We start from the raw sequence: 144,179 nt of genomic DNA, 5'->3' as shown, positions 1-144,179 counted from the left end.
ATTCATCATCAGGGAGTGAAGGGGTAGGGAAGATGGCTCATCAGTTAAGAACACGCACTGCTCTTCCAGAGAACCCTTATTCACTTCCCAGCACCCATAAGGGCCAGCTCACAACCACCTGTAACTCAGCCCCCAAAGATCTGATGCCTTCTTTGGACACTGAAAGCACCTGCACTCACATGCGCACATAATTAAAAATTAAAGAAAATCTAAAAGAAACCATAATGAAATGCTGGTCTATAGCTGTTAGGATAACCAAAAGATAATTGTGGGTAAAAATGTGGAGAAAGCCAGGTGGTGGTGGCCCATGCCTTTAATCCCAGCACTTGGGAGGCAGAGGCAGGAGGATCGCTGTGAGTTCCAGGCCAGCCTGGTCTACAAAGTGAGTCCAGGGCAGTCAAGGCTACACAGAGACACCCTGTCTCAAAAATCAAAAACAAAAACAAAACAACAACAAAGTGGAGAAAACGTATGGCTTGTTCTCACAGAATGATGTGGGGCCATCAAGGTAAACAGCCAGAGGGCCCTCAGTGCTGGTTGAGTACTTGTCTAGCATGCATAAGGCCTGGGTTCTACCTCTAACACCAAAATAAATATGCACACAATCCACTCGTCAGCCCCACTACTGAGTAATACCCAAAGGAAAGTAAGGTGGTATGCCAGGCATCACTGCACGCCAAGCTCACTGCAGCATTATGCACAACAGCCGTGACATGGAAGATTATCTAAATTTGGTGAACTGAGGTTAGGAGATCCACTCTAAATATAGGCTACACTGTTACGTGGGCTGGGGTCCCTCATAAATAAAGAGGAGAAAGCAGGCTGAGGAGTCATCTGTCTGCTTCCTCTAGTGATACATGGTGACCAGCTGCCTCAGCCCCCAACAGCCATGATGGACTGTGTCCCCTCAAACTGTGAGCCAAAACTCTTTTGTCAGATACTTTGTCCCAGTAAGAAAAGTAAATAGTGCACCAACATCAAGGCCTTTGTGAACTGCTTCTGTGAGCACAGGCCACCCTCCCTGGCCTTAGGCCCCTTAGGGTCAAACATCAACATGGTCTCTAAGTAGTTTCCCTGTGTTAGAAACCATTCCATCTTGTACCCACAGCCTCACCCTCTCCTGCTTCACCCCCAGATCCTCACACCCATGCTTTCAGGTGGTCATCCTGGGCTGACTGCATTGAACAAAAAAGGCAGACATAACTTGTCCACATCTGTTCTCTGTGTTGTCGGGTTGGGTGGGGGAGCATTACCTAACAAGGAATAAGTGTGCCTCGAGAACAGAAGGCTGTGTGCGTGAGAGTGAGTGAGTGAGTGAGTGAGTGAGTGAATGAGAGAACCGAGGGCCAAGCTGTGCAAGCTCTGGCATGAACAGTGCTGTAGCACCTGCAGAGATGACACAACAGACAGAAGCAAGACTCCCCAAATACCTAGAGAAACCTCAGCAGCCCCTCACCAGAATGCTCTCCTCCAACTCTTTGTATTTATAAGCTAGCTTAATGGATATGTTTTACACACACACACACACACACACACACGCACACACACACACACACACACACACACGCATGCATGACCACACACACACAGACACACAGACACACACATGCATGACCACACACACACACACACACACACACACACACACACACACACTCACTCACATGAGCGGGGAGGGAGAAGAGAGAACTTATTAAATAAACATGAATTTTTTTCCTACATAGTAAAAGCTTGATGGATCTAATTTTTCATTCTAGCTGATTTTTGTATGGTTGAGGGAGTGCTTAGAGAGAGTGTTAGAGGAGGCAGAAGGAAGGTTCTGGGCTTCTCAGCAACATCCATCACCATTGTTTATCCAAGGCCACCAAGAGCCGGGAATGTAGCATCCTCCTTCTGAGATGTTCCCATGGAAACCCTGCATGTGCTATGCATACAGAAGGGCAGCTTCTAGCACTATTCGCCAGCTCCTGAGACAATGTGGTACCCCAAGTAGGAGCCTGCAAATAGGGAAAGGGCAGGGGCACAAAACATCTGCTGCCTCACAGCCAGAAAACACATCTTCCTTCTCCCTGTACTCCATGAGCCTGCCATGTCCCCTTCCTGGGAAATGCACCAGCCCCCTGTGACCATGAGCATAGACTGCCCTGGCCTCAGTGACAGCTGGGATAGTCATCTACCTAGGAAGGTCACAATGTTAATTTTACCCTGTCATGTCACAGGAGGAAATAAGACAGGGCTGAAGGCACGGAACGGATTTTCCACAGGGGTGACATCTTTGATGCATTTTGCAGGGTGGGCACATGGCGAACAGCTTAGATCAGGCAGAGCACATGCTGCTGCTTTCTTGGCTAGGGAGACAATGGCCATCACTGCCATTGCCCACTTCCTGTCCGCAGGTAGGTCTTAAAGGCAGGAGGCAGTGTAGCAGCCATCTTTGCTTCCACTAGTAGCCTTATGCTCACTTCTGCAGCACCTACCTGTTGGTGCCATGGTACCTTTCTGAGCCTGTTTCCTTATCTAGTGGATGAAGATAATAAAATCTGCTACATAGGTTCTTTTCTTTCAAAAAAAAAATGATACATAAGCATTCTCTGGCAAGGGGCTAGAATAAATACCCAGCCAATCACAGGCTTTCTTCCTTTCCATTCACACACTACTGACTTCCAGGCAGTGGAGAGATCTGATGTTTGTTTTTCACTTTAAACTATTTCTCATTATATTCCTCCTCCTCCCCCTACCCATCTCTGTCTCTGTAGAAGAACCATGTTAGGGACAAATTAGAAATCGACTGGAAGGAGACAGAGACTAAGGCTAACTACCCACCTTATCAGGGCCACATGGCCTCTTGCCTTCTGTTCCTTACCCTGTCTTCTGTGGCATGCCAACTTGTTATGCGTCTCTGTGCATCTAGAAGCCACGATCAGGCCAGCCCTCACTCCACTTGGCCTCCAAAGTGACATGTTCCAAGTACACTGGAATAGTGTCTGTGGCAGCTCTAAGTTCCAAAGAAACCATCTTATTTAGTCATATCTAGTGAGGTGTCCTTGGTCTACCAAGCTCTGATGGAGAAGGCACTAATGCTAGACCCTTCTTCAACAAAAGGGATTCTCGGAGAAGAGGCCAGAAACCAGAGCACCTAATTCCTCTCTTTCTTAGTTCCTCATCTCACCCTGATGGACTTGTTCCAAAGTCTTTGGGAATACTCAGCAGGAGGCGCACTGGTCCAGAGGTCCAGATCCTCTCTGTTCTGGAGGAGGCAGCTGCCAGTTCCTGAGAGACCCAGACGTCCATCTGAGTTGTCAAATGCCTGTATCATCCATATGTGACTAAAGGCTGGCAGAGCCAAATTCAGGGACTTCCTGCCATTCATGTGGTCTGAAAAAGCACCCAGATTGTGGCATATAGAAGACTCAGGGCTTCCTCAGGAAACGGTAAGGTACACACCTTGCTACAGATACAGCTGCATGCTGGAGGGACAAACAAGCATCCTGGATCCTCTCCCAGACAGTCAAAAGCCATTCTCGGCAGCAGAGCTAAGGATACATCTAATTCAGGGTTACTCATGTTTTCACACTGTTCATCATGGGCATCTTTCTGCCAGTCTAAGAAGGTAGCTGGGAGGGTCAGCCTTGTGTGAAGCCCTTCCAGGAAGTGATTCAGGTAAGTCACTCACTCATCCAGTACAGATTCCTGAGTGCCTAGGATAAGTCTGAGAGTGTATGAAGTACTGGGCACATGCAGGTAAATGAGCTAATGCTGACATGGGCACTGAACAAATAGATCAGGCCATATGAGACTATGACTGTGACATGTGCTCCATAGGAGGAAGACGCTGTACTAGGGAGTGTTCTCCAGCTAGGGTCAGTTTTCTTGCTAAGCAATCCTGGGGTCCATGTATGGATACTGAGCATCCCAAGAGTGGAGACAAGGACAGAGGATGAACCAGGAGGATCTAGTATGTGCATAAGACATGTGGTATCTATCAGGGACAGGAAAAGCAGAGGGGACAAGCCAATGGGGGAAAGGGGAGCAGAGTGATGGCAGTGCGGAAACCATGAGGGGTGCTCTCTGCTCTGCAAGGAGGAGGTGACATATCTGCATGATGAAGTCAGAGGAACGCAGCCTCATCTAGATGACTGCTGTTTGGATGGACGGTAGCCGTAGGGAAATGCAAACAAACTGGGGGAAATACTTGGGGGCTACCACTGATAGGACATATTGGTAAGGCAGGTATGGGCCTGAGGGACAGGAGAGTGAAGGGCAGCCTCAAAGGACCTCGCTTGTCCTGCTGGGTGGTTAATGAGGACCAGGATTGGTGTTAAAGGTGTGGCACTGGTTTGGGGCACTGTCATAGTTTTCTCTTATTGAGGAAAAAAACTCCTTGGAGAAATCAATTTCAATTATTTTGACTTATGGCATCAGCCCAGGGTCACATGGCTTCTTTGTTTTCAGGTTTTGGTGAGGCAGAGCATCAGCAGGAAAGAGTGGTAGAGTAGAGATGTTGCCATCACAGATGCTGCTGGGGGGTGGGGAGGGGGAATGTTAGGGGGCAGGGGGAACATCAGGGGGCAGGGGGAACGTAAGGGGAAGGCCCTAGGAACCAGACACAGCCTTAAAGGTGTAGCCTTATTGAGACACTCCCTCCAAACAGATATTACCTTCTAAGAGTCCATCTTGCTCTGAACTTATTAATTCTTTGTGATCTAACTACCTCTCAGTACCACCATCACTGGGAGCTAGGCCTTTAGCACAGGGGTGTGAGTGTGAGATGTTTTTAATTATCTGTATGACCTAATAATGTTCATTATTAGACCTATACCTATTATTATTATTATTATTATTATTATTATTATTATTATTATTGCAGTCAAAGCTGCTAGCAATCAATCAAGACACAGACACCTGTTATATTTTAGAATAGCCTTAGTTAACCTGGGGCAGAACAGACATTAATCCTCTAAACTACTTCTCATAGTGGGGCAGGTATGGGATCCCTGCCCCAATCCCATGGCATCTGGCTCTATCAAGCTACCTCTCATCCATAATCCCAAATCCTTGCTAATGTTCTTCAGGAGCATTGAAGAACCTTCTTGTGGAGTGTGGCAAAACAGCCACTGGACAAAAATGTCCTCGTTTCTCCCACAGACAGAGTTCTGCCTAAAAATAGGCAAGCTTGGATGCAGGCAGAGTCGATGGCCAACCTCTGCCAAGACAGGATAAGGAGGTCTCTGATGAGGTAATGTCTGACTAGGGCATCTCATAGGCCAGTCTTATCCAGACATAAAATGACCCATCATCACACATGTCATTTGCTATGACATTTTCTAGTTGTCACCCATGAGTCCTCTCTTTCTTCACATTCCATACGCAGTCTTGCAGGAGCGCCTGTCCTTCCTTCCTTCCTTTCTTTCTTTCTTTCTGGAGACAAAGTTGCTCTGTAGCCTTGGCTGTCCTGGACTCGCTTTGTAGACAAGGCTGGCCTCAAACTCACAGTGATCCATCTGCCTCTGCCTCCTGAGTGCTGGGATTAAAGGTGCCTGTCTTTTCTATATGTGTTGCATCTGGCTAGCTCCCATCTTTTACTGAGGCACCTTAACCTCACTCACATCACCTTTCAGACACATTGTTGCAGTGCTGCATCTGGCTAGCCCCCATCCTTTACTGAGGCACATTGACCTCAGTCACATCACCTTTCAGACGCATTGTTGCAGTGTTGCATCTGGCTAGACCCCATCCTTTACTGAGGCACATTGACCTCAGTCACATCACCTTTCAGACGCATTGTTGCAGTGTTGCATCTGGCTAGACCCCATCCTTTACTGAGGCACATTGACCTCAGTCACATCACCTTTCAGACACATTGTTGCAGTGCTGCATCTGGCTAGACCCCATCCTTTACTGAGGCACATTAACCTCAGTCACATCACCTTTCAGACACATTGTTGCAGTGCTGCATCTGGCTAGACCCCATCCTTTACTGAGGCACATTAACCTCAGTCACATCACCTTTCAGACAATTGTTGCAGTGCCCATCTAAACAGCCTCCTCCCTACTTCTACCTCTGCCCCATGTTTATTCCCATTAGTGCAGCCCAGAAGGCCATTCACCCCAGCATCTAGATTCATATTCCTCTGGTCCCGCATCACCCAGAGACCAAAGTCCTTAGAACTGCTGACAGCCTCTGGGATCATCTCTTCCTCCCCATCCCCACTCTTGGCCCTGATGGCCCTCGGGGACGTGATGATTGGTCTTGGATGTCAACCTGACTGAATTACTTAATATCTACAACTATGGACGCTCACCTCTCTATGTCTATAAGGGGTGTTTGCAGAGAGAATTTGACACATGGGACAGTAATTGGAAGAAAAACCCTGCCTCCCAAATGTGGCTGGCGTCATGGAGAAGAGGGAAGAAGGCAGTGCTCACAGGCAGCCTGCGTGGCCCCATCATCTGAGTGAGATGATGGCTGTCAGAGTCAGGCCTCCAGCTTCCTCAGCCTTTCTATGTGGACTCAGAGCACAATCCCTCTAGGGAACTTCCAGGCCTCCAGGATGAGACTGGGACTGCTGATGACATGAGCCAATCCAATAAATCAGCACCTGTGCATCGGCTGCTCCCCCTGTCTTTCCCCCAAGGACCACATCTCATTCCTGAATGCAGTGCCTTAGACTGTGCAAAATCTTAACTTGTAAGTCCTAGTGTTTCACACCATCAGGATCCAGGAATGTTTTGTGTGTCCACAGGACGCTGAAACTGCTACACTACAGAAACACAGTCACTCCTTCAAGTCTGTTTCATGTCAGATTCCCCACAAGGAAACTATATTAGTTCTCTTTCTTGTTGCCATGACAAAAACTTTAAAGGGGGGGGGGTTATTCTGGCTTGCCATAGCAAGATTTATTTTTAATTATTTTTATAAATTTATTTCTAATCATATATATGTGCACATAAATGCAGGTATCCACACAGGCCAGAGACATCCAATCCCTATGGAGCTGGAGCTACAGGCAGTTGTGAGCTGCTGGGAACTGAACTTGGGTCTGTTGCAAGAGTGGCACATGCTTGTGGCCACTGAGTCATTTCTCCAGCATCCTGACTCAAAAAGTAAAAAGGGACACACTGGTCCATTCTGGAGGGAAAGTGTGGCAGCAAGATCATGAGACAACTGGTCACATCTTGTCACCATCAGAAAATAGAGAACAGGAAGGGAGCCCCAGCTATAAAACCTGCCGGTTCCCACTGGTGCCCCACTTCCGGTGGTGAGAAGGAACACAGCAAGCAGAGGCCTGCAGGCTCCTCTACCTCAGCTGCGGGGGATGCCTTAGACACCTGCCACACTGCAGGATGTGGGATTGTCCCTTCCTGGCCTGCACTTTAGGTCTCGCTCTGCTAGACTTCCCTGAACCTGCAGCTCTCACCACATGGCTGTGCTGGCTTACCGATTTGTTTATATCTCTCTCCTCAGCTCCGTCAGCTCTCGAAGGGCAGGGGAGGGGGAAGAGAGGAAAGGAGGGAGAAAAACAAAGCATTGGCACAAAGTCTGGGGGTCAATGTCCAGTCCAAGCCTGTTCAGCCATCCGTCAGCCTGCTGCCTATCTTGTTCATCTCATGGGCTAACAGTGTTTTCTACATTTCTTTCTTTCTTTGTTTGAGACAGGGTTTCTCTGTGTAGCCTTGGCTGTCCTGGAACTCTTTTTTTTTAAGACCAGGCTGGCCCTGAGCTCAGAGAGATCTGCCTGCCTCTGTCTCCAGAGTGCTGGGATTAAAGGTGTGCGCAGCATGTTTTCCACATTCCAAACTGCTAGAACTCAATCAAAATAACATTTTGTGGTCTGTGGAAATTTTATGACATTTGGCTTTTGATGTCCATAAGTAAAGCTTTGTTTGCTTATGTTGTGATATTAAGGACTAAACTTAGGATCTTAGCATATGCTGGGCAAGTGCCCTACCACTGAGCTACCTCACTACCCTATAACATTTTCTCGGCCCAGGGATGCTTGGTGTAGATGTGTTGTCCACTGGGTGTTTGCTGGAGTGGCACAGCTACATTGTAGCCTCAGAGACTAGAACTTACTGGGGTTGTGGTATTTAGCCTTCTATGTTGGCATAGAAACATTTGCAGCATTAAGCAGGCCAGAGGTGTGAGGGGGCCTGAGTACAGGTAAGAGGCATGAGTGGGTAATGAAGGACCATGGGGTTATCAAACACACACACACCTACACACACACACACACACACACACACACACACACGAGCACACACGCGCACACACAAGCATACACACACACACACACACACACACACACACGCACATGTACACACACACATGGGCATGGGCACACACACACACACACACACACATGGGCACATGGGCACACACACACATGTGCACAGACACACACACACACACACACACACACACACACACACACACACACGGCACCACATTCTTGGAGGATCTGAGTAGGAAGAAAGCTTGGCGGGAAAGGCCTATATTGTCAACAGTGAATTTCACTGTGGAGTCCAAGTTTAAACTTGGCTGTTCTCTAACCAACCCATGTCCATTGGAGGATGGCCCCATCTGCTCTCACCCCTACGCAGGTGACGGTGGCTTTACGTTTTGACCTCCCTCTCTAGATCCTCCTGTCCCTTTAGGGACAATTTTTGCCTCAGATTCTAAACTCTGTCTGGACCCGCCTTTAAGTCAGTTGCTGGAGTATCTTCACTTCTGCCAAGTGCCACAAAAGCTGGTATATGAATTCTTTATGGAATTTCAGAAGTGGAAAAAGGATACCTTGTAGCTGCCAAAAATTGAGTTGCAGGGTGCTGATCTTCTGGCCCTCATAGTCTGCCTCTCTGCACAGTGGTGTAAGGCATGCCCCAGGTTGCAGCCTCCAGTGAGGGCCACGCTGCCATATTTCTGGAAATTGCTCTCTTGGGTGAGGGTTAAATACACCACACTGTTTTAAAATATGTTGACTTGGGCTAGGACACAGCTCTGTGGTAGAGTACTGCCGAGCAGCCACGGCCCTGGGCTTTGAGCCCCGGCACCACATAAACTAGATGTGGTAGGGCACACATGTAATCCCAACACCTGGAAGCGGGAGCAGGAGGATCAGAAGTTCAAGGTCATCCTCAACTACACCACAAGTTTGAGGCCAGCCTGTGCTACAATGAGATCAACTTTAAAAAAAAAAAAAAGCAGTAGGCCAACAGATCTGGCTGCTATTCACAGTCCCCACCAAGAAAGGCCCCCACTGCCATGCAGAATAGCCTTGGGATAGGTCAGGAGGCAGGCGGGCAGGCAGGCATGGGGCCTGTCCACCTGAGCATGCTTGACACTTGCTTGTGAGTGGCTATGCTGGGAGAAGGGTGGCCTCCAGTGTGAGTGGCAGGCATGGCTGGTGCATGTGTGAGGAGCACTCTCCTACAGGAGTTCTTTATGACCTGATAGCAGCTGGCCAGCACATGGAGGGCGCCGTGGACTCAAGCAGGTTTTCAAAGCATGAGAACCTTTAATCTGCTTTCTATACTAGCTCAGTGGCTGATAGCCACACGTGGCCTGCGACAGATGCCGAGCCTTCCTGAACTGCTAGAAGCTGAGCACTTCCAGAGAGACTGGGGAGTCCCCAGACTCGAGCTCCACCTGGAACCAAGCTCCAAGACTCGGGGAGACTTGACTTCTACTTCCTGATGTAAGGACTTAGAGAAGATAGGGCCCTAATGATACAAGCCAGGTGTGATGGCCTAAGCCCACAGCCCCAGCGTGTAGGAGGCTCAGGCAGCAGGACAGAGAGTTGGCGGAGAGCCTGGGCCACACAGAAAGATCTTGTCTCAAAAGAAAAGAAAATGAGAAGCTGGAAAAATGGTCAGTAGGTAAGGGCAGCTGCTGCCAAGGCTGGGTACCTGAGTTTGGTTCCCCACAACCCACATGGTAGGAGAGAATTGGCCCCCAAAAGGTATATGCTGGCCTCCACAAGCACTTATAACTCTAGTCCCCCCCCCCAAAATAACAAACAAACATTTTAAAAAAGAAAAAAGAAAAAAGGTTCCAATACTTACTAGCTTCACTAGTTTTCAGCAAACAGGTGGATTGTGTCCCCATAAGATCCTTAGGGCTGAGTTATAAGTGGCCGGAGTTCATGTCTCACTTGGCCGCCTCAGAGTTCATCAGCTGGAACAACTTATCTCAGTGAGTTCATTTTTCAAGTAATCATAATAAATAGTACCTACCCCACCCCCACCTACTGGAGATTGGCCCTTGCCAAGATCCCATGAGGGGTCACTGGAAAGCACTCAGTAAGCGTGGTAAATGCTTCCACTTCTAGAAGTTTCTCCTAGCCTAACTTGTCTCCATTTATCTCAAGGAGGCATTAGCACTTTCACAGGCTTGGAATAAGGGACTTAATAAATCTTATCTGACTTTTGAGGGGCCGGGAGCTCCCAACTGTCACCTGGGCTACATGTTTTATGAAGAGTGGCAGATGGCAAGCGTGTGCAGGAGCAGATGTGAGACATCGTGTGTCACTAGGGAGCCACAGATGGAAGCCACCACAGGGGCCAGGGCACACCTCTTAGAATGGCTGACATCCAAGAATCTGACGGTCACAAATGAGGGTGGGGCAGCAGGAGCTCCCGCTTACTGCTTGCTTGGATGAAGAATGGCCTGGAGACAGCTCAGCAGTTCTGCACAAAACTAAACCCAGTCTGACCACATGACTCGGGAGCTGCAGTCGAATACATCTGCTGGAAACATATGTCCACACAAGCAGCTGCATGCAGATGTTTACAGAGTTCTATTTGTAATCAATAAAGGAGGGAAGTGAGCAGATAAACGCATTGATGTATGAGGCCCATCATAGGACATCCTGGAAAGGCAAAATTATGGAACGATAAAGTATTGGAGTTTGGCGGGGCCTTGAGGTGGGGAGGTCGACCTGGCAGGTGCACTGCAGGGGATTTTTAGGGCAGTGATACAACTCTGTATGACACTGTATTGGTGAACACCTGTAGTCACACGTTTGTCAAGACCCAAAGAACCTGCATCACAGAGCACAGACCTAATGTAAACTACAGACCTCAAATGATAGTGTGTTGATATTGGCTCATAAATGAAAAACAGTGTACAATATTAAGGCAAGATATTAATAACAGGCCAAGCATAGGGACATTTGCCCTGATTCCTGAACTCTGAGGAGTCAGGAAGATTGGTGGTGCTGAGGAGTTCAAGTCCAGCCTCCTCGGCAACACAGTGAGCCCCTGTTCTGTTAGCAGAAACAATAAGAAAAACAAGGCAGGCAGGGTGGCTCGGTGGGTAAGGGTACTTGTCCTTGTGCCTGATGACCTGAGTTTGGTAGCCAGAACCCACAAGGTGAAAGGAGAGATTCATTCCCTCCCTCCCTTCCTCCCTGCCCCCATCCCTCTCTGTCTGTCTCTGTGTGTGTGTGTGTGTGTGTGTGTGTGTGTGTGTGTGTGTGAGAGAGAGAGAGAGAGAGAGAGAGAGAGAGACAGACAGACAGACAGACAGACAGACAGACGAGACAGACAGACAGACGAGACAGACAGACAGACAGACAGACAGACAGACAGACAGAGAGACAGAGAGAGACAGAGACAGAGAGAGAGAGAGGCGCCAAGGCACACATGGGGAGGTCAGAGGATAACTTCTTGATGTCAGGTCTCTCTACCAGACTCAGCTCAGGCAAGTGCTTCATCACAGCTTAACATCTCACTGGCCTGCTGCGCTCACTGGCCTGCGCGGCTTTCCCTTGCAGGTCTTCACACTGTGTCTGTACTTTGCAGTCTGGCATCTGGTGTCTGTGTGTCCTGGAGAACCTCTCTGGCCAGACGTGGGTTCCAAATGCCTCCGCTGGGGCATCCACTCTTTGTCTGGTTTGGAAGGTTACCGACTCTAGCTTTACCAAACAGATTCTGATTTCTGGTTCTGACACAGCTGCTCCTGCCAGCTGCTTTCTTTGTTTGGTCTCTTCATCACATCTCAGTTTCTTTCATCGTTGACACTTGAACTCTGTACTTCCTCAACTGCATCCTCCATCCTTGATATTTTTTCTTCTGCTTGGTTCAGGGTGTTGGATGTCTCCCACCATAGGTGGGTTTGCTTGTTGGTTGGTTAGTTTAGCTTTTTTTTTTAATGTTTCCCATTTCTATTTTATTTTCAAAATCGCAAGTCCCTTGTTGAATTTACCTGCCATGCTGATAACTTTCTCATCCATCTTGCTGACATTTTCCTCTGTGTGACTGCTCATCTTCTCTGGGTCATGGGTTAAGCTGATCTGCTGTTTGTACCCTCTAGTGTCTCTGCTATATCTAGCCTACCTTGGTGTCTTTGAATTCAGCAGCTGCTGTGGCTTGGGCATTTGCTAGCGGCCCTCTCTTGCAGCTCTGTTTGGGGATCTTCCTGTGAGCAGTCTAGACTAGAGCGCTCAATTCCTAGCCCTGTTCAGAGAGAGGAAAGCAAACCATTGTAGCAGCAACAACCTCAAACACACACAAATGATGGAAAATTGGTTAAAGCCACCCCTCTACTAACTCTGACCTAAGCCAGGAAATGTCTACACTAAAACAGAACGTGCTGTCAAGTTAGAAATTTAGAATAAATATGGAGACAGGAGATGACATGAAGGAAAGATGTAGAAAGAAGAAAGGGGAGGACAACAAGAGAAGCCAGTTAAAGGAAGAAAGGAGGAAGAAAATAAGACCAGGAGATTAGATAAAAATAGAAAAAGAAAACAGCAACAAAAGATTTCTCAGTAAGTATAACATTTTAATAACAAAATTATACTAATGTAAGAAAGGGAATAAAACTTTAAATGATAGAATTTTTTTAAAAATCAAAACTAATAAGTCAAAATAGCAGTGAAAGTGGAGTAGAAAGAAAAAATTGAGGGTCATCAAGATGGCTCAGCAGGGAGAGGTGCTTGCCACCAAGTCTTGACGGTCGGAGTTCAATCCCGGGGACCCACAGGGCAAAAGGACAGCCTTGACTTCTGAAGATTGTCCTCTGACCTCCACACTCACGCGGCGACAAAATTTATAAAAGGGAGACACAGGTGGAGCGGAATGTTTTGAACTAGGCACCGTACCATAAGAATCCAGGGACAGTGGCTGCAGAGGCTCTGTCTGTCCTGTGCACGTCTGAGGCTCCCTGAACCCTGGCTGTGGGACCGCGCCTCTTACCTGCTGGCTGGTCTAAGTCATGCAAGATCCCTGAATACACTCAAGAGGAGGTAGAAGAGAAAAATTTGAGAAGATGTGTGCCTGAGCTTGCTCACGGTGTGAGCCTTGTACCGCACGGCTAGCCACAGCCCAAGTGAGAGCCAGAAGCCAGAAGAATCAGGACTGGCTCATGTCCCACGTCTCCTGCTGGTCTGGGTAGCTGCAGACACAGTCCTGGGCCATATGTCTCAATCTGACCATGGATTTGCTGAATAATCCACACAGGAGGCCAGGCTCTGGGCTGCACCACACTTCTTATCCTAGCAGCCCAGGTCCTAAATGTCAACCACATTTGGACAGGCCTGGCTTTGACTGTTCTGCCCAAGAGGGATGTAATGAGGCTATGATGACCTACAGAATGTATATTAGTCAGGTAAATAGGGATTGGAGGGCCCTCCAACATTCAGTTCAACACGTACATCTGCCCAATTGTGCAGAGGCTTACAAGTGTAAGAGGGGGGAACTGGCTGTAGACACTGCAGCAAGGGACTCAAATAAATTTGTTTATTTGAGAAATAATTGGGGGGAGGTAAGAAAAAATAACTGCCCAGTAACAAGAAAAGTGTATGGAGAGATGGCTCAATGGGTAAGACTGCTGCTCTTCCAGAGGACCTGAGTTTGATTCCCAGCCCTAACATGGCAGCTCCCAACTGTCTGTAACTGCACATCCAGGGGCTCTGATGTCCTCTTCCAGCCTCCACAGCCAACAGGCACAAAACACCCATACACACACAAAAAATAAATAAATAAATAAATAAATAAAAAGAATCATGTTAAATTTGAAAAAGAGAAACTGCAGTAATAAAATTGAGCTATAAGAGACCATAAAGAATAAAAATATAAAACCTTTTAATTGTTTTAACACAGTAAAGTAAAAATACTACGGAAAGTAGTAAAAATTAAAATGGGAGATGAGGAGGAAGAGAAGACATGCGCGGGAGCATCAGCTGAGCTGTGAACTTCCTACAGCCCCAGCTTCTACTGAGGGTTCCTGGACCTGCCTCCGCTCTATGGCTTCCCTTCTTTGTATGCTGGGGGCCTCTGCTGGCCAAGCTTAGCTTTGCAGTGTGTGAGCTGCGCAAGCTGTCAAGTGTTCCCAGACTGCCTGGACTACAGGCCCTGGGGTGGCTAGTGCCCTAGCTGAGGGGTGTCTTCCAAGTGCACTGCAGTGGGAGAGCAACCAGAGCTCTGAGATATGTTCAGGCTGAGATCCTACCCTCGTAGTTCATAACTCCCAGGGTGCTGACCTCCCTGGGGCAAGATCAGCTGTAGCAGATACATAAGTACATACATACATACATACATACATACATACATACATACAGACACACATACACATACACACACACACACACACACACACACACACACACACACACTGTACATATATAGATAGGCTCTGAAGGTTGATTCACTTGCTAACCGCTCGCTCAGGGTTCTCAAACTCCAGTTTTCTCAGCTGGTGACCACTGTTTGCTAAGCTCTCTGTGTCTCCTGCCCCTGTGTTTTTCAGCCTACCTTCTTTTCAGTGTTACCTGATTCTGTGTGTGTGTGTGTGTGTGTGTGTGTGTGTGTGTGTGAGTGCCCCCGCCTTCCATCTTTCCTGCAGCACTTCCCTACTGTTATGTTACTACCTATGACAATTTCCAAAGCTCTTTCTTGTTCTCCCATTGGAAGAGTCTGTTTCTCCCTCCCTCTCCTCCTCCTACCTCCTCCTCTGCACTCCCCCCACCCCCATGCATGCATGTTCGTGAGTCCCTGCATGTATGTGCCATGGTGCATGTGTGGAGGGCGGAGAACAGCCTCAGGTTGGTTCATACCTACCACACACAGTGCTTGCTTGCTGGTGACTGGCTGGCCCATGCAGTTCCAGGGATCTCTGCCTCCCATCTTGCCTTAGGAGTTCTGGAATTACCGATGCGCCGTGGTGGCCAGCTTTATGTGGGTGCTGGGATTCAAACTCAAGTCTTCACACTTGCACAGGAAGCGCTTTGCCCACCGAGCCACCTCCCCAGCTAGAATACAGTTTGTTCTTTCTCATGCTCCCATGAAGACAGCTTCCCGTACTCACTTGCTTGTACCTGTGAAGTTTTGCTCTAGGAGAAGCTACGCGTGCGGCTGCTTGTCCACACACAACGGTCTAACCTGACACTGCTGTCTGCTTTCAGTAATGAGGTCATTTACTGCCCCCTCAATATAATGTCCTGACTCTTTCCAAGACATCCCCAGCAGCAGGAGGAGCCGGCTAACGTCTAGACAAGGAGCAAGCACATCACTGTTTTATTCCTACTTACTGGAGGCTCAGTAGGTTCTCTTGGATGTTCACTGCCACGGTTATTTTACACACACACACACACACACACACACACACACACACACACACACACACACACAAACATATGCTCTATCTGCATGTACACCTGCAGGCCAGAAGAGGGCATCACATCATATTATAGATGGCTGTGAGCAAGCATGTGGTTGCTGAGAGTTAAACTCAGGACCTCTGGAAGAGCATGCAGTGCTTTTAACCGCTGAGCCATCTCTCCAGGCCAGCGTGGTCTTTTCTTTAAACTTTAGGCAGCTTTACCCTTTCCTAACCTGTGCATTCCTGGCTATACATATGCACTGAGCTACTATTTTATACACTTGTTCCTTTAAACAACTCAAAATTATATACTCAACAATTTTAAAAAACAAGCAAATAGCCGGGCAGTGGTGGCACATGCCTTTAATCCCAGCACTTGGGAGGCAGAGGCAGGCGGATCTCTGTAAGTTCGAGGCCAGCCTGATCTACAAAGAAAGTTCAGTAAAAGAGCATCCTGAGGAAAGATATGCTCCCAGTTGTTTCTGGGAGGAGAAATAGATGCTGTACCTGGTGCCATCCTGAGCATTTTTTAAATTAAGATTTCTTTTGAAATCTAGTGGTCAATTTCTTTCAAAAGAGATTTATATTTTGTATGTATGTATGTATGTATGTATGTATATATGTATATATGTATGTATGTATATGCATGTGTCCTTTCTGGACCATCAAGACCCCAGATGTAGCACCATCCAGAAATAAGAAGGCACAGTTAATAGAAAAGCTTCACCAAAATGGGAAGGGTAAACAAGAGCAGGCAAAAGTGAGGCAGAGAGGAAAGTAAAAGCTGGCAACAGAGGGACCCTCCTTACTCTAAAAAGGCTCTCGGGCAATATTAAAAGGTAGCCTCGGACACTGAAAAGGTGGCCCAGGGGGTAAAGTATTTGCCTCCCAACCATGAGGACCTGAGAACCCACATTATAACAACACAGAAGTGGGGGGCCTGTGCTTGTGATCCCAGCTCCAGAAAGGCACAGACTAGTGGAGCTCACTAGCTGGCCAGCCTAACCTGACTGGTGAGCCTCAGACCTAGGAGAGACCCTGTCAAGACACAAAATGGCTAACTCTTAAGGAATGAACCTTAACTTGAACTCTGACCCCTCTCTCTCTCTCTCTCTCTCTCTCTCTCTCTCTCTCTCTCTGACCTTCACATGCACAGGCACCTAAACACACACATACACACAAAAAGGACCAAACTCTTTTGTTCAGGGACAGAGGTGCATCCCCAGTAGGAATGTCCTGCCTCTCGGCTTCCCCCCAAGTCACAATAACTCAAGGACAAATATCTGCAATAGGTTATGTTGTTGATTTTTGGTTGTTGTTTGTTTGTTTGTTCAAGACAGGGTTTCTCTGTGTAGCCTTGGCTGTCCTGGAATGCTAGCTATAGACCAGGCTAGCCTGGAACTCAAGAGACTTGTCTGCCATTGAATACTTGATTAAATGTTACCACTACCCAGCTACAAAAGGTATTCTTAATTAGTGAATTTATATGAAAAATCTCACAAATATAGGCAACTTGTATCACAGTGAGCAGTAACACTTAGAAACTCCTCTCCAAAAAGATTTGAATTGAACCAGGGAAGTCCAGCCCCCTTGGCCTGCTTTCCATTCTGCAGGTGATGGAGCCAGCTCCCCTGCTGAGCTTCCAGAAGGAGCAGGAGAGAAGCTGCCAGGCTTGCAGAAGGGACACATACAGGACAACAGAGAACACAGCCCTTGCAGCCAGCCAAGTCCAGCTGAGACATTAAACAGAGTTCACAGTGACCGGAAGCCAAGCCTGCTGAGAGCCAACCTCTGACATCACTGAACACAACAAGTGATACTATCCCTCCCTCTTCGCAGCTGTGTTTTACTGCAGCGTGAAGACACTCTGAATCCTGGGATGGCTGGGACTCACGGAGGATGGGAGCAAGGAGGGTGGCATCCAACCAGAGTTATGATGGGAGAGCCTGGGCCTGGTGGCTCTGACGAGCTAGGCTCTGCCATCTGTCATCAACAGGTCAATTAAAGATACAGGTAACAGTGAGAAGCAGAGAAAGGAGATGAATTCAACTAAATCAGCAAGAGGCAGCTGGGGAGATTGCTCAGAGCTCAAGAGGCCTTGCTGTCTTCCAGGGCACTCTGCTTCAGTTTCCCAGAAACCACATCAGGCTGCTTACAAACCCTTAATGCCAGTTCCAGAAGATCTAAATTCTTTTGGATTCCTCAGGTGAGTGCATGCACACACACACACACACACACACACACACACACACACACACACACAGACACACACACAGCATTTACTCATATAGACACACATGTAAATGGATATATATATATTTTTTTTTTAATCAACAAAAGAAGAGCTCAGTGATACCCACAAAAGCCTAATATGATTTAGATTTAAGTAGAGGGCAAGAGGTATGCACTATTAAGCAATTCTGGCCAAGGTTTGTTCCACATGTTGTCACACCATGCAGCTCTGGTCCCTCCTGCAGGCTTCATAAGCTGCTGGAACTGTCTGAACTCTCCTTCCAAGAGACAAGTTCCCCCTCTGGATAACACCCCTATCTCCGAGGAGATTTCTGGGGAAATATAAATTTCTTGTGGCCCACTGTTCAATAATCTGATAGCCAAAGGGGAGGGGCACATAGGTCTCTTTGAGTTCATTTCTGCCAAGATAGCTACAATCAGAAGAGGCAACGAAGAAGCAGGTGGCTATGAGGTCTAAGCCACTTTCTGACCATCAAACACCGCATGCTGCAGTGGTACATTCCTGTAATCCCAGCACTCAGGAAGCCGAGGCAGGTGAATCTCTGTGAGTTTGAGGTCAGCCTGGTCTACAAAGTGAGTCCAGGACAGCCACGGCTACACAGAGAAATCCTGTCTCAAAAACAAAACAAAACAACAACAAAAAACCCCCAGCCCACAGCATGCTACCACCACCCCATGCCTAGCATGGGGCAAGGTGCCTGTGATATGCAAACAATAAACCCCAGGCTTTATTCTTCAAGAAGATCAGCTCAAAGAGGACGGACTAAGTCCAAGAGGGGAGAGCAGATCCCACCTCCAGCTCCACCCCATAGCAGCCACAGCTTACTGATGCTTGGACAGGACCACAGATTGTAATGGGAATAGAAACAAGATACCCTGTCTCCACCCTCAGGCTGCTGGGGATCCTGGAAAGGAATGCAAACAAACACTCCCCCATCCTGCTGGACTTGCAGTGAGCAGAGTCCTGCTGAGCACAGAAATAACAGTGGGGCATCCAAGGTGGGCCAGGTGGTGGAGGAGGTCTACAGGCCCAAGGGCTGGATGAGGGCGGGTAGTGTGGCTCTCCGTAGCAGCTAACAAAGGCCAAGAGGCAAGGCTATTGGACACAAATTCAGGTTAGATAAATAGCTGGGGACTTCAGAGACTAGAGGACAATATCGGGTCACGGAGACCAGGTGTGGGGTGACCTGGAAAGCCTGGTGAGGGGACGAGAAGTACACGGTTCACCTCAGGCTGGCCTATGTGTCACCTGACACGGGAACTGTCACATGAGAATGGCCTTGGGCCAAATGACAGTCTACTCGGTGAACAGTAATCTCCTTCATCCTCTGACAAGCTTTTTCCTGAGGCTGTGCCCGTGAGAGACAGACACTCCTGCCATCGTGGGGCCTGGTTCCTGCAAGTAGCCAACAGAACAGGTGTCCTTTGGCAGTGGATTGAGACTCCCAAGAGCAGCTCCATGCCTCACTGTTGTGTCCCCCCAGTTGTGGAACCTTTAGGACTTGGGTCGCTGTGTGGGGCAAGCCTTAGGGTCTTCTATCTCCCTCCCACCTTCTGTCTGCTCTCTGCTTCCCAACTGCAGAGGCAACGGTGACCAGCAGCCTCCTGCTGCCGCCGCCACACCTCCCCTATGAGCCAAAATACAACCTGTCTCCCTTAAGATGCTTCCTCTCCGGTATCTGGCTCGCAGCAAAAGGAAAGTAAATGATACGCTCAGCCATGAACCTGCTCTGCATTCTGGGTCAGCCCAGCTCTGTCTTAGGAGCCTGGTCAGGACAGAGGAGAGGCTCCCACAAGGTGTGGGGAGAGAACAGACTCTGGGCAGCTCTCCTCTGACCTCCACATGTAGGCTTCTACAGATGTATCCATGCATGCAAATAAGTAATGACTTAAAGGTCACCAGCAAATGTCTTCACTCCTCACAAGACCCTGACAAATGGTGTCCGTGGAGGTCATTTCCAGTACAGCAACACCACCCACAATAGGCAAAGGATGGAAGCAACCCCATCAGTGTAAGGAAAATGTGGTCCCCTGCATGTTATCCAGCCTTAGCCAGGAATGGATTCTTCGTGTGCCTCTGTGAGTGAACCCTGACAACTTTATGTTAAAGGAAAGGGGTCAGTCACAAAGGAGCAGATGCTGAAAACTTCCATTCCCCTTAGGAGTCGTCAGATTCCTAAACAGAAAGTAGAGTGGGTGTGTGCTGGCCCAGAATGGGAGTTAGTTAACTGTGTCAGGCATCAGCTTTCAGTGATGGGAAGGGATGGCGGGGATGCTCACCCAGCAGTCTCAGGGGCCTTGTGGCTAAACTACATTGAAAAAAAAATGGTTAAAATGGCTGAGTGCTGTCTCTTCGGTGATCTCAAACTCAGAATGATGGAAGTGAAGCCTACCTAGCCTAGGCTACATAATAGCATCCTACCTTTAAATTGTTAACATTTACTTGTTTAGTGCATGGGCGTGTCTGGAGGTCAGAGGACAACTTTTGAGAGCTGCTCTCTCTATACCATGTGGGTCCCAAGGATTGAACTTAGGTCATCAGCTGTGGCAGCTAGTGTCTTTATCTGTTGAGCTATCTGGCCAGCCCACAAGATTCTATCTAAAAACAAACAAACAAACAACAAGAACAACAAAAACTAGAGAAAATTTGTTTAATATGTGAAATATTATGTTATGTATGTTCTACTGCAATATTTCAAAAAGATGATTTCCAGGCTGCCTTAGCAAAAACAGAACTCCCTGGCCTTTAGTCTCATCATCTTTAATAAGAGGGGTTGGACCTGGGCCTTCTGGATCTGCAGTCTGTTTCCATGGTAACCACAACAGGCAGATGCCTGGCAGGCAGGATCTTATCATCAAAGCTACAAAGTCACCACAATGGTCTCCTGTCCACCCATTCTCCTCTCCAAGCCACTGCTCCAGGAAGCCTTGGCGCCCATCTCTGGCCTCTGTCTCTGGCCAGCGACTCTGAGGCTCAGGTGCCATGCTCACTCGCTTCCTGCCCCTCTCTCTACCTGCAACAGCCTCCCTCCTCCCAGTTCCTCCCTGCATCCTTGCTAGCTCCTCCTCTTCCTTTACATCCATCAGGGCTGCTGGGGTGCAGACACTGCCCTACCCCATTGGTGCCTTGAGAGTCTGACAGGTTATAGATGGCTGAGAGAGCTGGGTGAGTGGTATACTGCAATCACAGCACGTGGGAGGTTGAGGCAGGAGGATTGGGATTCAAGGTCATCCTCAGCTACACGGTGAGCGCAAGGCTGGCCTAGACCACATGTGTGGCTTCCTTCAGATCCTGGTTCCTCTGTGTGTTCTGGTTCTCCTCCCTCTCCTAACCCAACAAGGGATCATCTGTGGCTGCCCTTTCCTCCCAGACTAGAAGGACTTTGGTTCTCATTGGGATCGCAAGCAGAGAGTGCAGACTTTCAATCACGGGAGGACTGGAGTCCATTGTAGACAGGCTGTCATCTCCTCCTGATCCCACTGCCCTGCATTTTGGCTCCATAGAAAACCACTTACCATCTGAGTTCTCCAGATACGGAGATGTGGCCTGATATCCCAGGCCGCAGTATCCCTCTTCCCACACACACCCAAACCCTGTTTCGCTGACTTGCGCTCTTCTCTCTTCTATAGATCAGGCTGAGTGTCAGCTTCCTGAGGCTTCTGGGTTAGGGGCCACCATACGCCTCTATGGTTTCCCTCTGCTCCTGCCTGTTTTGTTCTGTCTGTGGTGCTTCTGACCTAGCCCAGGGCCTTGCATCTTTCCCCTCCTGACATTTATAAGTGTGTATGCCTTTCCTCCTCAACTTCTTCCCTATTAATTCCTGCAGAACCTCAGAGGATAGAGGGAAGATTTCCATGTACCCTGACAGGGCTCCACCCACATGCCCCTTCCTCCAGGAAGCTTTTCCTGATTGCCCAGAGCAGCCTTCTCCCAAGGGAAGACAGTCATGGGACAAACATCAGTGAGGATGAGGCATTTCAAGCATGGGTGGCGTGTCCAGGTGACTTTGTTTAGATTAGAGGGAGCTTGTGGGCAAGGACTTGGGACTCAGAACCTGTAGGTCAGGTCACCCAGCTGGCCTCAGCAGCTGTGTGCCCATAAGCAAATCACTTAGTACTCTGAATGGCTTTTCTTCCCTGTGGGCTGAAGGCACATTTCCTAACTCATCAGGATGTTGAAATGAGGAGAGGAAGTGGTACAGGAAGGGCCTTGCCCCAGGAACCTACAGCCACACCCCACCATCACATCCCCACTCTGCTTTTTCCTAGATACCCAACATTCCAGTGGGTCTGCTTCTTCCTTAGTTCCTTTCCTAGCTTGCAATCCGAGTATCTTTCTAGGCAGAGGGCACAAGGGATAGACCCCATTGGTTAATAAGGTCTGTGCGATGCTGTATTAGTTCCTCTTCTCCGAGACACCTGGTACAAATCAACTTGAGAAATGGTTTCTTTTGGCTCACAGTTGGTGCACACAGTTCCTCACTGTGAAGAAATCATAGCAGCAGGGCTGTGGGGCAGGCGGTCGCATTGTGTCCACTGTCAGGAAGGCTAGGCTCTGTTTCTCCGGGACTCCAGGCCATGGAATGGTGCCACCCACATTTAGAGTGGCTCTTCCCGCCTCAGTTAACCCAATCTAGAAATTCTTTCACAGACAGAGATCTGTCACCTAGGCGACTTGAAATCCCAACAAGTTGACAACCAAGATTCGTCAGCTGTTAATAGTTTGAGTTATAGTTTGCGTATAAAATTTGTCCCCAAAGTCTCATGTGTTAGGAACTGCTTGCCAACTGATGGGCTGCCCATGCCCCGTCCTTGATTCTGCATGGAGAGGATGCTGAAGGCTTCCCCCTGTGTTTGGAAGGTCCTTGCCAAACTCTGGTGCTTTGAACACATTTTTCTTCTCACAACCCTCTTTGTATCCTGGATGCTGACACCAGGCTCACTGGGGAACTTCTACCAGTGTCCTCAGAGGAAGATGTCTGGACACCAGAAGGCCAAGGAATAGCAGCAAGTCCACCACACAGAGTGAAACTGGACACGCTGCCCACTCAGAGCACCAGGGAACAGCTTTTTACTCTGCTTAGTAAGTGGCCCGGGGAGGAGAGACTCCAGCACACACAGTCTGGACACTGGTACCTCAGATGCTTTGCCCTGGCCTGTGTCCATCAGCTAGTGCCTGGAATAACTACGGTGATAAGAGCTTTTCCATTGAATTTGTTGCTAACTTTTCTGCTAGCTTCCCAACAACTGTGCGGTAAACCTTATAGGTAACAACAACAACAGCAAGAAATGATAAATTCTGACAAGGATGGGGTAGACAGAAGGAACCTACACACAATGCTGCTGGAAATAAGTTAGTCTGGCCAATACGGAAGCCAGTACGGAAATTTTTTTTAAAAAGAACTAGAAACAGAACTGCCATATGACCCAGCTACACCACTCCTGGGCATACACCCAAAGGACACCAAGCCCTTTCCTACAGCAACACACATCCATGCTGATCTCTGCAGAAGCATAACAGCCAGAATGAACAGACTCAATGAGACCAGGGAATGAATTAAGACAATGTCACAGCTGGGCATGGTGGCGCTCACCTATAATCCCAACACACCCAGGAAGGCAGAGGCAGGCGGATCTCTGTGAATTTGAGGCCAGCCTGCTCTACGAAGCAAACCCAGGACAGCCAAGGCTACACAGAGAAACCCTGTCCCCCCAAAAAAATTAAAAATTAAAAAAGAAAAAGAAAATGTCACACACACACGCACTGGAGTATTATTCATCTGATTTCAGGAGAATAGCAGGAAAAATAGATGGACCTGGAAGATTAGCCAGATTCAAAACCACAAGTGTTGCCAGGTGTGGTGGCCCACACCTTTGATCCCAGTACTCAGAAGGCAGGGGTAGGTGTGGCTCTGAATCTGAGGCCAGCCTGGTCTACAGAGAGTTCCAGGTCAGACAGGATTATACAGTAAGAACCTGCTTCAAAATAAAAGCAAAACTCAAGCATCACCCTTTCCTTCACATGCCGAATCTGGAAGGGGAGGAATGAAAGTAGAAGGACGCCACTATAGACAAGAGACGGGGGGAGAGGACGTCATCAGAGTCTGTTACACACGTGCAAAGAATTCATTATCCTATTTAATGTAGACTAATAAAAACTGGTAGTAAAATATACATGACACTAAGTCCACCATCTTAAGCATGTTTAAGAGTACAATTCAGAGGCATTAAGAACTGTAAAGGGGGGTGGGCTGGCTGTCGATAGAGATGGCTCAGAGGTCAAGAGCTCTGACTGCTCTTCCAGAGGTCCTGAGTTCAATTCCCAGCAGCCACATGGTGGCTCGCAACCATGTGTAATGTGATCTGATACCCTCATCTGGCCTGCAGGTATACATACAGACAGAGCACAGTATTCCAAATAAATAAATCTTAAAAACAAAAACAAAAACAAAAACAAAACCAGCCTTCTCTCTATCGCTCACAGTTATCGCTCACAGTTCTTAGATGGGCAGAGCTTTGTAACACCAGGCAGAGAGGAAAGCAAACAGAAGCTTAGCAAGGTGTATGCCTCATGCGCACAGGGAGGAGCCCAGAGAAGGAACAAATCTTGAAGAGGTAGTTTAGAGAATCAGCCTTGTGGGACTGAGAGAAGGCCCGGAGGACCCACCAGACAGCTCACAACTGGCTGCACCTCCAGCTCTAGCAGGTACAGCGCCCTCTCCTGGCCTCCGCGGGCACTGTATTCACATGCACACACTCACCCCTCACCCCCAGGCATAGAGGACAGTTCAGCAGTGTGGGACTCACCTTGGTTTGGTTCATGTACACACCCCACTTTGACCCAGCAACCTGCCTTGAGCTGCATGCACACCCACTGGGAACAACAGAGGTTTCTCCTCCCCTCACGACCATCAAGATTAGATTCTATTCCATTATACTCTTCTGGGTCTGGTAAGAAGACACAGGAATGGGCCACCATACCCTGCTGCATCAGGGTATGTCTTTTAGTGATTTAGGTTGTCTTTTAGTGATTACAGCCCAGTGCATACTGCAAAGCCTGATGCAGTAGGCACAACAACAATAATAATAATAAACAAAAGCATGTGAAATTGGTCTAAACTGAACAAATGAGGGAGTGAACTCACACCCTGGGGCCACCTCGGCAAAGGCCGGCTCCTACCCAAGGCTGGTGAGTCAGGGAAGAGACTGATCCGTCTGGGCCTGAGGAGATCAGACACTCCCCTCCTTGGGCTTGTCACCTTTGCCTCGGCCTGCTGTACCATGAAAGGCAAGGCCCTGCCTTCCCTGGGTGAGTAAACAAACAGCAACCTGAGGAGGTGTGGCTGAGGAGTTCCTTTCTCAGGAACACATGAGGTCCACAGTCCACTCACTGCATGCCACGCTACCCTGCAGCAATGTCACCGTCAGCTGCCGGTCTGCTGACTTTGGAACATGATGGCTGCCTGTGAGTTTCTGCCTTTAGGGAAGTCTCATGGAGTAGCCCAGACAGACCCAAATCTGGATCTTCCTCCTCCAGCTGGGTGAGTGTGCCTACCTAGCATTAAGCTTTTCACATCACACAATCCCAGCACAAGAGCCAAACTACACAACAGAACACTTGCATCCATTGCTGCTCCATCCTTATGTATTTAACTTGGTATGATGACAAATTGCTGTTTTGTTTATTTTTCTAAAGAGGATGTCTCCGTGTAGCCCTGGCCATCCTGGAACTTGCTGTGGGCCACCTGCCTCTACCTCCCAAGTGCTGGGTCTAAAGGTATGAGCCACCGCTATCCGGTGGTTAAGAGTGAGCCATCATGGGCATGCTAGAGAAATGCGGTAACCCCAACACTATTGAAGCTGAGGCAGGAGGATCATACGTTCCAGGCTAGACTGAGCTACATGTCCCACCCCTCACCCCAACCCACCCCCACCCCAAAAAACATTAAAAAAAAAAACAAGAATAGGAGAGGCAAGAGAGAAGAGAAAGGTGATTACACACCTGTAATTCTAGCACTTGGGAGGCTGAGGGAAGAGGACATGAGGTCCAGGCCTGCCTGGGCTAATAAACAAACAAACAAATAAAGGAAGGACAAGAAGGAAGGACACTGCTCCTGACACCACCGCTGACCTGTCCGCAACCCCAGACCACATCTTGCCTCTCTCTTCCATCCTCTTTCCCATCCTCCCGCCAAATGATCCCAAGAGTATAAACAGCACTCATGGTGGCAGTTGCGTGCTGAGGAAGCATGTCCTATGTGACTCTTGTGGCTCCCCAGCCACTGTACTCCCGGGGAGCCATGATGATGGTGGGCTTCTTTCCCCCTGACCTAAGAGACTCTATCCAAGTAGGAATCCAGAGGGCTCTAGTGTGGACGCCAAAGCCCCCTGCTCACCCCAAGAAGGTAAAAGAAGGTTTGCATGGAGACGGAATGCACGGCTACCTGTAAAGTGTCAGGGTGGCGCGAGGACCCCCAGGATCAGAACCAAAGCAGAGCAAGGACTGAGTCTGCAGTGGTGACAGAGCCAGAGGTAAGCATCACAACGGCAGCTGTGATTTTCCTGTCTTCCTGAGGAATCCTGAGCAACCACTTTGTGATACTGTGATTTATAATGACACACACACATCACCCCATTCCCAACACAGAGCTCATAAGATGCTTAGAATTCCATGTATTATTCATAATAAACCCTTTCAACCCCAGTGTATGCTAATGAGGTGACTCCCGGGAGTTCGGAGCTGGGTCCTGGAACCAAAGTGCTACCACAAGACTGGAAGGTGCAGCCCCACCCATGACTGGGAGGTGGAGGCAAGCGGTTTGAGTCAACTTCCAGGGGCCAAGAAGCTGCTGACTCATGCCCAGGCAATGAGTTTCCCCAAAGGAGGAATTCAGCTTCCAGAGATGAACACATGGGGTGCTGTCAGGGTGGAACTCCAGAGCAGAGATAGGCCACGCCCCTCAAATGATAAGCAGCCACCCCATTACTGAATGGGTAATTCCCTGATCTTTTTGAAAAACAATTTCCCACTGTGTGTGAAGAAAACACACTAGTGGCAGTCAAAAGACAATTTGTGGGAGTTGGTTCCCTCTTTCAAACTAACCCAGTCCCAGGGCCAAAGTGAGGTTGGCCAGCAGGTACCTTTCCTGCTAAGCCAGCGGCTCTCAACCTTCCTAACACTGTGACCCTATTAATACGATTCCTCACGTTGTGGTGACCCCAACCATAAAATTATTTTGTGGCTACTTTCATAACTGTAATTTTGCTACTGTTGTAAATTATAACGTAAATATCAGAGATGCAGATCTGCCATGCAACCCTCAAAAGAGCCGTGGCCCACAGGTTGACAACCACTGGCTAAGCCCTCTCACCACCATGATCACCCTTTCCCTGTGAGACAGGGTGTAAGTCTTCCAGGCTGACCTTGAGCTCATCTGTCTCTCAGGGTGGCCTTGAACTTGTGATTCTCCTGCCTCAGCCTCCAAATCTGGGATGACGGGCCTTGCCATTAGGCCTGGTAGTGTAGCCTCTTATAGTAAAAGGGCACAGGTCAATAGTGTGTGCTCTGCATGTTCAGCACCTTGGGTCTAAGCCCAAGAACAGAAAGACAGACAAAGAGAGAGACAGAGATGGGGGTGGGGGGCTCTCTGGGAACCTCTGATTTGTAGCCAGTCAGTCAGAAGGTGACACTGAGCTTTGTAGTTGGGGAAGACTGCTGAGATCCATGTCAACCTAGTGTAGTACTGAGCTGATTTCAGTCACAAGTTGCCCACAGGGAACCGGAGAATGGGTCACTATGGAGAAATCCACCTCAAATGGTTGCAGAAATAAACTACAACAGAAGTTGAGATAGAGCAGAAACAAGGTGTTTTCTTCCCAATGTTAAACACAGCTCTTCTGTAAATAGGAGAGAAAAAAAATCACTGACCCCACCCCCAGTGCTGTGGATGGAGCCCACAGCCTCCTCCATGCTAGGCAAGTTCTACCACTGTGTTGCATCCCCAAGCCCATAGGGACATTCCTCACCAGTTTATTTCTTGTGATGAGGTAGCCTGGGTTCTCCATCCACCTCTGAGACCCTTCCCATGTGCATGCCTTCTTTCAGAAGGACTTTCCCCACTGCTAGGCACCATTCAGATGCAGTACTGGTTGGCCCTGAGGCTTACTTAACCTAGTGGATGTGGGAGCCAGGCCCTTGTATGACTGAAGTCTTGGCAACAAGAGGCCTCTTGGTGTCTGGCTTTATGCAGCCATGCTGTTGGGAAGCTGATGGCATCTGAGGAGGACTGGGAGGCCCTGTGGGTTTCAGCAGAGGATGGTACATACTGTCACGCCAGCTCTCACTTATCTTCCCTAGCAGAGCTCCCATCTGGACAGAGTAGCAGCAAAAGGGCCCAGACTCCAGATACATGATCAAGTCTTGGGGGTGGGGCTTGGCAAATTGAAAAGGTAAGAAGAATGTTTGTTAAAACTGACCCTTCTACCTAGGCAGCTCTAGTGAGTTATTAATATCTTGCATCTAGAATCTCCATCCTTTCCTTCATCTTACAACAACTTGTGAGCCTTGCAGGGCAGGGGCCAGACCCTAGGAAGGATTGGAGACCCCCAGCCAAACCGGAAGAGGTGACGGAAAAAGAAAATTAATCTCGTTCACTGTCATTATTGTCCTAAGTTGCCGGTAGAAGCCAGATCTACTCAGTGCTTTTGGAGTAGTTCAGGATGGGACCTCTGCTGCCAGGAAAGTCTCCAGACAAGTTAAGATTCATACACTTGGAACGAGGATGGTTCACTCAGGGCAATATGTAAACGTATGGGTTGACTGGATAGCTCACCGCCATGCCGGGGACATTAGGGAAGGACTGAGATCGGGTGGGGCTGGAACAGGACCTTGAAAATGAAAAGGCTTCACTGGGGTGGTGCTGGGGTGTCCTTTAGTGTGGTCATGGGGAAGACAAAGAAGTACAAACCTATCGGCTGGGGAACAAGTTGTGTGTGCATGGTGTGAGACACTCCACCGTCATTTGTTTCACCCAGCGCTCCCTGTTTCCTTGGGATGGGTCAATGGCCTAAGAACTAACTAATACTTAGAGAGGCCTGCTTAGCACTGCATTGGATAAAGCTCAAGGACACAGGACCTCTAGAGAAATGTGCCTTTCGCCAAAGCAGGACCCATGAGAAGCAAGGATCAAGGTGGGTCCTGGCCTAGGCTCTGCCAACACTTGGTTTGAGAGGGTAAACACTGCCACACTGGTGGCTCTGTCCTGGCTGCTCCCTCAAGCAGGCTACCTACCGGCTCCTGTGCACAACCCCACGCTCAGCCCTGACGAGGCACCACCTGGCCAGTGATTCTGCCAGTTCACAGAGACGCAGGTCTCCTGGGGAAAATCCGCGTCAGGAAGTCTGTCTGGGAAGCCGTACTTCCCCAGCTCTCCTCCACTCCCTTTCAAGTTGCCAGGTCTCCTGCCAGGCTGCTTCCTGGTTCTTCCCTGGCGTTTCCACAGTGCCCAGGGGTGAGGTGGGGATGTACACCCATTACACTCCACAGAAATGATGACACTCACCCACCAACTGCTTCAGCATGGGAGGGGCTATTTTGGGCTGCTCTAAGGAAAGATAAACAGCCAATGTCCTTACCCTTACTTTGCAAGTGGAAAGACTGAGTCAAGACAACTTACCAAGGCATCCTCAGCACTCCAGTGACTCAGTGAGGTCAACATGGCCCCAACCCCAACAGACAACATTGTGCCTCCAGGCCCTACTGTGTGCATGGATATGAGGCCTAGTCAGAACCACAGCATCACTGGGCCAATAACGCTGGAATCCTATTACGGCTCAGACCTGTAATTACAGTATACAGGTTCAGGCAGGAGGATCTACAGTTCAGGCCAACATGGGCTACATACCAAGTTCAAGACTGTCCTGAATTATATGGAGAGACCCTATCTTAAAACAAAACAAAAAACCTAGCTGGTATGTTGCTTAGTCCCTGGATAGGATGCAAGAGCCCGGGTGGTGGCGCACGCCTTTAATCCCAGCACTTGGGAGGCAGAGGCGCGGATCGCTGTGAGTTCGAGGCCAGCCTGGTCTACAAAGTGAGTCCAGGACAGCCCAGGCTAACACAGAGAGACCCTGTCTAGAACCCCCCCCCCAAAAAGAAATCCAATGCTCACACTGAGAAGCACAAGGATGCACACACAGACAGGCAGACAGACAGAAGGATGATGCATGAGGGATAGATAGATGACAGGTAGATGACAGACAGACAGACAGACAGACAGACAGACAGAGACACACACACACACACACACACACACACACACACACACACACACACACACACACACACACACACCTCCTGTGCTAATACAAGTTTGTGGGTTCTGTGGTTTAATTCCCTGAGAGACAAAGAGTGAGTCTGGATATTTTGTTTCAACTATGAGTACAACCTCTTTTATGGTGAAGCATCCCTAAACTGGGCTCTGTAGAGATCAGGAGAGAGATTTGCCAAGCAAGTAGGAGGCTTTCAATTTAATCCAGAATAATCTCTTAAAAAAAACAAAAAGTAATTCTGAAGTATCCACAGGTTGAAACTTCCAGTCCCACTGTAGATCCAACTTAGAAGGGCCAGATACCCCAGCCCAGGTCCCAGAGCCAGGCCCTGCTCAGACCTCAGCCCAGGATTCAGAGCCAGGCCCTACTCAGACCCCAGGCCAGTATTCAGAGCCAGGCCCTGCTCACACCCCAGCCCAGGTCCCAGAGCCAGGCCCTGCTCACACCCTAGCCCAGGTCCCAGAGCCAGGCCCTGCTCACATCCCAGCCCAGGTCCCAGAGCCAGGCCCTGCTCAGACAAGGACATCAGTCTACTTTGCTTTCTCATTGCAACATCCAGGACCCCACCCCCTCCATCAGTCTTCACTGCTCAGCTCCAGCAGCAGCAGGAACTCTGGCAGTGGCTGTCAACAGCAGTTTAGAACCCAAGTGCCCACAAGTATGTGGTGCCCCGCTCCCTGGCTCTGCCTACAAGCCCTGTGTGGTGTTGTCTTTATACGACTCATATTAAGGAATCAGTATTTGCTCTCATGTCTCATTCGTCCTATGCTTCTTCCCCTTCCAATAAATATATATTTTAAAATATTTTCCTGTTTATTTTCTAGCCTAATCTGCTCTTCTCCCCCAATCTCAGTGGCATTGGTGATCAAATCTGGCCTCACGTGTGCTAGGTAGGCACTCTATCCTGACCTGTATCTCCAGCCTATTATATATTACAAAAATATAAAGAGGAACCCTGTCTTGAAACCAAAAAACAAAAATACATTTAGCTTCACTGCTCTGTAATTATCAGAAACATTTATATTTTTACTTGCTTTATTTAAAAACCTATCCTGGCTGGTGAGATGGCTCAGCTGGTAAAGGGACCAGCTGCCAGCTAAAGGGACCAGCTGCCAGCCTGTGGACCCACGTTCAGTTCGAGAACCCACACAGTAGCCAGCCTGCGGACCCACGTACAATTCCCAGAACCCACACAGTATCTCCCTCAAACTGTGCATGAACACACACACACACACACACATACACACACACACACACACACACACACACACAGATAAAGATGATCATAAACATGGACTATCTGGGTAAAAGAGTAGACTGGCAGCTGTCTCCATAGGACCTAGTAAAGAGTTATAATGAATAAAACCAGGCTATTTCAAAGGAAGGTTGGCCTCTGGGGGAAGGGGGGGGGGGAATCACAATAGCTGAGCAGTAAAGAGAAAAGGATAGGTGAGCCAAAAGAAAGTAAGCCAAGGGGCTGGAGGGATGGTTCAGTGGTTAAGAGCACTGCCTGTTCTTCCAAAGGACCCAGGTTCAATTCCCAGCACCCACATGGCAGCTCACAATTGTCTGTAATTCCAGTTCCAAGGGATCTGACACTTTCACACTAATGCACATAAAATAAAACGAAATAAATTATTTTTTAAAAAAAGTAAGCCAAGCCAAGCCAAACTCCAGACATGGCTCCCTGGCAGGGGAGAAGCAGAAGCCTCATCCAAAAGGAAAGGCAGGCAGCCCTGGTGAAGAGGCTGGCAGTTTGGTGAGACAGTGATGGCTCTGGCCATTGGGTCTGAAGAGAAGAGAAATCCCATTCTGTGGCCAGGATCCACCTTGAGAGGAAGCCTACTGTTCAAAATGGAGTTAGCCTGGGGGCCAGGAACAAGGAAGCAGCACAGGTCAGGGAGATGGAATCTAGCCTGTCATAGCTGTTGGGTTAAACAGTCCTGGGAGGGCGGGTGTGTGGAGAAGGCAGTGCTACACACGGACAAGTCAACAAGTGCAGGTGGTGGGAGGTTGAGCTCAGGCAAGTGAAGGAAGAGGTGGCCTTGATCTCAGTGCCACCGGGAAGCAGACTCCATCCACTGAGAATAACCTGGGGTCTCACAGCCCGAGCCCAAGGCCAGCAGGATCCACCTGCGGAGCCTGAGAACGTGGGAACTCCAGCTGGCCCCTTCAGCAGGAAGGCCAATGTTGAGAGGTTTGGCTATAGGAAGTCAGCCAGCCATCTTACTACTTTCCCTGCTCTAAAAAGCGTGAAAGAACCCTTTAGCTGTGGCATTAGGATCTGGAGAGTTTCAAGGCACAATCTGACGGAGAAAGGAAGCTACTCAAGCGAGGACGGCTCTGGCAACCATCAAATGCCAGTCCAGGAAAGGCTCGGCACCGCGACAAACCATGGCAAAGTGAGACCGTGCCTGTAAGATCAACTCCCTTCTCCTCCCTGCACATCTAACTGGCATTCTCCAATTTCTGAGGGCCCAGAAACCTACTACAACAATATTAAAAGCTGCAAGGAAAAAAAAAATCAAGTCAGACAAAAGAAAATATAATACTAGATTTCTATTCAGCAACTATAAAAATCAGGAAAGTATAAAAAAAAAAGGCTCAATCCTTGAAAGTCAGTAACTATCAACCAATACTGTAATATTCAGCAAAGTTATTGGTTATAACTACATGAGACTGACACTCTGCTTACTGTGCCGAGAAGTCAACTATCTTTTTAACTGACATAAAAATAAGGACATGTCAAGGCAAGCACAAACTATGGCAGTTCAAGGCTACTAGGCCTGCACGTCAGAAGATACTTAAAGGAAATATATATATATATATATATATATATATATATATATATATAGAGAGAGAGAGAGAGAGAGAGAGAGAGAGAGCGCAAGAAAGAGAGCACAGCAAAGAATCATTTTCTTGAGATGGACAAAGAGCAAAGGACAGCTAGGTAAGGAACTCATCATGTCTAACACAGTAAGCCCCTAATATTAACAGGGGACAAAGAAAAATAAACAAACAAAAAACAAAACAGAACCAACCTGAAAAACAAACAAGAAAATCACACAAGTGAATACCTTTCAACAGTAACCTTAAGTGTAAATGGCTCAACTTGTCAAGAGATGAAGATGCTATTAGATTGAAAAACTAGGTCTGCCTATCAGCTGTTTCTAAGAAACACATTTCACTAGCAAAGACACAGCCTGAACATCACAGGATGGGAATAAACTTATGAAATAAAACCCCAAAGTAAATGAATATAGCTCTTCTGGCACCTTGTTATGCAGACTGCAAACCAAAATTAGTCAGAAGAAAAAGTTTCCAAGATATAGTAATCATAAACATACACATACCAAGTGCCAGGGCTCCCAATTTCATAAAATATATGCAAGTGGGCATAAAAAGTCACTGTCAGCCCTGAAGTCCCAGTGGTATTTCAAAATCCCAGGCTGATCACTGGATAGGTCATCCAAAGTAAATATCAACAAAGATCTTGGAGTTAAATTACAACACAGATCACATGGACTTAACATATGCACACGATATCCCATTCAACGGATATAAAACATATCCTTTAAGCAGCCTATGGAATGTCCTACAACAGACCACAACATAAGTCTCAATAAACACACAAACCCACCCTGCCTAAAACACTTAACCTTTAGCAAGGTGTCAGAAACAAATGGGGGAAAAAAGAGAGAAACTGCTAGATAAGCTATTCACATAGGAAATCATGAAGCTAAGTCTGTATCACTCACAGTGTACAAATATTACTTTAATATAGATCGAAGATCTTACTGTGAGATGTGAAAGGAAGTATACACAAAGCACAGGATCAGGCAAGAACTTGTCAAAAAGGATGCTAAAAACAGCAAGAAATCTCAACAACTGAAAAAAGGGATTGCATGAAATTAAAGAGCACAGCCAAGGAAATGCTTAGTAAAGCGAAGATGGCCTACAGACTGGGAGAAAACCTATGCCAACTCTACATCAGAACTGAGGGCAATGTCTAGAATGTATTAAGGACTCCAAAAGCTTACCACCACCTCCCAGCCAACAAATGAGCTGAGTAGACAGTTTTCAAGTGGAGAAATACAGGTAGCCAGTACATATTTGAACAAGTAAGTATTCAACATCCTTAACCAGTGGACTAATGCAAATTAAATTTAGCTGGAGGGTCCATCTCAATCAAGTTGGACTGGTTAAGACAAATGACCGCTGATGGTGATGCAGATGTGTACAGACAGGCAGACTTACTGGTGGGCATATAAATTGAATGTGGGGGTTATTAAAAATCTGATAAACACCAACAGGTTTCTGAATTCACAATGACCAAAACTTAAACCCGAACCAAGCACACAGGGACTCTTAAGATGTTTCTGGAAGTGCTCCTGTATAGCTTTGTGCGGCTTCGCCTAAGCCCTGGTTCTGCACCTACAACACATGCAGCCTGCCCTGAGCACACCACTGTGCCACACCCCAACAAATGCTACCTGAAGCACTTTGGCTCAGACTCAAGAGACTGCAGTGATTTGACTACGACGCTTTCTGCTCTCCTACCATCATTCCTTATCATATTAGTATCAAATTCGTGTTATCTTTGTTGTGGTTTCAGAACTTTTGATTTTAAAAATCAAATGTTTCATTTTTAAAAAAGAAGGATCAAGTGATTTGGGGTATTGAGGTGACTAAATAGAAAGAGGCTGTACAAAGGGCTCAATGATAGTGAGTACGCTGTGCAACCATGAGGACTGGGGCTCAGGTCACAGCCACCATGTAACTAGCCAGGTGTCTGGCACATGCTTGTAAATACATCTCTAAAGGCAGACTGATCTCCGGGGACTTGCTGGCTTCTGGAGTCCTAGGTTCAGGGAGAGACCCCGCCCCAGAAGACTATGTGGAATGATAAGAGGCCACCCACGGCCTGCCCAGCCTCCAGGATCACACCTCACACATGTAAGCAAATAAATCCTCATGAACAAGACGCTGTGTCTGGCCCAGGCACCCTCTCTTCCCCTCCCTCACTTGTAATAGAGGCGGCCCATTAACCTGTTAACTGATCGCGGCCAAATGTAAGAAGCCAGAAGCCATTTCCTCCAACTTCTTACCCTGACTTCTGTCCCCCAAAGACTGGCAGGAACAGTCTACCACTTACCAAAGGAGATGAAGATCAACCTGGACAAACAGCTGAGACATCTGCCCCTCCGCCCCAATTTATTCATAATGCTGAACCTAGTGATGTTGCAATGAACACCTAGAAGCTCTAAGCCTCTCTGCACCAGTGTTGTCAGTATAGATTCCTGGCAGGAAAGGCAATGAGGCAGACACTGCCGTGCGACCCCAAAGCCATGGGGACAGCTGCCTGAGTACTTTTTATAATTTCATTACTAGATTCACATTTTGTTGACTATTATCCTCCTAAATATGAAGACTTCAAGACTGCTGTAGGAAGACTGACACACAATGCTTGCTCTTAAGAGGCTGGTGCCTGTCAACTGCTTCTGCTCTGAGTTAGCATTCCAACTCTGTGGCTGATGTGATAGTTTGGACAGTTTGAATACAAAGTGGCCCCAGAGGCTGACGGGGCGAGTGCTTGGTGCCCAGCTGGCAGCACTGTTCTGTAAGTGGAGAAGCTTGAGCTGCCACTGTGGCTCACTGGAGGCTGCCTCTGAGACCTGACCCTTGTCCTCCCCTCCTCTCCCACCCTGCCGCTGGTGACCCTGAATTAATTAACCCTGGGCAGCCCCAGTTCCCTCAGCTGTGAAGCTACCCATCACTGCTGCTAATTAACATTTGCTACAATGCTCAGTAAGGGGAGTCCCCAGCAGGCAGACTTCTTTGAATACAGTGCAGGAAACTTGAGACACTGACCAACACAAATCTGATTCTTTACACTGCACTGTACACTGAATTGTGTACAACTCCACCACCTCATTTCAGGTTAAATTTTTAATCACAGTCCCATACTTGTGAGGGTAGGACAAGGGAGTGCTGGGAGTGGAATCCAGGACATTACAGGATAGGCAAACACTCTCCCAGTGAGCTACATCCCTGGTACCACAGTCTCAAGTTTATGTCAGGCCAGGCACCCCTGTAGTTCCCCAATCCTATTATAAAAAACTCAAACAATCACACACTACCATTTCGATTACTACCACTTGAATGCAAAACTCCCAACAGGAAGGCTTGGGCACGAGGACTTGGCATAGTCAGGTATTGTGGTCCTGATGGGCGCTCCACAGGAAGGGTTGCATGTATATAGAAAAAGGCTTTTCAGGCAACAAGAGTGATGTCAAAATGATATACCGACAGGCAAGTTTTGTGAGAGCTTTAATGGCACAAAATGTTTATAGCTACAAGTTACACGTGTTCTGTAAACTGTAAGGAATGATACATGTGCTGACGAGACGGACAAAGGATGCATATCACTCTGGCTCCATTTATGCCAGGAGTTCAACACCTGGTTCACTGTGAGATTCGTCTAATGGGCCGAGTCTCCACTTTACTCTACTGCGATCAAGTAACTCGTTGCGTTGTTCTCTGTGCCGCTTTCCTCGTGACTTAAACATCTGAGCCAGTTTTCAACCAACTTAAAAAACGAAGCCTGTTTTTCATCCCAAATTGTAAACAGGAATAAAGCTTTTTAAACATTATCTTAAATTTCAACCCTTGGTTGGATTCTCCTTTGATAGGACAATCTGTTTTCACTCAGTAAGAACCTGTGTAGGAGCATAAACATCCTGTATGCCAGGCTGCAAATCATCACCGCACAAATTCACTGATGGACAGGTGTACTGTGACATGTCCCATGATCTGGTACTTTAAAAAATGGCAAAACTAAATTTAGTTTTAATGTTGAAACAAAATCATAATTATCCCCATAGTTCAATGGCACTGCTGATAAGACTGCTACTGAATTTAGAAGGAAGGTGACGTCTGCTGGTAAGATCACCTGAAGAGTGCGTCTGCTCTGCTGGCTGGCCCATCAGCACTGCAAAAACCATGCTGCACTTTAGCCTTGCCAATTTGATTCAGGCTCTTCAAAACAATAACAAAAAACCATAGGCCATCAGATTTACTTTCTTCCAAAGAAATCCAAATAAAGCACTTGAAATAAATAGGCAAGGAGCCAAATCAAGTGTCACCAGGTTTAAGAGCAAGAAAGGAAAAGGGCAGAAGACGCCCACAAATCATTTAGACATTAAATGCCAGAAAGAAAATAATTCACAAATGTATTGGATATATTATCCTTCTTAAAGATAAACAGCTATGTTCTTGAAAAATGACAGAAATGTCTTCCTATCTGTGTTGCTTTCCACTTCCACATAATACATAGCTTATAACTTTTTATAAGAGAAGAGTTAGTTTCTGCACACTGGCAAACCTGGTTGCCATATTTATTCAAGTTGGCCTGGTGTGCACACCATACAGGTTGCTAGCTTTGAAATTCACAATGGTCTGTAACTATAGCAAAGTCTACATCATAAACAGTAATTAGTTACATATAAAACAGAATCCTTCAGAGTCATGCTATGTTCTGAAATCCAACAGAATCTACTTGAGATAATCTGCAATCCTGACACTGTCTAGCAATTTGGTCCTAAAGCTTCACATTTTAGAAACAGACAAAAGAAAGTCTGCCATTCAGAGAATTTTCTGAGTATTGCAGAACATCAGAAGTTTGACAGAACTGAGAGGACAACTATGTGAGACTGTCACGGGGGCTTAGGAGGGCCTAGGAATATCTTGAAAAGACTGCAGCCAACACAGGAAGTAAGGGACTAAAGAGAATAAATGGCATCTTTTCAGAACTTTGTCAACTGTTCCTACAACCCAGGTCTGCTTTTGGAAGTATGAAGGCTTCAGAGTGTAAGCAAAGATTCCTAAAACAAGAAGCTTCTATTGACACCATGAATTAGACTCGTTCCAAGTATCTTCTAAGGAAAAAAAGAAAAAAAGAAAAAAGAAACTAGAAAAAACACATTAAAGAAAGTGATGAGAAATTCACATGCAGGTAACACATGAAAATACCAAATGCACAAAAATTTCAAAAGCAATTTCACGTATGCCTAGGCCTGAGGCATTCCTTAGAAATAAGATTCTCTATCATAAAAAAAGACAGCATTGCAACACACTGTTAAAATCTGCCAGTATGTTTATTGCATTCTTCTACTTCCTGTCTGTCACTCATACAGGCTGCCTCCTACAAATGGAAGGCGATACAGGAGGAAAAGAGCAGCTCCAAAGCTGGTTTAAAGGAATTTTTATTGCCCAGGATATTTTTTTTCCTTGTGTCTTGCTTTTTTCTTTCTTTCTTTTATATTTTTTGTTTTGTTTTTTTTGGTTTTGTTTTCTTTTTATTAACTATAAATCCAAGCTTAAGGAAGCTTGTTTTTGTCCTGGAAAACAAAACAAAGACTAAACAAAGCTTTTATAGTATTGTTTGCAAACTTGATCTCATTTAGAAAGAGATGTAGTTGCACGGCTAGAACACAGCTTCTAGCATGAAGGATGCGGGTGTGGTCTGGTGGTACCAAGAGGAGACGATGCATTGTTGACAAGATTATAATCTGCTGGTGGCATTGCTGAAGAAAGCCCTTGCAAATTTCTAAACGACAGTAAACTCTGTTAGGAATCTCTAAAGTGTCTTACAGGCCAAAAAGGGAACAAGTTAGTAAAATGCCTCAACAGAGTTTGAGTAAAATACTGGATTTGAGATCTCGTTACTGGACTTGAGTATGTAAAAATACGGTTGTAGGTGGGGATCATGCTTACAATAGGTCTCAAATTCAAACTACAACACACCACTTCACAGGCCACACGCGTCTCCAGGGGCTTTCGTTTCCCTCAGTAGGTGCTGGCAGAAGGTGTGCTCAGTCGTTTTCCAATATAGATGCTGAAAGGAAGCAGAGTGCATCATGTTCCATCCATTTCCACAATTACACCAGCCTGGCCCGCAGCGTGATCTCTACTGACAAGCTGGGAAATAGCTCTGAAAGTCTCCGTGCATGTTTCCCAGACTCCCTGAGCCAGCACTTGTCTTCTTCCTCGTATCTGCTAAACAAGGCCACTCCAAGTAAGCTACAGCTCACTGACTAGTGGGCCCGGGTGCTTTTATGGGACTCTGTCTACACTTTAAGTCAGGGCTAGAAAGCACAAGGGCAGTGATGTTAAGACCAGGTCATGCTAGGAAAGAGAGAGCCCTTCAAAGCCCACAGCAGAGCCTCCCTAGACCCCAACTGTTTCTTTTTGGATAAAATGCTCTATTGCTATTTCAGATGTAGAAATGGTTATAAAACCAATGTTTTTAAACCTAGCACCTAACATGACTTTCCAATGCCAGGCAAGAACATTGCCCCTTCAACAGCAAAAGCAATTAGGCCAAGGAAATGAGCAGCCCAATTCCCAAGATAATCATAGCCATTTTAAAGACTCCTTTAAAACACATGACTGTAGCATGAGTTAAACTTATTATTAAAGCAATGAAAACAGCAAGAAATACTGCAAGGCCCCAAACCAAGCACTCGAAGGTAAATGAACTGCACAGTTGACAGGAATTCAGAGTCCTCCCAAGTGCCTCCCCCTCCACTGTCTATGAATGCTGGCCCTGTCTTTAGGGGCCAATCCTTTACGCAGCAGAGACAGTGAGAGATGCACACCTCCCATGCTCCAGAGCGGGCACTTGCCTCTGCTATGCTGAACCACTCATAGCAAGATCAGGAATGATCCACTTCCCATGCATCAGACACAGAAAATGACTCACTGGGCATGCTCAGAGGACAGCAGGTAGGTCTTGAAAAATTAAGCTAATGCTTACAAATGGAAATCTTTCACAAGTGTATTTTCCTAAATATTCAAATCAAGGGGAAAGCTATTAATTGAAAAGACATGCTGCAAGTTAATGAATTAAGGTAAATACGAGGCTGACTTTTAAATCGATGCCACAAAGTTAAAAGACAAAGACTGTATCCATAGCAGCCTACCAGGGTATTCGAGAACCGTCCTCCACAATGGTGTGTTTTACCATCTGGTGGGGAAAATCGTTTTGCATTTACTCCTCCATTTATATTTAATAATTTATAAATTACAATTATTTAAATTTTAAATAACTCAAAAAAAGAAAAATAATCATGGAAGAGCCCCTTGGGAAGTTCCTAGAGACGTGCCTAGAGAAGGAGGCAGTGCAGATGGCTCTTTTGATCACCTTGGCTTCATCAGAGTACTTACCCAAGTCCCAAAGCCAACACGTGAGAGAGGAAGAGAGACGGGATGAACACCTTTAGGAACTCTGCAGAGAAAATGCCTCCTTTCTTCATGGCTCCACTCTTCCTCATGCTTAGAGACACAGCTCGTTTAGGGTGTCTGAAATGGAACTCTCTGGGGAAGAAGTTCAGAGGCTGGTGTCAGAACACAAGTGCTGAAGATACCCAGGACTGGACCAGCCCCTGCATGCGAGCAGACAGCACACCGCCAGGACACGTGCAGTAACTTACTTGGGTGGGATGTTTTCGGGTCTACTGGACCAGTCTGATACCCAGTCTGCACTTTTCTTCAAAGCCTCAACTTCTTTCTCTCCTTCTACAACTTCTTCTTCTGACTAAAAAGAAGAATTCAAACAGTGAGAGGGGAGGAACAAGAGAAAACAAGAAAAACGGAATAGGAAGACCAATTCTTTTTGTTACAAAAGCAAACTAAAAGCCAGATGTGGTGCCACATGCCTATAATCCCAGCATTCAGGGAGGCAGAGGCAGGCAGATTTCTGAGTTCAAGGCCAGCTTGGTCTACAAATTGAGTCTAGGACAGTCAAGGCTACACAGAGAAACCCTGTTTTGAAAAACCAAAAAGAAAAAAGCAAACTAAAAAGTTGTGCATTGGTTTTGTTTGTTTGAGACAGGGTTTCACTGTGTAGCCTTGACTGTCCTGGACTCTGCTTTGTAGACCAGGCTGGCCTCAAACTCACACAGAGATCCACCTGCCTACCCAGAGTCCTGGGATAAAGTCGTGCTCTACCACAGCTTCAAAATTTTTATGTAGAAAACAACCTTTTTTCTAAAAGGGCCCAAAACTGACCTAATAGCATCTCAGAAGAGTGAGTAAGCCTGATAGAGGCTGCAGTGAAAGGCAGACTGTACCCTTGGGAAAGCCCTCTGACAGTGCTGTGGAGTTGGTGCTGTTGAACCTGAGGATGCACGTGTGCCCTTTTACTACATCCTTCTCAACATCCTATTTCCTACACTGTGTATAGTTTCAATTGCATTTCAATTTTTCAGATATAGAGAAAATAAAGAGAATATATCAAAAAAAGAGGTGGAAATAAAGTGATGAGAAAGTTGGCAAGAAAATGTTGCAAATCACACTGCTGCCGACCACTTGAGACCAGCATTTACTAAAGCCGTGCTCACACTCATTAACCTTTACCTTCTGCACTCCATTCTACAGATAAGGACAGGCCTTGTGGGACTTGCTGAGGGCCTCACAACTAAAGGTAGAGTCCACTGCTTTCTAACCCAGGCAAACTGCCCCAAAGAACCAGGTATCTTATTTTCTGAAAGGAACTTATCATGAAAGAGGAATTATTATCTGAACATTTCTCAAGATTAGGAAACTGTATTAGTCAAGTTTTTCTGAATAATCTATTTTGAAGTGAGTCAGAAGTTAACATCTATTGTAATAAATAAATGAAAATTATTCTTTTTATTGCTAGTGATAAACTAAGCTTTCAGGTCAGAAAAAAAAAAAGACAAAAGCAAAAACAACAACAACAAAACCCCTACATTTCCACAAACTTTTTCTTTTTTTCGTTTTTCGAGACATGGTTTCTCTGTGTAGCCTTGGCCATCCTGGACTCACTTTGTAGACCAGGCTGGCCTCGAACTCACAGCGATCCTCCTGCCTCTGCCTCCCTGAGTGCTGGGATTAAAGGCGTGCGCCACCACGCCCAGGTACAAACTTTTTCTTGTTTTTGTTTCTTTGAGAAAGTTCTGTTGCCTAGACTGACCTGGAATTCACTATGTGGCCCAGGCTGGCCTCTGACCTCCCAAGTGCTGAGATTACAGACTTAAGCTACCATGCCTGGCAAACTCTGTCTTATCAGAAACCAAGGGGATGATAAATTCTTAAAAATGACACATTAGTTGTATTTACTCAGTTTTAAGGACTGTGAGGCTGTGACTCCAAACCATAATCTCCAAACTACTAACCCTCTGATTTTGACTGACAGGCGAAGCTACCTGACGGCTCCCAGGACGCTTTCCCCACAGCTGCAGCTCTTGGTGACTCGGCTGTCTGAAAAGGGAGCTTGAGCCTGGCTCTTTACTACCAAATCCAGGCCAAAGCTCGGGGATGTTTGCGTCCCTTTGTCAGCACAGTCCTTATCTAGTTCTGCTGAAGTTGGCAAATCCCACTGAATATCAACACAATGGAGCATTTAGGACAGAGCTTTTCCCAGCAGGCACTGAGCTTACTCAGAATCATGAGCTGGCTCTGTGGAGTAACCCTGAAGTCATCCTCAGGCAGAAGCCAATCAGCAGTCTTACTGCAGTCACTGAGCAGGATGCGTGCACACCACTTCTGAGTCTTCAGCCTATTCTAGCTCATTCCTTTGTTTTTATTTGTTTGTTTATTTATGAGAGGTGGCGCACATGTTAGAGCACATGTGTAGAAGCCATAGGTCAACCTTCTTCTACCACGTCAGTGCTGGGACTCCAGTGTGGGCGTGAACTTAGGTGGTCAGGTCATCTCACCGGCTCTCTCGTTCTTTTGGTTTGGTTTCAGTGATGCTGGAAACTTAAGCCCATGGTCTCCCACATGCTAGGCAAGGACTTTACTACTACACCCCAGCCTTACAGCAGTTCATTCTGCTTAGTTCCTCCTTGGCCTCCCAGAACTCTTAACTGCTTACTGGTTTAGTTTACGGTTTTTTGTTTGTTTGTTTTAACAAGTTGGTATTTTATTCTTTTCAGAGTAAACAGTGAGATTTGTGCTCTGAATTTTTCTTTCTTTGTTTCTTTCTTTCTTTCTTCTTTTTTCAAGACAGGGCTTCTCTGTGTAGCCTTGGCTGTCCTGGACTTTGTAGACCAGGCTGGCCTCGAACTTACAGTGATCCTCCTGCCTCTGCCTCCTGAGTACTGAGATTAAAGGCGTGTGCCACCCCACCCAGCCTGAATTTTTCAAGATGATGAGATTTTGTCCAGGAGAATGAAGCAATTTATCTTTTGATTCAGATAATTGTTTTAATCTACAAACACATTTTTAACCTAAACTTTAATGTTTACAATGTCTCTGTATTTCCTTCATTATCTTAAATTTGCCAATCCCAGGGTTTTGCAGAGGGATGGTGAGACAGCCTCACCAAACAGTCCAAGCTGGCCTTGAATTTACTTTAGAGTCTAGGTTGCCCTTCAGATCTCATGATTCTCAGCCTCCCGAAACCAGACACTACAATATATATCATAACAGCACACTTAGCCCATTTTGAGGTTTTAATCATTTTCTTGTAATTAAAGAATATGGCAAAAGGGCACCTCACCTAACTACATAGGACCCACACTTTGCTCTTCCCTCAAGACATGCTTCTGTTCAAAGATCCTGACCACCTCCAACAGTCCTGGGAGGTGGGGTTGGTCCTTATCTTCCACCTATTTAATTTTTCATTCTCTGGCCCACATCCAGTTCTCTTAAGGTCTCAACAGGGATATTAAACTGCACGCTTGTATCCATATACAGATAAACCATCGTCTCACAAGATGGAGAAAGAGGCTACTTCCAAAGACCTCAACCACATGCTGGACCCATCCTAAAAAACAACAGTGTCTTCCTGAGACTGGGAGTATGTTCTTTGCTACACAACAGAGAGCCTCTCAAGTACACTATCAGATAGAGGAACATTCTGTCCTCGCTGTGCCTGCTCAGGAATCCCCACACTGGGTTGTGCAGACTACCTGTCAGTTGATTTGTATGCCCGAAAGCTCTCCTGGGGCTGATTCCCTTCAGAGTTAGTTTTAGTGGAAGGACTTGGTCACAGGCTTAGATTTGCTTTTAGTCCTGATTCCAACACCAACTTGCCTTATCATCTTAGGTGATAACCATGTGAGGAAAAAGTGTCCCTCACCCCAATTTCCAGTAGAATAGCCTCAGCCTCTCACTGGACTGAGAACACTATAGTGTTAAGTGTGAAGTTCTTGGGTTATTTTGTTTTGTTTACATAAACTTAGCACCCAGCACATACTGTAAGCAGTGTTGTTTTGCCTCACTTCTCTGGGCAGGGCTGGAGAATGACACCTCACCCCCTCACAGGTGCATACATATAGAAAAGGGACAGCCTCAGTCAACTGTTCTTAATTTCCTAACATCATTTTCCTAATCCCCAGTGACTAATTTTTCAGTTGCTTCTTCAATTTTAAAAAGGCTGTATAAAGCATCTACTAATATATCTCCCTTATTTTAAAAGTCTTACCTCACAGACCCAGCACTGCCTTTGCCAAAGCCAATGTTGTCCCTGCTGACCTGTCCATGAGCATGGCTTATCCCTTGCTTAAGGCCAATCTCACTGATAACCTGTCAGAGTTTTATAAGCTTGCTCTCCTGAATTCCACAGGTTTCTCTTTAATTTTAGGATGGCTGCATTCACTCTAAAATCACAGTTAAATTCAGTGACCACATGTGCCTGATCATACAGCCATTTTTTCTGTGAGTTAGGACTGCACACATCAAGAGCTAGGAGAAGTGCCCAGAGAATGAGAAGGACAGAGACCTAAAGGCAAATAAGCTTGGGAAAGACTTGGCTAAAGCTGCTGTCCTTCCTTTGGGCCCTGCACAACCTGGCATGACTCCTCGTTGGACAGGGACCGCAGGACTGCTACTGATTTGACTCCAGAGTAAGTTTATGGAACTTCCCAACTGAGCAGTCCTCGTGAAGACATTCTTTGGAAAATATCTTGACAAAAGCAAACAGACTGAAACACCTATAGCAGAACACCAGCACCCTCCTCTCTTCTGTCCTGAGGATGCCTTTTGCCATGAACTTCTTGTGCTTTTTCCACACCAGTTACAGCATCCTGCATATGGTCAAACTCTCACATACTAGCCAGGTATCTAAATATTTCAGTCAATTACCACCAAGCTCCTTTTTATAATAAAATGCATCACAGAGTAAACTGGTCTTCCAAGTTTCAGCATCTGAGCAGCTAAAGCGAGCTTAAGCCAATTCTGAGAGCATGGATGTTCCAGCATCAGAAATTAGTAAAAGGTAGAGCAGTGAGGTGTGGAGAAGCTGTACAGTCTTCTGACAGAAGACTATAATGACGGTACCAGGCACACAGCTCCAGCACAGGATCCACAGTGAGAGAACACCACAAACAAGGTGTCTGCAGGCCGCACTCAGACAGCCACCAGTACTTATAAATACCAGGACATGAGAAAACGACAAGAAAAAAGACTTCCTGTCTTCCACTCACTGTCTTTATGCCTGCTGATAACAATGCACACATCAAGGGCCAGCCTTATACAGTTGTGACCAAGCTCAACAGTCAAAGTGATATGTCCAGGAGCTTACAGAAGGGTTTGCCCTCTGCACTCTGTGGGCACCAATCTTTCGAGAAAAACACTCCATGAAAAACTTCTCACTCCTGAGGCTTCAGAATGCAATGAGGCTTGGGGCCCATCTCCGTATTTCAGCCAACAAACGTGAGAGACCCTTGTGTGTTTTCCAAGGCAAAGTAAAACACACCTACCTGAGAGCTGTGGTCCCTGCTAGTATGCATCTCAACATCAAACATGATCTGTCCATCTTCTTGTGGTGAAGGGCTAGGAGAGAAAAAAATTTAGCCATTAGTTTTTGTTTGTTTTTTACGCTTTAGTTATTTTTCTGGAATGTATGTCTCTGTACATGGCTGCACATATGTCCTAATGTACACGTGAAGGTCAGAGGACAATTAGGAGTCTAGTCTGCCCTTCCACTCTGTGGGCTCCCGGTAATAGAACTCAGGTCATTTTGAGTTGGCAGCAATCACCTTCACCAACTGAGCCATCTAGCCAGTCTTCGTAGTTTTAATTCTTGTTGTCATATCTTAAGACTTTATTAGAAAGTCTACAGAAAAATGAAGTTACAGCAAGATAGCTTTGAAACAGGAGCAAATCTGAAAGTCTACCTAACACCAAGTAAGTAAACTGTATGTTGAGAGTAAGTGGCAGATGCAATGGAGTAATTGGGCAGAATGCTCTGACTTTGTCAGTGGTAATGAATGCCTTCACAGTGACAAAGCCACAGAGAATATATGGCCTACTGATGTAGGAGCATCACACTTTGTTGCGCTGCTGTCCAATAAGGGTGAAGTGATCTGCAAAATCCAAACCGCCTGGCTTCTTCTGTAACAAGCCCCTGGACCTTAGTACAACTGATGTCAGGCTGGAGGCACCACTCTGACCTCAAAACCCAGCACATCGGCCCCAACATCTGCCAAAAAAGTTACAAAGACCTACTCCATCAAAAACCTAGTCCATAATTCCAGGATCCAAGGAAAGTCCCTAAATGTACTAACTTTGCTTTTTTGGCTTCTGTAGTTTCGCTGATGGCTAACTGAAGTGACAGCCAGGATGTGGGTTTTGTGCATACAACACAAAGACTGGTGAGGCTCAGAGCGCACGCGTTAAGAGTGTCCATGTGTGTTCTCTGATGGAATTCCCTCACAACACTTTCTACATTGTTGTGCACAAACAACTCCTCAGCATTTCTCAGGCACTTTTGAGGTTCCTGTGCAACAGGAACTGCTTTCATCGTCTTGCAAGGACTTGTCCTTTTCACTTGTGAGAGTATACACTACAACTTTTAAAGGCTACATACATGTGTTGGCCATTTTATGTCAACTTGATACAGATAGAGTCATTTTGGGAGAGAGAATCTCAATTGAGAAAATGCCCCACCAGACTGGCCCGTGGACAAGCCTGAAGTGAATTCTCTTGATTAATTATTGATGTGGGAGGGCCCAGCTCACTGTGAGCAATGCCATCCCTGGGCTGCTGGTCCAGGGTACTATAAGAAATCAGGCCGAACAAGCCTGGAGGAGCAAGCCAGTAAACAGCACTTCATGGCCTCTACTTTGGATTTCTTTGAATGATGAAAGCCAAACGATGAAGTTTCCTCAAACTGCTCTTGGTCATGGTGTTCACCACAGCACAGAAACCATAAGATAATATGTGATACCACCACAGCCTGAATGCAAGGTGGATGAGAATACAGATGTCCCTTGTTAAGCCAGAAACCAGAGGTCTGCAAGATTGTAAAACAATTGCTATTCATAATAGTTTTGGTAATAGAGCTAGGTATGGTGATACACACCTTTAATCTCTGTTCATTTGAGGCCAGCCTGGTCTACATAGAAATTCCAGGACAGCCAAACTTACATGGAGAGACTCCACCTCAATTAAAAAAAAAAAAAAGCAAAAACAAAAACAAAAAACCCTAGCCAAACAAATCAAAATTTTGTTATAAGAAATAGTTCTTTCTTATCAAGAAAGAATTATTTATGGGTGTGTGAGATGGCTTAGTGGTAAAGGTACTTACCTAGCAACCTGAGCTTGATTTCTAGAACCTACCTAAAGTGTAAGGAGAGAACCGAATCCAAAAAGTTGCCCTCTGACCTACACATAATGCACTGTGGCACACACATACAATAAATTAAACTTTTTTCCAAAGAAGTCTTAAATGGAAATAGAGAAAGGTTCAAGTCAAACAAGCACCTTATAAACTTAGAAAATTTTTATCTTGAGCAATCATGTTACATTTCAGAAGCTGCAGCACAGAAGATACACAGAACAAAGAATTCCTGTCTTCAGTTTGTGCTGGTAACACTATGGTATTGAAAGGCCAGCCTCATACAACTATGAGCAGACCTGACAGTCAAAGTGTCAGGTCCCTATAAGCCCACAGAAGTCCTGTTCTCCCTGTGTACTCGATACTGTTGACACCATTCTGGCTAGAGAAATACTCCCTTCTTCACTGGTAAAGTATTCACACCTGTGGATTCAGACTGCCTCAGGCTTGCAGCCCAGATCCTCTCAAACCACTGTTCTGTGCTTGTCCTGCACTGACAGCCTAAGGAGTAGCTCTAAGGATGGGTCCACACAGGGCTTTTAGAAACTGCCTGGGATGGCAAGAAAGAACTCAAAGCAAGGCATGCTGGGACATCTTCTAGCCACCACTGCAGTGGTTGGCTGTGGTGGTGGATCAGATCCACCTGCCTGTCTCTGGAGTGCTGGGATTAAAATGTGCACCACCACACCTGGCATGGAGTAACTTTTAAACAAAACATCTGTAAAATAGGTTAGGCCCAGTGGTGGAGGCCTGGAATCCCAACTATTCTAGACTCTGGGGTAGGGAATTTTCAAATTCAGTGCGCGTCCAGGCTACAGAAACCAGCCTGTGCAATTCAGCAGGGCAGTTCCCAAACCAGAGAGTCCCAAGAGGGATGCAGCTCAGCAGGGCAGCTCATGCCCAGCATGCTAGATGCACTGCACTCAGTCCTCAGCACCAAGAAGAGAAACTAGGAGGGAAGGGGAGATAGAAATGAAAGGGAGGAGAAAATGTACATCAGCTGAGGCTGATGTCCAACAATCCTAAGAACCCTTTCACCTACACTGCAGGTCCTCTAAGAAACACTTCCTAATTACTTCAATTACACAACAGTGAAATGGGGCGAATATTAAAGGCACCCTTTCTGTTACAGTGCTGTACTATGTGTGTGTGTATGTGTGTGTGCAGGTACAAGTGCATGTATTTGTAGAAGCTGAAAGTGACTCTCACTACTTCCCCCAATTGTTCTCCATCTTATTTTGTCTCTAACAGGACCTGGAACCCACTGTCTCAGCAAGACTAGCTGGCCAGGGAGCCCCTTGCTAGTCCTCTTCACATTCAAGACCAGAACTAAGCTGACCCAGGGAAGATGAATTCATAGTCCACCACACACATCACTGGCATCATAAGCTAAACAGATGTCTGCTGGGCGGTGGTGGCGCACGCCTTTAATCCCAGCACTCGGGAGGCAGAGGCACGTAGATCTCTGTGAGTTCAAGGCCAGCCTGGTTTACAAAGTGATTCCAAGACAGCCAAGGGTACACACAGAGAAATACTGTCTCGAAAAACTAAAACAAAACAAAAAAGCTAAACAGGATGTCTAACAAGCAAGTGGCTTCTTTACACCCTGTGAACAACATACATGGTACCAACGATCAGGCTCATGCATGCACGTATACAAAAATAAGCCACCGAGGGCAGAAAGCTTCAGAATCCCAAATAGAAAGCTCTAGAAATCCTTTAGCCAGTCCCTGAATAGAACTTTATTCTGGGAAGGCATGATAGCAACATACCTTTAATCCCAGAGACAGGAACTCTGAGTCCAAGGCCAGCCTGGTTTACACAGTGAGTTCGAGGATAGCCAGGGCTATGTAGAGACCCTATCTCAGAAACAAATAAAAACACTAAAAGACAGACCAATGCTGCAGCCTCCAAAATTGATGGCAACTGCTCAAAAAGAAACATTTACACACTTCTGATTTTGACAGGACACACAGCAACAAGGCAAAGATGATACAAGAAATGGCAGAGTGCTCACTGTGCCAAACAGCCAACCGACCTGTCCTCCAGCTGTCTTGGAGACAGAACTGGGTCATAAGGCATGTGGGAAGTTCAGACGTGATTTAACTTCTCTTTTTCTCAAACAAATATTAACTATGCACTAGAGACAAAATGCAAATATCCACTCTCCTCCTCCAGACATAATCTGCCCTGCTGCTTCCATTTCTAAACACTCTCATCTTCCTGTGTATGTGCATCTTCTATGGTGAATAACCAACTAGCTGCAAATGAACCAGCATCAACTACCGTATGAGGCTAACACTACCAGGAACTGCACTAATGATTTCTCCCTGTTTTTTGCAGATGGGTTATTAATTACTATCTGTTGATATGGAACCCAGGCAGGCCTTCAGCTTGTGGAACTCCTCCTGCTCAGCCTCTCGAATGATGAGACTATCAGTATGTCTTACCTACATCCAGTTTAGAATTGTTAGTTATTTAATACCTACCTCCTCAGGGAGGGGAAGGGGGAAAAAGCTCAGGCTGAAAATTCACTACGTATTTTCCTTCCTTCCTACACCTTTCTGTACTCTTACTCCTCATCACATAATAGTTGTAATGAGCAGAATTAGGTTCTCAGAGGCAAACAGCCACACAGCGAGATGTAAGCATCGCTTCCTCTGAGAAAATGCATGGCCTTCAGCACACTGTTTACTGAGAAGCACACAGAGCCACAGACATGACTTGCAGGTCCTGTGAGACAAGCATTTACTGAGTGTCTCATGTGTGCCAGCCTGTTACTGTGAAGGGTCCCCTGCCTCTGGCTGCCTAGAAAGGGAGACAGACTGTTACTGTGAGTCATAATATGGGCTCAAAAACAAAGGAAAATAAAACAAACTCAGATTAATTCTGTAAGTTAACATTAATGACACTAGATTTTATTTTCATTCTAAAATTGCATTTGTTTTTGCGTGTGCAGATACATGTGTGGGTGTGCATGTGGGTGCGCCAGGGGCCAACTTGAGGAAGTCAGCTCTCTCTTTCTACCACGTGGGATCCAGGATGAAATACAGGTCAACCAAGCTTGACAGCAAGTGCCTTTATCAGCTTAACCATCTTGTTGGCTGGCTGTTCAATTTGAAACTGATAAAACATTTGAAAATAATTCAATCTGAGAATATAAATGATAATGGGGGTGGGTAATAGGGAGCATTCAGGTGGCTACACATTAGCTTTTCAGTTTTCAACTTAATTTAATTTAATTTTCTTGAGATAAGATCTCACCACACTGGCCTGGAACTCAAGAAATAGATCAGGCTGGCCTCCAACTCAGACTGCCTCTGCCTCACAAGTGAGATTAAAGGGGTCCCCACCACGCCTGGCCTAGCTGTCCAGTTTAAACACGTTCGATACAATAAACCCAGAGGCCTATCTGTTAAGGAATATTTTAGCAAATGAACTTCTCCTCATGAGATTAGCTTCACAGCCACTCAGCTCCTAACTTGGCAGGCAGGGCCTTCACTTACCTGTCACAGTGAGAACTGCCTCTGGAGCTGCTCTGTCCTGACTCATGCTGTGCATCCAGAAGGATCTTCTCCATGTCTCCATTGTGGATGGAAGAGGAGGAAGGGACGTGCTCCAGGCCCCCATTCCTCCCATTGCCATTCTCATTGCCATTGCTGCTGTTCATGGGCAGCTCCACCCAGGAACCTGTTGGACAGGCCAGATAATAATAAGCCATAACCCCAGCAGGGCTGCAATCCCTCCTGTGCACACAGATGTCCATATGCTGAATTCAGATAAGAATTCTCACTTGCCTCAAACTGAACCCAAAGTGTTCTGAAGAAAATAAACATGAAGAAAGTCAGAGAGTAGATATCCAAAAACTACAGAAGATGTGCCTTCCAGCCACTTTTCTTTTTCTCTTTTTAAATAATTTATTTAATGTTATTTTATGCGCACTGGTGTGGGGTGTCAGATCCCTTGGAACTGGAATTACAGACAGTTGAGAACTGCCATGTGGGTGCTGGGAATTGAACCTGGGTCCTTTGGAACAGCAGACAGTGCTTTTAACCACTGAGCCATCTCTCCAGCCCCTTTTCTCTTTTCCTTTTGGTTTTTCAAGACAGAGTTTCTCTGTGTAGCCTTCGCTATCCTGGATTTGCTTTGTAGACCAGGCTGGCCTTGAACTCAAAGCGATCTTCCTGCGTCTGCCTCCTGAGTGCCACTTTTCTTTCTGGTTAAAGGTTAGTTTATGTCCAATCAGTGCTTTGGTGAAAGCTCACGCTATTCTTCCAAACTTACACACCTCTTCTTCCTTTAGTAAACAGGGTGCTATGTTAACCTTCAATGTTTCAGTTACACACAAACACACCTGCCATGTGTGCCACAGGATTCCTTGGCTCTTTAGGTGCATGTGCACCAATTTAAACCAACATATGACTTAGCAACATCACACAGTTCATCTTAACAACTGTCTACTAACTAACACAAACTGCAAAGCCCCTGGAGGGGAAACCTGAATGCACTCAAAGCTCTCAATTAATTCCCAAGCCCAGAGCATGCAACAATGCAGCTGTCCTTAATAAAGCCAAATGAAATAAAAAAAACTGAGGGGTGGGGAAGCACTGGCTCCACTCCACTGACGTGTCTCCCTTCACTTTGCCTCACTCTTTCACGCAGTCCTCCTCTTCCACACTGAACGTACCTCGTCAAGCCGTTCTTTCCCTTTTCTCTCCTAGGACCTCTACTTTCTAGTGGTTTCATTAAGTCCTGAGGGTGTGGAGGAGGGAGAAGCCACTGCAGATGGGCGACTGGCAGGAAAGTTTGGTACAAATAGTTGAAGGGGTGGGGCCACAGGAAAAGGGGATGGACTTTTATAATCTGCATGCTCTTGAAATTTTTTATTGGCCCAATAAGCTCGATGATTAAGATTCTTAAAATGAAATAGTTATCAGTAACAGTAGTCAATCACCTTCACAAAAAAGCCATGCTCTACAGCAATGTGGCCAACAGCAGGTAAAACACTCACACCTGCACTTGGGAGCCTGAGGCAGGGTGATGATTAAGAGTAAGTTCAAAGTTGGCCTGGGGTACAGAGTAAAGTCCTACCTCCAAAGAAAATGGAAAAACAAAATCTCCCCAAACCAAACCCTTACAACCTCCAAAATGTAACCTAGCACGTCAGGACCAAATCTCTAAATCCTTAACAGAGAAGTCGGAATCCTCAAAGACAGCCTCAAACCCTAAAATGTACCCAAATGAGGCAATGACAGCAGATCCAGCAGGAGGGGGAGCTCACCTGAGGGAGGAATGGGACTACAGCACTTAACCCCTCCAGTTCTCAGACTTACCAGTAAAAAGAGCTGGCAGCAGAGTGGGGGGTACTTCCGAGAGCTGCCAGAGCTAGCCACAGTGACATAAACTGCCAGCAAACAGCAGACTCTCACTCACTAAGGAGTTTGTATCTGTTGCTAAAGAGTTAGCCTATCCTCTCCATCAAAGGCGGTCCCCCAACCCCACCAGCAGTCTTGAAATCATCAACTATTTCCAAACAACACAGGCACACAACATCTGGCCTCATTCTACACCTGCATGACGATGGGCATGGATGAGAACACAAGGATGAGCACATAAAACTAGTATCACTAAGACATCTAGCACGGAAGAATTTAATTAAATATTCAGAGTGCCCATGGAGTGTATACGGATGTGCCAGAGCACATCTAAATTTAGAGCTCTGTAAAATATTCTAGAGGGAGGGACAGAGAGAATAAACAATCCTTTCCCCTACCCCCACTGCTTCTAGGATTTTCAAAATCTGTTAAAACCAATGGGATCGGCACTTGTAGACTGCCAATAAGCAAAATCAACAAAGCCAACACAGCGCAGGGCTGCTCCGGAAGGGAGGAGCACTACCCAGGGCTCCAGACAGGTCTCCAGAGAATCAACATGTGCCTGGAGGACCTGATCAGAGGAGGACAGTGCCCACAGAGCCTGGGTTTCTGCTCCTCACCTTCCTGAAGGACTTCCAAGCCACCATGTACACATATTAAACACACACAGTTGCCACCCTAACATCAGCAACTTGATAAAGACCCCTGCCATGGCCAACAGCCTGGAGCACACTGTCCCCATGTAAGGCGGAATGTCTTCGCTTAGAATACAGTAGTACCACAGTTAACAGTGCAGACTGAAGCCACAGCCCGTGCTAATGCTTATAGCTTATACCTGGACAGGTGCCTTAGCCGCTGTGTCTCAGTTTCCTATCTGTAAACAGGGATAACAGCTGTATCCATTTCAGAGTTACTAGAATGGCATGACTAAAGCCCAAAGAAAATCAGCACAGACAAGTGCCACATACAGGTCAGTCACTGTAAGCACATTCTGTATGTCTTCAAAATCATTGGATTACAGAAGTACATTTCTTGAACTCAGAAATGTCAGTCCATTATAAAATCAGGGCTAAAGAGATGGCTCAGCAGTTAAGAGCACTGGCTGATCTTGCATAAGACCTGGGTTCAATTCCCAGCACCTACAAGGAGACTCACAGCCATCTGTAACTTCAGTTCCAGAGGATCCCACACCCCATTTTCTGGACTCCTTGGGTACCAAGCAAACAAACTGTGCACATACATGCAAAAGAACCAAACCACTTACATATAGAATTTTTTAAAAATACCATTTACTAATTACTGTATCAGCTTTTTTCTAGATTCAGATTCCTTTTTTTAAAAAAGTATTTATTATAATTTAGTCATCTTACATCCCAATTGTTATCCCTCACTTGTATCTTCCTGTTCCCACCCTCATTCTTCCACTCTATTCCCCTCCCCTAAACCTTTGATGGGGGTGGGGCTCCTCCCCACACCATCTGACCCACAGTCTATCAGGTCTCATCAGGACAGCCTGCACCCGTGTGCCTGCAGGGTTTCCTTGCCAAGGGGAAATGATTACATGGAAGGCAACAGAGTTCAAGTCTGAGGCAGCGCCTGCTCTCCCCACACCCGTGGAGAATAAGCTCTATGTGCATTGGCTAGATCTGAAGAGGGTCTAGGTTCACTGCACGCATTTGTCCTTGGTTGGCACAACAGTTTGTGCAGTTGTGGGTCCAGATCCGCCAGCCTTGACAGCCTCCTTGTGGGACTCCTGAACCCTCTGGGTCCTTCCATCACCCCATTCTTCCATTCCACTCTCAGTGCTCCACCCAGAGTCCAGGAGCAAGTCCCAGCATCTGTCCGGATCCATTGCTGGGTGGAGTCTCTCAGAGGACATCTATGTAGGACTAACATCCACTTAGAAGAGAGCTTATACCATAAGTGTCTTTCTGGGGCTGGGTTACCTCACTCAGGATGATCTTTTCTAGTTCCATCCATTTGCCTGCAAATTTCAAGATTTCCTTGTTTTTAATAGCTGGGTAGTATTCCATTGTGTAAATGTACCAGTTTCTTTATCCATTCTTTGGTTGAGGGACATACAACTTTTTTAAATCTTAAAAACAAAAACCTAACAAATAATTCTTCTCTCATTTCTAGTCCCTATTTTTGTTGTTGGCTTTTGTGGTCCTGGGAGCCTGAACAAAGATACAACAGGTCTATTAAGCAAGTGTTCTACCCTTGTATATAACCTAAGCTTTGATTTTGATTTTCTGGGAACCATTCTCATGTAGCCCAGGTACATCTCAAAAGCCAACATCGCAAATGCACACAGGACCTGGCTCCTATGCCTACTTCCTGAGGAAATCACCTTAAATGTTTCACATGGAAATTTCTGCAAGTTTTTTTTCCCCCTTATGAAATGATTTTTGGGAGCTGAAGAGATGGCTCAGGAGTTAAGAGCACTGGCTGCTCTTCCAAAGAATCTGGGTTCAATTCCTAGCACCTACATGGCAGCCCACAGCTGTCTGTAATGCAGATCGAGGGGACCTGACACCCTCACAAACATACATGCAGGCACAACAGCCATATAGATAAAAGAAAAAGAAAAAGAAAAAGAAAAAGAAAAAATATTTATTTTTGCTTTTCAAGACAGGGTTCTCTGTGTATCTCTGGCTGTCCTGGAACTCACTTTGTTGATTCCAAAAGAAAAAAAAAAATAATTTTAGAATAAACAAATGGTATTGTATTTATGTGCCTTTTAAGTCAGTGGTTCACAACCTGTGTCATAACCCCTTTAGGAGTCACAGAGTAGATATCCTATGTATCAGACTCATAGCAGTAGCAAAATTACAGTTATGAAGTAGCGACGAAACTATTTTATAGCTGGGGTCACCACAATTATGAGGAACTATATTAAAGGGCTGAAGCATTGGGAAAGCTGAGAACCTCTTCGCGAAGTGCTGATTTTTACCTAAGTGCCTTTCAATGTTAGTAAATGTATTCTTTTGAATCCTCTGAATCTCATTTTTTACATTTCTTTTTAAATTTCGTGTGTATGGGTGTTTGGCCTGCATGATGTCTGTGCCCCACATGCATGCCTGGTGCCTGTGAAGGCCAGAGAAGGGTATCAGATCCTCTTTAACTGAGTTAACAGCTATGGGCCACTATGTGGGTGCCAGGAATCAAACCTGAGTCCTCTTTAAGAGCAGTCAATGCTCTTAACCGTTGAGTGCTTTCTCTCCAGCTACCTGAAATCTCACTTTTTTTTAAAGACACAGCTCACTTTAACCATTATGATGGTAGGGATTGCCCAGAAGACTGCATTCCCAATATTTTATTACACTGAGGGCTTCAGTGAGCACTCTGAAAGGTGATCAGGCAGTATGTAACAACCAGGTTGAAAGACTAGATTATTCTTTTTTTTTTTTTTTAAGATTTACTTATTTATTATTATGTATACAGTGCTCTGCTTCCATGTACTACTGCAAACCAGAAGAGGGCACCATATCACATTACAGATGGTTATGAGCCACCATGTGGTTGCTGGGAATTGAACTCAGGACCTTTGGAAGAGCAGGCGGTGCTCTTAACCACTGAGCCATCTCTCCAGCCCCAAGACTAGATTATTCTTAAGGCAGCTACTGTCTTTTAGAGATAGTCCAGGAATGTATACGTGAGCATCTGTGTAACTGCGTGTGTGTGTGTGTGTGTGTGTGTGTGTGTGTGTGTGTGAGACCAGTGAGCATCTGTGTAACTGTGTGTGTGTGTGTGTGTGTGTGACACCAGTGGTCACCCTCAGCTAGTTCCTCAAGAGCCATCCTCCTTGTTTCCTGAAACAAGATCTTTCATTGACCTGGAACTTGAAAATTAGGTGAGGGTGGCTCTGCCAGGGAACCTCTGCAATGCCAGGCTTCCAAGGGTGGACCATTGGCTTTCCAAAGGTTCTGAAGAACTCAAACCGTGATACTTACAATCACTAATGATGGAGCCATCTCTATGGCCCATGGAAGCATGCAGTGCCACAGGGAAAGCTAGGTACACACTCCTTACAAGGAGACCTATTAGACCGGCGTGATAACTCACATCTGTAATCTTGGCTCATGGAGTCTGAGGCAGGAGGGTTGCTACAAGCTCAAGGTCATCCTGGGCTGTACAATGAGACCCTGTCTTGAAACAAAGCTAAATAATCTGGTGTTGATAACAGAAATAGAAACTTTAAAAAACATTAGCTTTATCTTTTCGGTATGACACAAATAAGAAAAACAGGTGTGTGGGGGGAGCCAGTTCTTTTTGTCATTGTCTTTCGCTACAAGCCTAGATGGCCTTGAACCTCACTCATTATTTGGTCTGGGTTACCTTAGGCCATGACCTTGCCTCAGCCTTGCCCAGGCTAGGATTATGTCTTAACAGACACACACACACATGGCTTCTTGTTTTACCTAACTCACTCACTTACAGTCTCAGGCTCTCTTAATGTGCTAATCCTGCCAAGTCTCACAAAGTCCCCTCTTACTTGGAAAGGAAACAAGGCAAAGATTTCAAGTCATCCAAGAAATACATGGAGGAAACCACCTCCCAGTTGTTCTCCTCCTAACAAGGAAGCTTTAAAGAAGGAGCTGAAGCTGTCATTGTTAAAGAACTGGTTACATGTTGAAAGCTGTTTCTTTGTGCTGGGGGAGGCCTTACAGGTTCTGGCCACTAACTGGTCATCACAGTCACACTTGCAGCCTGCAGCACCTAAGCTTCTCACCAACAGTTAAATCCTTTTACACATCACGGGAAACATTTCTCATTTTCTCCCAACTTTTCAGCCACACAAGTCACTGGCCCACAGTTAGGGGTCCTCAGAGCTGCTTATTTCAGTTCCTAGATACTCGGATCCCAGATAATCAATCCTGCAACAGTTCCTGGCTCTTCTACAAGGAAGCCACCACACACTAGCGACTGACGAGGTGGTGGCATCTCATGTGTTGGCAAGAGCACCATCCATAGGTTTTCAAAAGAAAAGGCTATGATTCCAGTTACATCAGCGTTATGATTCTGCTCTCATCTTCCTTACGGCATTCTTGCCATCTCCTATGTGTCTTACTCATATCTAGAGGTACTTGAGAGTTTTCTTAATTATAAAAATAGTAACTGGAAACATCCTTTTAACTTTGAGAGAAGTTTGGTTATTTGCCCTCCAACTTGTTTGTTTTTGTTGGGTTTTTTTTTTAGTTTTGGTTTTTCGAGACAGGGTCTCTCTGTGTATCTCTGGCTATCCTGGACTTGCTTTGTAGACCAGGTTGGCCTTGAACTCACAGCAATCCACCTGCCTCTGCCTCCTGAGTGCTGGGATTAAAGATATGTGCCACCACTGCCCAGCTTTGCCCTCCAATTTGTAATGAAACCGGAACAGTCCCTCTCCAGTGATAAACAACAGAATTCGAGAAAGGTTTCACTGTTTCAAATACATCAATAATTTGAGCTGGAGAGATGGCTGGGCTGTTAAGAGCATGCATTTACAGAGGACCAGAGTTCTATTCCCAGCACCCGTATCTGCTTGGACTTCAGCTTGCAAGGATCTAACACCCTCTTTTGGCCTCTAAGGGTATCTGCACTCAAGTGGACATAACCCAACGCAGTATAAATATATATAATTTAAAACAATCCTTAAGAAATTGCAATAATTTGCTATTAAAACTCTGGTGTCAGGCTGGAGAAATGGCTCAACTGTTAAGAGCAATGTCTGCTCTTGCAGAGGACCTGGGTTTGATTCCCAGCATGGTATGGAGGCTCACAACCACTCCAGATCCAGAGGATCTGATGCCCACTTCTGGCCTCATGGGTACCAGGCATGCATGCAGGCATACTCACACACACACAATAAAATTAAAATAACAACAAAACCCTCTGTTGTGATCCCTGAACTAAAGAAAAAAAAGTCCCAAACCAGAGATAATGTGTATGTGTTTCAGCTCCTGTTTTTTCCACAGTTGTGGAACTGTAGCCAGCAAAGTGCTTGGACTTATCAGCAATTCAGATAGTATTAGATGCCTGAGTATGTTGTTTTGCTCATTGCTTTAAAAAAAAAAATTACTTGGAGGAATCAATAAGGCTTGTTTTGTTCAATGTCCAGGATTGCGCAATGAGCTTTAAAAAGCAAACAAAGTGATAGTAATTAAACCCGGCATCATCTAACAGCTTTTCAGTAACTTTCAAAAGTGCAACTTAGCCCAAGCACAACAGTGTCTATCTAGTAGGTTTCCCAAAGTGACATCTGGTATCACCTGTAGGCCATAAAAGCCACTAAGGACGAAGCCGGAGCTGATTGGCCCATGACAAACGCCTCCCAGATCTGTCAGACTCTGGGATAAACAATCACAGAGAGCTCAACCCTCTTCTGCTGTTCATAAAGAATGCAAGGGAAGGGAAAATCCCTTTGTGTTTCACAAACCCACAGGGCAGGCACTGAGCACAACTAACTCAGGGGGACCAGGCAGAAGCTACGCATATAAATAAGCATGCCCACCCCAAGAGAAGGCTCCTGAAAACACCATGGGACTCAAGACACAACCAGGGCTTCTGGGAATAAAACAGACCAGGCATCTCTTCAATCTTCTCATTTCTAAAAACATATGCTGAAGATGGGTAAAAATTGCAAATTCTGTGTTATGTGATATAGAATTCCTTTGATTTAAGACACACTGACCAAATCTTTTTAAAAGCCACCATTTAGAGAAGTTAACAAAACTTATTGCTTAACAAAATATGGAGCAAGGGCAGTGTCTTAAAAATACCCAAATTCCTTTTTTTTTTAATTATTAATTTATTTTTTTGGTTTTGTTGTTTTCTGGCACAAAGTCTTACTCTAGGGCCCAGGCTGGCCTCCACTTAGACAGCGCTGGACTGACAGGTATGTGCCACCATACCTTGCTAAATACCCATAGACTCTTGCCAGCCTGTAGGCTCGACAACAGCTCTTCACCAAACTGTTCTGGCCACTCCGGAAGCACCCCCTCTTATGAAAGACACCGCCTGACCTTTAAGCATCCAAATGGCTTTTAAAGAACTTCAACTAGCCGTATTCGGACTACACCCCCACTACCTCTTTCACTTAAAAGTACATACAGAAAGGTTGGGCAAGAAGGTCTGGCGATCTCATAATAACAGGGGAAACTTTGGGGACAAGATGTCTGATCGCAACTCCATCCTGACCATCAACTTCCAATTGCCAATACCTGGGCCCTGTGTCTGTTGTATTTCCTGAAGTCCACTGCAGACTTAGTGATGGGTGTGTTCTGAGATGTGCTGGGCACTCAATCCATTTAATCTAAGAAAGATATTGGGGAAGCCCCTGGTATGGCGGCTGACGTCAGTCATCCTAAAATATGGGAGGTGGAAGGCAGGAGGGATCAGATCATCTGCAGCTACACTGCTAGTTCGAGGCCAGCCTGAGCTACATGAGACTGTCTCAAAAAAAAAAAAAGAGAGAGAGGAAGTAGCACAATAAGAATTCAAGGTTAACAACAGAAAAAACAAACAAGCAAACAAAAAAAAACAAAAAAACTCACTTGAGGAACTTGGGAATTTTTCAGGAAAAACAAAAAAAGGTAAAAGTCAGGGGCGGGGCAAGCTCCCTGCACGAAACTCCGTAGACCTCAGGACTGGCTTGTGGTAGGCAGCAAGCGAGCCCTGCACGCACACCTGCGCGGCCGCACGTCCACCCGCCACGCCCGGCCCGCCGCGTCCATCCCCAGGCGTCCCCGCCGCACGTCCCCGGCCCCGCTCCGCTTGCCAGCTCCAGCCCGCCCGCCGCCCCCAGCTGCGCGCGCCGCCCGCGCCCGCAGCCCGCCGCGACCCTAAACCTCAGCGCCTGGAGCGCAGGCCGCGAGCCAGCGCCGAGCGCCTGCTCCTGACGGGAGCGCGACGCTGTCAGTCACCCGCGCGACCTCAGCCCCGACCAATGGGCTGACGTCTGCTCCCGCCCCCCGCACCGCGGCGGCGGCTGCTGCCGAGGAGCGGCTCCTCCTCCCCCATCCCTCCGCCGAGTCCGGCGGCCCCGCGCTCACTGTTGAGGCCGGCGGGCGGCGGCAGGGACTGCTCCCCTTCTTCACAGTTGTTGTTGTTGTTGTGCAGGGGCGGCGGAGGCTCGACTAAGTGAGACATGGTCGGGAGACTTGGGAGCGGCGCGGCCGCAGCACGACCGTATCCGGCTCTTGGGCAGCAAACACAACAAGTCGAGTCCCCTCCCCGCCCCCTTTTCTGCGCCTGCGCAGTCCCTCCCAGCGTGACATCAGGGCCCTCCCAGGCCACGTGATGACAACACAGGCGGCAGGGTGGCGGGGTCTGAGCTGGGGGGGGGGAGGGCGTGGCCAGGCCGGGCTGGGGGCGGGGCATTCGCGCGGGGGCCCGGACGTGCTGGTGCGAGAGTTTGCGCTGACACCGGCGCCAGAAATGAATTCCTGCCGGAAGGGCTGAGCTAGGAAGTTGGCACTGGGTCGAGAACGGGGAGTAGAGTGCAGCCCGGAAGCGCGGGGCGTGAACGGAACCCCTCCCACGCCTGCCTGTAACGTCCACGTAAGGACTCATCCCTGGCTTTAAAGAAGCAGAAGTCCCCTGTTCCTCCCCTTGGTGAAACATCCATTCGTGCCTCCCACAGGACACCGTCTGAGGTACCTTGGAGCTAGTCAGTCGGTCGGAATTTCTAAAATTTTAATTGCAAAGGTAACATGCAATCCTGGTGAAAAATCTGTAATGGCTGGGCGTGGTTCACACGTGACATCCCAACCCTCCCAGAGACTGAGGCAGAAGGATTCAGAGTTCCTTACAGCAAGCCCTTGCCTTCAAAGACAAATTAAAAAGGGGAAATACAGACTTACCCAAACCCTGGCACTTACCTATCTCTGGAAATGACCTACCTTCTGTACGCTACTCACTCTATTACTTAATGTTCCCAAATACTCCTACATCGTATCTTTGTCACCGTTTCCTTGACCTGAATTTTGTTTTGTTTTGTTGGCTTTTTGAGACATGGTTTCTCTGTGTAGCCTTGGCTGTCCTGGACTCACTTTGTGGACCAGGCTGGCCTCGAACTCACAGAGATCCACCTGCCTCTGCCTCCCGAGTGCTGGGATTAAAGGTGTGCGCCACCACAGCCGGCCCTGACCAGAGTTTTGTATAGGCTCCATGTATTCTTTTTTCTTTTCTTTTTTTTTTTTCTTTTTTTTTTTTGTTAATGTGGTCTGAGAATATCCTCACACGAAAACATTAAATCTAGGACAAGCCAGTGAGATGGTTCTGCTGGCTAAGGCGCTTGCTTTGCAAACCAGGAGACTGAGTTTGTTCCACAGAACTCACGGTAGACGGAAAGCTAACTCCACAAAGTTATCTTTGGACCTCCACACAGGCACACAGTAGTTAAAGATTTAATTTTAATTGTGTGTGTGTGTGTGTGTGTGTGTGTGTGTGTGTGTGTGTGTGTGTGTTGGACCCTATGTGCCTTCAGAGGCCAGAAGTATCAGATCACTCTAGAGCTGAACTTTCTGGAAGTTGTGAGCCACCGGACTTGAGTGCTGAAAATCGAACTCAGGTCCTCTGCAAGAGCAGCACTTGCTCTTATCTGCCCTGGTAATAATATGTTTTTAAGATTATTAATTTATTGTAGAACTAACTCTCTTAGGATTAGTTTTACATGTACATTCTTCCCTAATTCTCCTGGAATTACCTTTTCATATTGTAAACTCTTTGTCTTTGATTCCTTTCCAACTTTGTAGCCAATTGACCTGATGATCAAAGCTACCCGGTCTGCTTATTTACTGGCCTTTTCTTGAGACAGGGTCTCACTTGTAAGCCACGCTGGTCTGCAACTCACTATGCAGTCCAGTTGACTCCAGCTCCTGAGAGTTCTTCCTCGGCCTCCTGTGCACCAGAATTACAAGCGGAAGCCACCAAGCCTGCCTACTAGCTTCTTTTGTTTTTTGCTTTTTCAAGACCAGGTTTCTCTGTGTAGCCCTGGCTGTCTTGGACCTTGCTCTGTAGACCAGGATGGGCTCTAACTCACAGAGCTCTATCTGCCTGACTCAGCCTCCCAAGTGCTGGGATTAAAAGTGTGCCCCCCTGCCCCCCCCCACTGACCTGTAGCCTCTTAAAAGAGGGCACACAACTTCCCCCTCATATTTCTCAGTATTTGTTGGTTGTTAAAAACTACCCTACCACTGTAGCTATATCCCCGGCCCTATTTCTCTTTTAGATGTTTCTTTTTAAATTTTTTATTTTTAGCCAAGCGTAGTGTCACATGCCTATAATCCCAGCAGAAACTAGCCTAGTCTGCAGATCCAGTCCCAGGATAACTAGGACTACACAGAGAAACCCTGCTCAAAACAACAACAACAACAACAACAACAACAAAAGATTTACTTTTAGTTATGTTTATGTGTGTGGGTGTGTACACTAGTGCAGGTGCTGCAGAAGTCAGGGACATGAATCCCCTTGAATTGGAGTGACAAGTGGCCGTAAGCATACCCCATATGTGTGGTGGGAACTGGATTCAGGTCTTTTGGAAGAAAAATATGCAGTCTTAGCCACCGCGCCATCTCCCCACCCCACTTCTAGATGCTTCTCCAAAAAGCTTTAAGATTTTTTAAATGGATTGTTACTCACTATCCACTGGGGCATCTCCCCAACCCCGATTTTCAGGTGTAAAAAATTTTTTTAATTATATTTCTATCAGAGGCCATATATACTATGAGTAACTTGGATCGCTTCTATTCTATTGAAGCATGCCTCACCATTTTACAAAGTGTTCTGTGTGAGGCCTCAGCTGCTGGTAGGAAGAAGTAAGGATAAGTGGGAACAAGCAGGCCTTCCCTCTTCCTCGATACACAGGACTGAATGTGCTACTCCAGCTAACCTAACTACTCAATTCTTCGATATTTGAGATAACTCTATTACCTAGTAAACAAGTGTGCAACAATTCAGTCTAGGGAAGAAAGCAAAATGTCATCAGGTGTGGTGGTGCACGTCTCTCACCCCAGAACGCAGGTGTCAGAGGCAGGTAAATCTCTGTGAGTTTGAGGCTATCCTGGTCTACATAGTGAGCTCCAGGACAGCCAAAACTATGTAGTGAGGCTGCCTCAAAAGCAAAACAAAATGTGTACATGAAGGCGTGCAACCCTGGGTATTGTGGAGGAAAATGCAAAATAATACTCATATACATTTTCAAAAAGCTGGGCATGGTGCCACATGCCTGCAATTCCAGTACAAGGGGAGGCAGAAGCAGGTGGATCTCTGTGAGTTCAAGGCCAGCCTGGTCTACAAAGTGAGTCCAGGGCCAAGGCTACACAGAAAAACCCTGCTCACACAAACAAAACAAAAACAATAACAGCAAAAACCCATACAAAAAGGTATATAAAGACACTTACACAGTTGGATATATACTCTTCTGAATGCCTCTCTCTGATGCCTGTGCCTAAGTCTACTGAAAAATCTTTTAAGAATTATGGATACATGTGCATGTTGGAGTACTCTGAAGAAAGCGTCAGATGCCCTGGACTGGAATTATAGGCAGTTGCGAACCACCCAAGTGGGTGCTGAAAACGGAACTCGTATCCTCTACAGGAGTAACCAGTATGCTTAACTCTTGAACTGTCTGCCTCACTAGCCTCTATGAAAAATCTCCCAACAACCTCCAACTCGACAAACAGAAAACAACAACAACAAAAGGAGGGGCAGCTAAAATAGCAAAATAATTTTTAAAAACTTACTCACATATACAACTTTATTTAAAGATTTATGTACTACAGTAATCAAGACAACATTGTGTTGGGGAAAGCATAGACCTGGATATTAATGGAATACTTCAGACATAGACTCACAAGTATAAGTCAATTGAATTTCAAGAATATTGTGAAAAAAAAAAGATCCTTTTCTCAAACTTTTATGTTTTATATAACATCACAAATGGATCATAGATCTAAATGTAAAACTTGAAAAGTACTAAAAATAAGTCTTTGTTACTTGAATTAGGCAAAAATTTTAGAAGATACCAGAAAACATAATCCATAATAGAAAAAAAAAAAGAATAAACCATGAGAATTAAGGGCTGCTTTCAGGCCCTGGAGGGATGGCTCAGAAGTTAAGCACACTGGCTGCTTTTTGTCTATTTGTTGTTTTTCCAGATAGAGTTTCTCTGTGGAGCCCTGGCCATCCTAGACTCGCTTTGTAAACCAGGCTGGCCTCAAACTCACAGAAATCCTCCTGCCTCTGCCTCTTGGAGTGCTGGGATCACAGGTGGTGCCACCATGCCCAGCAGAAGTCTCAGATTTGGTTTAAAATACCTACATGATGACTCCTTCACAGGAGAGTCAATGCTGTCTTCTCTCCTCTGAGATACACAGAAGATACATGCAGACAAGCATTCGTATGCATTTAAAAACAAAACCAAACCCTGCTTTTCTGGTGAGATGACTAAGGGGGTAAAGGTACTTGCAGCCTTGACTTATGTACTGAATGTGATCCCTGGGACTCAAATAGTAGGAGAGAGAACCCATGCCCATAGGTTGTCCTTGGACCTCCACATGTCCACTGTGACACACACAGAGAGAGAGAATATGTACATGTAATAAAGATCGTTTAGTTTTTAAACCTAGGTCAGTGTTATTATATGTAGAAAGATATAATGCAAGTGTAAGAACATTCTTCTATGAGTTTTCTCGTTTTATGTCTAAATATTTTATACAACTGAGACGGACTTAGTATATATTGCAGAGTAGACACCCTCATCCTATTCTGATCTCCACAGGCATGCTTCTTCTCTCAAGTACATGAATGTAATAAAATTAAAAGCATAAGGACACACTTTTCAAAAGACCCCATTAGGAATGAAAAGGAACAAGCTCCACACTGAAAGAATGTACTTTATTGGTTCTGGCACATGCCTTTAATCCCAGCACTCAGGAGGCCAGCCTGGCCTACAAAAAGAGTTCCAGGACAGTCAAGGTTACATAGACAAACACTATCTTGAACCACCCCCCCACCAAAGAAAAGAAGAAAAAGAAAAAAAAAATGTACTTTATGAAGCACACCCTGTGAAGGGCTTATATCCAGAGTAGAAAGGCCAAGTATATTGGGTTACCTTGTTTTCTGTTTCTGAGATTTTTGTGTGAATGACGTGTGTGTGCCATGTACATGATTTGTACCTTCCAAGGCAAGAAGAGGGTATTGGCCTCCTCTGGAACTGGGGTCAGCAATGGCTATGATCCACCATGTAGCTGAATGCAGATCATATGGAAAAGCAACAAAGACTCTTAATGGCTGAGCCATCACTCCCCCTCCCCCTGCCCACACACACACCTTTTTCAGAGTGTCTCCTGTAACCCAGGCTGGCCTGGAATCCTATATAGCTGAGGATGACTTTGATGCTTCTTTCCAAGGCTGCTGTGATTACAGGTGTGGACACCACATCAATTTAGGTCATAATTTACTTTCTCAATTTGATAAAAAAAGGAAAACCTAGTCTTTTCAGTTAATGGATACAATAATATACATATATATAATAGAAACATAGATGATATAATTATGATCCAAGCTTTAAATATTTTGGAAAGTACTTTTGCCAATATGTCCCTATCCTGTAAGGTTATTCTGTCTCTAGGATGGACACTAATAGTTTTTACAGAGTCTGGTATGCTTATTATTCCAATTATTCTATTTGCAAAACGAAGACAAAAATCAACAACAGTAACTGGTCAACGAGCATGCACACAAGTGAAGCTATGCAGACAATAAGATTCTGTTAACAGAAAATACTTGAAGTCAGCCACCAGCGCACACATATAAATAATGCCAGCACGTGGAAGACAGAGAAGTAGGAAAGCCATGAGTTCAAGACTACCCTTTGTCTCAAAGCAAAATCTTTTGTTTGTTTTTCCAAGACAGGGTTTCTCTGTGTAGCCTTGATTGTCCTGGCTGTCCTCAAACTCACAGCAATCCTCCTGCCCCTGCCTCCCTGAGTGCTGGGATTAAAGGTGTAAGCCACCATGCCCGGCTCTCAAAGCAAAAATCTTAACATTATGACTACAAAAATCGGATTTACACATTGCCTTTAACTCAGCACAAATGTGCATGAAGAGCCTGATTGTGTAACAGGCTGCATACGGACAAATAGCAAGTTCTTCCCAGAGAGGCCGGTGCGTCCCAAACATCAATTGGTTTTGGGGTGTCTCTCTTATCACTGGTCTCTGTGGCCATTAACCTGCACATAAACACATTCTAGATTTACCCTTCACTTGGACCTGATCTACGTTTTAATGAGTCTCTCTGAAATCAGAAACCTGGCTCTTCCGGCTATATAGTCTCAAAATCTGATCGCAAAGGCTGGTCACGATGTAACTACCGCCCCCTAGTGGGAAATTACCAAAATAACCTGTTGTTATTCTGTTACATAAAACTGTTTCTAAGTCTTTTTATACCACTTGCTTCAATTCCTTGTAGAATTCAAAGTCTTGTGATTGTTTATTTGACAAGTAAGGTGTAGTGGAGGGACATTTTATGTTAATTTTGAATACATAGTCTCTTAATTCAAATATAGGGTTAGTGAGTCACACATAACCCAGATTACCCAGCATTTGAGAACCTCCAGACTCTAGATTCATAGACATCTCACCTAATAGCTCAATGCAATGCTTTTATTCACATGTACAGATATAAAATGAAGTAGGGCCAGTTGCCAAGACTTGACTAAGAATGCTGTGTAGGAAACAGTTACACAGCTTCAACTTTCCATTTGACAGATCATTAAGAGACACCTGAAATGGGCTGTCACATAGTCAAGAAAATCGTTTAACTTAGACACTTAATTTGGGGGTGGAGGGAAGGACAGGGTTCTCACATGCAGCTCTAAAACTTGCTTTGCAGGCTTGGCTGGCCTTGAACTCAAGATTAGCCTGCCCGTTTCCTGTGGTGGGACTGAGGGTATGTACCATCAAGGCTGACATAATTTTTCTCCTTCTACATTTAGTGTGTGTGTGAGAGAAAGAGAGTGGACATGCAGGTGTGGAGGTCCAAGAGTCACTTCCGTCACCCAGATTCCTGGGATCGAACTCAGATCATCAGGTTTGGTTCCAAGTGCTTTTACCCACTGAGCCATCTTGATACTGGCCCAGTTGGCAACTCTTGGATGGGGTTAGGAAGAGACAGTGCAAATTTATTTCTATTCGAAACTATGTGGGGTAGAAAAGATGGATATTCCTAAATAATTAAATGGTTTAACTAAAAAATGCTTTTGCCAGCACAGCTTAGCTCCACATAGTTTTCTAAAAAATTAACACATTAACATAATGAAAGTTACATGACTATGCCGCACAGGTTGGTGGGGTGATCAGGGGTGGCAGTGCTTGCTGAGCAAACTGACCTGCAGTTTGATCCCTAGAATCCAAAGTGGAAGTAAAACCAATTTCTGCAAGCTGTCCTCTGACCTTCACATCCACTCCCGTACCATACATATAGAGAATTAAAAGAAAAAAGGCATGGGTAAGGTTTAGGGGTAAAAAGATGAAACCTTAATTTTAACAGAAAAAAGAAGTTCATAAGGTTTTTAATTCTGAGAGGAAGATATATACAACTTAAAACCAAGGAGTTAGTTGTTACATAAGTGTATTACAGGTTTACAAATCACCTGTTCTTACTGCCCAGCCACTAAGTGATAATTGACATTTAACAGAATGAGAGCTCTCCCATACTAACACTTCAAAAACATTACAAGATGGTACAATGTGTGTCCCAGTAGTAAGAGGTTAGGAAAACACAACCAAGTGGACCAGACTAAGTTCATTCTACAATTTTTATTAATAAAAAGTTGACCATATAAAATGAGTGGCTGGGCTTTTAGCTTGCTATACCAAAGAAATTAAAAAACAAAACACTTAAGATAATGTTACAATAGCTTATGGTAGCATTCCTGATAGGCATTTTAAGTTTGGCAGTTAGGTTTTCGTTTGACTATATAAAACTAACCCTTAGAGTGATGGATGAGAATTATAAAAACTACTATTTGAATTTCACACACACACACACACACACACACACACACACACACACACACACACACACGACTAAGAACTGCTTGGTGGTTCAAAGCCAAACCATAGGGAAGCTACCAACTCAAAAGATCTGGAAAGTTAGCCAATCAAAAATCAGTGCTGCTGATCCTTCTGGATGGACAGCCATCCAGTTGCAAGCCAATGGAGTAACGCAGACTGAGAATGCACCCTAAGTCCCCAAATAAAATAGTAAAAGTGCCATTAAGAATCATCAGACATATCACCATTGTTTAAATACAAATTCAAATTTAACTTCAAAAGATACAGTGATTTTATTACATAAAATTTCTCCTGTGTGCTAAAAATGTTAACATACAAGACATAATATTTGTGTAGGTGTAGAGGGAATTGTGGTGGAGTTTTAATCATTGTTTTAATTACTGAAGAACAATAGGCAGTGAAAAATATTTAAGCACACAGAGTCCTCTAAATTCAACATCGTTATATCACGGTTCAACCAAAATATACTACCATTCTCATATAAATGCCTGCTCATTCATCTTTTAAAAATAAAGTCCATTCTCTCTCCGTAAAGCTTCCTGCAGGACTGACCAAGGTCCATCCCATGCTAACTGGGGCAGTCTCCATCTCTGGCTAGGGCCTCAGCAGTGGGACCATGTGGGTCAACCCGTGCGTTTGCAGCTGTTGCAGTCCATGCAGCACTGTACCTTTAAAAGCTTGTCCCGAATATACCTTTGGAAAACCAAAACAAGACATATCTATGGCAAAGTACAATTCATTCTGATTCCATAGCAATCAATACAAAACAGCTCTTTAGTGCAGCATCAGGTTTCATCTACCAAGTTACCTCCAGATGGAGCTCCAGTCTACTGTGCTTGAACAGCAAGGAAAGTCAACCTGTCTACTCGGTATTTCCTAAGGCAATGGAATGAAGCACTGGAGAAGCCCGTGGAGTGCAGCTCCACAACGTGGTTCTCATTTACAGCAACGTGTTAAGCAGACACAAAGAACAGAACCCTCTAGCATCTCTGGACTGTGAACCCTTAACAATAACATGTTCAAAACATGGGCGCACAGAACCATGTCCCCCTCTCTGAGGCTTCATGGAAAAGAGCACTTGTTAAAAATAGTTCACAAAAATACCACCGAGACAATAGAAACCCATTTCATTTCATTGTGTCCAAGGAAAAGACAAAATATTGGTTTAAAGAGGTAGATGAAAAAGAAAAAGAAAACCAGATTCTCCATTCGTCACTTTTATTCAGTAGTAGTTTTTTTTTTTCCTTATTTTTCAGTGCCAGACATGGCAAGGAGTGATTACAGCCAACTGTTATTAAAACATTTGTTCACAACATATACCCCCGTTATCACTGACCCCAAACTGACTCATTTTGTGTGCTTTCGTTCTTCCTTTTTTTAATATGCCACCAGCGAGACCAGGTGGAAAGGGCAAGGGTAAGAGATGGAGGGGAAGAGTCCAGGAGGCCAGAGAGGAGGAATGCTACAAGCCACAGTAAGAATGAGCTGTATTTAATTTAAAAAAGAGGGGGAGGGGTGTACCCCACAAATGATACAGTAATGAGGATACACAAATCCCATAGCATGACTGAAGGCGTTCACTGTGTTTGACGTCATCACAATGGAAGGCATAAAAAGTGGAGTACATCAATGCTGACATAGTCCAGTCCAGTCCACCAGGCAAGATGGTGCAAGAAGTCATTAAATTAAAAGTGCCCTTCCCTTCCCTAAATGGCTAGCAGACATGGAAAACAGCCTGGGATGCATCCACACAGCTTTCTCCATGTGGCTATCAAATGTGTTGTTGAATGGCACACTGTCAAACACTGGAAAGGGGTGCCACAATGGACCGCTCTCTTATAGGTATGAATGCTAGATTCAACTATCTCACTAAGCAGGAAGTGGCTCCTCTGCAAGGAATGCCAGCCTAATTCACTTTGTCTTGAAATATGTACAGATTGTTTGTAGTTGCTACAGCAATGATGTTTTCCTTGGGATGCCAGGCTGTATGAAGGATTTTCTTGTTGAAGTCTAGGCTGTCAACACTTATTTCATCTTTCTTTCTCTTGCCGCTGGCACAGACTTTGCGTGGCTTCAAAACTGTGCGAGGCTTATTATTTTCTCTCGATGCTTCTAGGGTTATATCTCGTTTTGTGTTCCTGTCGAACATTCTGAAGAAATTATTGTAGGATCCAGTCATGACAACACTGTAAAGGTAGAACACCGTGTCAGACATGCTAACAAGAGACTGTTTACAGTAACAGGTCAGTGGCCACCCTGCCCAGCACTCTATAGGAAGCACCTTCTCTAAGCTTATCTGAGTCTAGACATAGAGCTATTGACACCAAACCTAAAACGTTCAAACCCTTCTCCTAAAAAAGAAATTTAAAGCCAGGCGGTGGTGGCACAAAATCCCAGCACTTGGAAGGCAGAGGCAGGTGGATCGCAGTGAGTTCGAGGCCAGCCTGGTCTACAAAGCGAGTCCAGGACAGACAAGGATAACATAGAGAAACCCTGTCTTGAAAAACCAAAACCAACAAACAAACAAAAACAAAATTAAAACACTGAACAAAGCCCAAGTACATTTCTCTTCTTAGTATGAGTGACCTTTATTGAGTGAATTTTTGAACCTACAGGGCACGCAACCAACCAAACTAGAAGCAGCAACCTATGGAGCTCACCTAGCCTCCACTAGTACCTTCAACCTCCTCCACAGTGGAAAGGGTTGTTTTTAAGGAAACAACGGCCTAAGATGCAGATTGTGACCTACTTTACTTGCCAGATAATCTTTTTTTTTTTCTTTTGAGATGAGGTCTCATTATGCAGCCCAGATTGACCTCAAAATCATAATCCTCCTGCCTCAACATTCCTAGTGCAGGGATTATGCCATGTGCAGATGTGTCATCATGAGCGCTTACAAAAAGACCTGCTCAAGAAAATAGCACATCTTCATTAACACAAAATTATTGAACCTGTAACAGAACATTGTTTGTAGTCACATGAAACCCATGATGGCTTCAAATCTTACACTGTAGCAGAGGGGCCCCTCTGTCCTCCCCCCTAAATGCAGACATTACAGGCCATGTGCCAAGAGACCTTAACTAAACACTTGTTCAACTTTCACCTACCATCTTCAAAAGCAAATCTTGACATCTGAAACCTTCCTAGTTTACCCACTTTTCTACACAAGTCAAATGGCCTCTGTAATGACTAATGATGAAGCAAAAGGCATAATAGGAACTGGTCAGCTAATGTATATGTCACAAAGGAGTCTCATCTATTCAGTGTTATCCCTCAAAGAACAACTGATAATCTCAATTAAATTCAAATTGGTACACTTCTCTGATGACAATTAAACTGTGTTTCTTTAAAAATAATTCACATTCCAGGGCTACACAGAGAAACCTTGTCTTAGAGGGGAGGGGAAAAAATAAAATCAAACTAAACTGGCACCCCCTCCTCCCCTGCATCCAGGTTTGTAAGATTTGTACATAACCTTTACTTAATGAGGAAATGGAATGTTCACACTGAGAAATAGTGTAAAATAACTGTTAATGTATAACACAAAATGCCCAGGCTGTGGAAGACAATAAAGACTAAAGGACTCTTCTAGAATAAAGAGAACAAACTATGAGATATGACACGAAGAGCAGGTTTCTCTTTGCCACAAAGGGACTGAGACTATAGTGACTAGCACTGACCAAAGAGCTGGCCCCAAGGCCATAGCTGTGGTAGACAAGGTATCTGCTTTAAGAAGAGGTGTGGGATTGGGGAAGGTTCGGTGATTAAGAGCACTTGCTGCTTTTACAGAGACCCAGGTTTCTGTTCCAAGCAACCCAGTGTGCCTCACGACCATCTTTACTCCAGTTCCAGGAGATCTGTAGCCCTCTTCTGGCCTCCTCAGGCACCAGACACATGCACGCCACACATATATATACACACAGGCAAACACCCCCATACATAAAATTGAAATAAGAATCACAAGAATGAATTTGAAATTTTCAATAAGTAATTTGAAAGAAATTATTCCAAAAACCCAACTTACTTTCTTTCAACTACATTTACTCTGTGTGTGTGTGAGAGAGAGAGAGAGGGGAGGGGGAGGGAGAGAGGGAGGGAGGGAGTAAGTCACCAGATAGCCATTAGGAGTTGGTATTCCCTTCCCTTGTGGGCTCTAAGACTGGAACTCAAGTCATGAGGCTTGGCAGCCTTGGGCTCCATCAGTCATCCTTGATGCCCTCAGAAAGTATTAACTTTGAAAGCAACTTCCTTCATAATGGAAGGGAATTGAGAACTGCTATACAGCTGACATGGGAGAACTGGCTATATGATTCACCCACTTATACACCAATATGTTCTTTTCACATCTGTCCTTCCTGGCTTTATAATTAGCAGTGACATCACAGGTGTTTATCCCACAGCAGGCCCGTGAGTAGTGTGGCCAGCCTATTATTGGGCTTCATGTAAAACTCAGGTAATTATAACTTGACAAGCATCCCAAGCTCAGGGCTCCCTGTAACATCTAACATCTAACATCAAGGAATCTGAATCGTATCAAGCTTTTTTGTTATTGTTTGTTTGTTTTTCAAGACAGAGTTTCTTTGAGTAACAGCCCTGGCTGTCCTGGAACTCACTCTGTAGACCAGGCTGGCCTCAAACTCAAGAGAGATCTGCCTGCCTGTGCCTCCTGAGTGCTGGGATTAAAGGTGTGCATCACCACCACCTGGCCCATATCAAACTTTTTTAATTCAACTACTGTCAAATACGCCTCTGAATCCTTTAGATATGGACTAAAATAACTTCAAAATTATGCTCTTTTAACTGGAACACAGTAAGCAGTAAGTATTTGCAATAATATATTATTATTTCTGTGAAAGGAATAGAGCAGTAACAGACATTGAGGCACAACACTGCATTAGGTACCTGTTGTTACCCAAACAGTAGAGCAGCAACCAAAACAAAAATACATCATTTTAACTAATTGCTGGCATTATAGGGTTGTTACTTTGTTTAAATGTTTCTTGAAACAGTCTGTGTTAGGCTGGCCTCCTGAGCTCAAACAATCCTCCTGCCTCAGTTGCTCAAGTAGGTGGCACCACAGTCACACGGTGGACCTGGATAGCAATGTTATTTATCTGGTTTATAAAAGTAAAGGGAGAAACAAGATTTTAAAATAATTTAAGTATCTATCACTTCTTGCTATATATCTTTTGCTTTTTACTTTAAAAATCACTGTTTATCATTATGGCTCTATCCACTACTAAATTTATTTCACAAGTACCTGGGGGGGGGGGGGGAATGACTCATAACATCTGTCAAGAAATGAAAGCTATATTTTACCTAGTGTAACAAACAAGAGAGGTGAAATAGCTAGTTTCTTTACTTACCTGTCAGACCCATTCCAACAACATTCAAATTTGTCAAATATGCAGTCATTTTCATACAGTGAGCAAAGTTTGCTTCTGAGGTATTCATGTACCTGTGGAGAAAAGACATACTAAGTTTACTTCATTCTCCTCTCAGACAAAAAATCTATACTTAAAGAGTGTGTACACAGAATCACACACCCGTCTAATCGTGTCTCTCTTAATCCTTACAAACTCTTAGCCAGGCACTTTCCTGTGACACAACTAAAGAAAACCACCGTTCTGAGCATTGCAATGTATTCTGATAAGCCTAAGTAAAACATCTATGATTATTCAAGTAAGAGTGGACATCCCTCCCCACAGTGGTGTGGTCTTTCGGAAGACGTGTGCCACTGGACCTTTAAGGTTTCAAAGGCCCATGCCAGGCCCTGTCTCTCTGCCTCCTGCTTGTGAATCTAATATAACTCTGAGCTACTACTGCTCCAGCACCGTGCCAGCCTACTGCCACATTCCCCACCGTGAAGAACAGGCTGGCCCAGAACTCACAGAGACCCACCTGCCTCTACCTCCTGAGTGCTAATATTAAAGGCACCAACCACCCTGCTTAACTGCCTTCTTTTATAAGTTGCTTTGGTCATGGTGTCTCTTCACATCAATAGAACAGTAACCGAGACAACATCTAAGTCAGGAGGTATTTGATGAGTCCAGGACAGCTATGGCTACACAGAGAAACCGTCTCAGAAAAACCAAAACCATAAAACAAACACACACACACACACACACACACACACACACACACACACACACACCAAAAAAACAGCAGAATTTCATTTTTACTTCTTAACACTCAGTCCACTACTACTGGTAAGAATGCTGCCTCCTTCCCTTTAAGTACCATTTTCTGAGCACAAACTTAACTTTGGCCTATTATTTTCAATTAAATATATAGTACAGCAAGGCTTAGGCTTAGTGATAAACTGGCTTCTCTTGGATATCTATCTCGGTCTCTTCTCTTTCATTTACCCACATCACTCAGTAAAACTTCAGCTAGTGAGATGGCTGGTGGGTAATGCTTTGCCATGAAGCCCAATGACCCAAGTTTGATTACCAAGATACAAACAATAGAAAAGAGTACAAAATCCTGTAGGTTATTTTCAGACTCTCACGTGTGTACTATGCATACACATACCACACTCACATACATACACAAAGAAATACCATAAAGCATCTGAGTGTCGCTTTATGTTATTATTTATTCAATATAAAAAGCCAAAAATGATGTGTGTGTGTTTTTTTTAATTCTACTTTTACTAGTATTTCACAAAAGGGAAATTTTGGGGAAAAAAGTTCAATAAACATGAAAGCAACTACATGTGCTATTTATTTGAAGGGCACTCAGGAAGTGTGGCACATTTCCAGTGATGGCACTAACTACGAAGACATTCCCCCATGTTTGTTGAGATTGGAGGAAAAAGAATTGTTAATGAAGAAATGACAGCCACCAGCAGGTACCTTCTATTTTATTTATGTTGCCCAGGTTTGTCTCAAATCAGGGGCTCTAACAAGCTTCCTGCTTCACGTTCCAGAGTTCTGAAATTACACGTGCCCATCAGCACACTCAGACCTAAGCTTACTGTAAATATTCACTTTACTTGATGTACATTGCAAGTGATTCCAGCCATGTCTATGTGACATCAAGTAAAAACTTCTAACATTCAGGAATTGCAACTAAAGTTGGGTTAGGATAGAACTGGTGGGAAGAAAAACAAAGAAACATAAGAAATAGCTTCAATCTACAGAAGCCAACAAGATGCATATACAAATGCAATAGCTCTGTCATGATGTGACCCCATTCTCAATTATTAATCTGATTCTACAGGCAGAAGACCAGCAACATGTAAGTAAGGAAGGCCCTAACGCTCAGCATTTCAAAATGGTGCAGCTTTCCCAGAACCAAAGAAAACCCTGAAGTTAGTCTCACTGCCATGCATGGGGGAAGACAGAAAGAAGATGTAGCTCTCTCTCCTGGCTGTTGCCAACACTTTGCAAACAAAGCACTATTCCTCTGATTTTGTTTTCAATGTAACAGATTTGAGGTTTGGAAAGTTAGACTCGAGAGATGTTTGTGTGTGTGTGTGTGTGTCTAATTTTCTGTATGCACCATGGATTTCCTCAGTCTGCTCCAGAGCTGTCTGACTGCTTTCTGCACCCTGATCTACAAGCTCTGCTGGCCTGGCCTATGCTGCATTGTACACCTCAGTCTCACCTGGCTCTGATATCATAGTTATGGGCCAAAGATAGAAGCTAATTGACAGAGAGCAAATCCTGAACTTCCATTCTGCATTGGAGGCCAACTCCTAAAGCCATCTGCCAAGACTTCAGGCCTTTTAAACTTGAGACAATAATCAGCCAAAAGGGAGATGAGTATGTCAACGTAGGCCCTGTTCACTATTACTCCACAGTGTGCCTGGAGTGTGCCCTCTACTAAGTGTTCTCCCCTGCTCCGGCCCACATTTCTCACTGCCATGTACAAAGCAGTACTCCAAGTTGAGTAACAAAATAAAGTTTACGTGCAGTCCTGAGCAGACGACAGACACTATACACAAACAACAGTAACATACCCATGGCTCTCTGAGAAGAGCTAATGGTGAACTGTGCATCATCAATCCAAAAACCCTGCAAGAAGCACTTGGATACACTTTCCACAGGTACATATTCTTCATAAGAAACAAACTGCAAATACCTGGTACGTCTCCACTGGCCTGTTTTCCATATTCAAGTCCCAAATTTTGACTGACAAATAGTCTCTAGTCATCATATAGCGACCACTATGGCTGAATTTTACATCAGAAATAGAGGAGATGATTTCAGAAAAAAATGACCTGTTGCTGGGATCCTCAGGTTCTTCAAACACTGAAAACAAAGGCATAAAGTTTCATATGTGGGCTTGGATAGTAAGTCATTTTCTAAAATAACCATTCAAGAGAGGTAAAAAAAAAAAAATCATAGACTAATCAAGAAAAATAAGACATTTTGCCAGCTCTGGGGACATATTTCCTCACTACAAAGTGCAGACCTCTGCTAATAAGGCAGAGGTCTGATTCTGCACAGGAGGACTCACATGTGACCTTTTACTTCGGGGCACAACCTACCTCATGTCTCTAAACTGTCACTCTGGAAACCACTACCTGCCCCACCCACCCACATTTCTAGGACTGTGTTAACCAACACATAGCTGTGTTCTTTACTATAACCAAAGCCATGTGCAGCATGAAACAGGTGTTGGATCCCCTGGAACTGGAGCCACAGACAGCTGTGAGCACCCATGTTCTTCTTAGCTGCTGAGCCCTCCCTCCAACCTCACCGTATTAAAACCAATGTTTCCCCAACATTTTATAATGATAAAAACCCTTTCCTAGGTGACGGGGAGCATTCCTAGTAGGTTTAAAAGGTTAAGGAATGAGGACTATCTCAACCTCACCTCTATCCCCAATAGACACTCCGCACTATGTGCATCCTGCAGAATACCAGACAGGCCTGGGCTGAGTCTGAACAGAAGACCATTTTAAAGGAAGGGCAGAAACAGACTTACACTTAGAATGTCTGTCACAGAGTGCAGAGGCCCTCATGTCACATAACCGAATAGTTCCTTTACTGCTGCTGTACACAAATGTGTTACAGCTGTTGGGATGAAATTCTGCTGCCGTAATCACCTCTGTGAGCTCTTCCATATTGGCAGGCTTGATATCCACAATATCTAGATATTTCATTAAGGAATCTCCACTTGGAAAAGGACAAATAACTAAGATAAAGTTTCTTTTCAATAATACTCAATAACCTTTATGTGAGTGACCCCAGAAATGTTGAAATGTGTGGGTTTCCCCCCCTTCTTTTTTACTGAGACTTCCTACCACATACAGCAGGCAAGCCAGGCACTGCTTTCTTCCAACCTCAGCCTGCTGAGCGACAGCACTGTGAGACAGCACTATCACACAGGGGCACTAGTAAATCATTGAATCAGTTTCATGTTCTAGCTTTAATGAGAGTGTTTTTATAATTAAACTCTTAAATACTCTACGAATATAGCAAAGCACTCAATTTTAATTTTCATAGGCACAAAAGACATTTTCTAGAACTCCATAAATTCTACTTTAGGATCAGCTCATATGACGCTTATTTTCTTATTAAATTTACTTTTTCCCAGTTTTAATCATTCAAAAAAGAAGAGGTGGGAAGATACCACACAGACAGGAAAACACTATAAAGGACTCAAATACATGATGGAGAAGATAAATCTAATATGGATGGGCACAATATGATTTCTTTACCAAATACCAACTAAACAAATCAAGTGGATACTAAAACTCCTGTCTGTAATTTCCAAGTGCCAGAGATTAATCCGCAAATCATCCGCTGATAAGTAGGTTTCATAATCGCTATTGATAGAAATTGAGTTGATGTGGTAGGTGTGGGCATTGGCAAATATCCTCCGTGGACTCGCCTCCACCATTAGATCCATGGGCCTGAACACTGGCACCTGTCAATGAATATGAAAATCCAGATTTTACAAAAGTGAAATTCCTGCCTCTGCCTCTCTGAGTGCTGGGATTAAAGGCGTGTGCCACCATATCCAGTTCTGGAAAGCCAGTTTCTTATTCTTAGTATCATCTGTACAAACTTTAAGAGTCTGCCATTTCCACTTCACAAAGCTCACTTTGTAATGACTAAGATTCCAAATCTAAAAGCCAAAACCTGGGGCTGGAGAGATGGCTCAGAGGTTAAGAGCACTGACTGCTCCTCCAGAGGTCCTGAGTTTAATTCCCAGCATCCACATGGTGGCTCACAACCATCTATAATGTGATCTGATGCTTTCTTCTGGTTTGCAGGTGTACATGCAGCCAGAGCACTGTATGCATAATAAATAAATATTTTTTAAAAATAAAAAATAAAAACCAAAACCAGTGAATAGCATAGTATAAAATACAGTCTATGTGTGTCCCAGCTCTGCCTCTGGCAACAATGAGACCTCTATGGAATTGTTTCTGTTTCAATGGAAGAGATGCAATGTCTCAAAAAGAACTGTTCACCAGTGGAACTGGGAACAGAGGCCATATGGCATCTGCTTGGGGCCAGCAGATATATAAATCCTGTATAGAATACAGTATACAAATACTGACAATTTTTAAAAAGATTTATTCATTTGTTTGTTTGTTATTGTGTATTCCAGTAGAGGGCATCAGATCACATGACAGATGGTTGTGAACCACCATGTGGCTACTGGAAATTGAACTCAGGGTCTCTGGAAGAACATTTAGTGTTCTTAACCTCTGAGCCATCTCTCCAGCTCTGAGGCATTTCCTCCCTTTCTCTTTACAGTCTTGGCTGTCATAGAAAACATACTATGAAGATGAAGCTGGCCTCAAACTTACAGAGACCCACTTGCCCCAGCCCAATGTTCTAGGATTGGGAGTAATTTTTATTAAGTACTTACCCGTAGTGTAGTAACTGTAGTAGGATCTCTATACCTTCCATCTTCCTCTTTCAAGTTATAACCTTCTGGTCTTTTATCTCTTTCACTAATTTTCCATAATTTTATTGTTTTATCTGGGGAAAGATTGAAGAAAAGTCTTCAGAAAATGGCAGGAAAAAATAATTATAATAGAAAAGCCATTTAAAATACGCCATTGAGTACTTCATTAGACACCCCCCACCCCCCCTCCCTCCTCCGCCAAGGCAGGGTTTCTCTGTGTAGCCCTGGCTGTCCAGGAACTAGCTATGTAGCTCAGGCCTCCAATGCAGAGATACACTTGCCATTGCCTCCCAAGCACTGGGATTAAAATCCTGAGCCACCACTCTCCAGCTCTTTTTTTTTAGACAAAGTGTCAGTGAGTAGCCTTGGCCAAGCAAAACTTGCTACATACACCAGCCTAGCTTCAAACTCAAAGGAAGATCTGCTGCCTCCTGTCTCCCAAGTGCTGGGCTTAAAGGCTTTTTTCTTTTTCTTTTTTTTGAGACTGGGTTTTACTCTGTAAACCAGGGTTTCCTAGAAATCCTGTAGCTCTAATGCTGAAATTAAGAGTCCCACCCCCAGCACAAGCTACTCTTAAACAAAAACAACAAAAAAGCATGTGCCTTTTCATCAAGTCTAAGTCGGGTCTCTAACTCTCCATGTGTGTAAACCCATATCTATGTGCACAAACATGTGTGTGCACACTTGACCAGTATTCAATATTAAAGGAAGAAGATATGCAATAGAATCTGCACTGCCTATTACTGAGCTTGAGAGGCAAGGCCCAGCTCTTCAGATTCTGCCCTAGCATTTCTTATGAAAGAAATAGCACAGCATAGCATAGCATAGCATGATTCTTTTGAATTTGCCTTTTCTCCTCTTGGATCAGGGATTTCCTAAATAAAAAGGGCCTGAAAAACATTAAAAGCAAATCCTTGCTGTGCATCGTGGTGCACGCCTTTAATCCCAGCACTCAGGAGGCAGAGGCAGGCAGATCGCTATGAGTTGGAGGCCAGCCTGATCTACAAAGTCCAAGACAGCCAAGGCTACACAGAGAAACCCTGTCTTGAAAAAAACAAAAAACAAAACAACAGCAACAAAGAGCAAGCCCTCAACTCCTTCTTGACAAAAACAAAAAACAAAACAAAACAAAAAACACTGTGTGTGTGTGTATCTTACCCAGACTTTCTAATGTCAACATCTTATGACAATGGCACACTTGCCAAACCATATGTAACACTAGCAAAACTCAACTGTCCCTGAGATGTGAATGTTTCCCACTAAGATTCTTTTGTAACCTGTTATCAGGCTTGTGGTTATTGGAATAATCATGGCCCCCATAGGCTCATATATTTGAATACCAGAGAGTGGCACTATTTGTGTAGCCTTGTTAAAAGAAATATGTCACTGGAAGAGTTCCTTGGTCTTGGTGTCTCTTCACAGCAATAGAACAGTGACAAGGCCCTTAAATAATCAAACACTATTCAGTATTTTAAAATGTGTGCAGCCAGTGTGTTTAAAGACCACACAGATTTATAGAGCCCTGGCCCAGCCATGGTAACTCCTTGTAGCAGCCTCACCCCTAAATAGCCTCCAAGTACTTAGTGCCTAAATTAAGGCTCATCAGAGTTGGGCATGGTGACTCACACCATCTCAAAAACAAATAAAGAACTGTTTATTTGCTAACACAAAGTTGTCTATGGAAGCTGCGCTGGCCATACACAAACTAATGGTCTGCAATGAGAAGAACGGAAGTGGGACTTGAGCACACATTGGGCTCCCCTTTACTGCTGTCTCCACTCAAACTCTCAAAAACCTGTACTTGAACATCCCTTTAGAAAAAGTACAACTATGAGCTGGAGAGATGGCTGAGTGGTTAAGAGCACTGTCTGTTCTTCCAGAGGTCCTGAGTTCAATTCCCAGCAACCACATGGTGGCTCACAACCATCTATAATGTGATTTAATGTCCTCTTCTGGCCTGCAGGTGTACATTCAGATAGAGCATATTAAAAAAAAAAAAATTTTTTTTTTGTTTAGAAAAAGAAAAAGTGTAACACTATGAAATGAACTGCCATGAAGTAGACCTTGTACTCAAACTTGCAATCCTAACCTGGGGAAGCTAACACAGGAGGATCCCAAGTTCAGGTGCACCTGAGCTAGAAGCAAGTTCAAGACCAGTATATACAACGTATCCAGAATCTATGTCCAAAAAGAAGAGGAAAGAAAGAAGGGAAACTGGGCGTGATGATTCATGCCTTTAATCCTAATACCCAGGAAACAGAGGGAGGCAGATCTCTGCAAATTCCAAATAAGCCTGGGCTACGTGATAAGCCCTGTCTGAAAAGTAGGACCCACCCTTGGAGACAGAATTAATGGTGGAGTTCTTGCCTCGGTTAAAATGTGTAAGGCCCCAGGTTCAATCCTTTGTATTGAAAAACAAACACTCCAAGACAGGAACTCTACAATGTATAACACACACACTAGGTATATTTGTTTCTAAAAGTTAAGAAAAAAAAAAGTATAATCATGTATTGCCTGATTTGGGGAGGGGGGGGGGAGTCTGAATGCTACTTGAAGTACCTCAGTTTACAAGAAAAATTTAACTAAGAGAAAAATAGGTCCCCAAAGAGGCATGGATCAGGAGTGGCAATACATTATGGACTGCATTCCCATAAGTTCAATGCAGTAGACTCCAGGGCATAGTGGGGATCAAGGACTGTGTTACCCTAAGTGGTCATGAGTCTACACTCTGCAAATAGAAAGGTGTAAGTGCTAAGCGTTGCTTCTATTAATAGTTAGATGAGAAAATGTGACATTGCTGCTAACATGTGTCAGCCTCAAAAAAGTTTTAATCTAAGTTTTTATAGGCCATGCCACCCAGAGCTCCAAATACCAACCCTATCTCTTTAATCTCAAAGTCTTGATGATGCAATATTTTTAAAAACATTTATTTATTTATTTATTTATTTATTTATTTATTTATTTATTACTATGTATATGTGTGCACCTGCATGCCAGAAGAGGCCATCATATCACATTATAGGCGGTTGGGAGCCACCATGTGGTTGCTGGGAATTGAACTCAGGACCTCTGGAAGAGCACACAGTGCTCTTAACCTCTGAGCCATCTCTCCAGCCCCCAATAAGTCATATTTTATAGGGGGAAAATCATTTAACTGTTTTTTTCCGTGTGCATTGGTGTTTTGCCTGCACATATGTCTGTGTGAGGGTGTCAGATCCCCTGGAATTGGAGATAGAGATGGTTGTGAGCTGCCTGTTGGGTGCTGGAAACAACGTGGGTCCCCTAGAAGAATAGTCAGTGTTCTTAACCGCTGAGCCATTTCTCCAGCCCCAATCAAGGCTATCCTTGAACTCACAGTAATCCGCCTGCCTCTGCCTCCCAAGTGCTGGGATTAAAGGTGTGCACCACCACGTCCGGCCAATCATTCAACTCTTAATCTGTCACACAAGTCTTCAAATTTTGGCCCACATCTCACACAGCTCTAATAACCCCCATTAACAACTTTCCTTATATAGGTACAGTTAATATGGGAAGTATCTTCTTCCAGCCATGTGGCTTGTAGAACAGAAAGTGATAAAAGCTAATAGAAATCATGGAAGAAGGGTGCTCTCCTAGAGATCAACTTGGCACAAAAATCATCCCCTGCAGAGTTTGGAAAGGAAATGAACATCTTCTGAGCACTGGTTCTGCATGCCAAGGCACCATGTTAACATACATTCCCAAGAGTACTGTATACAGACACTGCTATTTTTATGTAAACCAGTAAGGAATATTCAATACTATTCAGCATCAGCCACAGGAGGCAGGAATACAAACCAGCCTAAATAAAAATTGGTACCCAAGAATCTGAAACCTGCACATAAACAATGAAAGAAGCAAAAGCAGTACACTGTACACTCTAAGGAAAGGGCTGTGTCTTCTACAGGGCATGTGCTCATCTTGGTACCTGAAAACAGAAGATACACACTTACCGTTGGTAGACAATAAAAACTGGGCAGCATTTTTCTGGGGTAACCACCTAATTTTGTTGATCTTCTCCTCTATTTCTAAGCTTTTCAAGTAGTCAAATTCTGGCTCATGGCTCTGGAAGGTGCTGTAAACATTGTATTCTCCTCTGCTATGAGACTGGATTTTGTTCTACAACAGAAAAAAAAAATATTTGGACTATGTTGAGAAATATATCAAACCACAATCAACTTAACAGACTTTGAAAATTGTAGGTAAGCCCACTAGGCAGCTCTACCTTACACACTACTACACTGTTTTCTGTAATTAAAAGTCCTTCAAGGAGTAAGAAAGCTTTACAAAGAATAAGAAGGAAACATTTCGTAAACAAGCGTCATTCAATTGGGAAACAGTGGACCAAGTACAGACTGATTTGATTAACTTGCATATTAAGTAGCATGGTCGCACTGCTAGAGAAGAACTCTGTACACCCACAATAACAGATACAAACCATCTAAAATGTAAAACTTAGGGAGACACTGCTCAGAAACCCATTTTGTCTGATGTTATCTAATAGGATGGTTGGTCTTCCTTGTCCTTTCTGAAGCTCCCTTTCTATATTTTACTACTGAAAAACTCTTAAGAACAGGGCTCTTATAAATCCAAGAACCAATGTGACCCCTACTACCAATAACTTTGCTAGCAATTAAGTATGTGTCAGCATCCTGGCAATGCCTGCCTGAACCTCTGCTACACGGCTTCCTCTCCTGAGCCCTGATCACAGAACAGTGGTGCTTCCCTGGTTCACTCAGTGCCGTCTGCTGTTTAATTGAAGGGAGTAGAACTGAACACTACTTGTGAAACACTTCAGTGTACTGGTATAGCCTAGCAAAAGGGAGAACTATAATTACACTTACAATTTCATCTTGTGACCTATCACACAATTAGAACACTTTCATGGAAAAAATGTAAATTTAATTCAAAAGACAACCTTTGGAAAAATAGTTTAAATAAAAATACAATGGTATGAGTAGGCAATTATTTTTAATGAAAACCAAATTATCAACTGAAATGTTTACAGTTAGCAAAATAGCCTGTTCCTAACCCACATTAGAAGAATAGTTACATTACACTGGAAAATAAATGCTTTTTTAAAAAAAGATTTATTTTTTAAATATATTTTGTATTCTGCTCCCATGTGTGCCTGCACATCAGAAGAGGGCACCAGATTGCACTATAGATGGTTGTGAGCCACCATGTGGTTTCTGGGATTTGAACTCAGGACCTTTGGAAGAACAGACAGTGCTCTTAACCTCTGAGCCATCTCTCCAGCCCCTGGTTTGTTTTTTCTAATGGCATAATCTAGACTATTCAGCCAGTTATTCTTGCACACATCAATTATTAGTGGGTGGGTTGGCCAAACTACCAAGAATATACCCACCCTGGGAGCGTGCTGGTGTGCAAGTCAATCTCAGTTTTGTACTCCTGCTATACTCATATGGCAAATTCCGTTGTTTTGGGGGTTTTTTCCTGTATACTCAAATATCACATGCTGTCACTCTCCCACCTAAATTTACCCAACCATCCTCATATGAAATAATAAATAGAACTACAATTGATTTATTATTGTGAATACTGTCGTAGCTTTTTAAAAACTCATATTTAGACAAGGAACAACAGTATACAGTACTATGAATACCTAAGGCTTAAAGGGGAGAGTAACAAAATCCCTTGTGTCAGAAGAGAAGCTTTAAGTACCCAGTGTACAGAATGAGGAGAAGCAAGCTACCCACTATATTTAACAAACACCACAAACCTATAAAAACAAACACTTCAGAAACAAAGCCAGCATACCATTCTAAAGATTCCTCAAAAATCACACAAGGCCCACACATGATCAATTTCAATCTATTTACAAAAAGCTCCCAAGACAAAACCAAGGAGCAGTTGGCAGCTTCAGTCTAAAAGAAACACCTTTTCCCCAAGGGAAAACATTTTACCAGAGAAAAGTGTATCTTAAGGTTCAAAGGAGCCACTGCAGAAGAGCAGTGAAGAAGAACCTCATTCCTGACAAAAAGACAGCTCAGACTGTAAAGTGAACCTGCAGCCAGCTCTAGGCTTTCCCTCCAACAGAAGAACCTGCATAGAGCTTAAGTGACCATCACAGCACTGTTCTCTACTGGATCCAGGACAGTGAACAAGTATGAAAAAAGAAATTGTCTTGTATTCAAAACAGGTAAAATTCAGACGGTGGCTTTCTAGGTTTTGCTTTAAAAAACAAACAAACACACACAACAACAACAACAACGAAACAGCTCTCCTACACCTCAAGAGAATGATGATGCATTAAAAAATGATCTGTGCTTGATTTTCTTGCATGGTCTTTTCAAGTCCCTTTTTCTTAGTTTGCTACCTTTGATCAGAAGAATCTATTTTCTTCACCAACTCATTTACAGGTGGTTTATCCTCAGCACCTGTATTAGTATCTAGCATATAGCAAGCCTTCAGTCAAGATTTCCACCTGAGCAGTAGCAGCCAGAAGAATGAATAAAAGGTGGTGCTAGGAGACAGCACATGGAACAGAAAAGACTTGGCAATGTTCCTCTACTCATTCATCCATTTTTTTCAGCTTTTAGGGTGGGTTTATTGGTTATTTTCATGAACTGCACCACTGACAAGTTCAAGGTCACCCATATTTTTTTTTAACATCTTACACACTTTAGCAGTTCTAAGACTGCATCCCACAGGAGCAGGAGGGTGTAATGATAGAATCTCAGGCGGAGGCCCAGAGAATAGCAACAGCCTCACTACCACAAACACAGCCATCTTACCCCTTTCCTCTTTCTCCCACACCAGGACTTTAGTGGGCTTACCTATTCTTTTAGTAAATTTAACTGTGAATAGCCACATGACCAGTTAGGAAGAGATAAGAGGACAATCCAGATACAGGAGACTTTCAGGGCACAGACAACCAGAAAGGAATCTCCTTCATCAAAACATAATATAAACATCAAATACACAAAACAAAGAAAGTAAACTCAAAGCAACAAGAATGAAATAGCAAGTCACATAAGGAGGCAGGCCCATCAGTAAAAGGAGAACAGCAACTGAAACTTGCAAAGCCAGAAGGTCCCAGTTCTGAAAGGAGGATCAGGGCCAGCTTGGTCTACAGATGAAGTTCCAGGACAACCAGAGCTACACGGAGAAACCCTGTCTTGAAAAACAACAATAAAAGACTAAAGCAATATATGAGCATGAAGTCAGTTTTACAGAAGATCTAAGGAAGAGAACAACCAACCCATCTACAAGGCCACAGAAAGAATAAACCATGTGCTGGAAAAGATTGCTCAGCAGTTAGGAGCACTTGCTGCTTTCCCAGAGGACCAAGGTTCAATTCCCAGCACCCACATGACAGCTCACAACTGTCTGCCATTCCAATTCCAGGAGACCAAACACCCTTACATAGACATACATACAAGCAAAACACAAATGCACATTAAAACACACGCACTCACGCATGTATGCACACTAGAGTAATAGATAAAAGAGACAAAGAAACACCAAACATTACAAAATGTCAGAAGCCAACTACATATTCTTTAATAACTTCTGAATATTAATGATCTCAATTCTCCGTTCAAAAGCCACAGATTATGGCTAGATGCAAATAGGGGTCCCATCTATTTGTTGACCCCAAGAAATGCAGCCCCCCCACTACTTCAGGGTGAAAGAATGGAAAAACTGTTCCTATCATTTCCAATCATATAAGAAACAAGCAGGTGTCACTAATAGCTGATAAAAACAGACTTCAAACCACAGTTAGTGAGAAAACACAAAGGCCTCTTCACACTGACTAGGTGGCCAATCCATCAAGTGGAGTATGAGTCTGAAATGACACATCCCGAATACAACCACATGCCCAATTTCATAAAACAGCAGATGTAAAGCCACAGACAAACCCCAGCATAACAGTAGTAGGTGACTTCTAAACCTCGCTTTCCACAATTGACAGGTTATCCAAACAAACAAACAAAAAGAGAAATATTAAGAATTAAATCACAGGTAGGCATGGTGACGCATGCCTTTAATCTTATCACTCAGGAAGCAGAGGCAGGCGGATCTTTGTGAATTTGAGGCCAGCCTGGTCTAAAAAGTGAGTCTAGGACAGCCAAGGCTACACAGAGAAACCTTGTCTCAAAAAACCAAGAAAAAATAATAATAATTAAATCACATTATAGGCCAAAGAAACTTAATAAACATTGATAGAACATCCATTTCATCTAAATGTTGTAGAATATACTTTTTAAAGCAGCCCATGGAACTTTCTCACAATCTATTTAAGGCAGGAAGCAAGTCTTTTTTTTTTTTTCCCCTCCCCTGGAGGGAGGGAGGTCAAACAGGGTTTCTCTTGTGTATATAGCCCTGGCTGTCCTGGAACTTGCTCTCCAGGCTGGCTTCGAACTCAAGTGATCCACTGGCCTTTGCCCAGGGTGCTGGGATTTAAAGGCTTGCAAGTCTTAACAAACACAGGAAAACAAAAAATAATTCATGGCATTTTATTTGCTCACAGTGGAGTAAGATACGAAGTTAACAGCAAGAAAAACTCTTAAGAAATTTAGAAGAGGGAGGCAAATGCAGCCATATCGCTGTGAATTGAGGCCAGCCTGGTCTACAAAGAGAGTCCAGGACAGCCAAGGCTAACATACACAGAAAAACGCTGTCTCGAAAAACCAAAAGAAGGAAGAAGGAAGAAGGAAGAAGGAGGAGGAGGAGGATGAGAAGGAGGAGGAGAATTATTTCCAGGTCAAATAAAAATGAAAACAGTAACCTTTCTAAACCTATGTGATATGATGATTAAGGCAGCCTTAGTTTATAATTCTAGGCGCCTGTATTAACAAGTTAGAGAATTCGCTCAATGATGCACCTTAAAACTCTGGAAAAGGAACAGCAGGTGGAAAGAGATGGTGAAGAAAGAGCAGAGCATAAACTGATAAAACAGAAGCAAAACAACAATACAGTCAGCCAACCAAAGAGCTAGTTCTTTGAAAAGAAAAAAATGACAGGCAAACCCTTAGCCAAACTAACCAAAAGAAAGAAGACCAAAGTTAATAAAATTTAAAATAAAAAGGAATCTATTAGAGCAGATAACAACAAAACTCAGCAAACTGTTAGGTCTTACAAAGAAAAACCCTGTCTCAAAAAACAAAGACAACAGCAAAAATATCTCCCAACTAGGGACTGACACAGCTCAGCAGCAGGCTGCTTCTAAGCCTGACAACCAAACCAAAATTCAACTTCCTTAAATCAATATGGTAGAAAAGACCTGACTCCCCCAAGCTGTTCTCTGATCTTCACATGTGCACATGACATGTGTATATACACACACATCCAAAAACATACTGTGGTAGTCTGAATAAAAAATGGCTCCCATAGGTCCATGTTGGAGTGAGTGTGGCACTGTTGGACTAAGTGTGCCTCAGACTATTCAGATGCCTGCGCCATGCCCACCTGTACACTGATGTGCTTCCCACCATGAGGAAAATAAACCAAACCTCCAAACTGTAAGCCTGACCCAATTCTGTGTTTTTCTTTCTAAGAGTTGTTGGCCAGGGTCACAGCAATAGAAACCCTAACTAAGACACATAACTAAACAAATGACAATTTCCGTTATGATGGTGGCATATACCTTTCTGTGGGGAGAGATAGCCTTTTTGTTAAAGTGATGGAGGGGAAGAGGGAGGAGGAGGAGGAGGAGGAGGAGGGGGAGAAGAGGAGGAGGAGGAAGAAGTAATAGTAGTCATCTCCCAACCTAGACCATAAAAAAAAAAAAAAAAAAAACCAACACCACCAATGCTGTGGCTGGAGAGATGGCCCAGAAGTTAAGAGCACTGTTTGCTCTTCCAGAGGTCCTGAGTTCAAAGCCAGCACATGGTGGCTCATGACTATCTACAATGAGATCTACTGCCCTCTCCTGGTGGGCAATCATACATGCAGGCAGAATGTTGTATACATAATAAATAAATAAATTTTTAAAAAACAAAAACTAATGTTTTTCCAACTAGTCCATAAAACAGAAAGAGGACACAGTACCAAAATCTTTTTATTAGTATCACCTGACACCAAACCCAAAGATGCAACAATAATATACCACAGACCAACTACCCTGATAAGCTTAGAAACAAAATTCTTTAAAAAAAAAAAAAAAAAAAAGGGGGGCGGGGGGGGGGGGGGGGGCAAAAACAAAAAATTCAAACTTAAAAATCTTGCCACCTGAATGAACTCAAGAACACATAAAACAGATCATCAAGTTGATTTCATTCCAGAGATGCCAAGGTGGATGGCTCAACGTGTAAGTCAATAAATGGTATGAAATGAACTAAGGAACAGAAACCGCACGGCCATCACAATAGATGCAGGGCTTTTGACAAATTCAACGTTCCTTCATAAGACCTGAAGATAACTGGAATAGAAAGAATATCTCAACATAATAAAGACTATATAAGACAAACCATGACCAGCATTACATGGGGGAAACCCCAAAGCATTTACAGTGAAGCCAGGAATAAGACAAGGGTGTTCACTCTCTTCACTCCTATTCAGTACCGCAAGGCACTAAGAGAACCAGGGGCTCAGTGGTTAAGAGCGCCAGCTGCTCTTCTAAAGGGCCCAGGCCTAGTCCTCAGCTCTGCAACTCCAGTTTCAGGAGATTTAACTCCCTCTTCTGGGCTCCACAGGCACCAGGTATACATATGGTGCACAACATACATTCAGGTAAACCACCTATAAACATAAAATTTTTAAAAGACAAGAAAACCAAATAAAGGAAATACAAACAGGACAGGAAGAAGTCAAAATATACCTAAGAGATCCCTTTGTACAAAGTAGCAGGATACCAAATTAACATACACAAATCACTAGCCTCTTACATATTGGAGAAAAAAACTCCAGGAAACAACCCCACTCAATTGCTTAACACCAAGGATGAAAAAGCCTTCGAGAAGCTACTACTTTGTAAAAATATAGTTTTTTTTTTAATAAAAGGAAATTTTTGGTATAAAAATACAATTTTAAAACGAGTTTGAAGGAAGGTACCCTGAATGGTTGCACAATGCTATGGCCAGAAAATACAGGTTATGAAATGAAAATCTCAGTCCAAGGTTTGCTCCTTTCAAGTCATAGTCAGAGGGGCCCCAGAAGGACCCAAAACAAGACAGGCTATTGTCATTGCTCTTGGTTAACTAGAGAAAAAGACTCTATTGACAAACACCACAGGCTGATTGCAAGACAGAGAAATAAATCTGGAATGATGGAGAAACTTCCCCACTGGCTGGCTTCCATAGAGGAAAGGTGCTACACAGGCTGCTGGGCAAGAAGAGACATCAGTGTTCTTTTTCAAGACAGGCTTTCCCTGTGTAGCTTGGCTGTCTTTGACTAGCTTTGTAGACCAGGCTGGCCTCGAACTCATATTGATCTGCCTGCCTCTGCTTCCCGTGTGCTGGGATTAAAGGCGTGCACAACCATGCCCGGTTTGACATTAGTGTTCTTAACCAGCACTGGACCCTGCACACTACAACACTGATCTTAACAAGTAAGATGTGCCCACTTAGCACAGTAGAATGGCTGTTAAGAGGTAACCAACTACTTTGTAGTTGAATTTAAGGTCTATGCTACAGGAGGTAATTCGTATCTGGTGCTATAAACTTGACCCGAGGCCCATGGCTGAGAAGGTCATAGGCTGAAGGTGGGGGCGGGGGTGGCCCTATTATGTTTTTTGTTGTTTTTAGTATGTTGTTTGTTTTTTGTTAAATGCCCCATGCTGTCAAACTGCCTTCTAAATGTTTATGTTTATGTTCATAGATTTCTTATACTCAACTTCAGCCAGAGAAGCTTCTTTTTGCAGTGGGCACCTTTTAAAAATGCAGAGACTAGCAACTGATCACAACACTAAGAATTAAGTGACAGTGAGGGTTCAGACCTAAATATATTAACTTCCTTACCTTCTCCTCAATAGATATCCCAGAAAAGATGGGAACAGTGTAAGAGCCAGGAGTTGGGGAAGAATGCTGTGAGATGTGTTCTGGACAAGATCAGGCTGCTGCACTAGTGAACGCACAGAATTGGTTACCTGCACAAGACTTAAACAAGGATCCAGACAGACAGCACCCAGAAGGGGTTTACGAGGGTCCACCCCTAGCTAAAATCTACTGGCAGTTGGTGAAGGATAGGGAGGGAGGAGTGGACCGTGGTGGGTTACCCAGAGCCCAGTGGATGGCCCCTCCTCCGTGAGTATATATGGGCAACACTAACTAGTTTATGAAAGGGAGGGAGGGGTGGGAAGGAGACAGGAGACAGAAGAGAAGAGTTAGAATGCAAGGCAGAAACAAATGTTCTGAGTATGCGTAAGAAGGTCTACAGCTAGGTCAACTAGAGTGACGGCAAAACAAGACTCTACCTCAAAAGAAAAGAAGCAAAACAGTCACTCCAACTGCTCATCTCAGCTGAGCATCTAAGGAAGCAAGAAAACCCATTACAAACCAAAAGGCAGCCCTCCGAGCTTCTAAAACTTGTAGTTATCACCAAAAAGGAAACTTTTTGATAGCTCCTTTGTTGTCAAAAGTTTAAATTGTAAAAATAAATTAGGAAGATAGGTAATCTATTTCAGGATACACTAGAAGGTTTTATCTACCACACCATGGCCACACCATAGCCACAGGGAAATCTCTCTTTACTTTTGTGCCACAATTTCCCTATTAAAATAAACAATATAGTCAGGTGTGGTAGCACATGCCTTTAATTCCAGCACTCAGGAGACAGAGGCAGGCGGATGGCTTTGAGTTTGAGGCCTGCCTGGTCTACAAAGTGAGTACAGGACAGCCAAGGCTACACAGAGACCTTGTCTCGAAAAAAAAAACAAAACAAAAATTAAACAAACAATATATCCCTCTTATGGACTTTTTGGGAGATTTAACCTAAAAAATTAGGAAAAGATTATCTTTCTTTTTCCCAGCAACACACTTATGCCAATATAGATGTGAATCCCTCAGATCTTCTGCACATTCATAATCACTGACACAAACCTAAAGCTGTCCCTTAAGACACAGCTTAAAGCATGCAAAATTAATTACTAAAACACATCAATGAATACCAACAAAATAAAGCTTTAGGGGGAAAGCCATCACTGTTGCTTAACCTGTAACTTAAAAACACATTTTATACTATGTAATTCTCAAAATAATCCATATAAACAAATTCAAAGAATCCTTTTCATATCATGGAGTCATTACCAAAAAGTTAACCATTCTAATTTCTTCCTAGAACAGTACTTATTTAAAATAGCATCTTTAAAAAAAAAAAAAAAAAAAGGAGCATTATTCATTTCTTTCTATGGGAGGTGTGCCACAGTCTCATAAGGAAGCTAGAGAAACCTGTGGGAATCTGTCATCACTGTCCACCGTTTGAGTCCTGGGAATCAAGTTGGAAGGGCACCAGGCTTGGCTGAAGGACCTTTACCCACTGAGCTGTCTCACCAGCCTGAAACTACACACTAGATTGAAATGTGGACTTAGTTTGTGACACTCTTACACTGTTTAAGCAATTTCCCTCCAGTATGTCAAGTTGTTACCAATCACTCACTGGCCCTTTGAGAAAGATTCTAGAATAATACTTTGGACAACTACTAAAATCAAATAAAAGCAATAATTTGCCCCAATTTGTACTAAATTCCCGCCCTTTTTGCATCTCATTTGACTTTAATAACAAATTAACACCTCAGAAGGTGGAAATTACTTCATTCTCATGCAAAGTAGTTCCAAGATAGCTTTCAGCTGACAGCTTTCACTTTAAATAGCAGTGACCTCAGTGAGGAGCTGGACCTCCCACCCCAATGGAAATCTTGTATGATTTAATCTTTGTCCTCGAGATTAAATACAGTAATTAAAGTTAATTTTTAAAGTTTCTCTCTAAACCAGTTATAGTGGCACACACTCATAATCCCAGGGCTTGGAAAGCAGAGCCAGAAGACCCAGGTCAAACTCTGCCAAATCCATTGCTGGCCTAGACCATATGACACAGTCTCCAAAATAATCAAACAAACAAGTAAATAAATGTTTTTTTTCAGGGGCATTTTGAGGGGATCTAACACAAAAGGCAGGGGGAAAAAAACATGCCAAAAGTTCTGGAGATCAGCTGTTCTATTTCTAACTTGACATTTTTATTTGTAAAGAAAGGAACTAAGTCCCATTGTACCTCATTTTAAAGATAATTACATTCAAGTTTCCACTTGTTTGAAATTAAACCAAATGGGCTGAGGATGTGGCTCCTAGCTCTCCGGAAGTAGAGGCAAGGTCATCAGAAGTTCAAAGCCATACTTGGCTACACAGTAAGTTCAAGGCCAGTATGAGCTACCTGACACCCTGGCTCAAAAGAAATCCAGAAACAGAAAACTGATTCAGCCTCCCTTCCCACCAGATGATTCTTTGTAAGGCAAAAGCTTGAGTCTTATTTTTCTTACTTTCTTCCAACCAAATGGTTAAAGTAAAAGGAGACATATTTAGTGTTTGTGCATCTTCTATTCAGACACTATTAATCATTTCTTTTAAAATTAAATTACCTACCTCACTGGGGGTGTTGTGAGGATTAATTCATTAGTGTTTCTAAAGCACTTTGAGATCCTCAGGTCAAAGGCGCTATAGAAGTGCAAAGTAGTCGTATTATTACTAGATTCTTTGCTTATTTAAGGAATTTTACAATCCTTTAAAACCTTACCCTGTGTTTTGATTTAGACACTTGCAAAATCCTGCAATTTATCAACATTAAATTCTTTGAGTATGTTACAGATAGAGAGGGACAGATGTTTCAAAGCCAGTTAATTGTCTTAAAGGTTACACCTTGACTGGAGTAAGCCTGGAGGCATCCAGTATGACAAACTGTCCATACAAAATTCTTATAAGAAATCCTGTCAATCTGATTTACAAGTGTGCATAAGAAAAAAATTGGAATGTCTTTAACCATAGATTCTGTATTAAAATTTTTCATTTTTTAAAGGAGGACTAGGAACAGCATCCCAACAACTTATTTTAAAAGCTATCACTGCGTTGATACATTAATTACATTCCCATCTGGGCAAGAGCAAGGCAAACATTTAAGACTTAGAAAGTAATTGTTTTTGTATGAACTGGTCGTAAAATAATTTGGCTGATTTTCTTCCAGTCAACTTCACCCTCAATTACAGAGCAGCTAAGTGTTGAGAGGAGGGCAACTTCTCATTGCGGGCAAAGGCTTCAGGTCTGGTTATATCTTGGCTTGATTCAACTACTCCCTATCTTCTTCTCTAATTGAAGGTTCTTACAATTAAAATAGGTTTTCAAATAAAAGCAACAACAGCACGCGCACACAAACACACACACACACACACACACACACACACACACACACACACACACACACACACAGCGCTAATAAAAACCACGAGCTATCTGCGGACAGAACATTTACTCAGGGTTTAAAGCTCCAGCACAAACTCCAGTCGTAAATCAAACTGAAAAGGAGACACTGAACTTTCACTACTTACCTCCTGCTCTTGTTGGAAGATGACAACTCTCCCACCTTTATCTCCTGTTGCTAGTAATTCTCCAGAATGATTAAACTCTACTGTAGAAATTATATCTGCTGTATAATTGAAACAAAAACAAAAAGACATCAGTTTTTGTCCCCCAACTCACTCAGGATGCTTCTAACAACATCCTAGATCCATGCAGCACCATGGCTAGAAACAAAGAGATCTAAAGTCCTTTTGTGAACACTTTCATGGGGGGAGGAGGGAGAGATCTTCCAAATAAACTAACAAGAAACCATCCCACCAATGAGATGTATAATAATAAATGTCAATGGTTTGTAAATATTTCACTTAGTTTGTGAATTTTTTTTAAAAAAAACCTATTTGTGAGATTTTTGTTGGTGATGGTTGGGTTTATTATTACCATGTGTATGTGTGAATTGCAGAGGGGTGAACATGCCATAGTGTGCACATAAAGGTCAGAGGGCAACTCCAACTTCCATCTTGACATAGTTTCCAGGGACTGAATTAAGAATTCCAGGCTTGCACTATGAACACTTCATCCACTGATGCATCTTGAAAGATCAGTTGGTGGATTTTTGGAAAAGGGCTGGCCTTGAATTCCTGGTTAACTTATTTTCTTTCCTGCACTTCCTGAAATATCTTACAATAACACCATTGGACAATAATTATTTTGTTAAATGTGTAACTTAAAACTGTTTGTTGGTTTGGTTTTCCAAGACAAGGACTAGCTGAAAAGCTCAAGCTGGCCTCAAACTCACTATCCTGACCCCTCAGCCTCTAGAGGGTTAGACACAGGCCACCATGCCTGGCTTTATTTATGTACTTTTAATGAGCACGATGATATTTTTGGTTTTGTTATGCTGGAAGGATTACTACAGATCAAACTCTACAGGAAGTATGCTAGGCAAGTGTCCATCTCTGCTGGTAGGCTTGCTTATACAAATTCAAAGCCTTCAAAATTAGGGCAGGAAGAAGCTAATGTAGTGGTGCCAGTAACCCCAATACTTGGGAGGCAGAGGCAACAGGATCAAGACTTCAAGGACAGCCTTGGCTACATGAGACCCTGTCTGAAAAGCAAACAAAAATCTAAGACAAGTATAATAGGAGAGGAAACATTTTTAGTATAAAACTAATTTCCGATGCCATTCTAATAGTCATAAACCCAAATCTTATTCTCGTAAGTCAGTAATACACTCTTGGGTGCAAAGAAAATAATTATGTTAGTTAGAACACACACCATTATGACAAACAGTCTGAAAACAGAATTGTGTCATGAAAGCTAACAACAGGGGGAACTGTTTTTAGTCTTAGAACATTCTCATATGATTAGTGAAAAGGGAACTCCCAATACTTATCAACCTAACAGCAAATCTTAGACACAGAGCTCTATAAATTATGCAAAAAAAAGAAGTCTTTAAAAGGCAGCATCAGCTTGTACATCAGTTCAGACTGAGGAGTTTATAATGGACTCTATGAATTCAGCTTCTCTTTTTTAAACTCTTATCATGCAGGTTTGCCCTTTGCAGATGAAATAATCACTTCTTTTGTGGGTGGAATGAAGTTGGTGGGATTGACAGCAGCAGCATTAATGACCTATTTTTACCTTGCCTGTTCTTGTCATCTACTCTGAAGGTCCTTTGTGTGGCATAATAAACAGGTAAGATGATCAGATACCCAAGAATTCCAAATCCTAATGCTTGCTTTAAAATGCAAAGGAAAACATCTACTTGTAGCATACAGAAACTGTAATAATTAACAACGAATGCTGCATATTAATGGACTAAATTCTCAACTTTACCATTTTCTAGTTTCAGCTGGGAGCTGGGAGGCAATGCAATTAACTGGCTTGTTTTATAATTTTAAATGAGGATGACTTTCCAAAGAAGCAACTTGAAAGAAACCAACCAATACAGATGCATAAGATTTCTGAAAAAGAAGCAAGCTGAACATCTTTTAAATATCTGATAAATAAGAGATGTGAAAGGTATTTGTAGTCACAGGTTGGAATCTATGGCCTACCACTCTCTTCGCAAGCATCTTCCTGGAGCCTAGTACTAAATAGTAAAAACTATTTACTAGCCAGCCATCTTCAGAGAATATCTGACAACCCTAGTTCTTGTATAAAAAGAAGAAAACAGCACACGTGCGCACACATACAAAACTACCAAGGACTTATATAGATAGCTTAAGGGGTCAAGTTCCTGTCCAGAAGAACCCTAGGTTCAGTGTGAAATCCTATCTTCAAAATCAGGTAGTGACAAGACTGACCTCTGCCTTACACTTGCTCATGCCACATACATGTTAACACGCAACATACACATGTGCACAGACATGAATATACCCCACACACATATAAATATAAGAGCTATACATAGAACAGGTTTATAATCCCAGTCCTCAGAAGGTAAACGCAGGACTGTTTGAGGTCAGCTTGGTTTACATAGGAAACTCCAGGCTAGAGAGTTATGTTACAAATAATAAATAATATCAGGGTGTGGTGGTACATGCCTTTCAGCCCAGCACTTGGGAGATAGAAGGAAGTGGATCTCTATTAGTTTGAGGCCAGCCTGGTCTATAGAGAGAGTTTCAGGACATTCAGAGCTACACAGAGAAACCCTGTCTCGAAAAACAAATGAACAAACAAATCATAGTGATAATGCCAAAAGAAATATAAAAGGCAAAATTTAATCCTAGCACATAAAGGCCAAATAAATATGTAGAGATGCCTCCTTATTTTAAACTTTCTACAAAAGATTTATTTATTACATTTACAGTGTTCTGCCTGCATGTACACCTGCATGCCAGAAGTCAGCACAAGGTCTCATTATAGATGGTTATAAGCCACCAAGTGGCTGCTGGGAATTGAACACAGGACCTCTGGAAGAGCAGACACTGCTCTTACCACTGAGCCATCTTTCCAGCCTCTATTTTAAACTTAAAAAGGACTGAAGGGAGCTCTGAGGTAGAGCACATTCTTAATAGTGCACAGAAGCCCAATTCATCTCCAGAACCAAGAGGAAGTAAGTACAAATAAAGGGAAGACTCAATTTGGATAAATTGCTAAAGTGTGTCTAACCATCTCATTTGTAGGGTCCTGCTAGCTGCACTTCAAAATACAAAGTAAAAGGCCAAACTCATGCTAAGCTGTATTCCCAGCTGCTATGCATCTTTAATTGTACTTTTAAATCTCATAAACTTCAAAGGAAGATAATTTTTAATCCTATTTCTGAGAACTACTGCATTTTAGTATCTCAGCAAAGGGTATTGTGTGATTGTAGATGCTCAGTACAAAAAGTCAGGTTTGTATCAGAAAGCTGCCTATAAGCAGGTTCCATACTGTTTAGATAAAATAAAGAGATCAGGATGGGAGACAAATTACCAGAGCTTAGACAGGGACACAGGTAAGATATAAAAGTCATTACCATATCATCTCCATGAAAAACAGCAAAATACTATACATACTGCTCAATTGACTACATGAGAAAGCAATCAAAAGACAGTAGCATGCCAACACCTCAGCACTGTAGTGGTGAATCTTCTGTGTTAACCTGGCAAATCTGTTATCACTTAAGAAACATGTCCCAGGCATTCTGTAATCCTAGTCTTATATTTTACTCACCTGCTACCATGCTTCCTGGATTTAAAGCCTTGAAGGGTACACTAAAGGAGGATAGTATTCTGCAAGTATTGCCTGGCATTCAAGCTGCACTTCAGTAACTTTACATCACTGACTAGCATCCGCATCCCTGACAGGCTGCAACAGAGCTAGCTAGCTGTCCCATCCTCAGGTTGCCAGGTTCTTTCTCACTAGCCTTCACTAGTCTCAATGATCCCCTACAAGTCAGTAAGTATAACCACTAGGGGATAACAAGACACTGAGGACATGCTCACGGCTGTACTCTGCCAATAGGCAGTGGTTTCAGTGTTCAGGATTGGGTATCTTTCACAGAGCATGTGCTTTGACATATTAACAGATTATCGAATCCACATAGGAAGAACAAGAGTATAATGGTTGGAGAAAATACTACTGTTTGATTAGGAAACTTCTAATGAGGAAAATGAAAGGCTAGAAAGGACCATGACCCTCTGCTAGAGAACCTGGAGTTCATCAACTACACAGAGCTAGGGTCTCCTGAGAACAAGACCGCAATGTTACACAGCCCATTTCTCACATGGTCACACTTGACAACCATGAAGCATTCATTCATAATACATTCAAACTACTACAGGCTTTCCCTCACTTTTCTACAAAACAGCCTGCTGTTACTTTAACTGTAAATAGTAATATACAGACTTCTGACAAAGGTAATTCACTTTGCAAACACTTACCAAAAAATGCATAAAGTTGACAGAGATCAAGCCTCTTCCAGAAACTTTTCCCCACCACTTTGGACTTACAGAAGGTCACAAAGATGGTCCACAAGTTCCTGTAGATGACTCATTCAGTTTCCATCATTGTTTACACCTTGCATTGCTATGGTATATTTGTCACAGATAAGAAAGCAGCTTAGAGATCTTAAGTGAACTTGATAGTGCTGTTATTTGGAATTCTCCCTTGTGTCTTTTCAGTTCCAAGACCTCATAGTCTCCTTAGCTTCCCCGACCTGTGTGTCTCAAACTGTCTTGGGTTTTTGTTGTTGTTGTTGTTGTTGTTGTTGTTTTGTTTTTGAGACAAGAATTCTCTGTGTAGTTTTGGCTGTCCTAGACTCACTTTGTAGACCAGGCTGACCTCGAACTCAGTGATCTGCCTGCCTCTGCCTCCCAAGTGCCATGATTACAGGTGTGCGCCACACCACACCAGGCCTGCCTTGTCTTTGATAAACTCAACAATTCTGGGCATCCTGGGCAGTATACAGTGGGAAATCCCAAAATCTGAGACTGTGAAATGCATTCTTTTTATGGTGATGCTGCCAATTGTGGGTTCCTGGCAAGAAGGAAAAATCACAAATGTCAGCAGACCAGTCATGTCACAGTATTACTATCATACATCCTCCTTGTGGTCAGAGTGGAAAAAAGTCCCTAACAAGCTCAGGTATTTTTAACATATGGTCCCCAATTGGCAACACTGTTTGACAAGGTTGGAGAAAGTATGTCACTATGGGTAGAATTTCAAAGTTCATAGACTTATATCCATTTCAGTTCATTCTCTCTACTTGAGGTTGTGTCTAAAGCTGAGGATATGATCTCTCAGCTTCCTGCCCCAGCCATTTGACATCATGCCTCCCACACCATTACAACTCTCCCTTATGTGAACCAAAATAAATTCTTCCTCCTATACGTTGCATTAATTATGGTGTTTTTTTCACAACATAGCATAAAAGTCACTAAATCGATCCTATCAGCATGATTTACTGATGACACAGTCCACCCTCTGTCTATCTATGTTTTCTCCTATGGGAAGTTACCCACTGGGCCCCACTGTGCTTAGAACAGAAGTAACTAGGTGCAGGCCAAATTCAAGAGGAGGGGGGCTTAAAGCTCCACTTCTTTGAAAAGAAGTGGCTACACATTTTTTAAAAATTCCCTCTTGTTCACTTATCAGTGTGACCTCACAGGTATATATTTCATTAAAATTTATATTAACTATGCTACATTGCAATCATTCTACATTTGGCCATTAAGACCCTTCAGGCTGGCTTTTGGGTCCCTTTTATATGCTTTTATAATCCCTGTCTCCCCATACTTTAAAATATAATCTAAAGAAGTGAAAGGAAGGAAGAGAGGAAGGGAGGAAGGGAGGGAGGGAAGGGAAAGGGAGGGAGGAAGGAGCCAATGCTACAACTTTTTTAAAAAAGGAACCGAGAACTGTAACTCAGTTGGTAGACTGCATGCCTAGCATCTCTGAAGTCCTGGATTTGATAACCAGCAACATATAAAGTGAACACGAAGAAGACACTTGACCTTAACCACTGGCCTCCCTAGGCACGCACATGCGTACATACATACACAAACATACATACACAGAGAAACGTCTTTGCTCAAATCATTAGCACAAAATTAACATTTTAAAAATAACTGAATTCACACAAGCTCTGCCAAAAGGAATAAACAGACAAAGAATAAAAGGATGGACTACAATAAAGGCTATAAAGCAATGCATCTCAGACTAACTTTACCATTGCTAACACTGGTCCTGGAAAAACTGTCCAGTAGTCAGCTAGGCTCTGAAGCTTAGGCAAGTCAGTGTGAGCTAGTTTACGTGTTTTTTAAAATTTATTTATTTATTTATTTATTTATTTAATGTATACGAGTGCTCTACCTGCATGTACACCTGTATGCCAGAAGAGGGCATCAGATCTCTGTATAAATGGTTGTGAGTCACCACATGGTTGCCAGGAATCGAGCTCAGGATTTCTAGAAGAGCAGGCAGTACTCTTAACCACTGAACTATCTCTCTTGCTCCCTTGTTTGCCTGTTTAATTAGGCATAAGCCTATACCTTGGCTCATCATGATATTAATCTTCCAGTACCTCTTCTTTCCAGATGTTGAAGAAGTAGGGCAAGAACAGAGCAGTAAACAGATTTTATTACATGCTTATATTCCAATTAAAGGCACTATCCAGCTGGGTGTGGTGGCACACACCTTTAATCCCAGCACTAGGGAGGCAGAGGCAGGCAGCCTGGTCTCAATTTGAGTCCAAGACAGCCAAGGCTACACAATGAAACCCTGTCTCTAAAGACCAAAAAAAAAAAAGGGGGGGGGGGCCACAATCCATTTTCACTATCTTTTCATTGGTCCTCACAAAGCTATTTAGATATGACTAAACCATTGTTGTTGTTTCCCAGAAAGACTCCTTTCTCCATACTATAAGCAAATACTCATAGTGGAATGAAACTCTGTATAGCATTTGTGAGACTCTGGGTCCTGTTTGCTTTGTAAAGCCAGAAGGAGAGGATAATGTATTTGTAAAGCAGTAACTTCTTACTAAAAGGGAAGGCTAACTTCAGCCTCTTTCCCTGAAGAACTTTAGGAGGGTCCTTTTAGACTGTTGTCCTCTAGAGGGAGCTCAAAGTCCTCACTATTTTTCCTAAGGTCATGCCACTAAACCCACATATCTGGTTTCTTGGAACAATGTCTACCCAGCCTTGTAGAGCAGGTTAAACTTAATGTCCTTTGGAAACCTCTTCCCTTCAAAAATAAAAGGACTTGGCCTACTCACAACCCCTGAGGAACAGGCCATAACTATTTCTTTCTTCCTCTTCTCACTTCAGAGGAAATGGAGCAAGGCAGTTGTGATACTGTGATATTCAGACTTCCATGAGCTAAAGTAGACTGTTTGAAAAACAAAGGCCACAGCTATGTTGACCATAACATCCTAGAAGCAATTAATATTTTGTTTCATTTTGCTGCTCTGTAAAGCATCTCACTGGGTAAGACTTCCCACTTGGCATTAACTAGAATATTCATTTCTCTTTTACCTAAGGCTGAGGCAAGAAAGCAGTAGTATAAGCATCTGGAGGCAAATCCCCACTGTTGACTCCCTCTTTTGTTCAGGAGAGCACAAGCCTGTGTATTCCCACTGTCTTCATGTCAGGGCATGGACAGACTGAGATGGGTGGCATACCTTTTTAAAATAAAACTGCTTGAGTCTTCTTAAGTCCTACTCAGGAAACCACCCAAAGACTGAGACATGAGTTTAAGACCAACTTGCTCCTAGGATGTTAAGATCAAGGTCAACATAGCTGTGGCCTTTGTCTTCCAAACAGTCCACTTTAGCTCACTGAAGTGGTGCTGTAAACCTTTACTGCCAGCACTTGGGAGACAAAGGCAGATGGATCTCTGAGTTCGAGGCCAGCCTGGTCTACAAAGTAAGTTCCAGGACAGACAGGGTTACAAAGAGAAACTGTCTCAAAAACCAAGCCAAAACAAAACAAAACAAAAAAAGAAAATTAATTTTCAAAATAAGTTGTTTACATCAGAACTGTCTCTTCTGGTGTCTTTGTAAAAGCTTTACAAACTATAACTGTCATGGCCATAAGAATGAGAACACACAGCACTGTCCACTTGTGTCCATGGTCAATTTTTTTATTCAAATTTGGTTTTTCATAGGTTACAAATATACAAAAATTTAGATGAAAAGATGTTATAAAAATTTTTAAAGACAGCACACTGAGTTTTACCAACAACCCAGTCAGCCTGTGCTGTCAGCTACAGTACAAAAGACTGGAAATCAGGAGGAAGGTGGGCAGTCAGGAGACCAAAGTATAGGCACTTCAGAAATCCTAGTATGCAACCCTGTAGTGAGAGCCAGTGCAGTGCAGCACAGTGCTGTTATGAGCCACATGCAATGTACTATCATTTAATTCTTACCACAAACAGGCAAACTTGTTTACATTAATACACACACTTCACAGATGAAAAGCTAAGAGGCCCAGAGAGCAGACATAAACAAATCTTCAATCAAACATGAACATAAAATAAACATCAAGAAAACTTTTCAGGCCAGGTGTGGTGGCACACACCTTTAATCCCAGCACTTGTGGGAGGGGGGGCGGGTAGAGGCTTGTAGGCTCAATTTTTTTAACCAATATATTTTATTATAACTTATTAACCGAGCTTATGTCACCTATAACTTGACTAACTAAAACAATAGGAAATGAGGATTAAGGAACACAATAGCAAAACCATAAGGATATCAGTTTCAAGGAATGATTTTCCTGGTGTAATCAGCAGGATTTCTTCTGCTGGAACCTGGAGTAACCAGAACCCGGAACCTCAGCAGGAGCTGGAGCCCCAAAGTCTTCCTTTGAGAGGTTCTCTCCATAAGCATCACGAAGTGGAGCCATGAACAGCCAAAACTATCTGAAGTCTCCAAAAACCCCGCCTCCAGTTCTGGGCTCATTTATCTATCTCTTCCCAGAGTCTGTTCACGGGATCTTTTTAGCTGGCAACAATCAAGCTCCCGCACAAAGTGGTTGTCTTTTAATGGATTAATAACCTCACCTGTTTTTTCGCAAGACTGTTCCGATCCCACACTTGGGATCCTAAAAAATAGGTTTATCTCTCCTTCAGAGGCAGGCAGATCTCTATGAGTTCGAGGCAGCCTGGTCTGAAAAATGAGTTTCGGACAACCAGGGCTACACAAAGAAACCCTGTCTCAAAAACAAAACAAAACAACAACAACAAAAACTCTGTATAGAGGTTAAAAGCACTCTGCTCTTCCAAAGGTCCTGAGTTCAATTCCCAATGACCACATGGTGGCTCACAACCATCTATAATGAGATCTGGTACCCTCTTCTGGTGTGCAGGTGTACAGGCAGGCAGAACACTGCATACATAATAAATTGTTAAATAAATAAATAAAAAGATTACACCACTGATATCCTCACAAACCCTAACCAAAAGGAACACCATACATACTTTTATAGGAAGAGCAACTTAAGCAACCTACATTGCCAACACTCAGGTGGAGAGAGCAGATCCTGAGTTCAATGCCATCTCACCTTCTGTATAGGATGATCTAGGCTAGCCTGAGACACTTAAGAGCCAAACATAGGGGTGGGGAGGCAGCATTTCATTCAGTGAATTCTTTCCTTTCAATTTTGGTAGGTAAAACATCAGGTAGTCATTTCCTGATCTGGTCTGCAGCCATATTTAAAACAGTTCCTTGTCTCCACACTTCTCAAAGGAAGTTATGTTTTCAAGTGATGATAACTGTGTGAATGTGTTCCTACTAAGCAAGTGATGAGAGGGGTCAGAGATGGCTGGCAGCCAGAGAGGAATGCATTCTGAAGGCCGAACTGCCAGAAACAGGATGGATGGATTGACCAAAGGGCAGTAACAAGGTTGTGAAAACAAACCAAGAAAAGCTGTAGTCCATTTGCACAGCTTTGACTGGACATTTGAGCAGAATGTCATGGAGGCAGCTAGACTGTCTTGGCAAGAGTTTACAGAAAGCATTTAAAATCATGTGACATTTCAAGGTCATTTCTTTGTGGGATTGGCAAAGAAAACCAGGGTTGTGGGCTGAGGGCCTTGCGGCTCTTCTATCCTTGGCAGCTGAGCAGGAACCACGCCAGAACCACTGGACTGGGGCTGCTGATGAGGTGGGATGCTTTTTCAGAAGCCAGGAAGACAGTGTTTTGGAAATGCAGTAGTGACAGACTGCATTTAAAAGATCTTAGAAAAGCCGGGCTTGGTGACCCACACTTGAAATCCCAGCACTCAGAGGCAGAGGCAGGCTGATCTCTGAGTTCGAGGCCAGCCTAGTCTACAAATCCAGGACAGCCAGTGCTATTACACAGAGAAATCTTGTCTTCAAAAACAAAATAAAAACAGAACAATAACAAAACCAACTTAGATACGAGAAATGGAGGCTGTAAATTAACTTTAGGTTTGGTGACATGGAGATTGTCTGTATAACTCCACTGAATTACTATCTTAAAAAAAATGTTGTTTCCTGTGGTTTGCTTTGTTTGTTGGTTAGTTGGTTGTTTGTCAGGTGAGAGAATGTTCAAGAGATAAAGTTATATAGGTGTCAGCTACAGACTCACGTGGCTGCTAACAAGTATCAGCTTTCCTGGATGCTGGCCTGAGATACCAGTTTGCCACATGGATTCCAGAAAAGTTCACAATAATGGCGGCTGGTTTCCTTCAGTGAAAACAAAAGGGAGCAGCCCAGGCCTTTTTGGTAGCCTCATCTGTTTCCTCATCTTTAAGTATGTATCATCACTTTGGCCATGCTTGTAGGAACCAGGTGCTAGGTCTGTCATATTCAAGGGAGGGGCTTACTAGGACCAGAACACCAGAGGGCAATGTCCATTGGAGCCATCTTAGAGGCTGCCTACTACATACAGTTCCTTGGTCAGCACAGAAAAACTTCATGACCAGGTGGTAATGCTACAAGCCAAAGAGTTAAGACTAGAGCACTTTCAACTTTGAGCTTCAAGGTTAAGATTTTCTCCTCCAGTCCTGGCTGCCTCCCTGCCTCACCCGACCCTCAGTGTGCACAGGCTTGTACATGCATCACTGTTGTCTAAGAGGACCTAACAAAGGGCCTTGCAGGGCCCACAGGACCCATGAGACATGTATTTTGCCATTTAGTTACAGCCCCAGATCTCAAGGTATTTCATTTTTGTTTTGTTTTCTGAGATAGGTTTTGTCTTGTATAGTCTTGGCTGTTCTAGACTCCCTTTGTAGATCAAGCTGGCCTCAAACTCACAGCGATCTGCCTGCTTCTGCAGGCTTAAGCTACTAGGCCCAGCTAATCTATTTGGTTTTTAATCCTTGCTTCAAAATACAAAATACCTATTAACCTAACCACCTACCCTATAGACCACTGTCCTTTCTACTCAGGCCACTCAATACAGGTCTCTTTTCTTTTCTTCAAGGGGCTCTCAACCATGTAAACAAGCACTAAAGCAGTCAGCAATGTCATCTTTCCCAGCCACTGGTTTGTACCTGCCAAGTGCTTGTTGCAGCTTAGATAGGGCAGTCTTCCAGGGTTCCCAAGGATACTGAACTCTCCCTATTGTGCTTGTTGGACGGTTCAGAATGTGTTTGTCTGTTCTAACACGTAGGTTTTAATCACCATTCCCTACCACAAATCAACACAGCTATTTGCTTAAATAAGGTACCCTGCACATTCTTTCAAAGCCTGTTTTATAAAAAGTGATAAGAAATATGTATTTGTTTCCTAGATATTAATTCTACTCTTGAACAAAACAATGCTATTTTCACCTATATCAGTAATTCCCAGGATATTTTCTTGTATGGTAATGTGTAAGCCTAGGACCCAATGGCCTAAGGCAGGAGAATTACAAATCACAGGCAGCCTAGGCTACATAGAGAAAGTCTGTCCCAAAAATTCCACAAGGCAATTTAAACTTGGTTGGTTATTATTATCATCATTTCTGAGATAGTTTTACTATGTAGCCCTAGCTAGGAGTACTCACTATTTCTCCATATAGCCAGGAGTAGCCTTGAACTTTGCAAAAATCCTACGGTCTCCACCTCTTTGAGTGAGGCAGAGCTAACACAGAGAAACCCTGTCTTGGAGGGGCGGGGGACACATATGTGTAAGAGTGTTGCCAGCATATTAAGCCTGTATACCACATGCATGCAGTTCTCTTGGAGACCAGAAGACAGTATCAGATCCCAGAGACCAGAGTTACAGTCTGTTTTACACCACACCACTGGTATTCAGTAGGATCCAAAGCTGGTCCAGTGCATTTAACCACTGAGCCATCACTTTAGCCCCAATAAACTGAATTCTAACATTTCAAATTACAACCCAGTTCTCTCAGTCACACTTTAACAATATCGGTCCTAGCTGCTATCTTAAATTCTGTATTAAAAAGCACTTCAATCATTTGGGAAAGTAGGTAGAAGAGCAAAGAATCCTATGGAGCTGTGCTGCTGGTTATGTTGTCTACTTAACACAAACTTAAGAAATATTTGGGGAAAAGGGAACTTAACTGTTATCATCTACAAAGTTCACTCTTGACAACCACACTCAACAAAAATCTCCGCCTGTGTTGAGACCCCATTCACAGCTAATGTGTCCTGAGGGCTCCAGATTGGACCTGGCTGGTAAGCTTGCAGTTTAGTGTAGTGCACAGCCTGGCTTGGGTTATTAACTTTTCCCTGGCTTCAGGAAGACATTGCTTTTGTCTGTTTGCTGCCTGCAATGCACTTGAGGAACTGAGGACTTTGGTGCTTGCTATTCTATTCCTTTCTAAGTGGAATGCTTTGGTTATTGTCTGTAATTAGTTGAGGTGGTGGTACAAGCTGGACTTTCTCAACTTGTAACTTCCTTCTGTTTTCTCCTTTTCTCTCACATTTCTTCGTTCTGGAGACCCCTAGAAATGGGTTTGGAGCTCTGTACTGATCTGATTCCCCCTCCTTTTTCTGCTGTTTTTTGGGGAGAATTCTTACAGCTTTTACTCAGGACTATTAATTATTTTGCTGTGTACCTCCTACTTCTGATAATGTGAATACTATTATATCCTAATTCAAACAAAAATATTTTTACTATGTGAAACACAGGAATTTGACTTTGACCTTGAATCTGCTGATATGAAGGGTCCTTTAGTAGTAGTTCCTGTTTAATAATCTGATGTCTGAATGTGCACAAAATAACATTATATGCTATAAGTGAAAGATTGCTATGAGTTGAAACGTTAAAAGTTGCTATTGTGGGCTAGAGAGATGGCTCAGAGGTTACGAATACGAACTGCTCTTCCAGAGGTCCCAAGTTCAATTCCTAGCAACCACATGTGTCTCACAACCATCTATAATGAGATCTGGTACCCTCTTCTGGCATGCAGGTGTACATGCAAGCAAAAACACTGTACATAATAAATAAATCTTTTTTTAAAAGTTGCTATCATAGTTAGGGCTTCTATTGCTTCAACAAAATACATGACTGATTTGTGAAAAAAGCTGGATGACATATTTTATAAATATGGAACCAGAAGAAAACACTTTAGAAGTCTGAGAAAGGTATTCAAGGTAAGGATAGGTCAAAAATCAGAAAACTGTTCATTTCAAACTATGTACAAGAAGAAAACCAACCAAAACTAAACTCAAGATTAGATTAGATGCTTAGAGAGAGAAACCCTGGTCAGAGATAGTGCCTAACTAACAAAGCAATAGAAAATCACCAAGATGCAAGTAAAAAGAGGAGACAATGTGAGCCAGGCAGTATGGCGTACATCTATACTTGCAAGATCTAAGGGACTGAGGAAGAAAGAATGCCAAAAGATCTAGGATAGCCTGGGCTAATTATTGAGTTCCAGGCTACCCTGGGCTACAGGGATATTCTGACTTAACTAGAATAAACAATGTCTGATCAAAAACGAAACTCTAATTAAAATCAATGAGTCACAAAAACAAAGAAGGAAACGAAAAGATATGGAAGAGCTGGAGAGATGGCTCAGAAGTTATGTGCACTGGCTGTTCTTCCAAAGGTCCTGAGTTCAATTCCCAACAACCACATGGTGGCTCATAACCATCTATAGTGAGTCCTGCCCTTTTCTAGCCTGCTGGCTCACATGCAAGCAGAATAATGTATAAATAAAATAAATCTAACAACAACAACATCAAAAAAGACACGGAAATAACAAGGGAAAGAAGAGTTAAACAAAATGGGATGAGAGGGTGATAGAAGGGAAAAGTGGCAAATACTTCATGTATCTGCATGAAATTGTGAAAGGATAATTAAAATTAAGCAGTTAAAGAGTAAGATTTTGTTCCTTACGTTCACTGTCACACTGGGAAACAATCTAGCATAAGGAACTTTGACTAGGACAGCAAGATGTAATCTCAACCAAACAAGTTTAATCTAGGATTGGCTGTGCACTCTGATGCTCAGTGTTCTTTTAAGGCCAGTACAACAAAAGCTTCTCGTCCCAAGTTTGTTTACATGTTTAGCTTGTCCACTATGTTTAATGTTTATTTGTCGAACAATTTTCAATACAATGGATCCACTCAGAAACAAAAGAACTGTTATTTCTGTACCTGAGCCCTCTTCTTTCCCCCTTCTCTAAGGGGAAAACCCTGAGCCTATGCAGTCTCCCTGGCAGCAAGCATCGGCACTGATAACCTGCAATGTTCGAAATGCACAATCCTTAACCCAGATGAAGAATAAATAAAAGGCTGATTCTTTTTTTCGAGACAGGGTTTCTCTGTGTGTTGGCCTTGGCTATCCTGGACTCGCTTTGTAGACCAGGCTGGCCTCAAACTCACAGTGATCCACCTGCCTCTGCCTCCCAAGTGCTGGGATTAAAGGCGTGTGCCACCATGCCCGGCTAAAAGGCTGATTCTTAACCCCCGGCACATCCACATAAAGGTAAATACTACAGAATAATTAAAGGGGCGAGGGAGAAATTCAAAACGCTCACTGGCAACACAATCTGTTTTCTACTCTCATCAACCACCTGGAGAATTTCCTAAGAACACTAAAAATATATTCATCAGCGGGGCTGGAGAGCTGGCTCAGAGGTTAAGAGCATTGTCTGTTCTTCCAGAGGGCCTGAGTTCAATTTCCAGCACCGACATGGTGGCTCACAACCATCTATAAATGTGATCTAATGCCCTCTTCTGTCACGGAGGCAGGGCACTGTATACATAATAAATAAATAAATAAATAAATAAATAAATAAATAAATAAATAAATTCATCAGCTTAAGCAAGGTTGTGGCAAAGAAAGCCCTGATATATGTATCACACATAGTTCTTTCCTGAGGAGAAAAGAGATGATTTACCATTTATACTATTATCTTGAGTATCAAAGGAAGTTTCAGGTAAAGCTTTTTAAAACCACAGCAATTAGGGTCAATTGCATGCCTTCTGGTACTCCCAACTTCCCACACCAACCTCTGCTTCGAGCAATTAACCCTAGCCTGTTTCAAGTGGGTGTCCCTCACCTGATTCCATTGTTTCTGATAGAAGGTATGAAAGAAGAGAGCAAAAAGAATAGAACACTGGAGGAGGCTGAAAAGAAAAAAGAGTGGGAAAAAGATGACCACACCTGAACTTGTTACTAAACATTAAATTTTAAATTACTCACACAAAGTGCCACTCACTCTATTGCCTAACCTCAACTGTGATACAACCAATATTCTTGGCCTGGCTTTCCCAATCTCCTAACCCACTCAAGGTAAGCAATGTTTATTAAAGCAACAGTATTTCCTGAATGCCCCGTGTGTTCCAAACCTCTAAACAACTAAGTGATCTTGAGTTGAGGACTAGAATAGGCTTTTCAGATGCTTCTATTATGAAAAGATGACATCAGCAGACTCTTCCAGAGGACCAGTTCCAACACCCTCATAATTCTACTTCCCTCTCTGGTACATCATGCAGACCAACATGCAAGCAAAACATTCATACACATAAAAAACAAAATGAAGAAGGAGCAAGAAGGAAGTAGGAAGGAGAAGAGGAGGAGGAGGAAGAAGAGGAGGAGGAAGAGGACTACAATGACTGTCCTGTTAGAGGCAGTCTGTTAAATACTGCTAATAGAGCTGCACCAACTCAGCTTCCTGAATGCTCAGTATGTGCCTACACTAGGCATCCTTGCATCTAACCCTTTAAATAACAGGGCATGTGTAAGGACCACAGCCATCCTCAAGTGTTTTGTTCCCATCTTCCTTTCTGACTATCCAAAAACAAGATAAAAATCACTTCCCTTAGAAACCTATTCCCACACAATAGAGCCTCCACATACTTGTTCTCTGAGCTGTGTACAACTTTCTCAGTAAGAAGGTATGACTCAAGGGGGAAAAGTTCATCCTACACATGAAAGAGAAAAGATAAGCGGTACCAAAGGAAAAAGGACAGAGGACACAAACATATTCCACACTTAAGTACTCGCAAAACCCCACAGAAGATGTTTCTATATGGTCAATCTCATGACACAGAGTATCAAGAGGTCAGGAGACAGACACTATCATTCACTGATAGATGAAAAACCACCCTTCTTCTCCAAAATGAAAACCAACCCCAAATTCCTAAGGCAATTTGTCAATATACATCATGAAAAAGATGTTTTGACCAGCAATCCTATTTCTTCATAAGTATATCCTAAATAAAGTATTAAGAACTGTATGAACCAGGTATTGTGTGACGCTCTTGGGAGGGTGGAGGCAAGAGGATGAGAAATTCAAGGTTATATTTGGTTACTAGTAAGTTTGAGGTTAGCCTGAGTTACAGTAGATCCTGTCTCAAAAAATGTTTAATTAATATTAATAAAATTTCTTAACCTAAATGTCTACATTAAATACACTAGCTAGACAAATACAGCCACTTATTGAAACATAACTGGAAAAAACATAATACAAAGCATATATCCTATGAAATATATGTTCATACCAGAAAGACCTAGACCCAAATGATAACAGATATGTCTTGGTTTTTTGTTTGTTTTGTTTTTCTAGACAGGTTTTCTCCGTGTAGCCCTGGCTGTCTTGGACTCACTTTGTAGACCAAAGCTGTCCTCGAACTCACAGGGATCCGACTGCTTCTGCCTCCCAAGAGTTGGGATTAAAGGTGTGCACCACCACACCTGACTGAGATATGTCTAAAAATGGTGAGATTACATTTCTGGTTTTCCTAACCTATAAAATAAAGGCACTGAAACCAGGCACAGTGGCTCACGCCTGTAATCCCAGTACTTGAGAGGCATAGGCAGGAGTATACCTAACAGTTTGAGGCCAGCCTGCTCTACAAATCAAGTCCAGGAAAACCAAAAAGAAAAAAGAAAGGAAGGAAGGAAGGAAAAAAGATACCAAGTTACCCTCAGAGGTTGGCTGAGTTCATAGCTAAAAAGTACTACAGGGAAAGATGCTAAAGTTAGCTGTTTTCCTCGATGCTTATTAAATCTTAATTATTCAGTGTACATGTAAGTGGGTGCATAATGTCACAGATTGAGTGGAGGCAAAGGACAATCTTTGTTCTCTCTCTCCACCAGTTCCCAGGGATTTTAGAGGTATACATAGGAGGATATGAATCAGAGGCCAACTTCATCTATGTTAATTTAGTGAAATAAACCAATCACAAAAGACTGCTTGAAGATGGTATACCTTTAAGGCAGCATTTGGGAGGCCAACTTGGTCTACATTCTGAGTTTCAGGAGCCTGAGCTATCTAGTGAGACCATGTCTCAATCACTGCTTGATTGCCTTTACTTGAGGATCTAAAGTAGTTAAAGTAACAGAAAGTGAAAGCAGAATGGGGACCTCCAGAGCTGGGGGCTTGGGGGAGGGCAGGAAGAGAAGGGACGGCCATAGGGCAATCAAATAGTTTCAATTTTATAGTACCAAAAGTTCTGAAGCCAGGTGGACATGCCTTTAATCTCAGAACTTGGGAAGCAAAGGCATGCAAATTTCTTTGAGTTCAAGGCCAAGCTGGTTTACAGAGACAGTTCCAGGACAGCCAGAGCTGCACAGGGAAACTGTCTCAAAAACAAACGAACAAACAACCTAAAAGTTCTGAGACACGTTTCACTACAGTGCGTACAAATGAACTACACATTTAAAACTGTCACTGGGCAAGGCTCAATTCAGTACAAGTGCCTAGCAAGCACTAAGACCCTAGGTTCATTCTCCAGTATAAGAAATAAAGACAGAAGAAAGACAGAGACAAAGCCAGGCATGGTGGCGCACGCCTTTAATCCCAGCACATGGGAGGCAGAGGCAGGCAGATCGCTATGAGTTCGAGGCCAGCCTGGTCTACAAAGCAAGTCCAGGACAGCCAAGATAACATAGAGAAACTGAGTCTCAAAAAAAAGAAACAGAAGAAAGTTGCACTCAAGAACTCACTGTGCTGCTGGAAAACGACTCATCAAGGGAGACAGCACATGGGAGCACACATCTGTTTTACTGATCCCAGGAACAACCATTTTCATGCTGTTGTCTCTACTTACTGCCTACAATAGCCCGTTATTTTCAAACAGAACCTTCTCATCCTATTAGTCAATAGGAAATACTGAAGAATCCCTTTATGCCCCCTTACAAATTCATCTAACTATAGCACCTTAGACTCTTACCTTGAAGTAAAATGGAACACAAAACAAAAACTACAGAACAAAGACATAAGACCACACCAAAGCACATCTCTGCACTCTCGCACAGCGCAGATGGACAAGAGCAGGGTCTCAAGCAAGACTTCTCAAAGCTACCACTCCTAGAACTCTAGAAAAATTTAAAAGCACCACACACACACACACACACACACACACACACACACACACACACACAAATTCTTTTCACATATTCTCATTTTCTCTGTATGTCTGTCTCTCTTGCAGTGATGGGGATAAACCTAGAATCACACATATACTTTATAAAGCCAGGTGGTGGTGGCGGGTGGCACATGCCTTCTTTAATCTCAGCACTCGGAGGCAGAGGCAGGCCTGTGAGTTTGTGGCCAGTCTGGTCTACAATGCAAGTCCATGACACTCAAGGCTACACAGAAAAAAACTGTCTGGAAAAAAACAAGCAAAAAACCCAAAAATATAAATTAAAAAAAAATTTAAAGCAAAGATGCTTGATCTGACTCCTCCCTAAGTGCTCTTAACCCCTGAGACATTTTTCTAGACCTGGTGAGTCATTATTGATTAAATCCTCTGGGATTCCCTCTTCTGAAGTCAGTCAGCTCCAAATTCAGTGAGATCCTGTCTCAAAAAATAAGATAGAGCTGGACTTGGGTTGAACACTTTTAAGCCATCACTTTTGAGGCAGGGAGAGGCAAGCAAATATCTTGATTTGGAAGCCAACCTGGCCTACAGAAGAGAGTTCCAGGCCAGCCAGGATTAAATTGTGAGACCTGCCAATCAATCAATCAATCAATCAATCAGATTTAGTGACAGGAAAAAAAATATTTATTCTCCACCTCAGGCCTCTATGCACACAGCACAGGTTTCTGCATAGACGCGCACACTACATACATATCACCTTAAACTAAGCAAAGTTGGGTAAATTGTATGGACTGCACAATTCCCTTTAGTAGCTGAAGCCAAAAAGCTTTACATATAAAAATAGCTTTTCATAATAATAATAAGCTCTACAGAATAAGAAAAATGTTCTAGAGAGACTATAGAGCTGGAAGTGTAACTCAGTTGGCAGAGGTGTGGTAGCATGTAATATCAGTATTCAGCAGTTTGAGGCAAGAGGAACAAGAGTTCCTAACCAGGAGAGAGACAGACAGAGAGACAGACAGAGAGAAGGAGAGAGAGAGACAGAGAGAGGGAGAGACACAGACAAACACAGAGACACAGAGGCAGAGACAGAGACAGAGAGAGGGAGAGACACAGACAAACACAGAGGCAGAGAGAGAGAGACAGAGAGAGGGAGAGACACAGACAAACACAGAGACACAGAGGCAGAGAGAGAGACAGACAAATTTCAGAGAGTGGTTTACACTGCTGCTACATACATGGGGAAAGAACCAAGCCTCCTTTAGCAGTGTGCTGTGGCTAAGAAGAGGGAATATTTAGTAGGCTTGAGGTGGGTAATGCTAGCTCTCTGATACTGCAGTCAAACTTGACAGGTGGCAGTTTCTTAAAGCTCTGTAACCTGAAAAGAGAGCAGCAGCCCGCACCTTCAACTGTAAAGCTCTTACTTATACTTGCTCCAACGAATGGTTTCTAAGATCCCATGCACTGGTCACCACTAAAACACCACTTCACTCAGGCACGCAGATTTTCCAAATGGCTGACACAATTACACAAATGCAGCACTTGTTAGAACTACTGATTTCATCTAAAAGGCCTTTGAAAATGTAAAACTATCAAGCCCACATGGCATACATGTTTCGCAAAATTCTAACTTTTGCCTGAAAACTCAAATTTTACCATGGTCAACAAATACTCTTAAGGCATACTCTTAATGCTCACCTGAGAAAACAAACACCAAATACCCACCCTTGAGCAACTACTATATGTAGTCTTTTTTGGTTTTGATTTTGAGATAGGCTGTGCCCCCAGCCGTAAACTATACAGTCCAAAGTGGCCTCAAACTCCTGATCCTCCTACTTCCGTTTCCCAAGCTAGTATTACTGGCTGGCACCATTTGTCAGCTTTTTATTTATTTACTTGTTTTTGAGAATGGATTTTACTATGTAGCCCTGGTTGGTGTAAATTTTGCTATTTAGACCAGACTAGCCTCACACTCATAGAGATCTGCCTGCCAGAAAATATGTGCTACCATACCTGGCTCATTTGTCAGTTCTTAAAAATAAAATAAAGCAAAATAAAATAGGAGAGCAACTAGCTCAGTAGACAGTGTTGCCAAAGCTCTTTCTTACACAGTATACACCTTACCCTGCTGCAGAGATGCTTTTGGTGTGTCTTCCATTTTGTAACAGAGCCTTTATCCAAAAGTAACACTTCTTACTACTCTACCAGGGACATCTGAAGTAGAATTGGCCAGGTCTGACTGGGTGTGGTGGTGCACACCTTTACTTCTAGTACTTGGGAGGCAGAGGGAAATGAACTTCTGTGATCTGAGTTCAAGTTCAGCCAAGACTACATAAAGACCTTGTCTCAAATAGATATCATTAATTAATTTATAAATTAATGTTGGTGTTATTGTTATTGTCACCACTACTACTAGTGTGCTCTCAGTGGCTAGTGTGTCGCTGAGAATTACTGTGACCACTAGTAATGCTGGTGCCTCTGCACTTACTAATAATGCCAACCAAGATGCCTGCAGGCTGACCCATTCTCACCATTGCTATAAATGGCAACACAGTATACAAGGCAAATTCACTGTAGTATCTATCATTATGAAAATACTTTGAATAAATGCTTGCAGTGAGTTCAGAGGTTGCCAGACCATACACTGAGAACATTGACTAAGTGACAACAATTATCACAGTGCTCATAAACTCTGACCAGAAAAATGTCCATATGCAAATACTTACATTACAAATTTACACACAACATTAAAAGTTTCATAAAGTATTTTAACCCATCTATAGTTCATATCTGCTAATGGCATTAGCAGAAAATTCAGTAAATCCCCAAACTGAAATAATATCAAAACAAAACTAAAGGCTGGGGGTCAGCAGTAAAATGCTTGCCTAGTACATGCAAGGTCCTCAGTTCTAGGTTCCTTTCCTGGTACCTGCTTCCCCTACTACCATATTGTAAACATCAAGCAAAAGACCAGGCACAATCATAGTGGCCTATAATCCCAATACTTGGGAGGGGGAGGCCTGAGGATGGACTTCAAAGTCCACTTCTCCCTTGGCTAAACATAAAAAACAAATAAACAAGTAAGTAACACCTGCATCTGAATTAAAACAGAATCAACTTGTCTTGGGGGGCGGGGGGAGAATAGAGTTTTGCTCTGTATCCCACACTGGCTCAAACTTATGGTCCTGTTCTTCAACCTCCAGAATACTGTGATTACAGATAGAGCCACAGAGCTCAGGTTAGAGATCAGCATTTGAAATAAAATTGCATTAGGAAAATGAGGGCAAGATAAGCATCTTAGTGGCTCCACTTGCACAAGATTACAGTTAATACATTAACCTTCTCAACAAGGTCGGCTTACTTCACGGGGCTTTTGTGAAGATTAATAAATGAATACATACAAAAGCAATGGTCCAGGAGTAGTGGCTCAAGCCAGTCATCTCAGCACTTTGGGAGGCAGAGGCAGGAAGCAGAGTTCTATGAGTTCTGGGCCAGGTTAGGCAGAAGAATGAAACAGCATCTCTAAATACAAAAAGGACCAGTGAAACGGCTAGGTGGTTAAGACTCTTCCCACTGACAATCTGTGTTCAACACCAGGGACCCACAGAAGAACACTGACTCCAAATTGTCTTCTAATCTCCACCATGTGTTCATCACTCAATATACACATGAATGTAATTTTAAAAATAAAAAATAAGCTAGGTTGTGGTGGTGCACACCTTTAATCCTAGCACTATAGGAGGTAGAGGCAGATGGATCTCTGAGTTTGAGACTAGCCTGGTCTACAGAATAAGTTCCAAAACAGCCAGGACTACACAGTGAAACCCTGTCTCAAAAGCAAACAGAACCGGGCGTGGTAGCGCACACCTTTAATCCCAGCACACAGGAGGCAGAGGCAGGCAGATTGCTGTGAGTTCGAGGCCAGCCTGGTCTACAAATCAAGTCCAGGACAGGCAAGGCAACACAAAGAGACCCTATCTCGAAAAACCAAAACAATTTACTGTAAGTAGCTCACATAAGAAACTCCAAAATGTGGTCATTTCACTGGCTTCATGTCAAACATTCTAATGAAAGAGCACAGGGCATTTCTAGGAGAGACAGATACAAATAGAGACTAGGAAGGTAAAAGAAGAACCCTGTAGAGCTGGATCTAACTGAAAGTATCACTATAAACTGTTATCTTAAATTCTGTATTAAAGAGCACTAGGCCAGGACTAGCCAGAGAAACTGTCTGAAAAAACAAACAATAAAGACAAAAACAAAAAGTAAATGAAACAAAGTATACTACATAAAAGAGTATTACTATAAAGAGACTCAACAATGCTAGCTAGCAGCTGTTGTTAAACAGCAAGGCCAACTCTTCTACACAGTCAGCATAGACTCTAATCTGTGTCCAGGTTTCTATTCCTTTCCTTCTATTAAGGAAGAAACTTAAGGCTCTTTAATGACGTAATTATAATTTCGATATTTACCTCAGGTAAGAAAAGGAAAGCGTTGTAAGTGAGGATGTTAGCCAAATACCTATCACCTATCTTTGGTATTTCAATTTTCCCATTAAAGAGCTAACTTACAACGTAACTATCTGCCTTCCTGCAGATCATCGTGAAGATGAACCAGGCAAGCACACATTTGCAAACATGGGAACTGGTCTACTGATTCAAGCAATCTTCTCTCTCTCAACATTCTAATTATTCCACCATTTAAGGACTTCACTGACCTTAAACTGATCATAAAATTTACCACTGGAGTATTAAATGTTGTTTAATTTGCAATTTATTTAAAAAATTGAGACAACTGTCAGCTAACTCACTTTTACTACTTCTTACAAGTATTTAATCATTAAAGGTATAAAAGAAAAAGAAAAAAAACCCTCGAATGTCTGTACTACAGACGGCCACTGAGGTTATTTGCCAGGCAAACTTACACAGAGGGGCAGCACTTCCGTGAAGGTGACTAGATCAGTCAGTAGCAAACCTAGCGCTGAAAGCTATCTCGGTTCACACAAAGGAGGAACACTGCTAGGTGTGGAGTTCAAGGCCAGCCTGGATCTATAGTGTAGATTCTCAAACAAGCAATGCTGTTACAGAGAAACCCTATCTTGAAGAACCCCTCCCCAAAATAAATAAAAATAAATTTTAAAAAAATATCCAAGAACCAGTCCACAGTCTAAATCCTACCAAGACAGGAGACAAAAATAGCCTATTTGGGGTTTTTTTTTTTTGGTTTTTCGAGACAGAGTTTTCTCTGTATAGCCTTGACTGTCCTGGACTCGCTTTGTAGACCAGGCTGGCCTCGAACTCACAGTGATCTACCTGCCTCTGCCTCCCAAGTGCTGAGATTAAAGGCGCGCGCCACTAGCTGCTAAAAATAGCGTATTTTGATTCAGGTTTCATAAAATCAGGTTTCAGGTAACAAAATTTTATCCTAAAATAATGTCCTATGAAACAAAGTTTGAGACTGTGAAATACACAAATCAGAATTAACAAAGTGAAAGACTGTATCTTAAAAATTATTTAAGTAAGTAGGGTATGGTGGCCACCCTTGCAAACCTACCACTGCTGAGATGGGAACCAGGAGATTACAAGCTCCCAGCAGCTTCTGCTGCACAGTAAATTTGAGAGTTTGAGTTCAGGAGTGCTACATGAGGAGTTTGAGGCCAGTCTGGGCTACATGAGATCCTATTTCAAAGAGCAAATGGAAGAGGGAGGATCCCTGTTTCACATTTTTATATTTTGAATTCATACTATAAAAGCAGTAAATAGGAAGAGATGCAATGGTGGGAGTATAAACATGGGGCAGTACAAGCTCGTCATACCACTCCAGCACTTCTTATCTGTCTCTAATCTACTGTTCAGTCTTCAACCTGTTTAGACTCTGATAGTGCAATCAAAGAATGCGTATAGTGAGAGAAGAGAATAGACGCAAAGTTCAATGATACATATATAATGATGTCATAAACTCATCACACTAACCAAGGGGGGGGGAACCCAACCATGGTGGCACTATCCTATAATCCTAGCAGCTGTACAGTATGAGGCTCCACACATACACACATACTATGCTTTACTTTGGCCAACAAAGTTTTAGTAGCTATTTTAAAGACAACACTCTATGGGCTGTAGAGATGGATCAGGGGATAAGAACACTGACTACTCTTCCGGAGAACCCAAGTCAGATTACAAGCACCCACATGGTAGCTTACAACTACTGACAAGTGCAATTCTAAGGTACCCAATGCCCTTGTCTGACCTCCATGGGCAAAAGGCACATACTCAGTAATAAGATGTATATACAGGCAAAACACCCACATGTAAAATAAAACTAAGTAAGACAATCCCCCAGTTTCCTCACTCAAATTACCTCTTACTTGGTCTAAGCACTGAAGTAAAAAGTAAACAAATCTTTACAAGGCTTTCAAAAGAAAGGCATTCTTATGCCTTTAATACCAGCAATACCAGCAGTGAGGCAGGAACATTTTGAGTGCTATGCTAGCACAGACTATACCACAGAAGAGCTCCAGGCCACAAGAGACCCAGTCTCAAAAAACAAAAGCTCAAGCCGGGCATGGTGGTACACACCTTTAATCCCAGCACCTTTAATCGGGAGGAAGAGGCAGCCTGGTGTACAAAGTCAGCCAGCACAGCCAAGGCTACACAGAGAAACCCTGTCTCAAAAACCAAACAACAATAACAAAAAAGGCACTTGAGAGGCAGGTGGAGGTGGATCTCTGTAAGTTCAAGGCCAGCAAGTTCCAGGTCAGCCAGGGCTACATAGTCAGACCATGTCTCAAAACCAAAACAGGTCTGCCTATTCTTACAAGCAAGGGAGCATTCTGTTTTATAGGCATAAGCTCATTTAAATATCAAAATATGCCTAAGTCGGGGTTTACAGTAAGCCTTTTATAGTGGAAGAAGCAGCAATGGGTGAACTGATTTGCCCAACACCGCAATGTGTGATGACTAAGGAAGACTCAAACTTCAACCTAACACCCGAGTCTGTGATCTTACCAGCCAGTAACAGAAAGTTATAAGGCAGGGAAAAGTAAAGACTTAAAATGCAATAGTATTATGGTGACCTCAGACTATGAGAACTCCGTGAAATTAGAATGACAAAATTTAGTACCTCAACTTCCTCTCAAGTAGGAGGTTATTCCAAAGGTAAAACACACAAGCTGCATGCCTGCAGACCCTTGTAGACAGAACAGTAACTCAGCATGGGTTACAAGTGTCCTGCCTTGAAGACCAAATGGACAAAGAGAGCAGGAGACTGTGACTGAATGTCAAACTCTGTTCTGTACTTAATAAAAACTCCCAAGCCCCTGGGGAGTGGTGGCACACACCTTTAATCCCAGCACTTGGGAAGCAGAGGCAGGCAGATCTCTGAGTTCGAGGCCAGCCTGGTCTACGGAATGAGTTCCAGGACAGCCAGAGCTATTAACAGAGAAACCCTGTCTTGAAAACATAAAACAAAAAACCAAAACCAAACAAACAAAAGAATTCCTGAGTCTTGAGAAGTCAGTCTAGTAAAGACTTAATGTTTGCCAGAAGTGGTGGTACATGCCTTTAATCCTAGCACTCAGGGAGCCTAGCACAAGGCTACACAGAGAAACCCTGGGGCTGGGGGTGGCATTTATTATTACTTAAGGCCCCTATTGAGTCAGCATCTTAAACAACTTATCAGTAGTAATAATATGGGGCTAGCTCTTTCTGACATCTTTGGGAACAAGAGCAGAAAGAAACAGGAGAAATGACTTCATCCAGCCCCATCATTTTTACGTCTCAGTATAGGAGCCCAGAAGGGCTCAATAGAGAGCAACAGACTCTCGTTTATGTTGGAGCGAGGGCTCCTGCCTTTGCTGTATTATAAAACTGCAACCAGTAACAGAGAGGCTGAGCCACAAGTTTATCTCAACTGTCACACACCTTCCACCTCTCTTCTACTCCTTTAAAAAACTTAGCAACAGTAACATTGACACTCACGATATTCAATGCCTACTGTGTGCCAGGCCTTGCTCTAGGCAGAGGAGTTTACACATGACACTTGCAGAGAAAGATCATTCTGGCACTACTAGGCTTACAGTCTAACAGTAGAGGCTAAGGAACTAAATATAGTGTCTACTTAACAAAGTTCTGTCAAAGACATTTTAAAAAAAAGATTTCACAGGAGGTAATTAAAAGGTTATAGGTGTGACTGAGGGCAAGTTGGAGCCTGATAAGGGAACAATTGTAGGAGGATGTCAGACATATCAGAATTGCATCAGCATGCTGGGTATGTAGCTGAGTGGTATAGCAGTTGCTTCCCATTTAATCCCCAGAGTAGCAAAAACAATCCAAAGCAGGGTGCATAGTATTTGCTTATACACTATCGTTCAGTGGCCTCATTAGCTTAAGAGGAACATACTGAAGAAATGTCATACTTTGCCAGCTGAAATGTTAAATTTAGTTTCTAATCCAGTAGATCCAAGGATCCACTAAAGATTTCTGAGATGACAAGCCAGGGTTGTATTTAAAATTAGAAGTAAAATTACAAGTAAAACACAGGAAGAACGTGGGACTCATTTAAGAGTACTGCAACTAGGCATGGTAGCCACACCTTTAATCCCAGCTCTGAAGAGGCAGAAGCAGGTCTGCCTCTTGAGTTCAAGGCCAGCCTGGTTCCAGGGCAGCCAGGACTACAGAGAAACTCTGTCTCAAAAAAATAAAAGTTACTGCAATCCAGATGGAATGGAGCAAAACTGGACAAATGTGAGGATGGGTATAGAAGAGGAAAATGTTGCACATATAAATCAGCATGTCCTGGCTGCTGGCTGGCTACAAGGACACAATCAGACATCATAAGCCACTGACAGCAAAGAAATCCGAATGAATGATTAACAGAAAGCAGGTAATCTAAAGGTGGGGCTAGAGGCAACCATTTAAAGATTATAATCACTACTGATGGGCCATGTATAATAATCGTATTCTACATTAGAAAAGCAAAACTTCCCTTTAATAAACATAATAGACAAAGGTTATTACAAAATAGTTAATACAAACTAGTTTCCAAGAATCTGCAAATGAAAGCAGTGTAACTGAGAATCAGTGCTGTTAGGCACTTGTGAAGATGTAGTACAAGAACAAGTCCTGTTCTTCCCGAAGCACATGCTCCAAGGCTTGACATTCTAGGATGCTAGGAGCAAGCAGTCACTACGCTACACGGACCCTAGGAAGTTACTAAACGACTCGAGAGCCACTGAAGCTATGAGATGCTGACAGGAGGACAAAAATTACAACTGATCCAGGACATATAGTGTGTATACATGCAGCATCAAAAACTATCACTTGTTTCAGTTAAGTAATTGATGTTCAGTTTAGAAAATCAATTTCTTCTGATTGAATGAAGTCTTCTGCCCCATGAATGACAAACTGAATTTCTTAAGGGTAAACAGCTTAAGTTCTGGGCACCACACACCAGCGTTCTCAGGCATTCAGGAGACCTCTGACAAGGGAATAAACAGAATCCAAGCAAGGAATGTTTTCCAAGTACAGAGCACTTTCATAACACGGTGAGTATTACACAACAGCACAGAACCGAAGATTCAATATCTCACTGCCTACTACTCAACAGGTAATGGAGTTACAAAACCAGGAATGTGTGACTCCTCCCTTCAACATAGGGTTTGTTTCTCTAAACGAGTTCAACAGAAAACCAGCGCACACCATTTGTGTGACCATCACTGAGTCACTCCCAAATTCTTTAATTCTTCCAAGTTTCTGGTTTCCCATGTGAAAAAGGGATGAGGACCCACTAGAAAACAAAGGTAGGAAAGTCTGTAAAATATGTCAAGTATGCCAAGGACGTTCTATCACACACTGGGACAAATGTCACCACATAAGCGTCCCATTAGTCCACCAACAACAGTCTTTGGCCTACCACCACCTGAAAAAAATCCGCACAACAGCACTCCATGGACAGTAGGGGAGGACCACTAGGGAAAGGAACCTTCTAGAGAAAAGAGTACACACTTTCATAGACAACTTTTGAAAACCAGAAGAACATGCTCTAACTTCGGACTTTTGTTTAGGAAGATGTCACTAACTATACTGTGGGGGCAGACCAGGAGGATCTCACAATTCAAGGCCCGCCTAGTCTACATAGGAAGTTCCAAATCAGCAAGGGACAGATATATTCTCATTCTCATTCTCTCTCTCTCTCTCTCTCTCTCTCTCTCTCTCTCTCTCTCTCTCTCTCTCTCTCCTGCTCTCCTTATCCCTCCCTCCCTCTCTCTATTCCAAAGCTTGAAATATTTCTGAGTAAAGAATCCTTTTTAAGAATATCTGCCTCAACCACAAAGATCATCTCAAAATGTTTGCAAGACCTTGACATTCCAAAACGTCTGATAAGTTCTGAAATAAATTAGCAAGTTTCTATCTCAAGTTCCCTATAGTGATTTATTACTGTATCTTATCTATTTTAACTGCACACAAATCCCTGCCAGACAATAAAGTGAATAATTTGAGCAAGCATTTTTTTTTAGTAACCACAGTCAACCAATACTACAATCCCAAAGCAAATTAAGTTCAAAAGAATCTAACTCTCCCCACAGAAGAAAGGGTGCTGCTGGGAACATTTCTGAGCTAAGTATTACTGGGATCTATTTCTAATAATTATCTAAAGACAACACACAAACATGAAAGTCCAGTTATTAGCATGAAGAATTTATGTAACAAGGAAGCCTTAATCATATAAACCTCACAGCACTTACTGCTCACCGTTTACCTCATTAATTCAATGAAACACATAAGACAAATAAAGCAAGACATAAAAAGAGATAAAGACTTTTTTCCAGAAAGGCCATTTTTAAAACTATTGTCCCACCTCTGGGACAGCATACACAAAACCCTGAGTTCCTTCAGTACCCAGGACTTTTAAGTCAATACTCGGTTGTCATTGTTACGGCCTTACCTTCTGCTACATCGTCATCTACTGCTCCTTTCACCTGAGAAAAACACCACTGAATATCATTCCCTCCTCCAGCTCCTGGAAGAAGAAAACACAGCAATTAAAACAGAGTTCTGCTCTGTTTACTCTCATCAACAGAGATGACAGATATCTGAGGCTGGCAAGATACTCCCCACATAACCCACAGATTTGGAACCAAATTAGGCTCCAATAGTTGGTAGTACATAAAAACAAGACTGCAGGTATGAAATATTTAAAGGCATATAGTCTATCAATAATTATCATCATACAGATATTCAAACCCTCACTTCCACTTTCCCCTTCCCTTGAAGACAGAGCCTTTCAAGACCTACCAGAAAAAAAAAAAAGTAAATACCCAAAGTTAGTTTTCCTTTAAATGTACAAAAGGCCTACAGAAGAGTAAACTACCATGAAATATAGAACGAAGAGAAAACTTCGGGAACATTACTGCCTCAGAGAGGAATGATTCATGTGAACTAAGAAAACACAACACCCATTTCTTTGCATTGGTTGGGAGCAAATCACTGGCTGCGGACAGTGGAAAAGGGGCGGAAGTAGATGCCTAGGAAGAGATGCTCAAAGGAAGCTGTTTCTGCCTCCCTTCACCTAACCAAAGATTGCAAAGGACTAATAATGAGCAACTTTGCTAATTTGTCATCTCCTACAAAACATCTCCAATTATCATTTCATTGTTCAGCAAGGTCAAAGGGCAGCTTGTTTGTATAGCAAACTGTAAACTAGCCCAACATAACTTCTTTAAAGGTTCTATTATCTATGTAAATATTGAAAAGACAAGGAAAATTGGTTCAATCTCAGACGCTCACTGCCTAGCACTAAAGAGGAAATGGTGTGGGGGGGGGGGGGAAACACCCCTAGCTTTCTGGAAAAGAAACTAAATAGCAATCTAAAATTACTTACTGAAGGGCTTCAAGACCAAAATGTACAAAGATAAGCGACCCTCAAAGGCCACAAAACCTCGCTTTTCCTGTTCCCATTCCTTGCTAAATTATTCCCAATCGGGCTTCCTCCGTGCTTTTCCCCCTTGCAAGCTTTATAAAATCTCTCTCCCTTTGGCTATTTATATCACTGAACTCCACAACTATTTTAACTCCAAGAAACCCTTCTGGGAGAAGGACATCTGCACAAACGCTACCGTGCAAAATGCAAAGTTTAAATTACCTTTTTTCTCCCACCCAGCCCCCACCCCAATCCTTGCAACTTCGATTAAAGGCCTAGCATTCTTGAGTGGCATTAAAAAAAAAATAATAATAATTCAAAATGAGACACGGAAGGGAAAACAATCGCAACGAAATTCAGGCTTACACCCTCAAAACCTGACCTACCCATAGTGGTGTGTGTGGTGCTGGGGAGGGGGGGGGTGTATATTGCCTTCATTGTATTTTAACTTGCAAAGCCCTCTTCCTTATTATTATCAGACATTATCCAGAATGTTTCTACAGGAAGGCTCGAAGTAGAGACCGGGAGAATCTGTGCGGAGGAGCGGAGGAGGGAGCAGGGTGCAGAGGGGACCCATCTGCACGCCGGCACCCGCCCCACCCACGCCGCCTCCCGCCTCCCACCCCCACAGTACCCGTGCCGTGTTCGTGCAGCGGCGCCAGGCCCCGGTCCCAGCCTCCAGGCCCCACCGTCCCAGCTCGGTGCCAGGCCCGCCCGCCCGCCCCGCACTGGGCCAGCGCCCCAGGCCAAGGCCCCGCCGCCACGGTCGCTAGGGGGTGACGGAGAGCGCGCAGAGGAAGCAAGCGGCACCCTGTCAGCCGGCCAAGGGCCGTTTCTCCTTTACCTGCCATGTCGCGCTGCAAATGGTGACCCTGCCGGGCTCGTCGGGGTCTCCGCGACCGGGGCTCAGCCCCCTCACCTGGGGATGGGGGGATCGAGGGCGCGGATGGAGGCGGATGGCACCTGAGGGGGGAGGGGACGGGGACCGGGACCGGGGCGAAAGGGAAGCGGCCCGGGAGGAGCGGCCGGCAGGATAGTGGCTCTCACTCAGGGGCGTCCTGTCTCGTGCTCCTTCTCCCAAGGTGGTGGCGGCAGAGGCGGCGGCGGCAGCGGCGGCGGCTACGACAGCGACGGCGGCCGCGGCGGCAAGGGTAGGCGACTCCACTTTCAAAATGGCGCCCGCTGGCTGGCCGGTGACGTCACTCCAGGGGGCGGAGCGCCTTTGGGGCGGGCCGCGCCGTGTTGGCCGCGCCTCCTTCCTGCCTTGCTCTCGCCCCGCCCTGTCCGCCGCGACCCCTGCGATGATCCCCTGCCCGGAGCTGGGGCTGTGTGGTTAGTTGGCTCTGGCTGTTGGCTGTGCCACTTACTCCCGCGGGGCCCAAGTGGGACACCGCCTGGCCTGTCTGCACCTTGCACTGTCCCAAGCTCGTGTACTGGGGCCAGAACTCTAGGATGGCCTCATCTGTTCGTTCACTTATGCTCGCCCATTGGATGAGCCGGCCCTCTCTAGAGAATAACCCCTTTTGCTGCTCCAGTAACTCTGTGGGTGGCTCAAATAAAAAGCTCGGAATAAAATGATAATGACGCCTGGCCAAGGTGAGAGTTCACTGAGCCCAGAAGGACACAACTGGGCTGATTCCATCTGGGTGAATTAGGTTACCTTCTCGTAGACAAGAGTTCTTGCTACTGCAAGCAGTTAAGAATTGCTCCCCACAGAAACTTGAATGTAGTAAATGGCACAAATCCTGGCCCAGGCCTGTTCAGATAAAAATGGTAAAATCAATAATTAAAAACCTATGTTCTGTTGGCTGTGGTGACACATGTCTGCAATCTCAGCAGCATTTGTGAGGTGAATGTAAGAGGCTCCAGAGTTGACAGTTAGCTGAGTTTGAGGCTACCCTGGGCTATCTATATAAGATCGTGTCTAATATACGCGCATCAAACAAACAAAAAAAATGTTAAACTTCATTTATTTAAATGTACCCTCTTCCAGTCAGATTTCTTTGACATTTTCTCCCATTTCCTACTTGCCTTTAACTAGCTTGGGTAGCCTTGCTTAATAGTGTCAGGTCCATGGGCCTGGAGAGATAGCTGAGCACTGGCAGCTTAAGATCACTCTTCCAGAAGAGACAGGTTCAATTCCCAGCATCCACATGCCAGCTCACACCTGTCTGTAATTCCAGTTCCAGGGGATCTGACACCCTCACATAGACATATGTGCAAAAACAAACAAAACAAAACAAAAACACCGAAACACATAAAAATAAATAAATCAGTATATCCAAGCAAGCACATGCTGCTATCACTAGCACCTCTTACACATTTCAAAGTCCAGGCTAGCATCGTGCCCCTCTTCCCCTACCCTAAACTCCCTCCATCGTTCAGGCTCACCCCAGCTACTCATTCTCCTTACAACCCTGCTGTGCTCTATGTTCTCTGCTGTTCTCCCCTCTCTGGCCACATTCAGTCTACTTTCTCTCTCCGTTCCGGACTCTTCCAGATGCCTCTGGCTGCTCTCTCATATCTACAAGTAAAACCCTTCCCTTCACCACATTATGAAGTAGTCATGTTGTGAGTTTATACAAATAGCCTCATAAAGTGTACTGCACTTTTCTGTTTTTTTAAACCACATTAAAATCATCTCAGCCTGTGTCTGTTATTAGACAGAATTCTTTGAGGCGAGGAAGTATGTTGCTCATCTCCCTATCACCAGTCACATAATTCATGGGATTAATGGGTGAATAAATAAATCTTTCTCAGTTGGGAAGAAGAAACACTTAAATGTTGGCTCATTAAGGTTTGCTGTATTGTGAATATTTTCACTCACTCTTCTTTTCCTTTTAATTTTTAAGATCGATTTTATTTTGTGAGTGTTTGGCCTACATAAATGTGTGTATGCCATGTACATGCCTGGAGCCCTCAGAAGTCAGAAGAGAGCGTCAGACACCCCTGGAACTGGAGCTACAGACAGTTGTGAGCTGCCGTGTGGATACTGGGAATTGAGGCCCAGTCCTCTGCAAAAGCGACAAGGGTCCTTAACTGCCAACTCTCCAGCCTTCCTTCTTCTTAACTCTGGGGAAAAAAAAGAGGCATTTTTTTTAAAGTCATCGTGTTGCCTGGTGTGGTGGCGCACACCTTTAATCCCAGCACTCGGGAGGCAGAAGCAGGCGGATCGCTATGAGTTTGAGGCTAGCCTGGTCTACAAAAGTGAGTCCAAGACAGCCAAGGCTATCACACAGAAACCCAGTTTCGACAAACCAAAAAAAAAACTATTACACAATGTCTTAGTTAGGGATTCTATTGCTAAGTGGGATTCACTCACAATCTTCTGGGCATCCCCAAGGGGTTTGGGTCACTTCTCCAGCCCTGCCCTCTGCAGCACCCACAGCTTGTTTTCTGGGCTCCCGCTGGCTCCATTTCACGGCTGGCTCCACTTCTTTGTGCTCATCCCGTGGTCCTGGCATCTCCAAAATGCTTGGGTCTTCTGCTGCCCCTGGGCTGCACTTTCACCAATAGCTCTCCTGGGCTCTCTTCAGCCCTGCCACACAGTGCCTAACCTCCTCAACCACTCTTCATGACCCCCTCATGCCTTCAACACCAGTACCATGCAGGTGACTCTTACACTACCAAGCTCAGCTGGCAGGCTGTCTGCAACAACGCTCCTGTGTGCTGACTCTCAGGAAAAAGTCTCTTCTTCATCACTGGAAATTTCCCAGCTGCAGCTGGCCAGCACTGAGTAGCCTAGGAAAACAAAGATTTCAGTTTGGTAGCTCTGCTATCTTGCTAATCACAGCTGATTCTTCAGCCCCGGCTTACCACAACCACAGATTCTTCACCAAAAAGGCCGGGTAGCATCTTCACTGCCCTCTGATACCTCCCAAGCCAGCCCTCCACCGTCTGTACTGCTGCTTTCAACAGTCTCCTCTTCCAAGCTCCAATAGCTCCCTGTGTTCTCAATATCCAATGGCTTTTCTAGCCCAAATGTTCAGGTCTGTCACAGCAATACCCCGCTGTGCTAGTACCCGTCTGTCTCAGTTAGAGTTTCTATTGCTGCGATGAATACCATGACCAAACAGCAAGTTGGGGAGGAAAGGGTTATTCAGCTCACACTTCTACTTTATAGTTCATCATCAAAGGAAGTCAGGACAGGTACTCAAGCAGGGCAGGAAGCTGGAGGCAGGAGCTGATGCAGAGGCCACTGAGGGATGCTGCTTACTGGCTTACTCAGCCTCCTTTCTTATAGAATCCAGGACCACCAGCTCAGGGAAGGGCCACAATAAGCTGGGCCCTCCTCCATCAGTTACTAACTAAGAAAATGTCTTACATATTATGGAGACATCTTCCCAACTGAGACTCCTTCCTGTCTGATGACTCTAGCTTGTATCAAGTTCACATAAAACTAGCCAGCACACATGACCAGAGGAGAATCATTCAAGAGTTAATCCTTTCCCCTTCTGTCACAGACTTAGGGGAGGGGAATAGGGTGAAAGAGGGAGGGAGGGAGGAACGAGAGGATACAGGTGAGGGGATAACAATTGAGATGTAATCTGAATAAATTAAATTTTTAAAAAGAGAAGCACACTTTTTTAAAAAAAAGAAAGAGAGTTAATCTTTTACCTGATGAGCCAGATTTGGAGTTGGGATTAATATACAAACCCTTCTTCATTAAAAAAAAAAAAATGATCCTTTCTGTGGCAGCATAGATATAAAAATTGGAACAATACAGAGAAGATTAGCACAGCCCCTGTGCAACGGTGACAGGAAAATTCATGAAGCGTTCCATATTAAAAGAGAAAGAGAGAGAGAGAGAGAGAGAGAGAGAGAGAGGTGTCCTTTGACGCTTTCTGTCCTCCAGGTGCTTACATAAAGAATGTCCAAGTCAGATGCACAAGGATAAGAGCAGGCATCCAGACAGGATGATGGCAACTGTCATCACAGTTACAGGGACAATCTTGAGTTCCAGGCCAGCCTAAGCAATGCGGAAAGACCTCCACCTCAAAAATAAAAACAATAGAAAATAAAGAGATTAATCTGTCTTAAAGAAAACAAAATAGGCCATACTTGTAATCCTAACACTCGGAAAGTGGAGGCAGGAGGATCAGAAGTTCAGAGTCATCTTTGACTCCATATAGTGAGTTAGGAGCCAGCCTGGGCTACATGAGATCCTGTCTAATAGAAAATTAAACTTTAAGAGAAGGTGGGGAAGAAAAGGAAATCCAAGAAGGGTAGGAAAGAGGGGGAGAGGGATAAAAAGAAAGAAAATGGCAAGGGTGGGAAGGGAGAAATGAACAGGGCGAGGGAGATGGCTCAGTGGATAAAGTACTCACCAAGCAAGCAGGGGAGCCTGAGTCTACAATCCCAGCATCTATTGCACAAAAGCCAGCGAGGCAACACCTTGAGTGTAGCTAAAACTGGAGCACTGCGAGGGATTAGAAACGAGCTGAAGCTTGCAGGCCAGCTAGTCTGGTTGTCTTAGTGAGTCCAGGTTCAGTGAGAGAACCTGCCTCCGAAAATGAAGTCGTGGACAGCTGAGAAAGATAGCGAGCATTGGCCTGTGGTCCTGATCTCCTCCTCTCTCCCTCCCTTCCTCTCCCTGCCTCTCTTTCTCTCTCCCTACTCCATGCGCACACAAATTAAGAAAGCTTAGAATGCTAGCCAAACCATAGTAATTCTTTGAAGGCCTGAAACAGTTACAAGGAACAGTTGTGCTACAAGCAGTTGTCAACTTTTTACATCTTTGGTACAACCTTGGTCTGGAAGGTGGTCTCCCAAAGCTAGGAGTAGTCTGCACTGTGACAGTCATTCAAAGTAAAGTCATCAAAATGTGACATTCATTTTTTTTAAAAAATTACCAGTATTCAACGCAGAAAAGTGTTTCTCAAAAATAACAGTGTATCTACCAGGTGGATTATTATGTAGTCAAACGCTTGTTAAAACCAAACAACAAAATGAAAACAAACAAAACAAAGGAAGTTGCTGAGTCTCAGAAGCAGGATACAGAATTAGTATACAAAATGTCTCTTCAGTATGTACAACTGACTCAATATCTGTAGATTCCTTTCAGGAAGTACATTCACCACAGTGTTCATAAGAATGTCTCCAGGCACGGACACGATGAGTGGTCATTTCCTCCTCAGCTGGGTGGGCTTCTCAAAAGAGTGTATTTTTAACATATATCAATGAGAAAGAAGGATCTTAATTTTTAAAGTTCCCTCTAGGCCAGCAAGTAAAGAGCCTTGCCACTAAGCCTTGACTTCTATCCTTCAGACACACAGGGTGGAAAGAAAGTAACTCCTGTGAGAGAACCAATGACCTCCAAACCTGTAACACACACACACACACACACACACACTGACACACAGACACCACATCACACACACATACATGCACATCCCATATCACACACACATACATACACACACCATACACACATACATACACACATGCATATAACATATGCAGACACATACATGCCCACACACCACACACATACACACGCACACACATAAGAACTTTAAGAAGCATTTAAATGGCTGGGCTTGGCAGCACATGCCTTTAATCCTAGCACTTGGGAGGCAGAGACAGGTAGATCACTATGAGTTCAAGGCCAGCCTTTTTTGCAAAGTGAGTCCAGGATAGCCAAGGCTATGCTGAGAAACTCTGTCTTGAAAAAACAAAAACAAAAACAAACAACAACAACAAAAAAAGCAAGAAGAAGAAGAAGAGGAGGAGGAAGAAGAAGAATAATTATTTAAATAATAACTTAAAGAGTTAGTTCTCTCAAACCACTGAGAACAAGGGCTCAGGCTTGGTACCAAAATTCTTTACCTTCTAACTCATGTTGCTGTTCTTCCTCAAATGTGTTTTTAAATTAGTTTCTATCTTATTTATAAGTGTTTTGCCTGTACATCTGCAGGTGCATCACATATACCACCAGTGCCTGCCAAGGTCAGAAGATGATGTTGGATTCCCCAGGCCTGGAGTTAATGGATGGCCACAAGCATCCACATGGGTGCTGGGAATCAAGTCTGGGTCCTCTGCAAGAGCAACAAGTGCTCCTAACTGCTAGGCCAACTCCAGTGGCCTCAAAATGGTCCTTTCTTGTTTGTTTTCTTCTCTTGTCTTTTTGGTTTTTGTTTTGTTTTTCGAGATAGGATTCTCTATGTAGTCCTGGCTATCCTGGAACTCACTTACCCCGACCAGGGTTCCAAAATGTTATTAAAAGGAGAGTTTCAGAGGCTACAGAGAGAAAGCTCTGTGGTTTAGAAGTGTTTAGAACTTGAATTCTGATGCTAGCACCCACATCAGGTGACTTACAACCACTGTAACTCCTGCCCCAGAGAGACCCAAAGACCACTTCTGGCTTCCAGGGGCGCCTGCACGCACATGGGGGTGGGGGAGGGGAGGGAATTTAGAATAAAAAATAAATCTTTAAATCTTCAAAAAAGGTAGGTTATCTTTAAAAGTCCTACTCCTGCAGTCCTAATAATTCTCTTGACCTTCCAATTATGATATCTATTTTCTACATAATGAGCTCAAAAGTCATATTTTGAAGTATTTACTAAAATAGACCCATACATTGGCTGGGAGCCTTTTTTCTTATTGTGATGACAAAATAGTCATGTTAGGATATGTGTAGATATAGACGATTTACTAACCAGCATGAAAACAAAGCTGTGCTTCCTAACAAGGCTGCCTTTGAATTTTGATAAGGAACCATGTGAACACGTTGGAGGCCACTGCCTATTATTTCCACAGACTGCTAGACAGTCCTTGCGGCTCTCTCTTCCCCAGAAGGCAGTCTACAGCTCGGCTCCGATGTTTCATAATGCATCATAGGATTTACTTAACTATTGTTTGTGCGTTTGACCTGGTTCTGGACATTCGCTGTAGCAGGGCTATTGTCACGCGTGTCTAGCTTGGGGCAGTCTGCAGCTTCTATACATGCAAACAGCTCTCCCTATGCCTCGTGGTTGGAGATTCTGTTTTATCCTTCCACGGTCCCATTAGGCTGATTGACAAGTACGGACAAAGCAATACTTCCGTGAGTCCTGAGATCTTATCTCTTCACAGTCATAGCCATGGGGCATTCAGGCTAAATACTGGATCCTTTGATAGGCTTTTGCCAGACTTTCTTTCCAATTGTTTTATAGTAGCACTTGGATCTTAAGGATTCAAGAACCCAGGAATCTGGCTGGGGCGGTGCATCAGTTGGTAGAGAGTCTGGGTGGCACGCACAAAGCCTTGAGTTCTATTCCCACCACGCAAAACTATGTATAAACAGGGCATGGGGGTGCGTTCCTTTAACCCCAGCACTCGGGAGGCAGAAGCAAGCAGGTCTACAGAGGGAAACCATATCTAGAAAAACAAAAACAAAACAAAGCAAAACCACCCAAAATTCTGTGTAATGGCACATGCCAGAATCCCGGGCAGGAGTTGGGAGGTGGAAGCGGGAGAGTCGAGAGTTCAAAGTCAGCCTCGGCTACCTAGCAAGTATGACATCAGCTTGGGCTACATGAGGCTCTCAAAAAAGGCAAAACAAAACAGGGGCTGCAAAACTGGCTCAGTAGTTAAGTACACTTACTGATTTTGCAGAGCATGCAAGTTTGGTTCTCAGCACCCATATTAGGCTCACAACCATCTGTAACTACAGTTCTGGGGACCCAAGAACCTCTGGCCTCTGAGGGTACCCACACACATGTGGTATACATAAACTCATGCAGGCACACATAAATGCACTCCCTACCTGTCTGCTCTGCTCCTGCTTCTCTCTTGGCCAGATCCAGTCTTCTGGCCATATTTAGTCTAGTATTTTCTCTCTCTGTTCTGGACTGACTCCTCCAGATCCCTCTGCCTATTCTTTGCCCCATACCTACAAAAACCTTCCCCTTAACCATAGCATGGAGCGGTCATGCCATCAGTTTATACAGATACCAGCAGAAACGAATTTGACCCGGCATTTTAAGAAGCACCCGAGTCCAGGTAGTTGTCGTTCGTATGAGAGCAGAATTTGCGAACTCAAGGGACGAGAACCAGAGAGACAGAGACGCCACAGAGTCTCTGAAACATGGCTGGCCACCACCTGAGCAGAGGGGCAAGACTGAACCCCAGAATGTTTGTTTGATTCTCTTTGTCCCTGCCCCACCCCCATCTCCTGCTTTCTGTCTGGAGATGAGATGAAAGATATTTCAGGGGTTTTATAGGGCACTAATTGTGTGCCTTCTGAGATTGCCAGCGCTCTGAGGGCCACACAGCTTTAAAGATTCAGGACTCTCTCTCTCTCTCTCTCTCTCTCTCTCTCTCTCTCTCTCTCTCTCTCTCTCCTCCTTGGCCTTTGTGGTGACAAGCACTCAGAGCTCCTGGACCCTGGTTACAATTTCACAAAGCCGTGTCTCAACAACAGGACTTCTGAAGGCAAAGTGTGACCCAACACTGAGCGCTGAGGACTGGCTCAGAGTGCACAGCGGAGGGGGACCGCTCTTTCTCTACTTTCTGAGAATTTGAAGGAGGCAAAGCCCACTTCAGTTTTCACCACAATTCAAGGTTCAAGGACCATCAAAATTATCCTGGATGGCAAAACCAACTAGCATATTCTGCATTTGGATAGCTCTTTAACTTTGTCAGAGATGTTATCTTAAAGATCGTCCTGAAGTCAAGGAGCAAACTAGGGCTTGGCAGCATTAAGGCATTTGTTGCTTAGTGGGGATAGCTTGCTGGGTGTCAGCCAGCTGGTTAGAGAAGAAGCTGAGAGCACGGCTGGTTTATGACTCTCCATTAAATGCTCCCGTTATTCCACCAAGCTGCATGTTTATTGTATTTCACTCCGATCCAGAGCACTGGAGGCTAGTAAAATGGCTCACTGGATTACTGCCAAAACTGGCAACTTGAGTTATGTCTTCCTCCCGAACCCACTCAGTGAAGACAGAACCAACATCCTCAAGTTGTCCACTGACCCCCATATACGTGCATCTGCACTTGTGTGAATATATATATCTCAAATAAATATGTTATTTGTTGGATCTGGGCATGGTAGCACATGCTTTTAATCCCAGCACTTAGGAAGCAGAGGCAGGAAGATCTCTGTTAGTTCGAGGCCAACCTGATCTACAAAGTGAGTCCAGGACAACCAGGGATACACATGGAAACCCTGTCTCAATAAAGCAAAAAATAAAAATAAAAAATAAAGGAACTGTGGATAGAGGTTTGTGGTACCACACTTGCCTAGCAATACACAAGGCTGTAAATTCAATATTTAATACTGCCAAGAATAAAACAGTCAATCAATAACTGTCAGGATTTTTTTTTTTTTTTTTTTTTTTTGGTTTTTCGAGACAGGGTTTCTCTGTGTAGCCTTGGCTGTCCTGGACTCACTTTGTAGACCAGATTGGCCTCGAACTCACAGTGATCCGCCTGCCTCTGCCTCCCGAGTGCTGGGATTAAAGGTGTGTACCACCACACCCGGCTCCAGGATTTTTTAAAAAAAGTCCTTGAATGCCAGTGATGGTGGCATATGCCTTTAATCTCAGCACTGGGGAGACAGACACAGGCAGGTCTCTGTGAGTTTGAGACCAGACTACAGAGTGAGTTCCAGAACAGTTAAGGCTACACAGAGAAACCTTGTCTCAAACACCATCCCCTAACCCAGTAAAAATTATTGTGGATAAAACATGTGAACTCATTTATAGGCCACAGATATGTCCTGGCATGGCCTTATCTTCCTCCTCGTCTCTAGAAACAGACTGCAAATCACACAGGGGAAAAGATAATAAATGTATCTACAAACAATCCAAAAATTACTTTAGAGAAAATTGAAAGTTTAATGAATCAAATCTAGCTTACATTTAATAGACCAGCAAAAAATTAAATAAAATAAATAAATAAATAAATAAATAAAACACCTCTGCTGTGTTTGTAGCTTTGCAATAAAAAAAATTATTAAGTGCAATAACTTCTAATTTGGATGGTAATAAGCTGCAACAAAAGTGAAACTTCAAATTGCTTTCAGCAAGGGAAAGGAGACCAGGTACACTCTGCAGGTGCTATTTGAAGCGCCTCCTCCGCCGCCATGTCAAAGGCCAAAGCGTCTGCTAAGCGATGTGTGACTTCTTCATAAGGTCACTTGAGGATGCCATGAAGTCCCTGGCACAGCTCTTTCCAAATCTAAGATTCCCCTCAGGCACGGCCCCCGACCTGCACAAAGCACCCTTATTTGTTTCTGCAGGCTTCTTGGCCTCAAGCAAGTTATCCAAGAGATTGTGTTTTGCCCCTGGGAGACTCATAAAAATCAAGACAACATGAATGAGAAACGTGTCCAAGACTTTGACTCATGTTAAGAATAAAAGGAAATAAACAAAAGCATGTAGTAACAGCCAAACAACTGAGAAGTGCCCTGGTTGGTGAGCCTCTGGGAATTCAGATAATTGGATTAACCAGCTGGCCTGTTAGGAAGTCTGAAAACAAGGCAGAAGCAGCTGAGTAGACAATTGGACACTGATAACTGTATGTGCATTCATTCATTCATTCATTCATTCATTCAGTCAGTCAGTCATTGTTCCTTTGGACACAGCGTCTTTTTGGGGCAGGGGGGGAGTGGGGCTTCTCTGTGTAGCCTTGGTTGTCCTGGACTCACTTTGTAGACCAGGCCAGCCTCGAACTCACAGTGATCCACCTGCCTCTGCCTCCCCGAGTGCTAGGATTAAAGGCACGCGCCATCATGCCCGACTGGAGACATTTTCTTAATTGGGCTTCCGTGCTCTCAGATTATTCTAGTCTGTGCCAAGTGACATAAAATTAGCCAGCAAAAGAGGCATCAGTTTTCTGGGAGCTGGAGTTTGGGCAGTTGGGGGAGCTTAGAGAGGTGGTGTTAAGAACCAGACTCAGGTCCCCTGCAAGACTCTGCTTTTAACTGACGAACCATCTCTCTCTCCCACCTGGCCTCATTATTATCTTATGGTGGAGAGTGTGAGAGGGTACAATGTCTCCCACAGGCTCCTGTGTTTGAACACTTGGTTCTCTGCTGATGGGATTGTTTTGGAAGATCCTGGAAACTTTTGGATACGGAACTGGCAACTTAATGGAATTTAGAATCACCATGGAAACAAGTCTTTGAGGACATCTATGAGGATTTATTAAGAGTAACATAGAAAGACCCACACTCTAAATGTGGGTTATACCATTCTGTGGGCTGGGGGCCCCAACTGAATAAAAAGGAAAAGGTGAGCTGGGCACCAGCATTTGTCTCTCTTGCCTTTGTGACTGCCAAGGCAATGTAAACAGGCACACCAAACCCCGCATTCATGATTTCCATCTGTATGTGGATATATATGTGCATGTGCATGTAAGCATGTGTGTGTGAGCATGTGTGTATGCACATGTGTGTGTGTGTATGAGAAGAGAGAGAGAGAGAGAGAGAGAGAGAGAGAGAGAGAGAGAGAGAGAGAGAGAGAACATGTGTGCACTGTGTGAGCGGGTACGTGTGCGAGTGTGTGTGCGTGCATGTCTGAGGGTATCTACACCACACACATGCCAGAACCTGTGGAGGTCAGAAGCAGCCTCCGATCTCCTAGCACTGAAGTTACAGGTAGCTGTGAGCCACCATATGGGCGCTGGAAACCAAACCCAGGTCCTTTGAGAGTAAACACTCTTAACCACTGGGCCATGTCTTCTGCTCCAGACCCTTCTTCCTTCCCTAAATTGCTTCTGTCAAATATTTTGTCCCAGCAATGAAACAAGTAAGGAATACAGTGACCTAGCTGATAGGTATAGGGTCATAGAGATGGAGTTAGAGGTTCGTAACCCTGCCTGGTTTCTTCCAGGGTTCTTTGTTTTCTGGTCATTTGAGATGTGAGTAATTTTACCCCACAGTCTCACATGAACCTCTATCAACTTTCCTCACTGTGTCCTTTCGAACCATGAGCCAAAGTAAGCCCCCGTCCCTTAAGTTGCTTCTTGTCAGGTGGCGGGTCTCAGCAACCAGAAAAGAATAAAGAGGGGGTCCAAATTATTTGGGGAACTTGAAATACTAAGAACAGCTTGAGGCCAGGTGCGGTGGCACATTCCTTTAATCCCAGCACTCGGGAGGGAGAGGCAGGCAGATCGCTGTGAGTTCGAGGCCAGCCTGGTCTACAAAGAAAGTCCAGGACAGCTAAGGCTAACACAGAGAGACCCTGTCTCAAAACAACAACAACAACAACAACAACAACAACAAAAAGAATGGCTTGAGATGCCAAGGATGTCTTTCTCCCACCCTCTAACAATTCTGCTTTAGTTGATCAGGGTGTGGTTTGGGCATTAATAGTTTTTTTTTTTTTAACCTCCGTGTGATTCTAGTATATAGTCCAAGACGGAGAAATACTGCAAGAGGAGAAGTTAAAAATAATAATGAGAAATAATTGGATCCCGAGGTTCATCAAAAGAAGACATGGCCCTGGAACTTGGCATTTGAAACTGTCACCATGGAGACAAGCCTCAAAGATTTTTTGGATAGAAGCTCTGTTCCAGAACTTTCTAATTTTCTCATGTCTACAGAAGGGGAATCTTAAAATGAGGTCAGTGAAATATATTACATACAAAGCATGTGTGTATGTGTGTGTGTGTGTGTGAATGACTGTGATCTATTCCAAGCAAAAGATAACTGGTATGCACCTAAGTCTTGAAGGGGGTCCATGTTTATAATCACTGTCTTATTGGTAAGAAAGGTATGGTATTAGATTTGACAAAGCATAACCCTTATAGTACTGACCTTTGTTAGTCCCTGGAAATCAGTTCTCACAGCTAAATGTATTCTTGCCATTTGAATCAGAAATTCAATTATATCCTATAGGCTCATGTTTTGAATGCTTGGTCTCCAGTTTGTGGTGTTGTTTGTCTTTTGTTACTTGCTTTATTTTGTTTCTGAGATTAAAACTGCAACTTACTGTGTAGCCCTGGCTGGTTTGGAACTCACAGAGGTTCTCCTGCAGGGATCAAAGGCATGTGTCACCTCACCCAGCTGTGCTGCTGCTTTGGAGTTTTGGGAAACTTCAGGAGGTCTCCTCTGGCTGGAGGAAGCAGGCCACTTCCTCTGGTCTTATATGATCATCTGTTGTTCCATGAGCTCCGCCATGTCTATCCCACCATGAAGGACGGAAACCCCTTTGAAACTGTGAGTCAAAACAAGCCTTTCAGGCAGAGGCAGGTGGATTGCTGTGAGTCTGAGGCCAGCCTGGTCTACAAAGCGCTAACACAGAGAGACCCTGTCTCAAAAAAACCAAACCAAATCAAAACAAACTAAAACAAAACCAAAACAACAACAACAACAAAACCCCAAGCCTTTCTTCCTATAGATTGTGACCATCAGAGACTTTGTCACAAAAGCAGAAAAATGAATCACAGGTGCCGTTTACAATGAGCTGTTGGGGTTTATGAGATATGGGGCCACCTGTCCACAGATGTGTCACATCTGTCAGCATCCACAGTGTCTATCCTGAAGCTAAATCAGTTCCTTGTTTTCAAAGAGGATGATGAGGACAGCACCACTGACTGTGGTCAATTCCCACCTTGCACTCACTAATAATGCCAGACACTGAGCTGAACACTGGACAGGTGCAATTGAGTGTGGCCTAATGATCTGGAACTTTCTGAACAAGGTGCTCCTCTGCTCCTATCAGTACTGTACACTGCACACAAGCAAGCCTTGAGGGTATTCATCAACCAATTGACTGAGTACAATCAGAGATTCGTGTTTGGCTCTGTTTCTTAACAATTAAACTTTATTATACAACCCAACTAGCTTACACAAGAAGGAAAGAAGGTTAAAGGGACAAAAGAGTGAACCTTCCAGGATCCGTTCCACGGGACGGGTCCTTAGGTGTCTCTCTGGCCCGCGTGGCAGTCCAGCCTGTTCGCTGCTCCACATGCGCTCAAGCCCAGTCTGAACCTGTTGTTCTCTCCTCCCCACCTGCCTGAGTCACGTGGGAAGGGCGGTCTCCTTCTCCCGTTGAGGATCAATTAGAAAAACAATAGTCCAGGTGGGGTTCCCAGGTCTGCTTCCTGAATTCTAGGCCCAGGATGGCTCCACTCAGTCTGTCACAAGGTATTCATGGGGTGCCCCAAGGGTAAAGCCCACCAAGACTGCTTCCACCTGTGACAAAGCTTAATCTATCCCACAGATTCAGCCTCTAGGTATGGTAGGGCAGGCCTGTAGTCCCAGCACATGGGAGGCTGATAAGGAGGATTCTATCTGGAAAGCCTGCCTAGGCTATAGGGTAAGTTTAAGGCTGACCTCAGCAACTGAGGATATAGCTTAGTGGTAAAAATTAGCATGTGTGAATTCCTGGTTTATATGTCCAATAGCACACACACACACACACACACACACACACAGAGGCACACATGCATGCACACACACACACACACACACACACACACACACACACACACACAAAGTGATGTAGTAAACATGACTGTTTGTAGAACTTGTCATATTATTTTATTGTTATTTAATTTTTTAAAAACAATTCATTTAAAAAGATTTATCTTACTTTGTGTGACTCTTTTGCCTGAACATATGTATGCACCAACATTGCTACAAACAAGAGAGGAATGTACTATGTTCATTTGCTTGAGCCAGGGTCTCACTCTGTACTGCAGGCTGGCGTAGAACTCACTTTATAGCCCCGTCTGGCCTCCTACTCTCAGGGATCCTCCTGCTGAGTGCGGGGATTATAAGAGTGCACATCTCCTGGCTGAGTAAGGAGCTGTGCCTGGATGGTGCCAAGGCTTCACGACCATCAGGTGATAGAAACTTATCAGCTGTCATAATCGTCCTGTGGTTGGCATCTGCATGATCACATTTGTGCCTCTCGGGACCCAGGGTGGACATGCTGTTACCTCTATGTCACAAGCAAGTTTTCTCAGCTAATGAGCAGTAGAGTTAAGATTCAAGCCCAAGTGTTCTGATGCCAGAGTTCATCCTCAACTAAGCAGCAGAAAAGAGGTAGCCGACTGGACAAAGGGTGCTGAATGTCTCTAAGACAGCGCCACTGCGTATCACACTTCCATCCTCTTTCTAGTTATCAGCAGGGTGGGAAATTATAACAAAAGCATCTGCACGTGTTAGAATGGTGGTCACACAGTAGAGGTCACTAGAATCAGGTGCGATGCCATGTGCTTTCATTCTTTCACCCATAGAAGATTTCAGCTCACTAAAAATTGCTGGTGAGAACATACATTCTCTCTTAAAACATCCAGAACACTTTTTTTTTTTTTTTGGTTTTGGTTTTTCAAGACAGGGTTTCTCTGTGTAGCCTTGGCTGTCCTGGACTCACTTTATAGATCAGGCTGACCTTGAACTCACAGAGATTTGCCTGCCTCTGCCTCCCAAGTGTTGGGATTAAAGGCGTGCACTACTACTGCCCAGCATGGGGAAAGCTTTTAAATAATATTTTTCTTATCTTTTGAGAATATCATACATGTATACATTGTATTTTGGTTATATCCACTCTTTTATCCCAACAACAACAACAACAACAACACACACACACACAAACCCTCAATTCCTCCTGGATTCCCTCTCCCTCACATCCCTAAGACATGTTTTTTATTACATTTTATTTGGTTGTTTGTTTATTATCTCTCTATATATTTATTTATTGTGTGTGGGTATGGTTGAATACAAGTCACTGTGAGTATGTGGAGGACAGAGGACACCTTTTTCTTCTTCCATCGTGTGAGTGAGGCACATGGTCAGGCTCGGCAGCAAGTACCTTTACCCACTGCGTCATCTTCTTGTCCCCCTAGACATGACTTTGGAGAAAAGCAGTAATGAGACAGGAGTTTGCTCCTTGGAGGAAGTAAGGGCAAGACCCATGGTAGATCAAGAACTAGTCACACACACACATCGTGCACTACGGATCCCTCACTGGATGATGCCACCGATCTTGTTGGGCACGGAGAGCATTCGTTGGCACATGGATTTCTCACCAGTTCTCCCACAATGCTTCCAAAACAACCGGTCTCTCCAGGTGGTGGTGGCGTATACCTTTAATCCCGGCACTGAGGCAGAGGCAGTCAGATCTCTGAATTCAAGGCCTGGGCTACAGAGTGAAACCGGGCCAGCCAGGGCTACTACACTGAGAAACCTGTCTCCAAAAAAACCGAAAAGAAAAGAAAAACCACTGGCCAGGGCAATAGGACGGTAGGGAGTAACTCAACGTTCACTCTGCTGCTCACTCCTTGTCTGAGCTTCCTCTCGATTCTTCGACGAGACAGAATGAACACAGAGGCCACCTGCTTGAGGGTGGTGGCTTTGGTGGCCACATTCACCAAGAGCAGAGAAAGGCTTGCTCGCCCTCATATAATCTATATAGATACCATCACTGGCTAGACTGGAACTCTCTACGCAGAACAGGCAGGGCCTCACACTGGTGGTGCTCTTCCTGTTTCTGCCTTGTGTATGTTAGGACTGTTAGCTTGTGCTACCATGCTCAGCTTGTTGCAGAGCTCTGGATCTCCAAGGACTTTGTCTTTTGGGGGTAAATATCTGGCCCTCTCAAAGAAATAGAGTCTGTGACCAAATTTCTGCCATCATGTTACTCAGAAGGGGTCAGCTGTGGCTTTGCGTTTCAGCACCTGGTGGCTAACTCCAGAGCCTTCTCCGGCTGGAAGATCACTATTTGTTTTGCCAGGGCCTCACTGGAGCGCTCTCTTCAGGGCCCTGCATGGAAAGATGTTCACACCCCTCACAGCCACCCTGCACAACATCCTGGAGACCTTTCAACAGCATAATTGATTTTCATCAGACTGAATTGGCACCAGAAGCCACACGGTGACATGCATAAAGCCCACGGGATGGAGAGACAGACATCCATCACTCCACTGTCTCAGAGGCCTTAGACAGTTTCTGAGCCTGTCAGACACATGCTGAACCTGTCAGCTTATTTACATTGCTGTGCTGTGAAACGTCACAGCCTTGTTGATGTTCGGTGACAATGTCAAAGCTACAAACATTTTCATCAAAAATCAAGGGCGGAAAGG

The 144,179-nt window shown here is 43.9% G+C and overlaps 2 protein-coding genes across 4 annotated transcripts; both read right to left on the bottom strand.

Annotated features, from left to right (window-relative positions):
* Positions 1-38,321: 38,321 nt before the first annotated feature.
* BNIP3L (BCL2 interacting protein 3 like) lies at positions 38,322-61,379 on the bottom strand. Of its 3 annotated transcripts, none has more exons than XM_084767825.1 (6): positions 61,183-61,379; positions 51,281-51,464; positions 45,916-45,988; positions 40,678-40,781; positions 40,412-40,561; positions 38,322-39,080 (listed from the first exon to the last, which is right to left on the bottom strand). In XM_084767825.1, the coding sequence occupies exons 1-6, from the start codon at positions 61,277-61,279 to the stop codon at positions 39,032-39,034; spliced, it is 657 nt and encodes a 218-aa protein (XP_084623951.1). In that variant the 5' UTR covers positions 61,280-61,379; the 3' UTR covers positions 38,322-39,031. The 3 variants fall into 3 exon arrangements, with proteins under 3 accessions (XP_084623951.1, XP_084623952.1, XP_084623953.1); XM_084767826.1 differs by lacking the exon at positions 61,183-61,379 and adding an exon at positions 60,685-60,856; XM_084767827.1 differs by lacking the exon at positions 61,183-61,379 and adding an exon at positions 52,462-52,551.
* A 7,310-nt stretch (positions 61,380-68,689) lies between these two features.
* Positions 68,690-127,360, bottom strand: PPP2R2A (protein phosphatase 2 regulatory subunit Balpha). The gene is made up of 10 exons (XM_084767169.1): positions 127,009-127,360; positions 125,190-125,264; positions 95,600-95,697; positions 84,057-84,222; positions 80,047-80,159; positions 78,915-79,092; positions 78,148-78,312; positions 77,299-77,468; positions 74,577-74,668; positions 68,690-71,396 (listed from the first exon to the last, which is right to left on the bottom strand). The coding sequence occupies exons 1-10, from the start codon at positions 127,013-127,015 to the stop codon at positions 71,117-71,119; spliced, it is 1,344 nt and encodes a 447-aa protein (XP_084623295.1). The 5' UTR covers positions 127,016-127,360; the 3' UTR covers positions 68,690-71,116.
* Positions 127,361-144,179: the final 16,819 nt, after the last annotated feature.

This window comes from Acomys minous (assembly GCF_964271855.1).
Source record: "Acomys minous genome assembly, chromosome: 18".
Taxonomy (NCBI): Eukaryota; Metazoa; Chordata; class Mammalia; order Rodentia; family Muridae; genus Acomys; species Acomys minous.
The sequence above is the reverse complement of the archived record's forward strand: the minus strand, read 5'-3'. Positions and strand labels throughout refer to the sequence as shown.

Bases quoted from the DNA above. Each gene is read 5' to 3' on its own strand.
- BNIP3L (XM_084767825.1), bottom strand. From the start codon at position 61,279: ATGTCTCACTTAGTCGAGCCTCCGCCGCCCCTGCACAACAACAACAAC. The intron at 45,989-51,280 runs GTAAGTGAAGGC...TTTCTCTCCTAG, and splicing joins GGCAGTTCTCACTGTGACAG to CCCTTCACCACAAGAAGATG. The intron at 40,562-40,677 runs GTAAGTTACTGC...CTTCTTCCCCAG, and splicing joins CCCGAAAACATCCCACCCAA to AGAGTTCCATTTCAGACACC.
- PPP2R2A (XM_084767169.1), bottom strand. The intron at 95,698-125,189 runs GTAAGGCCGTAA...TCAATTATACAG, and splicing joins AGATGACGATGTAGCAGAAG to CAGATATAATTTCTACAGTA. The intron at 77,469-78,147 runs GTAAGTCTGTTT...CTTTGTTTTCAG, and splicing joins CTGTGACAGACATTCTAAGT to TGTTTGAAGAACCTGAGGAT.